Raw genomic sequence first — 144,179 nt, 5'->3', positions numbered from 1 at the left:
ATACCGATATTTTAATCAAAAATCTATCTAAATACAGGTACCACATATTTATATCTTGATACAGGATCTAGATACTTGTATCTATACAATTCTTACAATTACTTTAAAAATTAAAGTTATTTTAAAAAGAGAATTTTTTAAATAATTAATTAAATCCTATATTTTATTTATTATGACAGAGTTATTATAAGAGGATATTTAAATTTTCAAGTTATGATAATATAACCAAATACCGGGTTTCATTGTTGTGACTAAATATGATAGATAAAAGGAGATTTTTAAAATTGTGATTTAGCTTGAAGACTTCGATAAAAATTTTGCTATGTTTAATATTTTGAGATAACTAAAAAACGTGTCTGTTTATCGCCCACATCGCAATATATAAATTTAAAATCAGGGACGATAACCCAAACCCACCCGACCCTCAATATTTTGCATTTTTTTATTTAAACTTACTCTTTATTTATTTTAAAATTATAAGTTAAAAATTCTATAGTATAAAAAAAACAAGTAATTTACAATTTTTATTCATGAAAGATTTATTATTTAACATGAGTTCCTATTTTAAACAATTGCTTTTTTATTTTAAAAAATATATAAAATGATGTTTCTTTTATTTTAACGAATCTTAATAAGTCATTATTTTCCGGTCTCAAAACCCTGAACCCGAACCGGGTTTGAGATTTTTCACCGAACCCAAACCCGAACCCAAACCCGAACCCAAACCCGAACCCAAACCCGAACCCAAACCCGAACCCAAACCCGAACCCAAACCCGAACCCATTTTTTAGAAGAGGGTTCTCGTCCCTGATTAAAATGTCAAGGTTATTGGCAGAGGTGTCTGAAATTTGATATTTTTCCAACTCAAGAAAATTACTGTTGCAACATCAGCTGATTTTGATATATATAACATCTATTGCTAATTTATAATACCTTGTTCTCCCGTGTTAATAAAAAGGATTCCATTAGTTAAAACCCAATTTATACTCCTAACTCCTAACTCTCTGAAACCTAACCAAATATCTATAACCTTTAATACCACTTACTTTAGATAGTTTTTTACAATTTTGAATATATTTCATTCAATTGATAAATTTTTTCCAATTGAATATTCTTTGAGTTAAACGATTAGCTTGATATTTTTAGGATATAAATTACTATTGCATTTTTAAAGTTATCTTAGAGACAGTTATCTTCTGTGCCGCCTAATAATTAATAAGCGCAATTTCTTATAAAATTTTCAGAAATTTATAGAGTAGCTGTTTTTTTACCGTGCTGGTAAATAGAATATATTTTGTAAAAAAAATGAGATTCTTTAAATAATTGATTTTAAGGTTAGAAAATAGCCAAATAATTTGTTGAGCACGAAATTTAATACCTTCCCCTATATTTTTCAGACCATTTTGTCTTAATTTTGAGTTATTTTAGATTTATTTCACTAAAAATTCAAATTACCCAAAACTATAATTTAGAGATATAAGAGAATAAGAGATTTTTAAAACAAAAAAAAAAGAAACGAAATTTAAAAACTAAAATGTTAGAAAAATGAGAAATTGAAAGACTATTCATTATGTTTAAAAAAGTATAAGAAGTTATGATTTTTAGTTATGACTAAAACCCCAAGTTTGATTAAAATATACAATCTTATTATTATTCTCTCTTTACTATAACACAATCTCGTTTTTATGTATATATAAAAATATATTTACCGTCTATTTTTCCTAGATAAATAATTGTATATTTACAATTAATTAAAAATTATATTAAAATTATAATAAATTGAGAGTCCAAAAATACTTGGCACAAATGTGTGTTTCATAAGTTAGGTTGTTTTTATTTTAAAGGAAAAAAGGGGTTTTAAAATTAATACATCGAGTCATCCGTAAAATATCACTATTATAAAATATATAACCCAGTTTTATTTGATACATGATCTACCCAAAGATTCATTAAGAAGACACCTAGAAAAATATGGTATATTTTTTAAAACCCAAACCCTAAAATAAAACCATTGAGCCAAACTCGATGAACAGACACAAATATTCAAAATCTAATAAAGCATGTCCGATTAGAAAGCCTAAACCGATAGTTTTATCTGGATTGAATTGTAATTTAATAAAATTGCTATTTAAATAGTTGAGTTTATAAGACTGCCCTAAGTTCGAAGTGGTAGAAATACTGTTTAAACATTGCTTTTAATGAGCTGAATTATAACGAATTATTTTTCCAAGCCGACTGAGTCTTGTAAGTTCGAATAATATATTTAATGTTAATATACCAATTCAAAATAAATTTGATATTCGATTTGCGCGGAGTCAAGCTCGCTTAACCCAGTTAAATTTTACCCTACCCTAGATCGATTTATTCCGACTTGGTATGAATTGATCTGGCCAACCCATGGTTATGGATGGTAGGGATGATTCAGGCACCGGATAATATTAGTTTGAATCGAGTTAAATTGTCTGATGGGTAAGTTTGAATCAGATAAATATGAACTACAACTTATTAAATGAGTTAATTAAATCAATATTATATAACAAAAAAATTAATTGTCAAATTTAAAATGCAAATGAACTAAAAGACTAACAAGCCTTCACGATTTGAACTTACAATACTCAATCGATTAAGGATATTTACTGGGCGATTCAGGTTATTAAACCTAACTTAATCTGCTTTTTAAGACCTCAACTTGTGGTCAGAGTCGTATATAAACATATAGACTTTACTATTTAACAATGTTACCAACCTGTTTACAATAATAAATTCAGCTCTGCTAATTAGGTCTGGTATTTGAGGGTTTGTCCATTTTTTTTGTTAATTTGTTTTGTTAGATTCGAAATCCGAATCGGGTAACTGCCAAATCAACTATTTTGAGCATTGTAACAATAACCAATCAGACATTTGTATTATACTAACCAAAAATCAAAAACAAAATAAATGGTAGAAAAAAGAGAAACATATGATTAATTGATTATTTTCATGGCTTATTAGAGGAGTAATCTACACAATTCAGACATTCAGAAACATGGTATGGCGTATGCTTCTGGAACACCTGCTAAAATATTTTGAATAAACGAGCACGTGATTTGAAATAAAAATTATACGCTCAATTTAAAAACCTGATCCTGGCATATCTAAATCATCCAGTTGTCCTAATTTAAAAATAAATTGAATATTTATAATTTTAAATTCGAAATAGTAATTAACATTTTTTTAAAAAAAATGATATCATTTAGTAAAAACGTTATTTAACCCAATGACATATATAATACCTAGACTGACGATTCATTTATTAAAATGCATTTTTATGCGTCGTTAAAAGCAAATCAGCTGGACCTGTCATTATGGTATCAAATATAGTAATTATTCTCTTGTTAAAAACTACTATTAAATTGATAACTTGCTTCCTTATTATCTCGATGATCCGGTAATTCTTTAATAAAGTTTGTATCGAATATAGGAATAAATTAAGCTATCGTTTAAAATTTTAATAATGATTAGTATAGCCAAGATGGCGTCTCCAGCTGATTCGCATTGATGTAGATTTTTAATGAATGAATCGCCAGGCTAGGTATTATATATGTTATCGGGTTAAATATAACTTGAAGAAAAAGGAACATATTGATAGACCTTCATTTCAAACAATTTAATTCTAAATAATTTCTTTTACAAAATTTGTTATTTAATTTTTTTTTCTTCTTATTTTAATAATATTGTAGGCTATAAATTTTTTATTTTCGAGTCTTGTTTAACCGGATGACACGCCATTTTGTAAAAAAGAAATAACAAGGCGTATTGTCAGCTGATTTGATTTTTTTTTAAACAACGCTTCAAAAAATACGTTTTAACGAATAAAAAAAATAGACAGAAATCCAGGAAAAAAAAATTATATATCGAATAAAAATAATAATTAAGTACCACCTCCAGTATATTCTAAAATAAAATAAATAATATAATTTGTGTAATCTTATCTCATTTGAAAGGAAGCTAATCTTGTAATGGTTGATAACATTTTAGATCCACTAGGAAAAAAAATTCGATAATACATGTCTAGACCTTTGTTTTTTTTTCTTATATGAACAAAATCATCGGGCTATAGTAATATTTTTCTGGATGAAATATTGAGTTAGCCGTTTTTAAAGATCTATTTAACAACACTACTCGAAATATCATTCATATAGCCGCTTCCAATATTTGAACGAATTAATGACGACACTGAATAGAACATAAATGATAAAGTTATGGGATGGTGTATAGCAGAGATCTGCAAAAGTAGGCCCAGATCGGGCTTAATATTTTTTTATAAAAATTCGGGCTGGGCCGGGTCGGGCCTAATATTTTTTATAAAAATCCGGGCCGGGCCGGGTCGGGCTTTATAAATTTTTTTTAAATATATCTTAAATTTATGAATTTTATGTTAAATTTTTTTTGTGAAATAAAAATATTCGATTTTATTTAAAGAAACTAGACGCCATGCCATATAACTATCATTATTTATTTTGAATTATTCATACTTTCTTTCTTTCTTTCTTTCTTTCTTTCTTTCTCTCTCTCTTCTCTTCTCTTCTCTTCTCTTCTCTCTCTCTTCTCTCTCTCTTCTCTTCTCTTCTCTTCTCTTCTCTTCTCTTTTCTATATTTATAATAAAATTCGGGCCGGGCCGTTAAATTTTTTCAAAAATAATTGGCCGGCACAATTTTTAAAAAATCTCGGGTTCGGGCCGAGCCGGGTAAAACATTTTTAAAAATATTTCGGGTCGGGTCGGGCTTGAAAAATTACACACGATGCAGATCACTATAAAGTAGTGTGTTAAGGGAAGAAGAAAAAAAAAACTGTTTATTATGCTTCCTTCATATATGTTAGCGTAAATGTGTTTTTTTTTTTCAAAATTTAAGTTATATTTTGGGCGCGTTTTTTTTTTAAAAAATTTAAAAAAATAAAATCTGATTTTACCGGGAAATGTACATGTTGGGAATACCTTACACCCCTTATATATTACAGACAATTTTGCCATGAACTTTAAGAAACTTAATAAAATTTATATTAGATTTTTTCCATAAATTTTCTTCATATAAATCATTAAATGACTCAAAAAATTTTAACAATCAAAAATTGTCTACAATTCATAAAAATTAGGTATTTACAAACATGGATGGAACGTATTTCCGGTAAAATCAGATTGAAAAAAAAATGACACATTGTTAGTAAAAACACATTCTCCCAACCTTGCCCCCCCCCCATTCCTAGATCAAGTTCCAACCCTTTAAGATAATAATTACTTTCAGTCAAAAGATATTTAAAGACGCTAACATATATTATATAATATATATATATATAAAAGAAAAAACAATACACGATAACGGGGGAAATTAATAATATATATTAATAATATAAATTTAACTTTGCGCTAACAGATCATCAATCACAAACAAGCACATCAGAATTAGGAATACTAATTTAAGATTCATTGCATAAAATAGAATTTTTTTTTCTTTTAAAAGCAAATATTTCAATTTTTACGAAAAATAATTTCTCGTTTTATTTAAAGGAAAACAAATTTTATAAAAAAATTTAAAAATAAAAATTATATCTAAATTATGTCTAAATTTGTTATCGTGTTTTATCGCGTTTTATCGTGCAAAAATAAAAGGTCAACTGTCTATGGGTAGAGCTAAAAAAATAATATACAAAATAGATATTTAAAAAAAATATAATTTAAAATAGACATCATTTTCTTTCTTTTCTTTTCTTTTCTTTCACATCTCTCAATATTTGTTCAGTGATTAATATCATAATAATTCTTTTACTACTATATTTTTTTTTTTAAATAATAGATAATACGATAAATTTATATTGATATTTAAAATTATATAAAATTATTTTTTTATCTGAAAAGGTGAGGCTTGCTTTTCAACAGAATACTAATAATAAGATGTTTTAGAGAGAAAAAAATAAACCTATTAGTCTAGAAAGGCGATATTTGACTATTTTGAGACTTTAGCGGATGCTGAGATTATGATCGATTAACCGATTGCATCCAAGGTCAAGTCGGCAGGGGGGGGGGGGCGAGCCTAGAAATTCATGAAACATTCGATCAGTTTTGATGAACGACAGGTAATTTATACGCGTATATAATATATGGCTAGGTATTATATTGAAGAAATTGGTCATTGGCATGGCCTTTTTTTTAAAAGGAAAAACAAATTATGTGTCTTTAACAATCCGATTTAACGTATAAAGTATATCTTATTTTTATACTCTAGACGTTTTGTTTAGTTAACTTGTCGAAATAACGAAATTTAAAAGAAAAAAAAAGCGTTTGCTACCATCAAGTATTTAGTTTATCTCTTTACCTTGGCATCACAAGGCTAAACTGTAATAATTACATTTATCATAATTCTTCAAATCTTTCCTGATTCATGGCCAATAGGTCCGAATGATATAAATCTCCCATCTCACCTTACATTCACAGTTATAGAATAGCCGCCAGCTTGAAATTTCGGTCTGCATATATTTTCTTTTTAGCCTAGATCCTCCAACAACCTATCTCTATTAAAAAATAATCCAACCTTCAGGATATAACCTTTTTTTGTTGTTCAATCAATATAAAGAGAGTATTTAGAAAATGTTGTTAACTTCCTTTATAAAAAAAAAGGATTGAGAAGGGAATAAAATTTACAGGGGAAAGGTGACCCAACGAAATTTTAAAATATATAATCCATCCCACCACTAACTTACTTTTTGGAAATACTGAATTATTATGAAGCTCCTAGTAAAAGGGACTCGTATTCAGTTAGATGGAGGACTTTAAGCTGGTGGAAGATGATCTTCTTCGAGTAATGGATTTGAGGTTGTAAATTCGGCTTTGAGTGCATTCATGTATAAATTTTTATATTTTTATTCATAAAGTAAATAAAGGTAATACTATTAAACCACAAATTTCTAGTTAAATATTTTAAACGCTTTATATTTTAGCGTGGTCATATGATTAGTTATATATATATATATTTTAAAATAAAGGTAACAAAAAAATAAGTATTATTAATTAAACTAATAAAACATTTTAAGCCAACTAGCACATGCGCTTTCAAAAATTAATATATCCTAGTCAGATGGCTTATAAAAATATTATCCGGTATTTGGGATGGGATTATGTGAAATGTTGTTAAACGGCTCGTTTTGAGTCGATTTTTAAAAACGGCTAACCTTAATATTTTAGCCCAGAAAAATATTGCCTAAGTCTTGAGATTCCCTAATAGATGTCCAAACCTTTGTTCCTTCTACAAACAAAATCTTGAGGCTTGCGTAATATTATTCTGGACGAAATATTGAGTTAACCGTTTTTAAAAATCGGCTCAAAACGGGCTTTTTAACAATACTAATATTTTGAGCCTTTGGGGTAAGATATCTTTTAAACATTATAAAAAATTTCTAAAATATTGTATTATCCAGATTATTCAATTTAAATTTTATCATTGATAAAAATATTTGGGCGGGGAAATAATTATACCCAGCAAATAAAAATCATTGCTTTGCCCTGAAAAAATAAATTTTTTTAAACTTTATTGCGATAATTTGATGATGATCTGGCTTATTATGCATTTTATTTAATATTAAAATAAAAAAACATTTTCATAATTTTATTTTTAAAATATCTTTATAAAACGAAAGAAAAAAAATGAAACGAAACCGGAAATAATTGTTTGTTTAAAATTGGAAGGCTCCCCCCTCCTTCTTTTTTTATGGAAATTATATATATAATATATATATATATGAACAACTATAAATAATTTTTGTTTTATCCCTAATAGATTTTATAAATATATTTATAATTGGAAACATAAAATTTTTGTTTATATTTTTCCTTTGATTTTGGGGCTCTTGCACTCCTGTAGAAAAAAAAATAAATATTATCTACTTTCTATTCGTTTTCCAGTGATATTTCTGTAAAAAAAAAAATTTGGGATAAGACCTATTAATTTGGTTTTTTAAAATATTGTCGGACCTGACAAAATATATAACAACGCCAGTTCTCATCGATTGATTGAATCAGTGAATCCTTATTCCTATATAATTCTTGTTGATTCTTTATCTATCTATAATATATACAAAAGCCGTGTCAGACTAACAGTGTCACAGTCACAGTGTCACAATTTATAATATATATTTAAAAAATCGTGAATTTTGAAAAGTGTCTATGGTCTAATCGGCATGAGCGTCGCTTACAAATCTGATGGCTTTGGGTTGGAATCCCTGCAAAGATCATTTTTTTGCTTAATGCAACTTGGTATTTTTTTTAATCCAACTTGGTGGTTCCCTCCTTTGGGATGGGCATTAACTAAATTTCTATTGGGGCCTAAAAATGTTGTCATGCTTTGGCAGTAAAACCCACTATGATCTTCTGTTTCCGATATCATCCTGACTAGAGGTCTTCAATGGGCAAGTTTTGGTGCACCTGCCTGCTAACTTATTTAGAAATTTTGCACTTGCCTTTCCAATGTTTAAAAATTATTATATTGATCGATTTTGGCTCTTTATGTATAATTTTAAAAATTATATATTATAATATCTATTTATAATAATATTTATAAAAGCCGTGTCACAACGTAATAGCCAATAGCATTCTTTTAAAAAAATATTCATCCAACATAGCTTATTCGGTCCAAATGTCGCATATCAACCATTAATTTATTTAAGCTACCATAACATATATACTAGAATTCTTAGGCCAAATTTATTTATAATATATTTGAAAAACTGTTAATTTTTAAAAGCGTCTGTGGCCTAATCGCTTGCTTCAAGAAATTGAAACCAATTATTTTAGGAAGAGCATCACAGATTGTTCCATCATCAAGATACTATATATTTATATCCAAATAATTTAGATTTAAGATAATGGAAGAGATAATGAATGCCAAGGTTAAATAAACGAGGACGTGTGCCTCCTGCTGGATCCTTTTTTCAAAATCTATGACATGTGGACTGAATTAATGTTACAGTTATCTCTAGGAATTTTGAATAAACAGTAAATTTGGGATAAAAACAATTTCACAAAATAGTTTACTTTGATAATAGCGACTGTCAATAATAAGAGTATGTTATGCAGACAATAACTTTTTCTTTTTATTTCTCTATTTTTTTTAAATGTGCTACATGTCGTATTTTTAACTTTAAATTATTCCACTTATTATAGAGTCATTCAATAATATGATAATAGAGTACAACGCTCCAAATTCCTGCTATATATAAAAGACTAATTTTTTCCTTTGGAAGGCAGAACTGTTATAGTATGTGATATAGATGTAACCCAGGCATAAGCAGATATAAACATGTAGATCAATGTCTGATTCGTCTAAAAGAACATCTTTACATATGAATATTGATCTCCCCCCCTTTGCCCATCCCTCCCTCAATCCGTGGTTACAGTTTTGGTCTTAACTTAACAAATAATCCCCTCCCCTCAGCTATGCTTAAGTAGTTTTCGCCTAAGAATTACATAAATCTGACAATTTCGTTAAAAGAGGTCAAACCCTTACTGCCATCTTTTGGTGATCGATTAAAAGTTTAGGTAATATCACAAGTCAAAATCTTGATTTGGCAGTTTTTTTAAAAAATTTGAAATCAAGGGTTTTAAGAACAACAATAGTGCATTGAAATCATAAAATTAAAAAGATATGTAAATATATATCAGCAAAAATGTTTTAAAAATACCTAACCCTTATAATAACTAATAAAATTATTTATAACTTAGCTAATTATAACAAATTTTGATTAATAAGCGATTCCCATAATATAAATATTATAAGTACAAACGCGTAATATTCCAAATAGAATATTCAGTCACATTTATCATTTTTTCTCTGGTCTCTAATAATTGGTGTTCTTTCTCACATGCTATGCTATAAAGCACAAAATCATTTTGGTCTCCCAAAATATCATAGGCAATACCATCGTGAAAAATTGTCAGTGTGAAGTTTGAATTGTTTTGTTCAATAATTGCCTTATATATATTCGTTTATAAAATAGTTTTTTTAAATATTTATTAACTTTATTTTATGATTAGCTCATAATAAAAAGTATATATAATATCTATTACTATTACATATTGATTCATTCTTATGTGAACTCGATATTCCGAACCATTATTGATGTCCATAAGCAGTAAAGAGCAAATAGCAGATATGTTGTTATTGACATATATTACCATCTTATTTTTTTTTAAATGATCTAAATATTACCTTAAAATCAAATTTATAAAATTTATATATATAAAAAATGTCGAAAAATAATATTTGAAACGCTAAAATTTTTGTTAAACATAATTATCCTCCATTTTTAAATGTATATTTTGTTATTTAAAAAAAAAAAATTAGATTCTTATTTCAGGAACTATGCTATATAATATTGGAATAAACCTATGTTTTACTCAACAACAAGATGCATATAATTATTATCGATTAGTTTTTAAATTGCCAAAAATTTAATACTTGGAGATAAAAATAAAAGCAATCTATTCGTGTAACTCATCTTATTATTGAAAATAGATGGATCACGTTTTAGCCTAATTTTTTTTGAATCCTCAAATGCTTTCTAAATATAGATAAAAAAAATATCTATATTATATTATTTTTAGGGGTCAATATGACCTTTGTAGTTGATGAAATAAAAAAATTATCCCAGTAGTTCAAAGCTAGCTTCATATCTTCAAGTGGTATCTCGTGACAAATTGTAACTAGATGCACTTCCAGAATAATGAAGAATGGAGGTGTAAGTTATATCTATGAATCGTGTGGAAGGATAAAGTAAGCTGACGTAAGGAAACAAAGGTAGATTTCTAAAATTAGTAAAAAAATATTTACTCGTAGATCTTATAATTTAAAAAATAAAATAATTAACTTCATAAATATTTTCGAATTTCCTTTGGATACGATCAAATTGTAGATTCCTTCGAATAATACATACCGGAAAGCATCCTGTTTTTCAATGTACAGTGCTTATCAAATATTGATTTAGTATTATATACACAAAATTGAAATGGATTTTTACTTTTTCCGAAATAGGAACTAAAGCTGGCTAATCCGTGGCCTGTAGATAAAATTGTGTGATATTTATTTAAAAATAAAAATAATTTTTACCTCGCTCATTATTGGCGCAATTTTGCAGTATGACATTAACATTCGGTTTGGGCAGGGGAATTAAACTAATATTATTGTTGAACATTTTGAAATTTATGGCAATTAATTTTATGGGTGGATGTCTCATCGAACCTCTGTAAATTATGTATGATCCGTGGATTTCGTAAACTTGAAGGGGTCCCTTGTGTGGCTGCACAAATCGTAACTACAAAAATATTCGATTAATAAAAAAAAATAAAATTGTTTTTGGAAAATTTTGATACTTACGCTTATGACTGTATCGTCAGTAGTATTTCTATAACTGTTAATATTATAAATGTCGATATCCGCTGAATCGAATGGCATTCCATATGTTGAGTTCGAATTAATATCTTTATCCGCGAGGATGGACCACAAAAACTTGGGATCCGTGTCTATATAATACTAAACATGATTAAATTATAACTTGATTTTAATCTGTTTTTTAGAAAACGTCTAAAAATCAAAATTTTAGTCTCATAAATATTTCCTTCACAATTTTGTTTAAAAACGGCCAAATAGATTTTAGAGGCCTAGGGCCAATATTTTGGCCGAAATATTAATTTAGTCGTTTTTAAAAATTGAGTAAATCGAAGTTTTCGATAAACAGGATAATTTTTAAATTTAGTGAGGATAGGTAATTCGAATTATCTTTAAACTTTGTTGGAAATCATTCCAAGGCTGTAAGGTTTAATTAAAGTTTGAAATGATTTAGTATCCAGCGAGTTACAGTAACGGTGCTAAATTTTTATAGAGACAATAGCTAAAACGCGCAACTTAATTTCTATTTTAAAGTTTTAATTAATATCTTAAAATGATGTAATATGATATATTTTTTATAATCTGAATAGAAAAACTTATCAAATTTCTACCAATCCTTTAACCTCCTTTACATTCCTTTAGTTTATTTAAAACTTGAAATCTAAAAAGGTTATTCCGATGGATGATCATGATTTACTAAAAAATAATTTTGATAATTAATTTTTGAGATCATCACTATCAGACCCTCACTATATTTAGAGAGATTCCTCATTTTTATATAATATTTTTCCTATCCAGTCCTTCCGTTTAGAAACTTTGTAGTTCTCGAAGTGCGTTTTTTTTTGTATATGTTAAATACTATTTTATTATAAAAATCTTCTAAACGAGCGCTATCTCTTTGAAAAATGGCTAAAAGTAATGAAAATAGTTGTAGCTATAACGCATTTTATTTTATTTTATTTTATTTTATTACCTTTGTGTTAAGAGCACTAGTAATTAATCTCAGATTATTTGAGTACATTTCATCGAGGTAGTATTTGTTCAAATAATTTAGGGAATCATTAAAGATATTTTGTGGCATCTCCCAAATAACTAAACCATCCACCAATTTCAATGCAGCATCACTAAAATATCTTAATTTTGAAATATAAAACTTATATATATAAATATATATACACCTCTATTATAAACGGCTTCAAATTTCATTTTTTTAAATTTACAAATAATTATTCTATAATTTACACATTTTAAATGATGCTTTTTTTGAACCATCTTTAAATTTTAAATGTGTTAATTTTTAATCTATGTTATAGCACCTACATAACCAGAGTTGTTAAAATATCTAGATATAAAAATGTGGATATCTGTATAGACATGGTTACAAATGGATAAAAAACAATTAATACAAATATAAGTTGATGAATTATCAAGGTCTTCAACTGATTGCAAACAAATAACTTGTGAAAAAAAAACAAATATTTAATATCCGAATTTATTTAGTACCCTAACAGCATTGTTAATAATGATTTAAATTTTGATACTCAACAAATTTTAAATAATTTTTTCAAAAATGAATGTCGAGATTTTCGTATTTTTAAAGCATATCCTGTTATAAAATTATTATTCATAAAATATAACACCACATTCCCTTTAAGAGCCCCGGTAGAAAGACTTTTTAGTGTAGCTAAAAATGTGTTTACAGATATATGAGGATGTCTCAATGACCAAAATTTTGAAAATATTTTATTACTGAAATCCAATAATTATTTTTAATCATTTAATCATATATTTTCTTGTATTATATTATTATATTAAAATCTAAAAATCATTATTTTAGTTATATTTTGATAAATGTGATATCGAGATTATATTTTTTAGCTCATTTCACAAGTAGAATCCTAATTTAGGTTTATGCATACCTTATATAAGTTTATGATAAAAATTCCTAAAATTGTATCTGTATCTAGATAACTTTTTAGACTATATTATAAATTTAATTAAAAAGTAACTTCTCTAATAATAACTGTATATCTATGATATTTATACAAAACTATTATATTTTTAATACTAAATAATGTTTCTAAAAAATTATATATATATTCTAAGGAATACTTAGAGGAATTGAAGTGTTGATTGAAGGGGTAAAAAGTTGGATATCGGATTTGACAAAAGTTTACTAAAATATAGTTTTTATAGTTATTGTATTATTCTAATTTATATCTTATAAACCTGTAGAAAATGTTACCTGTACCGCAATAATAATCCATAATAGTAGAATAGTGTAATATAAATTTTTAAAGAAAAACATAATGATAAAAATTAAAAATTTCAAACTGATCAATAAAAATGTTTAGAGAAATTAATTCTTTTATTATTATCTCTATGTAGTACTTTCACTCTAAACCATTTAATTAATAATTAGTTTTAATGAAGAAAATAACAATATTATATATATATATATGCTGTGGTGTTAATGCCTTTTTATTAAAGTACATCTTAATATCTATTTAATATTATTCGTATTTGTATTTAATTATTTATTTTTTACATTTTTTTAAAAAAAAAATTTTTATGAAGGAAAAAAAACAGAAAGCTTAAAAAAAATAAATTGCCAATATAAAATAAGTATACGAAAAAATAAGTTTATACTTTGATAAATTATTCTTCTAATATTACTCATGGCCTCCCAAGATCATTGTAAACATACCATGATAACTAATTCTGAATAATGATATTTGATAGAAGTAATTAGCTTCATACCAAAAAATAATAATTAATCTTTGTTAAATAAAAATAAAATAATTTGTATATTGAAATAGTGATTAATCTCTACAAAACAATAGTATTGTCCAGGAAAATTGAAGTGTAGATAAAGCAAATTTTTCAAATTATTTAAACATAGTTTTATTCTTTCTATATATCAAAGACCTGAAGGCCCAGCTCAACCAGGGAAAAGGGCCTGGCAGTATTTTAATTTTTTGAATATACCAGGGCCGGGCCTAATAAATTTTTTTAAAAAAAATATCCGGGCCTGGTCTAATAAAGGCCGTTTATTTTAAAACTAAATATTTTATTTTTAGACACAGGGTAGGGTAAGGTAGTAATTCTTGAGTTGAAATTACCCCTGGTAAATTACGATATCAGTTATGAGTTAAATTATGGGATTCGAGGGGCGAACTAAATATATTAATTGCTTCTTTTATAACTATATATATTTCCTCATAATTATGAGGAAATAGCATATGATTTATATATGGTAATATATTTTTTAATGTAAATTATAAGTTATTTATAGTGTATAACCAAGAATGGAAATTTATTTAAACTATTCTCTATATTACCTTATTTTAACGAATCATTTTTTTTAAAGTACATTTAATTAATTTTTAATTGTTTTTTTTACCAGATTATGGCAGTTTAAGTTGAGATATTTGACTAAATTATGGAAACCTGATCATCCTGAAGTTCTCATGGGCAGGCAGTCTATTATAAATAATTTCAATACTTTTATTAAATAGGTAAAAGTTTAATGAATATTTATTTAATGGTACCGAGGATAGTGTTTTTTTGCTTGTTAGTAAGCATATTTAAAAAAACGGGTTACACCTTTCAGCTACATCACGCTTCTAGCCTAATAAATTACCCAAGCCTCACAATTTTAAAGAGGGTCAAACCTATCTATCATCTTTTGCCATCAAAATTTTAAACTTTATGTTAAAATATTTTCGCAAAATCTTGGGCCAATTAATAAAAATTGACTAAATCAAGGTTTTTTTTGTTAAATAATCTGATTTTGTTTGATATACCTTTCGGTGAAATAATTTTTATTTTATATTAACATATTTTTTATATCATATTAACATTACATTTTTTTAAATATCAATTTTTATTTTACATAATTAGTTATTTTTTTATTCATGGTGGCAAAGACGAGTCTCGAACTCGCGATCCGAACTTCGCTTAAGTATTATCTTAAAATTCGATCTTGATTTTGCAATGTACATGAATTCTATATTACGCTTTTATCGATTATAATTCTTTTAAGATGGATGCATTGAGTAATTCCACATATATGACCGAATTCGTCAAGCTGGATTTCCCTAAATTTAGTAGCGATGACAGCGCTTACATAGGAAAATTGCAAAATTTCTTCGACACTTGTAAGATCTCCAGCGGAGAAAAGGCTGCATTGTTTCTTCGAAGTCTTCCAGATGACGAATTCAATAACATTGGAGCAATTTGCTCGGAGGCAGACTTCCAGGACCCAATCGCTCTTCTTGGAAAATTCAAGCTACAACATCCGTCAAAGACTCAGAACGTCAAACTCTCATTATTTTATGCTGCCACTCAAGGCAAGGATGAGACGTTCTCGGCTTGGATCACACGCCTAGCAAGACTCAATAAGGAATGCAAATTCAATCATTCAGAGCATTATTGAAAAAGTGAGAGTTGCTTCGAATTCCAAAGATGTCAGGAAGGCGGTCAGACTATGACTATAGAAGATATTTACAATCTAGGTCTAGAGGAAGGCACCACGGAGCCAAGATGAAAGTTGAAGCCATTCATTTGAATGTATCACCTGGAGTACAAGAGGTTAATCAGGGCAGAGTCAAAAAGGTACATAACCATAAAACCCATTCAGGACTCTCATACACATGGTAAATCACTTATTAAGCAACCCCAGTTTATCAATGACAATCGCCACGGACAACATTTCGTGAACGTTACGATATACGCTGCGACTACTGCCGCGACAAACGATTTGATGAACGTTACAGGATACGCTACGAAAACGGCCGTGACAAACGATTTGATAGACGGCATGGCAACTTCCACGACAATCGTTTTGATCAAAGCTACGATAATTGTCACTATAACCGCAACCGTTTCGACAATCGCAACGATAACTACTACGAAGATCGTTACAACAATAGCGGGTACAACTTCCGTGACAACCGCCACGACTATCATTGTGACAATCATCAAAGCCCTGATCGACGGGACGACCAAAATATTCGTGGAGGCCCACCAGTAAAAAAATGACAATAATACCTACAACAGATGATCTTCTGATTATAAAGATCTTGATTGTCAATTAAATATGAACCATGCTATGAACATCGAAGTAATCGATGATACTTAAACACAGACCTTAAAGAATATAATCTTCAGAATCTTAAATTGCACATCTGGGGGTCTACAATACCAGATATGACGCGTACAATGTAACGGTGTTCATCAACAACATACCCACGCTAATACTTCCGAAGCATACCGCTAATACTGCATAACCACGATACGTAAGACGGATATAAAACACTGGTTAGGCAGCGCCATCAAGATATTAGGTCTTGCCAATGTGAACGTTAAGTATGAAGGTAACTAACATACATTGGAGGCCATTGTAGTGGATTGTGATAAGGTTCCCTTGCTAGGACGTATGTGGTTATATGCCTTCAATAACATATTAAAATCGTTGTTGTGGGTAACATAGATGATGATCTTAAAGGTTATATCGATAATGTCTCATCAACACTCTAGCATAAACCTAACATGATCAGACAAGTGAAAATTCACTTGAAACTTGATGCCGTGCTTAAAATCATACCTCCAAGGAGAGTTATTATATGCCAGGGTTGATGCGATGACTCGTGAATTGGACGTGTCTCAAGTCAGATGGTCAAGTCCATTAACTCCTGTTTTCAAAGGTGACAGCACTATGAGGTTGTGTGCTAATTTTAAAGACATCATATGAACCAAAATCTTAAGATGAGCTAGTCATATTTTTATTAATGACAAGTTTTCAGAAATTTATTACTTTTTGTGAATATTTAAGCTAATAAAAAATATACTCCTTAGTTTTCCATACACCCCCAAAAATGTATGCATATATCTTAAACAATAATTTGAAAGAAAGATGTAAAAGTTGATATTTTTTATAAAACTATTCATCATAATTTATACATTTTTGGAAAAAAGCATTTATATATAAAAAAAGTAAACCAAAAATGTTTAAGAAATGGAATATAAGCCAAAGATAAGTCATAGACAAAAGTGAAATGTATTATAATTATTAATAATAGATCCATAACTAAATAATATAATATATCAAATATAATTTTTTATAAAGTGAGTAATTTTAATTTATTTATCTTAATAAAAGTAAAATATAATTATAAGACTATTTATAAAATAAATCATTAATTAAATAAAAAAATTAAAGCTCAATTCAAACAGTGGAATTATATGTCGTAGATTTACAGTATATCTAATTTTATTAATTATCATATGACAATCAAGTAATTTTTAACAATTTAGCGAATTATATATTTTACAGAAAACTATAAAAAATTGATAAGGATATCAGAAAATATTCTTTAAAGACATTGTGGGATGAATAATATGAAAATTAATTTTTAATATCATTTTTTATTTAAAATAAATAGATGGCGTTAAATAATTGAATGTAAATTGTTGCTATATTTATTATCAAGAGCATTCATTAGTAAAATTTGTTAAAATATTAACTGTAATATATTCTCTAACTGTCAAATATGTCTGTAAAAATAGGAATTTTACCTAGTATTTTGTAACTAATTCTATATAACAGAGGATTATCTGTCTACTTTTTATAAATAAATTTCTTATACTTGTTTGGAGAATTATTACCATGCTTACACAAGTAATTATTATATTTTATATAAACTAATAAAAATATATTTCATTGTTCCAGGCTTATTTTTTTTATTAAAATTAACCTCCTATCTTGTAAAAATATTTTATGACTATATATAGACTAAGATAACCCGGCCAAAGGCCGGACAATGGGGTCTGGAGGCAAAGCCCCCAGTAATTATTTAATTCCTCCACTCCTTAGGAAAATCCTGGCTACGCCTATGTATTACCGTAAATTTCTGAACAATTTCGCCAGCTTAGCTGATCCATTATATAAAATAGTGAATAAAGAGAAATGGACTTTGGACGAAAGTCACAAAAAAAGTTTTGATGAATTGAAACTACTCATGAGTCAACCACCAACGTTAAACTATTTTAACCCTAACCTACCTATAGGCATTGCGGCAGATGCGTTCAAGCAAGGACTGGGAGCTGTAATATTTCACAAAGAAGAAGGCGCTAAAGAAAGGCCTATAGCTTTTGCCTAGAGGTCGTTGTTGAAGGCTGAGATTAACTATACAAACTAGAGAGAGACTCTGTAGGCTAATGTAGGGCTTAAGAGGGGCGGGAATATTTTTATCCAAAATAATAATATGGATAGCCCTGAGGAGTCAGGAATATTATTATCAACGCAAAATATTGACTGACAAAACAGGTTACGAGTACTACTTAATTTAAACACTATTGTGTTTATGATAAATATATTTTAACATTTTATTTTTAGTAAATTTTGACTGACAAAACAGATTTGTGCTAAAATGCGATTTGGAAGATTGACATTTTCAAAAATTAAATTTTAAGCTTTTTATAATTATTAACGCCATCTTGCGGGTTTTTTTATATTTAAATTTTTTTTTTACTTAATTCTTTCTTTACCACTCTGAAAATTTTTATATGAACAGTTCTTGATACTCAAAATATCTGAAAATTGGAAAAAAAATTTATACCAACATCTAAAAAAAATTGATTACAAATTTTTGACCGTTATTTAAAAATTAATTCCATTTAAAATATGTGGAAGAGTTTACTTAGGGCTATAAAATGAGCTGATAGATAAATATACTACATTTAATATTAAAGTTATCCCCATTTTAAAAAATCATTTTTTTCGAAGAATGACCTCGCAAATCTACTTTGAGACCCTATATCTAAAGTTCTAGTAGAGTTAAGGGGCTAATATTTTGGATCCGTCAATTAAAACACTTCATTAACCTATATACCAAATTTGAGCAAAATCTGAGATGGTCGGGTTGTAAAGTGATTGATTTCATATGGAATAATATTGTATGAATATATTTTAAAATTTTATTTCTAGTATTGAAAATAGGTCAACCAAGGGCAAATATAATATACTATAAATTGTAGGATTTTTTTTTATTTCAATTTAAAAAGAACTGTTGATGCAAATTTAACTATAAGTAACCAATGATTTTAACTGCATTTCTTAAAATATGAGTATTGTAAAATTAATCTTCATATTTCTAAACGTAATAGCCTTAAATAAAGTATTTAACACATTATTTTAGATTAAGAGACATGTCTTAAAAACATAGATTTTGAAATTTTTTTATATTAAAAGATATAAAATATAATTTAAATATTTATAAATAATTAATTCTACCAAATAATTATTATTTGGTTAATATTTTTTAAATTTAAAATCATTTATGTAAAGATTAATAAAATATCCTCCATGAGATTTCAACATTTATAATACCAAAGTGCTGATAACTGACGATGTTGCCGTCGTAGAAAATTAATTAATTTATTTTTAATGATAGACTAACCATTCGTCAAGTTTGCCAAAGTAACCGTAAGTATCTAGTGACAATTGACAAAATTGTAAATTTTATGGTAGGCAAGATATTAGAAATTTTGATATATATTTTTTATGAGAAATTATTTTTTCGTGGTTAACATTAACATCTTAAAAATCGCAAAATATGATGATATTTTATTATATTTTATATTTAAACAAATAAACCAATATAATAATTATAGTATTATGATAAATATAATGAAATAAAAAAATAATATAATTTATATTTAAAATATATATATTCACAAAACGCATATAAAATATTAAGTTAAAAATTCGTATTCCATTATATAAAATAGCCATATTCCGATATTCATAATACGAATGAGTGTGAGTTTTGCAAGGTAGAGAGAACATCCAACAAGCCCTGCTTCAAATAATATTTTAACAAATAAGTATATATTATAATCTTTTTAGGATAAATAATAATATTATATGACATTATAATACTTAATGTTCTAGCTAGTTCGCTTGCCTGCAGTTAGCTGAAATATCAATTTATGTTTTTAAAATTGACTGCATTTTAGACTTTTATTAACACGAATAATAATTTAAGCTCAAAATAACTCATTAACAATAATATTTAAATTTATAGCTATTTTACTTAATATCTAAATAAATGACATTTTATATTTCTAATCTTATCTCTCTAATTGATGTATGTTTATTTAAAATATGATTATATATTATACTGTTAAACCTTATAATTATTGCCATATTTCATCACGAAGAGACATTATATCTATTTCCCAGGAAGAGAGTGACATGCATTGCTTTAGCGTCGATGGGGCCATCCTGTTTCTCAGTTTAGTCATAATATTTCCGGCCAAAGAAAAAGCTCTTTCTGATGCCACTGACGCTGTCTGTTGGCATAAATAGTCCCTGGCCATCATTGCTAAATGTGGAAAAAGATCAGCATTTCCTCTCCACCAATCTAATATATCTGTGATTTTGAACGCGAGTGGCCCATCCATCGAGGTATGTTATTAATTGACCATTTTCATTACTAGTATTTGATGCTCCTTTTCTAAATGTGGAAAAATATAAAATATCAAAGATTTTGTATTAACAATGAATATTTAACAAATATACCTTTTTTTTCAATCCCTGCAATATTGAAATGGTTTTAGAATTCGACGGATTGTTATTATTATCAAATATATAGGCATCAAATGGTTCTGACATATATCTTGAGATGTTTTTTTTCTAAGATATCAAAATATTGATCTGCAACGTCTTCCTTTAGATTTGTAATAAGGGTATTTATAATCCTAGGATCAAGTAAAGACGCTGCATAATTATGTGGAGTGAATATATATTTACTATATTCCTCAGCCATTTTCAACATAAGAGTGGCTGCTTAGGCTGTTTTAAAATATACAGCCCGGCCCGGATATTTTTTAAAAAATTTGGACCCGGCCCGGGTATATTTAAAAAATTAAAATGCGGTTCGGCCCGGGGGTCGGGCCTGCAGGTCTCTAAAAAACATAGCAAGAAGTACAACTTCTGAAAGTAGATTGAAAGGTTTGGATCGTTTGAATATTCATAGGTATTTGACGACAAGCAAGGATGAGATAATTGAAAAATTAGCTCAATCCCAACGAAGATTGGATATTATATGTAAATATATAACATACAAAATACAATTATTCCTAAGAAATATATTAATTTATATTTCCAATATATAAATTTTATTGGTTCATAAAATCCAAATTTCTATTTTGGTTTATTTAAGTGATTCATATAGTGGTTATATTCACTTTATAATAAATCACATTTAATTTATAGTTTTTCATATACCGCCAGTTATATTCTTTAATATATTTTATTTCACATTTATTTTATAGTTTTTTATATGATGGTTTATACATATAATTTTTTTATAATTCGCATTAATATAAAATTGTGTATTAGAAATAGTTATTAGGTCTAATAAATTTATGCTTTGATATTTTTAAATAACAATAATATTTCTTTAAAAAATTTATTAAACCCAGACCAAATTCCTGCGTACACACCTGATATATGCTAAAGACCTAATAAAATTATTTATCTATTAAATCTTATTTTTTATCCCAAAAAATCTCAATTCAATTTAAAAAATTTTTTTTGAAAATGTATTGGTCAAGGCTTATTTAGGTCTGGTTATAATCTATGGTTGACCTTAAACAGCGGTGGTTAAAAAATTTGAAATCCGCAAATTCGATTTCAGTAGTAGAGATGTTTTTATTAATGAATAAATTAGCCAATACAAGTAATAACTTTAAAAGCCCAAGTTATCAATAACTTTTATGGCTCGGTTTGTAAGACAAAATCTTCTATAATGTGAATTTATCATGAATAAAATCGTATCATTCATTTTCAAAATGAAGCTAATAAATTCATTAAAATAATCATTTCGTATATTTAGAAGAAAAATAAAAATATGAATTCACATATATAATAATAAAAAGGAAAATCGTAATAAATTCAAATTTGAGGATGAATTAATAATAATCAATTTTAATTATAAAAAAGATATCGATCTAAGATGAGATTTTTTCAGGAATCGTTACTTTAAATAAATACATTTGATAGAACAAAATAATAATGCATCGAATTTGGCTTACAAAAAACAAATGAGTATATCTTTTTTTTGGTAAGAACAATTTTAGCAATATTATGTTCTCGTTACCGCACTCGAACACAGATTCAGAGCGCATATTTAGTTCAGTGCAGAATTTCTGGCAGGAATATCGTAATCGGTTATCTTTATCAGCTTTAGAAGCGGAACTAATGATAAAACATAATTTTAATTATATATTGTGTAAAAATTTTAAGGAATAAATAACAAAAAAAAAAAATTTAATTTAATAACATAAAATTTTCCGAAAAATATGAACTGATTTTTAAATAATATCTAATTAATTTTATATTAAAAAACATATATATATATGCCATCTTCCCTTATTTTATAAGTGCGTATTAGATATGTTCGCGACAATCCGCTATTTTTTTTACAACTTTAAATCATGAGCGCGTTTTTTTTTTAAATTTAAAAATCTTATTTTGCCATAAATGTATTTCAGCATGTTTACAATACTTATCTTATTATGAATATTTAGACAATTTTACGTAAATTTTGAGTACATTTATAATCTATATAAGTAGGCGTATTCTAAACATGCTGGAATACATATCCGGTAAGATCAGATTTTTAAACTTTAAAAGAAGCGCTAAAAATTTAACAACACATTTGCCGGAATAAAACACATTTCCGTTACTACATAAATATTCATTTAAATTATTTTATTATTGAATTATGGTTAAATTCTCCCGCTCTTAGTTTGAAGTTTTTTACTAATTCCATTTTAATAGTAATATATTGTTAACATTTTTGAAGAAAAGGTAAGGAGTGTATAGGGGGGAATTTTTTTTATATTAGCATAAATGTATGAGAAACAGACAACTTTTGTAAAAGGAAATGGAAATCCCACTCGGGGCTACGCCTGCGCTCTTCTATATTAAAGAAGATGCGATAAAGAAAATATTTGTTCGACCAATAGAACATGCATCGGTTTTTTTTTCAAAGTTGTTTTTAGATAAAATGAAAGATGGGGAAGCCGGCCTTGAGGTATTTTCAAAGACCAGAATTTTCTTTTTATTGAAAACGTCATTTAATTTTTCTGATCATGACAGGTTGTAAATTATTTAGTTTGACATAGTATTGCATGAAATATCTAAACTAATATTATAACCTATTCTTGGTTTGACAAAAAAAATGTATCTGAGAATATTTTCCCGATAATCCTATTTTCGTTGAGACGTATAGTAAGCTAAACTTAAATTTTTAAACAGGTTTTATTTGATATAATTATTTTATATACATTTTGTTTTTGTAAGGAAAAACTTTATTTATCGAAAAAAATTAGAATGAAGTTTTATTTTATAGTTGATAATATATCGTTATAATGGGTGAAAATTTCTCGATTGACATGTATCGCTTAGTAAAATCTTTATCATATAATTATAAATCTACATAAATACGGTTAGTGATAGATGATATATCAACATATAGCAATTCTTTCTAAATAACAACCTAATTCTGCTAAATACCGACTAAAATTTATTAAAATGCAATAAAAAGACTTACCAATTATCTAATTTATATTAAGGAATCACGTAGTCGAGTTCGATCTCCCCAAGGACTGGAACACCAAGTTGGCTTTAGAAAAAAAATGATTCTTGCAGGGATTAAATCATTTCTATTTTTCGCATTCGTTCTCACATTTTCCAATCGAATAATTGTATTATTATTCCTCTAGACCGAACCGGTAGGGTCGGGGAGGTGTGTGATCCTCAATACTACCCCCTCCCCACACACTCACTCTCCCCAAGATATGAGTAAAATATGTCAATCATTACAAATACAGAACCCTACTTTTTTTCTAAAAAAAATAAAAATAAGCATAAGTTACTATTTTATTTTCTTCTAAATGATCATTTATTATAACAAATTTAAAAAAATGTAATCGTGCCAAAGTTTTTCCCAAAAGGGTTAAATAATATCGGGTTAAAAATTTAGGGTTAATAAAACCGCCCAAAGGGTTTCTTCCCCCATAGTGTTCTAAATGAAATGTAGATTTAAAAAAACGGCTGGGAGATTATAACCCAAAATAACATTATGTAAGTGGCCTAAATATTTTGCTCACATCTCGCAGAAATGCTTGTAAACATCTATTTTCTAAATCTCTATGCTTACAAAATAATATTTTAGCTAAAAATCTTATTAGGGCTGTTTTAAAAAACCAATCGGTCATTTCAGCAAAACTACTTCCTCCCTTTAAAAAAAATTTCGATTTGCCAGTGCCTATCTCTACAAGCACCCTATTTCATTTTTCTTAGATAAGTGGCGAGTAATAATTAAAAAATGAACTATTTTTATTGCTTAATCAAATTAAGATATAATGTTAATGTTAAAATTTGCGTAGCTTATATAATTTTCAATTATCGAGTAAATTACAATAATAAATTTGTGCAAGTAAGTGATTGCAATTTAAAAATAATTAAAACATGGCTTTACCTTTTTAAATTGATATATACATTTGTTTTACTGCAGGTAGTTATTCTCATTATCTCATTGATTAGATTTTGATTTTAATATATTTACATAATGTAATAAAAATACTTATTTTTTAAAAAAATCAAATAAATTGATTTTAAAAAAACAATTATACCTAAAATTTGATATAAAAAGAAAAAAAACTTTGGTTTTTAAAATACAAATTTTATAATATATAATTATTTAAAGATAAAAGTTTTATTTATAAAAATATTTATTTCGCCTCATTCAACTCTGGTCATTTGTAAAAACTTTTGTTTTTGAAAAGCTAAATTTTAACATCAATTTTTTCAGCTAATAAAAAATATGTCTAGAATTCTCAGTGTCCTCATTCTAATCTGCCTGTATGCTATCTATGATTCAAGAGATTATAACATACCAATTTATTACACCAAGCCAGAAACCACGGAAAAACCAAAATATACCACTACCGTAAAGCCAAAATGTAATATACTTTAAATATTTATTATTATTATATAATTTTTTTTGATGAATATCACTCAGTCCCAAAGATTGACATCAACCTGTATAAAGATCTCGTTAGCGCCAAAAACCAACCAATCGATGTAGTGGCTCTGGTTGAATTGGCGTACCGTTCTCCCGAAGATTTTGAATGCGCTCTATCCATCTCTATAGTAACATAAAAATTATTTTTTAAAATTTATAAAAAAAAAATTAATTTTCCTAATAGGGTTCTCTCTATCTGCTTGTCCGAAACAATCCTCTAGGCTCTGACGGAGCTAATGTAGGAATCGTGACATATGACAGATATTCCAACGTTCATTTAGCTTTGGGATCGGCCACTGCCTTTTCGAGTGTGATCCGTAACCCTACCCCAATTTTCAACGCGGGATCAAGTTTTCTATATTAAATATTTTCGGCTCAATAGTTTTTTACTTTATTTCTTATTATTTTTTTTAACATTTGAAACAATTATATTTTCTTTTTTTTAAAAAAAAATTAGAATATTTGAATGTTGACAGGGCCCTATCGCTAGCAGATTCGATGTTGAGTAATTCTAATAGGTCATATCCCATTAAACAAATATGGGTTTATATATCTGAAACGTCATTAGGAAATCCTGAGGCGACGGCTAAATCGTTGAAATATAAGGGTAAAGTATAATGCAGAATTAATGAATAAACCTTTTCTTAATATTTAATAATCTTTGAATTACATTTTATTTTTAAAATATATAATTCAAGGTATCGAAATATTTGTCTTCGCTGTAGGCCCTAGAGTTAGTTATCAACAAATAAATGCTATCGCTTCCTCTCCCAAGCATATCATATATTCTCCAGAATATTGCTCCACCAAGGGGTCTCTCCTTGATTTTATCAATAGGAAATTTTTCGTTTGCGTTTAAATTTATATTTTCATACTATTTTATAATGGAATTACTTAAAAAAATATTGGTATTATTTTTTATGTTCCAAATAAAATAGCGTTCCTTTTCAAAAAACTTAGTAAAAAATTAGTATTTTACCTTTAAATGTTTTTAGGCGAATTATTATTGATTTTAAATAGAAATTTAATTCCTAAGGTGAGAAAGTTCCTACTAGTATTATTAACCGTATAAAAGGCTCAAATTTCAAAAGAATGTTTTCTTTCGTTATGCTGTGAGTAATCATTTTCTGAACTAAACCTAATGTATTTTAGTTGTTAATAAATAAAAAAATAGTTGATCTATTGATTTTTATATCCTAAATGAAGATTATAAAATAATGGTTGACTGTGTAGCTTATATCTCAGTTCAAAAAAGCTTTAGATCCTTAGGTTTAAGGGGTTAGGCTAAACGTGGGGTGGGGAGAGCTGACCTGTTATATTTACTTTCGAAACCTCTCAAAATAATTAATAAATATTAAATATGTACTGAAAAAAAAATAGTCGAGATTTATTTATGGTTTTTTTTTCTAAACATGCTTATATGTCACAAATACATAAGAATAGGTGTATATCTGGAAAAAGAATCAAGATACAGACACAGAATCTATATTAAAAAATGAATCTTAGATACAGATACTAGTATCTTATTAAAAATGATAAAAAGATACTGTGTACAAGATATAAAAGGATCTTGTATCTTAGCTACAAATATTCGCGGTGCTGTCCAACTCTGATAATACTAAGAATATAATTGTGGGAGCATAAAAATTTGAATAATAATAAAAAAGAAATAAGCCCCTAATGAGATTTAATAAAAAATAAATGTAAAGGATTATTTATCATTAAGGCAATGGGCCAGGAATTTTTGAAAAATTTGAAATTAAAAAAAGATTACTTCATAGCTTATTTTTTTTAATTTTTAAATTGTCTTAAAATTGTGGATATTAAGCTACTTTTGACAAATGAGTTTGAGAAGCGATTTTGATCTTTTCCATGATTTTAGGTATTTTTCCTCTCAGAAAACTTTGCAATTGCTATGAGAGAAGCCATATATGTCGAACAGGTAAAGTCCCCTAGATGTTTGCCTTTATCTTATGGGATTAGTGTAAGTGATCTGTATAATTGAAAAATCACATGTTTAAGAGCGGTATTGGGATATAACGCATACATTGCTTTCCAAATTATTATATTAGTAATTTCTTGCTTTTAGACCTTTACAAAACGCATTAGTTTTTAATTTTTATTTACAAAGATGTGAAGACAAAGAGGGGATTTAAATTTTATTTAAACATGTTAACAATACTTATTTCAGCCCATTTACGTCAAAAAAATTTAAAAAACTTTTAAAACAACGATTATGACAATTGTAACTTATCTAGGGTACACCTTCACTGAAATTTTAATTTAACATCTTTACAATATAAATTATATTACATTTTTGTGTTATAAAAATTAGGTATATAATCCCTGAAGCCAAATTCGGGTCAGCCATTTTTAGTTACGACATGAATATTCTTATTATAATTTTGTTCACATTAACCAGTAACCCAAAATTTAGCAATTTACCAGATTTTTTAAAAAAAACAAAAAATTGAGCACACCCAGCTAGTCGACTTACACTAGCCTACTTCATGAGTCGACTAACGAGCCGACTAAGTTAACCGACCAATGCGACTCATTAAGTCGACTCGAGTCAAAGTCGTTTTATCGACTAGAAACCGAGTCACAGCTAAGTCGACTAGGCTTAGCCGTTTAACAACACTAATTGTATATATATAATATATATATTAACAAATTTACAAAGACGTTTTACCGATGTAACACGTTCCTTGTCTATCCTGATATTAACTTGTCCATCCCTATTATGTTTTTGTATAAATTTTTTTAAAATATTCATTTAGATTTGAAAATTTTTTTTTTATTTGTAAATAGAAAAAAGATAGATTCTAAACAAAAAATGAACATAATATCCATAACAGATCTTTCGAGCTCATTTTTTATCGTCTGCTTATTATTTATAATTTTATCGTCTGCTTATTATTCGTAAAATTATCAACTGCTTTATTTTGTAATTTAATATAATTTTGTTTTAAATAACTAATATAAACTCTCAACTTCTTTAACTTGGCTCTCACTGACAATAAAAAAAATAGAAGAAATAAATGCATCATTCTATGTTGATTGACACGAAAGATCTCAAATAAATTAAATGGGCAAGATTTTCTAATAATGAGGAAGAATTAACACATGATCGATATTTTAAAGGAACGCGACAATGATTTTAGCATAATGAGCCAAAAATTTATTTCGAATATTGATGAAAGAAATTAAATCGAATATCATTCACGCTAATGCAACGTATGGGCTTGTTGAATAATAAATTATTTATATAAGATTTACCTCGTTTTCTATATTGATATGTATAATCTTTATTTAAAAAAAAATAAATGAGTGGCATGCTTAAAATCTTTACATTTTTGGCTGGTTTGTACATATTAAAAAGCCAGTTAAAAATCCGGTAGTTTAGTATTATGTCGAACCAGGTCACAGCCTAGGGCTTCATAAATAGCAAAGGCGGTATGTTTAGGCGTTGCGTTATTTTAACTCTATCGAAATCACAGCTAATTCTTGATAACTTTAATAATTTTTGAAATACCCAAGGCAACATTAGTTTTTCAAATTTTATCATAGCGTTTTCATTATAACGCTCCATATTTATAAATTATACTTATTTGTTGGCTTTGATTTCGTAAATAACGCAACGGTTGAACATAACACGTTTATTATAAATGACTTCTATCAAATATCAGCCCAATAATCTTTTAGCCAGACCTAGCTAGTTAAATCTTTTGCCTACCCTCTAATATATTATATAGTATGTTTAGATTGTTTCAAGCGAACTTAAAAGATAAATTTAAAATAAAATGCCATAGTGTTTATTCCCTCATTCAAAACCTTTTTTCAAACAATTTACATAGGTCACATCATGATATCTCGATGGAAGATAATAAAAGATTTTTTATAATATTTAATCACTATAATTATAATTAATTACTTTTTAATCATACTATTATATCCAGTTTTGGAGAGTAAATATCTCCTGACAAATAGAAAATTTGTTTGAATCAGTAATTGGATGAATTACTTACAACTTCCAATTATTTCCCTATAAATATTAACCCCTTTTACTACTTTCATTTAATAATATTCAAAGTATAAACCTTTTATTTACTTAAAAATTATATTATTTTTTTAAAAATTTGAATTATCTTTCGAATTATTTCGCTCCTTTTTTATTACTTCTTCCTAAAAATCGGTATCTATTGCGGTTGTGTTTGGTATAACTCAATGGGAATATGTGCTTAATATAATTTCTCCTCCAACTCATTTTTTACCAAAGTAGGAAGGATTAATTCATATAGTCCAAAACAACCACTGTTTTTTATACTGGGGAACACGCGTGCATTAACAATATTAATGGGTGTATTATTGGGGAATCTAAACACTAAGAAGTGGAATCTCACGTCTATCTTTCCCAAAAATAGAAAAATATTAACATAATATTGATATTCGTTATTTAAAAATTATTTGATTGTCGCAAGATATTAGAATATAATGTGAATCTACAAATCTACGACAGTTTTTTTTTTTATGAAGAAAATTTGATGAATGAAAGCGGCCTAAATCTTTTCTCAAAAAAATGATATTTTTTTTCATTAAAATGTCATTAAATTTTCATGATTATCATAGGTTGTAAATTTTTAGGTATATTTATATATATATTTTTGTTTCCAAGCGAAAATAGACTTATGATTGATAGTTACTTAATTTTATTACGGATTTTTTCGAATAATTCGATCGAATATTAGAGGAAAAATTATCCAACATATATTCTTTTATTCGTATTCGTATTCGTATTCGTAAAATGTGAATCGAATAAAATGTTCGTTTAGCATTTGAGAGAATCGATGAAATCAGCTGGGACCTACCATTTTAGTAACACATATAGTTATTATTCTCATATTAAAAACTGCTATTTAATTGATAACTTGCTTCCTTATTATCTCGATGATCACAATTCTTTAATAAAGTTTGCGTCAGATACAAGAATAAATTGTCCTCATTTTTAAATTTTTAATAAATGATATGCATAATCAAAATTCCCCAGCTGTTTTCATTGATGTATACACTTTTAATGAATGCATCGTCAGTCTAGGTTTTATTATATGTCATTGGTTATAGATATAATCTTATGAAAACATTATGTGCGAAATTTTATGAAACCAATTTTTCTATATAATATACCGGAAGTTTAATATTTAAAAAGTCTCCCACTCCTCTACCCCCAAAATATGAGTAGCATATGTCATGTAAAACAAACCATACTCTTAAAAAAGAAATAAGTATCTATAAAGTTACTAATATATTTTTATAAAATGATGATTTATAATTAGAAAAATTTTAATAAGAAAAAAGAAGTGAATAAAAAACCATAATTATAAGATTAAGATAGTGTTATTTAAACGACTCGAATTTTAAAAAACGGCTAAATTAATATTTTAGCCAAACCTATCAAGCAAGCCCTAATGATTTTGCAATATAGAAGGTAGAAACGTTTGCACATTTATTAACGAAGTCTTGATCGAGGTTAAAATATTGGGTAAACTATTTTTATAAATCGAGCCTTTTAACAACACAAGATTAAGAAAGTAAATTCGTGGGAAATGTTTTTCCAATAGAAGTACCTAGAAAAAATTTGGTAAAGATTTCTGGTTTAAAAAAAAAAACTACCCAAAAGTATCTTTTCAGTCTTTATAAAAATCCTCGATTTGCCTGTGGCCTCTTGACAAGCATCGCTAGTTTTTTTCTTCTTAGTATAGGTTAGCAATTAATAATTTAAAGAAAAACTATTTTATTGTTTGAATTGCCAATCATATAAATTTTAAATTGTCGAGGTAAATTATACAATTAAATCCAGTTAAAAAATTATACTAATTAAGCCTGGTTTTACTTTTAAAGATACCATTTACTGCCTGTTAGTTATCTATTTTGTTAAAATTAAACGTAAATTTATTTATATAAGTCTAAAAATACTTCTTTTTTGAATTAAAATAAATAATCATATTAAAAAAAAACAATTACATGTAAAATAGGATCTTATTTTTAGATATAAAAAGGAAAGAACTTTTGATTAATAAAAGCAATTTTTTTTATAATATTATTTAAAGTTAAAGTTTATTTTACATTATTAAAAATTTATTTTATAATATCATTTAAAAGATAAAGTTTATTTTATATTAATATTGTTAAATAACATCAATTTTTCAGCTGATAAATATGTCAAGAATTTTCGGTGTTCTCATTGTGATCTGCTTGTATGAGTTGTATTCCACCTATGATACATATATCAAACCATACACCAAAGAATATTATACCGAAAAACCAAAATGTAATACATTATTTTTTTAAAAAAAATATATATTATCTTTTGATATATCATCAAATTTAGTCCCCAAGATTGACATAAATGTGTACAAAGATCTCGTTAGTGCTAGAAACCAGCCAATCGATGTAGTGGCTCTGGTGGAATTGGAATATCGTTCATCCGTAGAATTTGAATGCGCTCTACAAATCTCTTTCGTAACAGATACATTATTTTAAATTGATGAAAAATATCATTCTTAGGGTTCCCTATATCAACTTATCGAAAACAACCCCATAGGTCCTGATGGAGCCAATGTAGGTGTCGTGACATATAACAAATATGCCAACGTTCATTTAGCACTGGATGTAGCAAAATCTTCATCGGCTGCGTTTGTTGCTCCCAAACCTATTTTCAATGATAGAACAAGTATATATATAATATTATCAGATTAATTAAATGCTAAAACTTTACTGATATCACTATTAGAGGATTTGAATGTTGACAAGGCCCTGTCACTCGCATATTCGATGTTAAAAAATTCTAGCAGGCCATACTCCATTAAACAAATATGGGTTTATATATCTGAGACATCTATAGGAAATCCGGAGGCAACTGCCAAATCAATAAAATATAAGGGTAATATACAATGAACTTAAAATTCAAATTTCATTCTCGCATTTATTTTTTTCTATAAAATTCAAGGTATTGAAATAGATGTCTTCGCTGTAGGTCCGAGAGTGATCTATGATCAAATAAATTCTATTGCATCTTCTCCCAAGAATGTTATATTTTCTCAAGAATATTGTTCCTCCAAAGGTTCTCTCGTTAATTTCATCAATGAGAAATTTTTTGTTTGCACTTAAACATTTTTTTTTATATATAATATTTTATACAAATTGTCTCTTTTTTTTGTGTTTTTTGTTCTAATAAAAGCCTAATGGCGTTTCAAATGAAAATGTCCTGTATATAAAATTGAAACTACATATTATTAATATCGTTGATCTTAGACAAACATACTCAAATTTTACTATCGCGAAATACTTATAAAAGCTTGATATGGCCTGAGCTAAGCTAACTTGATATTATTAATATTTTATTTTACCCCGGATCAATTTAATATTAAAATAAAATGTTATTAATTTTAGCCAAAGGGGGTCATAACTCCTGGACCATTTTCAACCTAGTCTAGGATTATATCTGCAGGAATAAAAAAAATACCTTTTTTTCTATGGTCATTTCTAGATTCATACTTTAATTATTTGTCATTAATTCTGTTTCGATCGCAGTCATCAATATATCTTTTACATGATATAATAAAAATAGAGACCCTATATTTGTGGATCTCTTTAGGGAAAACCTGTCTGAAGTATGTTTCAAATAAAAAGAGTTCGCATACAGATCTAAGCGTGATATTGGTTAATGGGTCCTGGATACGTAGGCTCTAATGCTGAAAGAATATTTACAAAACGTAATATTTTTAAAACGTTTAGGGGAAAAAAAAACTTTCTCATAAACAAAAATTGCAATAAAAAGAAACCATTAAAAGTTTTTAGCTTAAAACTTAGTATCAGGTTATAATTAATTAATTTGTTCTTAGGTGGGTAGATATTTTAATTTTAAGCAACACATTTTTTTAATAAAAAAAAATAAATTTATTCATTCATTTAATACATAATTAAAAACTAATTATGTACAATTTCAAAGAAATTATCGCAACATAATTAATTACACAGTAAAATAGACATTTCATTGCCACAAATACAATATTGTCCATTCAGGACACGTATAAAATATTCTCGCTTTTTGATGTTATTCTAACTAAGACAGCATACTCCATTCCTAATCTTTAAATCCTTTTTATATTTTATGGGAAAAAAAATAATAATTCTATGGGAGGTTTTTTTTTCCTTCTTTATTTGTGTAGTGCCTGAGTCGTTTATGATATTATTCAATATTAAACATCTGAAAAAATAGTTCCCCCCCCCCCCCCCCGCTTTCATAAAATTATTATCAGGTAATTTTATTTTAAAAAAAGGAAATATGATTAAATATCATTATCATTTAGCAAAAACCATAACCTTCCACAATGCTATAATGAATCTTGTGTCATACCTCACCCCCGTGCTGGGAACTGCCCAATATCACTTTTGGATAGCGTTTCAGTTCAGGCATGTGCTAATCACCTGTTTCCGAGATTTACATAAGCGCTCTGGTTTTTTTTATTAGGAATGACGTCGTTCATGATAAATTAATTCCCTTTAGATCAATTATTAAATAAAATCATTTATAATAATATTAAGGTTTAGTGGGGTAGAATTGTGAGATAGCAGTCATGGAAAAAAATTCCGATACCAAGTTTCTTTCACTCTTTAAAAAAAAAAAATCTTAGATTTGCCAGCGCTTCTCAAAAAAGCCTGCAATTCCTTATTTTTTTTAAACTATATTATTGCTTGATTGATATTAAGATTTAATGAATTCTAAATTTGCTATCAAATAATCTTAAATTATCGAGTAAGTAATCACATAATAAATTTATAAATGATTGCGATTTAAAAAAATATATAATAATTAAAATATAATGGTTTTACTTTTTAAAAAAAAATGTACATTTACTGCCAGTAGTTATCATTTTTGTTAAATTTAGATTTAAATTTATTTATATAGTTATAAAATACTTCTTTTTGAATTATAAAATATATGATCATATTAAAAAAAAACAATTACATTTAATAGGATCTTGGTTTTTTGATTATATGTAAAGCAAAATTTTATAATCGTGTATTTAAGGTTAAAATTTATTTATATTAATTAAAAAATTATTTTTTATAATATTATTTAAAAAGATGAAGTTTATTTTATATTAATAAAAAAAAAATTTGCTTATGAGTTTGAAAACCTAAATTAACATCAATTTTTCTGATATATATGTCAAGAATTCTCAGTGTTCTTCTCATTGTGATCTGCTTGTATAATTTGTATTCTGCCTATGATTCAAAAGATTCTATCAAATCAGTATATTATACCGAAAAACCAAAATGTAAATACTTTTTTTTTAAAAAAAAAATATTTATCTTATGAGTATCGTTAAATATAGTTCCCAAGATTGACATTAAGCTGTACAAAGCATTAGTGCTAGAAACAAACAAATCGATGTAGTGGCTCTGGTGGAATTGGAATACCGAACACTAAAAGATTCTGAATGCCCGTTAAAAATCTCTTACGTAACAAATCATTATTTTTTATATTGATCTTCTTCTTTATCATGCATATGGTCCCACAGTCGTGGGGTTTGTTTTGATATCCATCTTTATCGAGTAAGGGTCATGTCCGGATTTATCTTCTAGTCATCATAACTTTGTCTACTTGACCTTTCCACGTAACACGAGGTCGTCCTCTTCCTCTCTTCCCCGGCACCTCCATGTCCAATACTTTTCGATTTACATCATTCGTCTCCCTTCTTAGTATATGACCATATCACCTTAACCGATTTTCGTTTATCAAGTCCACCATAGGTTGAATACCCATTTTTGCTTATGGTCGAGTTTAGTATACCCCAAGCTCCATCGTATCATTCTCATCTCCGTGGCTTGTAATAACTTTTCTTCCGTAGCTTTTAATGCCCATGTTTCACTTCCATAGAGTAACACCGGTCTTACCATGGATTTATAAGCCTTGATTTTCTACCATATTGGCATCTTCTTGTCGCACATTACACCGGATATACTTCGCCATTTAAGCCATTTTTTTTGGATCCGTGCATTGACTTCTTTTGCGCAACCTCCCTCTTGATGTATCATCGAGCCTAGGTATGTAAACCTGTCTACTTTTGGGTACTTTAATTGGTCATCCAGCGATGGGGTGCCTGTAACGTTCATCTCCATGTATACATTTTTTCGATTGTTTACCTTTAAACCATATCCAGCTAAACGTTTTGACCACTTTTCGGGTTCTTTGAATGCTTTCTCCTTTGTCTCTTCGCATAGTACTATATCATCGGCTTATAGCATACACCAAGGTGATGGCATTTAGATGTCTCTCGTTATCGTGTCCATTAATATTTGAATAAAAAAGGACTTAGAGCAGATCCTTGATGTAATCCAATATCAACCCGAAAAGGTTTAGAGTCTTCAACTGTCATTCCAACGCAAGAAGTTGAGGCTTTATAGATATTTTCATAAGCCGTACATATAGGTCAAAGATATTTTGTTTTCTCAAGCACCACCATATTAAATCGCGAGGGACCGTGACATAAGCTTTCTCCAAGTCAATAAAGACCATATGTAGGTTTCTTTTCTCCATATTTATCCATCATTTGTCTTAGTGCGAAGATCGGATCGATTGTTTATTTGCCGGCCACAAATCCGAATTTGTTAGCCGATATTTCCACATCGTTCTTCAGCCTTGTTACTAAGATCCTTTTCATAAGTTTCAAGGAGTTGCAAGTTAGCTTGATACCTCTGTAATTACCACACTCCTGAGGGTCTCATTCGCCTTTGAATAAGGGTATAATCGTGCTTGCTCTCCATTGATTAGGAATTCGTTCTTCTCCCAAGATCTTGTTAAAGAGGTTAGTCATGGACGTGACTCCTTCTTCTCGACATCCGACCTATGTTTCCATAGGAGTTCCATCTGGGCCATTAGCTTTTCATTTTTGCATCTTGTTCATTTGCGTCCTAACTTCATCCTCCTGAAAGAGTTCGACCATACTTATGTTTGGCTCAATATCGGGTAGGAAATCTTTGTCATTAGCAATATTCATAAGTTCCTTGAAATATCGTTTCCACCTTTCCATCACCTACTCGTCTTGAATAAAGTTTGACCCTCCTCATTTTTGACTATTTTAAGGACTCCGACATAGCGACTTTTCTCCTCCCTTATCTTAGCCAATTTGTACATAAGCCTGTCGCCCCCTTTATGATCCAGTTTGTTTGCATCTCGGTGTAGGCAGCATTCTTCGCTATTGCAACGGCCTCCTTCGCGGCTCTCTTTGCCTCCCTATATTCTTGATAATCCTCCGACTTTTTAGATTTATGCCACCGTCTATATAAAATTTTCTTTCTTTCGATGAAATCCCTAACCGATTGATCACACCACCATAGTTCCTTATTCAAAGCTTTGCCTCCTTTGGTCTGTCCTAGAATATGAATCGCCGTTTCCTTTATGTCCGCAGTTAGCGTCTCCCAATCCTCTACGTTTCGTTCTAACTTCCGGGCAATTTTTACCTAATTCAAGGTTCATAAACCTTTTTTCTTTCCGGAAACACTTTTCTTTCAAGATCCATGACAAGTGGACGATGTTGCCTGGCGATTTCTTTTCCCGGTATTACTTTACAATCTTTGATTCTCCATAAATCCTTTCACCGTATAAGCAGATAGTCAATTTGACTAAAATGCTTTCCACTTCTATAAGTCACAATATGATCTTGCTTTGAAAATAAGTATTAACGATCGCCATGTCTTGGGATACTTGGAGAATTTTTTCCCCTTTATTGATGAAAAATATTATTATTTTTTAATAGGGTTCCCTATACCAACTTATCCAAAACAATCCTATAAGTCCTGATGGAGCTAATGTAGGTATCGTGACATATAACAAATATGCCAACGTCCATTTACCATTGGCTATAGCAAAATCTCCGTCGACTGCATTTTTTGCTCCCGAGCCTATTTTCAATGATAGAACAAGTATATATATATAATATTATCAGATTAATTAAATGCTAATACTTTACTGATATCACTATTATTAGAGGATTTGAATGTTGACAAGGCCCTGTCACTCGCAAATTCGATGTTAAAAAATTCTGGCAGGCCATACTCCATTAAACAAATATGGGTATATATATCTGAGACATCTATAGGAAATCCGGAGGCGACTGCCAAATCAATAAAATATAAGGGTAATGTACAATGAACTAAAAATTCAAAGACATTTATTTCCTTTTTCTATAATATTCAAGGTATTATAATAGATGTCTTCGCTGTAGGTCCGAGAGTGAGCTATGATCAAATAAATGCTATTGCATCTTCTCCCAAGAATATTATATTTTCTCAAGAATATTGTTCCTCCAAAGGTTCTCTCGTTAATTTCATCAATGAGAAATTTTTTGTTTGCAACTTAAACCTATTTTTTTTTATAATATTTTATACAAATTGTCTCTTTTCTTTGTGTTTTTTGTTCTAATAAAAGCCTAATGGCGTTTCAAAAAAAGTATTATTCCTGTAAACGAATTATAATATTGAAAACTACATATATTAATATTGTTGATCTTAGACATCAACACAAACTCAAATTTCCTATGCCGGAATACTTAAAAAAGCTTTAATATATATATATGGCCCTAAGCTAATTTAATTTAATTATTAGGATTTTATTGAACTCCGGATCAATTTTAATATTAAAATAAAATTTGATCAATTTTAGCCATATATCATAACTCCTAGGCCCACTTTAAACCTAGACATGGACTTTTTACAAATATATAGTAATATGGTATACATCTGCAAGAAAAATAAATTCCTCATTTTTCTATGGTCATTTCCAGATTTAGACTTTTATTTTAAGATATTCCAGTTTCTATCACATTTTTATATATGTCATATCAAAGATATTTTAATAAGCTATATTAATAGAATTTAGATTATTGGTTCTAACTCAATATGTTTTCGAGATATTTGTAAAATTAACGAAGTGCATTTTGTTGGTTTTCCGCTCTTTAAACGCCCATATCTTAGCGGGTAATTGGTGTATGGAAAAGAAATTCGCATAAAGGTCCAAGCGTGATATTGGTTATTTAGCCAAAATTCTTTACTACTTCAGATTATCGGGGTCATCCAATTCATTTCCACAAATTCTCCAAAATCGCGAAATTTGAGATCAAATCCATATTGAATGATAATTTTTAATTTAAAATTGTTTTTCTGAGTACACTGTTACAAATCACACTTCCCACATCTCCTTTGCCATTATCAATCGTATCACCACCAATTGATCGGAACCAATTTTTAATCTAATCAACTGAGAATTCGTATTTGAACTCTATCTAGCTGGTAGGCAAAGATAACAGTGGGAACAAACTATTCTTCCACAGTTCACAGAGGAATGGGGTGCAGTTATCGTGTCACCCTTTGTTGACTATTTAATCTAGAGCAACGACACAGATGACAGATGACGGATTCAGATGAGCAGTAGCATGCAGTCTTGGAATGAAAACCACTCGAGCATATAAATGTTAAAGATGTGTGGTGCAAGTTAACCAAAAAAAGCAAGAGATCATCTTTTTAAGTGATACAAATAAAAAGCAAGATATTATTATATAATAATTCTGAAAAACTATATGGAGTTAATATCCCATTACAGCTCTAAAACGCGTGATTTTTTGATTATACACACGACTGATACACTGATCCCATAAGATAAAGGCAAGCACTTTACATTCTTCGACATTTATGCTTTCTTTCATAGCAATTACAAACCAATCCGTAGTTTCTGAGAGAAAAAAAAAGCCTATAAAATATTGCCACATATCTATCGATAACATACATTCCAATAGTCGTATCAACTTCCTGTTCTTTTGGAAAAGATCAAAATCTATTTTCAAACTCGTTTGTCAAAAGTAGCCCTAAATCCACATTTTTAAGACAATTTAAAAATTAAACAAAATTAGCTATGAAGTAATCTTTTTTTAATTTTAAATTTTTCAAAGATTCCTGGCCCATTGCCTTAATGATAATCCTCTTTTACTAAAATTTTACATTTATTTTTTATTAAATCTCATTATGGGCTAATTTCTTTTTTATTATTCAAATTTTTTAAATGCTCCCACAATTATATTCTTAGTATTATCAGATTTGGGCAGTACCGTGCAATACTTGTAGCTAAGATACAAGGTCCTTTTATATCTTGTACTCAGTATCTTTTTATCATTTTTAATAAGATACTAGTATCTGTATCTAAGATTCATTTTTTAATATAGATACTGTGTCTGTATCTTCTGCCCAACTCTGAATATAATAACATTATACCTATTCTTATGTATTTGAGAAATATAAGCATGTTTAGAACAAAATAACCACATTTAAATCTCGGCTATTTTTTTTTCAGCACATATTTAATATTTATAAATTATCTTGAGAGGTTTTTTCGAAAGAAAATATAAAAGGTCAGCTCTCCCCACCCCACGTTTAGCCTAACCCTTTAACCTAAGGATCCGCTTTTTTGAACTGAGATATAAGCTACACTTAAACCTAGGGATCTAACGCTTTTTTGAACTGAAGTCAACCTTTATTTTATAATCTTAATTTAGGATATAAAAATCAATGTCATCAACTATTTATTTATTTATTAACAACTAAAATACATTAAGTTTAGTTCAGAAAATTATTAATCAACTGCATAACGAATGAAAACATTCTATTGAAATTTGAGCCTATTATACGTTTATAGTCGGAACTTTCTCATACATCAATAGGAATTACATTTCTATTTGGAATCAATAATAATTCGCCTAAAAACATTTAAAGGTAAAATACTAATTTTTCACTAAGTTTTTGGAAAAGGAACACTATTTTATTTGGAACATATACCAAAAATATATTTTTTAAATATTTCCATTTATAAAATAGTAAAATGAAAAATATAAATTTAAACGCAAACGAAAAATTTTCTATTGACCAGATCAATGAGAGATCCCTTGGAGGAACAATATTCTGGAGAATATATGATATGCTCGGGAGAGGAAGCGATGGCATTTATTTGTTGATAACTAACTCTAGGGCCTACAGCGAAGACAAATATTTCGATACCTTGAATTATATATTTTAAAAATAATGTATATTTAAGAAAAGGTTTATTCATTAATTTTTTGGATTATACTTTACCCTTATATTTCAACGATTTAGCCGTCACCTCAGGATTTCCTAATGATGTTTCAGATATATAAACCCATATTTGTTTAATGGGATATGACCTATTAGAATTACTCAACATCGAATCTGCTAGTAATAGGGCCTTGTCAACATTCAAATATTCTAAATTTTTTTAAAAAAAGAAAATATATATAATTGTTTCAAATGTTAAAAAAAAATAAGAAATAAAGTAAAAAACTATTGAGCCGAAAATATTTAATATAGATAACTTGATCCCGCGTTGAAAATTGGGGTAGGGTTACGGATCACACCCGAAAAGGCAGTGGCCGATCCCAGCGCTAAATGAATGTTGGAATATCTGTCATATGTCACGATTCCTACATTAGCTCCGTCAGAGCCTAGAGGATTGTTTCGGACAAGCAGATAGAGAGAACCCTATTAGGAAAATTAATTTTTTTTTTCATAAATTTTAAAAAATAATTTTTATGTTACTATAGAGATGGATAGAGCGCATTCAAAATCTTCGGGAGAACGGTACGCCAATTCAACCAGAGCCACTACATCGATTGGTTGGTTTTTGGCGCTAACGAGATCTTTATACAGGTTGATGTCAATCTTGGGGACTTTTAAAGTGATATTCAAAAAATAATAATAATAAAAATATATAAAGAATGTGTATTACATTTTGGTTTTTCGGTAGTGGTATATTTTGGTTTTTCGGTGGTTTCTGGTTTGGTGTAATAATCTGGTTTGGTGTAATAAACTGGCATGTTATAATCTCTTGAATCATAGATTGAATACAGGCAGATTACAATGAGGACACTGAGAATTCCAGACATATTTTTTATTAGTTGAAAGAATTGATGTTAAATTTAGCTTTTCAAAAACAAAAAGATTATATTCCTTTATAAGAGTTTTTACAATGACCGGAGGTGAATGAGGCGAAATAAATATTTTTTGCTAATATAAATAAAACTTTTATCTTTAAATAATTATTTACTATAAAATTTCTATTTTAAAAACGAAAGTTTTTTTTTTCCATTTTATATCAAATTTTAGGTATAATTGTTTTTTTTAAATCAATTTATTTGATTTTTTTATAAAAATAAGTATTTTTATTACACTATGTAAATATATCCGAATCTAATCAATGAGATAATGAGAATAACTACCGGCCGTAAAATAAATGTATATATCAATTTAAAAAGATAAAGCCATGCTTTAATTATTTTTAAATGGCAATCACTTATACAAAATTTATTATTGTAAATTTACTCGATAATTGAAAATTATATATGCTGAGCAAATTTAAACATTAACATTAATTCTCCTTAATTGGATTAAGCAATAAAAATAGTTTTTAAATTATTACTCGCCACTTATCTAGGAAAAATGAAATGGGGTGCTTGTAGAGATAGGCACTTGGCAAATCGAAAAATTTTTTTAAAGGGAGGAAGTAGTGTTGCTGAAATGATCGATTTGTTTTTTAAAACAGCCGTAATAAGATTTTAGCCAAAATATTATTATGTTGTTAGCATCGAGTTTTAGAAAATAGATGTTTCCAAGCATTTCTGCGAGATGTGAGCAAAATATTTAGGCTACTTACAATGTTATTTTGAGTTATAAACTCCGAGCCGTTTTTTTAAATCGCCATTTTTTAGAACACTATGGGGGAAGAAACCCTTTGGGCGATTTTATTAGCCCTAAATTTATAACCCGATATTATTTAGACCCCCCCTTTTGGGAAAAACTTTGGCAAGATTACATTTTTTTTAAATATATAATTTGTGTTTTTTTTTAAATAATTATTATTTTCTGAATAAAAATCTGTTATAATAAATGGTCATTTTAGAAGGTAAAAAAATAAAATTAGGGTTCTGTATTTGTAATGAGTGACATATTTTACTCATATCTTGGGGAGAGTGAGTGTGGGGGGAGGGGGTAGTATTGAGGATCACACCCCTCCCCGACCCTACCGGTTCCGTCTAGAGGAATAATAATACAATTATTCGATTGGAAACTGTGAGAACTAATGCGAAAAATAGAAATATTCGATTTGATCCCTGCAAGAATCATTTTTTTTCTAAAGCCAATAAGAAAGAAGAAAGAAAGAAAGAAAGAAAGAAAGAAAGAAAGAAAGAAAGAAAGAGAAAGAAAGAAAGAAAGAAAGAAAGAAAGAAAGAAAGAAAGAAAGAAAGAAAGAAAGAAAGAAAGAAAGAAAGAAAGAAAGAAAGAAAGAAAGAAAGAAAGAAAGAAAGAAAGAAAGAAAGAAAGAAAGAAAGAAAGAAAGAAAGAAAGAAAGAAAGAAAGAAAGAAAGAAAGAAAGAAAGAAAGAAAGAAAGAAAGAAAGAAAGAAAGAAAGGGTGTTCCAGTCCTGGGGAGATCGAACTCGACTACGTAATTCCAGTTAATATATATTAGATAATTGGTAAGTCTTTTTATTGCATTTTAATAAATTTTAGTAGGTATTTAGCAGATTTAGGTTGTTTTTTAGAAAGAATTGCTATATGTTGACATATCATCTATCACTAACCGTATTTACGTAGATTTATAATTATATTATAAAGATTTTACTGAGCGATACATGTCAATCGAAAAATTTTCACCCATAATAACGATATATTATTAACTATACAATAAAACTTCATTCTAATTTTTTTCGTTAAATAAAGTTTTACCTTACAAAAAAATGATGTATATAAAATAATTATATCAAATGAAACCTGTTTAAAAATTTAAGTTTAGCTTACTATACGGCTCAACGAAAATAGGATTTGATTATCGGGAAAATATTCTCAGATACATTTTTTTTTGGTCAAACCAGGAATAGGTTATAATATTTGTGTAGATATTTCATGCAGAAATAAATACTATGTCAAACTAAATAATTTACAACCTGTCATGATCAGAAAAATTAAATGACATTTTCAATAAAAAGGTCTTTGAAAATACCTCAAGGCCGGCTTCCCCATCTTTCATTTTATCTAAAAACAACTTTAAAAAAACCGATGCATGTTCTATTGGTCGAACAAATATTTTCTTTATCGCACCTTCTTTAATATAGAAGAGCGCAGGCGTAGCTAGGAGTGGGATTTCCACTTCCTTTTACAAAATTTGTCTGTTTTTCGTACATTTTAAGCTAATATAAAAAAAATTCCCCCCTATACACTCCCCACCTTTTCCACAAAATTGTTAACAATATATTACTATTAAAATAGATTGAAATGAAGTTTTAGTAAAAAACTTCAAACTAAGAGCGGGAGAATTTAACCATAATTCAAAAAAATAAAATAATTTAAATGAATATTTCTGTATTAGAAGCAATCTGTTTTATTTCCGGCAAATGTGTCGTTAAATTTTGAGCGCTTCTTTTAAAGTTTAAAAATCTGATCTTACCGGAAATGTCTTCCAGCATGTTTAGAATACGCCTACTTATATAGATTATAAATGACTACTCAAAATTTATCGGTAAAATTGTCTAAAAATTCATAATAAGATAAGTATTGTAAACATGCTGAAATATATTTATGGCAGTTGAAAAAAAATAACGGATTGTCGCGAACATATCTAATACGCAACAATAAAATAAGGGAAGATGGCATATATATATGTTTTTTAATATAAAATTAATTAGATATTATTTAAAAATCAGTTTTTAACTTCCTCGAACTTCCTCGAATTTGAATTTATTATCTAGCTTCATAATATTAAGATTTTCCTTTTTATTATTATATATGTGAATTCATATTTTTATTTTTCTTCTAAATATACGAAATAATTATTTTAATGAATTTATTAGCTTCATTTTGAAAATGAATGATGCGATTTTATTCATCATAAATTCACATTATAGAAGATTTTGTCTTACAACCGAGCCATAAAAAGTTATTGATAACTTGGGCTTTTTAAGTTATTACTTGTATTGGCTAATTTATTCATTAATAAAAACATCTCTACTACTGCAATCGAATTTTCGGATTTCCAATTTTTTAACCACCGTAAGGTCAACCCTAGATTATAACCAGACTTAAATATACCTTGACCAATACATTTTCAAAAAATTTTTTAATATTGAATTGACATTTTTTGGGATGAAAAATAAAATTTAATAGATAAATAATTTTTATTAAGTCTTTAGCATATATCAGGTGTGTACGCAAGAATAGGGTCTGTGGGGGGGGGGGGGGTGTTATAATAAATTTTTTAAAGAAATTTTATTGTTTATTTAAAAATATCAAACATAAATTTATTAGAACTAATAACTATTTCTAATACATAAATTTATATTAATGCGAATTATAAAAAAAATTATATATATAAACCATCATATAAAAAACTATAAAATAAATGTGAAATAAAATATAAACATATAACTGGCGGTATATGAAAAACTATAAAATAAATGTGAATTATTATAAAGTGATTATAACCACTATATGAATCACTTAAATGACCCAAAATAGAAATTTGGATTTTTTGAACCTTTAAAATTTATATATTGGAAATATAAATTAATACATTTCTTAGGAATAATTGTATTTTGTATGTTATATATTTACATGTAAAATCCAATCTTCGTTGGGATTGAGCTAATTTTTTAATTATCTCATCCTTGCTTGTCGTCAAATGCCTATGAATATTCAAACGATTTCAATCTACTTTCAGAAGTTGCACTTCTTGCTATGTTTTTTAGAGACCTGCAGGCCACCCCCGAGCTGGACAGCATTTTAATTTTTTAAATATACCCGGGCCGGGCCGAATTTTTTAAAAAATATCCGGGCCGGGCTATATATTTTAAAACAGCCTATATTTGAAATCGTTATTATTAGCTATAAAAATCAAAAATAAATATAATTTATTTTAAAAAAACTCCTGGCCTGCCCTGAAAATTTTATTTTAAAAAAAGCCGGGACAGGCTTGAAAATTTTTTTAAAAAACCTGGACCGGGCCGTAAAAAATATTTTAAAAAAATCCGGCCTGTTCCCTGAAAATGGTACCTCTGTAGGGCTCTGTTATTCTTCTTAAAAAAGAGAGTGTTCTCTCATTAGTTTACTAATGGGAAGAGTTGCTAATATATATATAAACCCTTTTAATACATTGGGAATATAATCTAAAATGAATTCAAAGCATCCATAGCATTTTTAGGGACATATCAACCATAGTTAATTTTATAAACATAGTTATTCAGCTAATAAGGCATCATAAGAAACTTTAACATCTTCATGATTAAAATCTAACAAATATTTTTTTTTCAATCACCATCTGAAAAAGGTTAGAAGGCTTTTGTGGAAGTAATATCTGCAAATTGGTAAGCGTTGCATGATGAACTATCATTCATTTATTTAGGTTATAAATGTATCTAAGAGAGAGGGCATTTGTTTTATAATATACTCTACTGATCCTATATTAATGTTTAACGATGAGCTTGCCTTGCTGCAAGTCGAGGGAAATAAATATTTAACACGTATAGCTCTGCTTTTAATTCATCAATAACATATAAAATATGAAATTCTTCATCAACATTAGCCCTAATTTCCTTGAGTTCTAATTAAATGTTCCCCGATATTCTCATCTTCTTAATCAAGTCAATGTCATGTTTTTGAAAAGTATAAATAATACATCCTGATGAGAAAAAAATTTTGGAATAAGCATTGAATCTAATAATTTTCTTGCTTCTGAAGAAATATTTCTTTCAGGCCATTGTGATATTTCAGTAAAAGCAAATAATCGGCTCTTCTAACTCCATAAAAGCTGTTACTGCTTGATGGCGAAGACTCTATCTCGTTATACAAGATTGCAATTTCTTTCTCCCTGTTGGACAAGAAGTTTCAAAAATAATTATTATTTGACTAAAAATTTGAAAATGGTAGATAAATATTACGCCGCTAAAAATTTGAAAATAATTAGTAAATATTACACCGGAAAACTGGAAATCGAAATTAATTGATAAAATAACTTAGTAGATTAAATGATAAATAAATGTAATTAAATATTTATTAGGAGATAGGAATAAATATTAACAAATAAAAATTAATATAAACAATATTATTTTTTGAAAAATATATCCTACATCTGCATTTTTTGGCTTTGGGAAGTGGGAGGGGGGAATTTGTCCCCCAGTCCAACCCCCGGTGCGTAAGCGCCTGGCATATTTTAATGATTGCCATCTTGTTGGAGCAAGTTCGGTCCATTCAATATCTTAAGTCCATAATTTTTTTAAAACAGATATCTTGTTTGTGGATCTGCTGAATTCAGCATAACATTTCATATAAATATGCCCTTTTCTTCCTGCATTGTGAATTGTATGTCACAGGCAACCAATGGGTATAATATTTTCATTCAAAACTAATTATATCATCATTACACTTTGCCTTTTTTTCCAAAATTCACAGTTGCGTTATCGCCACAAACAGCTGTTACATTTGATAATGATAGGTTACAAATTTTCAAAGCTCTACACAAGCATAAAAGCAATATCCTTCGATTTCTCCGAGTCGGATGAAAATATTTTTTAAAAGTTTACTTTGAAACACCTCTTTCTTTAATAAAAATAGTGCTGCATTATTGAAAATGTTTTAGTATTTCCATTATTGGATGTATCAGCTTATAGAAAAATGGATGATTTTCCTTCAAAATCCTCTAAAAATGTGTTTTCTTAGTTTTCAGGAACTAGGATATTTAACACTATTTCTAAGGGCTTTAGTTCTTTTACATTATATGATTTTGGCTATTTTTGAATCAGGAAAGAGAGTACAGGCAACAAGTTTGTAGAGTAATCTGTAGATATAATAACTGAGCGTATATTTTATGGTGTGATATATGAATTGTCTTTTCGCTATGGTATCAACACATAAATTATTGTTTTTGAAGTATAAGTTTATAGATATCATTTTAATGATTCCTTGCCTTCTTACTTCACATTTACATAAGAAACCATTTTCATCATCAGAATCAGAGGATAATTATATGATTTATTATAACAATTTATTTTATTAACTGTAAATGATATTAAATGTTATTATTATATTTTAAATTGGAAAAGTTTTGAAGTTAGATTTTTTTTTCCCCAGAATTCTTTGTTCTTTCCTGTCTCAAAATATGGATAAAAAAAATATACAACAATAAGATGCCTCCCTAAGTGTATGATTGAATTAAAATAAATAAAAAATGAGAGAGGAAATTTCTGGTGGAGCTATATTTAATTATTTTAGAAAGATAGAAAGAAAGAAAGAAAGAAAGAAAGAAAAAATTCTGGAGAAAGCGATAAATAAATAGACAGCGTGTTTTGGACGTAAACTAAAGTGAAAAAATCGGGAAATTATGCCAAAAAATTCTAGTAAAAAAAAAAAATTATTTTTATATAAAGGAAGAAATGAAAATCTAAATTTTTTTTTATATAAAAACCGGATATAATCAATGGGCTACAATGAGTGGACCTAATGACCCATATCAGACCAACTGAGGATTTGTAACTTAATTTTGCGTTATCAGCTAGGCCTATGTAACACGGGGAACTAACTATCCTACACCTTGTTCACAAAATGATGTGGTTTCCGCTAGTGTCACGTTTCGTTGACTATTTGCTCTCGAGCAACGACACAGAGCAGATTACAAACTTCCGTTAGTTTATGGAGAAGACTAATTTTAAGCACTATATGATCATATCTGACAGACCCCAAATTTAGATGTGCAGTCGCACTCATGCTCGGAGTGAAAATCTTAAGAATATGATGTGCTTCACAAGTTGACCAAAAAGCTAAGAGATCCTCTTTCTAATAGATACAAATACATAAGATATGAAAAGTACTATATGAAGTTAATATTCAAACACAACTCAAACCAGCATGATTTTTTCAACAGCAACACTCGACTTATTGATCTTTAGGGAATAAAGGCAAACATGGATATTTGGACTTTACTTGTTGGACTTTGTTTCCGTCTCCCATTACAATTACTAACCACCTTGGAGTTGCGAGAGAAAGAAAGTCCTAAAACATTCGCCGCATATCTACCGATAACGTATTCAACCCCATTAGTTGTATCCCTGTTTATTTTTGAAGAGGCCAAATATCTTTTCCAACAGAGAAGCCCTTCCACATTCTCAAGACCATATTTTAATTTAAACAAAAAAATAGGCGATGATATAATTCTTTTTAATTTCATTTGATTGATTCATGGTCAACTTATGATGATAAAATGCTATTTTTTCAGCATGAGACCTTAAAAGATTTTGGAAAATTAGAACAATTATGCTGGTCGGATCCTACCAGCTGTTAATGAATATTAAGGATTAGTCACTAAAGAAAAAAAACTCATATATTCTATTGGCGACTAAAATATGTAAAATAGATAAAAACTTGGTTTAGATTCACAATTCTTTTTAAAATTTAGTTGGCAGACTAGCGAAGATCAACAAGAACCAGTTCAAACCAACCCAGCAATTTATAAACCAAATAGAATCTAGTTTACTATCTGCCAACATCTGCCCGGGCCTAAAAGACAAAACCGAAATGACCTGTGAGTAACTAGATTCTATTTGATTTTCCCTAAATTTGATTTGAATGCAGCTGGCCACCTTGTCTTAAAATAAGTAATCCTGATTATTGAGTTGTCCGAATCGGCTCAACTGATCTCCGCTCAGAAATATTATTACTATTAACCCTCCGGAGCACTCACTCTTTTAGCGCTGCATCTAAAAATATTTTCAAATTTTTTAAAAAAAGTGATATAAATATTATTACTTTTAACATTACGAGCGTTTTTAAACGCATAGTTAAAAGATGTGAACCAGAAACCAGGTCTAATATGTTAGATCGTGCTGAAAAATCTGATGGTATATATGCTAGATATTTTTTAGATAATAATAATATCTTTTTAAAACTAATTTTAAATAAATTAAATAATTCAAATGATAAATGTTGTTATTGATATTATATATAATATTTATATATAATCATTTGATTATATATTGTTATATGATGATGAAAGATAAAAGTAGAGTATTAAAAATAAAGAGTAAACATATAATTATCAATTTCAATGTTTTTTTTATTTAATAAAATAGATTAAATTTTAATTTAATTTAATATATTTTTTTAAAAATCAATAAAATATTATCAATATCTTATTTCCCCCTATTCAATAAATTTATATATAAAACACTTGACATTTTGTTTAATTTTTTTTAATTTTTTTTAAAATTAGTTTTTTAAAATTTTATTTATTATTATTTATTAAGGGTTCGAATTACAAAATTTCAGAAAATTTTTAAAATTTCAAAGGAATTTTGGAAAAATAAAAAGGGGGAAAGAATTAGGAATTTATGGGAATAAGAAATTTAAAATATTAAATTATCTTTATAGAAAATTTGACATTTTTAGACATTTATTTTTGGAATGGGAGGAAAAAAGATTTGTGATATAGGTCTAGTTTAATGTGTAAAGAATTGGGAGGACTTAAGGGGAGGGGGGAACCAAGTAAAAGATATTGGGAAAAGGTTAGATGGATGGTAAAATATTCTGTGTTTTAGAGGGGTTTCGAATATATTTGGAAGAATTTGGATGCCAAAATCCGGCCCGCAAACAGGAATAATAAAGTTCTATTCAAATCGAATAGACTTTTACAAATTAAACCCGTAAATAAATCGGTTGGCTCAACCCGGTTCAAACCTCGATTAACAACGCTCTCACATTCTCACTCTTTTTAAAAATTTAACAAAAAAATTAAATTATATTTTATTTTTATTTGATCAACTTGTTTAATATTTAAATAAAAAAAAATTTATAGATATATTATACTTATATAGTATATCGATAATAATAGTAAATTTTTTTTATTAAAGAGAAAAAAAATATATCAATTATCTATATTATTTACCTAGATAATTGTTAAGGGTTTGTTACAATATCTTTACTTATTTTTCAAAAAAATACAAATTAATAATAACTAACACCCCTTATGGTCTTGTTTTGGGATCGGAATTCCTTGGGGAATAAAGGAATTTCTTAAATTTTTTAAATAATTTCCACTTAAAAATATGGAAAAATTATGAATCGGTCATAAAATTATTCTGAAATTTTATGGGATGGGCCTTCAATACATAATTGGAATGCATTTCCGGCGAAATCCGATCCCTAAATTTTAAAACGAGTTTTCAATTATGGATTTAAAATGCAAAAAAATAACTGCACAGAAAACCCTATTAAACTATCCCTTTACCTTTTCTCTAATTCCATTTTTTTTGGTGGTACTTTAAAATAAAATCAAAATAATTTACCCTAATACGCCCGTGGGTGTCGTGGGCTTTAACTGATACGCCTTTGACTTAAAACAGTGTTAAACGGCTAACCCAATATCTAAAAAGCCAAAAAATAAAATTCACCTCCAGGAAATTTTGCTCAGAGATTGGCTGAATTTGGACTTAAAACGATATTTCGAGGCTTTGCATAATATATAAAATTTGGCTAAATCGAACCGTTAATTTAACAACACTGACTAAGTAAATAATTAATATTTATCATTTAAAAATTAAATCTTTCTAGTTTTTTTTTTTATTTTAAAATCAATATATTATATTAACAAATATAATATAAAAATAAACATATTTCTATTTTTAACATGTCACAAAAATATTTTTGATTTTTCGTCTTTTTAATTTTCTTCGTTTTATTTTTATTTTTATTAATTTAAATTTATTTAATTAAATAAAAATATTAATTTTTTTAAATAATTTTATAAATTCATGGGAAGTTAATTAACTTCCTCGAAAAAAGGTATAAATTTAACCCTTTTTTAAATTGATAATTTAGAAAAAATAAAATTTATAAAAAAAAAAAAATTAATTTTGAAAAATCAAAAATTTGGAAATGCCAAATTAAATATCGCAAAAGAGATTAAGAATGTATTCAACGGGAGCGTATAAGGAGTTCCGCCGTTCAACAGGCCTTATTACGAGCTAAATTTGACCAATTATATCGCGTTAAAAAATTAGCGGTTATTTTATACAACCCTTACGATTAAAATCGATAAACATTCGTTCCTACTCTCCGCGCCAAAATAAATGGCAAGCCTGGCCAGATCACCTATTTTTTTCGTGCCCTCTTTGGTGAGCGGTCAAAACAATTTTATTTTATATTATCGATCTCCAGCATCCATCCTATCATCATCCGCCATATCTTCTTCCTCTTCCATATCCGGGGAGAGCCCGCCATCTTCCGTATTCTTTCTCCCTACGGAAACGAACTCTGACGGTAACAAATCCTCCAGCACGGTCTACGACAATAACTTTATTTATAACAATAACACTTACGTAGGACCCAACTATTCCACTAGTTTCATCTTGGCGCTCACCTTCATATATTCCATCATATTTGTCGGTGGCATTATAGGAAACATATCAACCTGTATAGTTATATGTCATAACCGGTACATGCATACCCCCACCAATTTTTATCTAGTGAGTCTTGCCATATCTGACATTCTAGTGTTGGTATTCGGACTTCCGGTGGAAATATGGGCCCTCTATCGCAATGATTTTTTTTACACATCCGGGGACACCTTCTGCATTTTCAAATCCCTAGTTAGCGAGTCGTCTTATAATGCGTCGGTACTGACTATAACTGCTTTTACTATAGAAAGGTTTGTATTTTTTTTCAAAACTTTTACATTTTTCGTTATAATACTATATATATGTGTGGTTTGGGGATTTGAAATCCGTGGGGATTCGGAATCTCTTGATTTTAAATCCCAAGGGCGATTTAAAAAAATTTAAAAAAATGATTTATACAGAAATGTATTCTAGCATGTATAGAGTATTTACTGTTGTAATTGTGGTAACATGCAAATTTACTAGATTAAGAAAAACGCCAGACAGGCAGATTACTTTTAAACAAAATTACGAAGCCCAAAGATATTCAAATCTACAAGAATTAAATCTCGGTACAAATTGAGACTATGCAAATGTTGATTGAGATAAAGGATATATAAGGAAAAATTATGATCCGAAAAATGATGATTAAATTATGATTTTACGAACTTAATTTTTTTAATCTTTAATTTTAATTTTTTTATATTATTTTAATTTTTTAATTTATATTAATTTATTTTAGATTATGTTTTTATCTTATTATTTAATAAAGATTTAGTATCATTTTAGTTCTAACTTTTCTTATTTGACGAATATTATAGAAAAGTATATATAATCGAGGATATTAGTCTGATTTAGTATCATTTTAGTTCTAACCTTTCTTTATTTGACAACGGTTCTAATCACCCAATCCTTCTCAAATCTTAAAAATGTTACATTCATATAAATTTTAGCCAATTTCAGTCATAGATATTTAAGTATTTTTTAATTTATATGAAAAATTCATATAAAAACTAATATAAATTAGAAGTATTTCTAAAGTTCTGGGCAAAATTGGTTGAGATTTATAATGGTAAATACTCTACACATGCTAGAATACATTTCCGGTTGACAAAATTTTTTTAAATCGCCCTCGATAAAGATTTAAAATCCAGAGATTCTGAATCCCTACACGACATATATATATAAATACATACTATATCAGATTTCTAAGACATAATATAACTTATTTTCGCGCAATCCAATATAAGATATATGTGTAATGTTAGATTTTGGTTTGGAGGTCCAAAGTTTTCTGAATAAGAATATAAAAAGATATTGACATTAATTCTTAAGAGAGAATATTGTTTCCTATTAACTTTTCTAATAGTAATAATTTATTTATTTTTATATTAAATTGCATGCCAAATAATTAATCTTAAGGTTTGTCGAGTTAAGACTAATTGCATAACCGACTGGCCAAACTTCCTAGTCGACTCATGAGTTCGAACTCTCATGAATCAATAGTTACAAAAATGATAAAAATTACTTTGATAATTCTTATGATGTTTTTCTGTTTTTAGTACCAAAATATGATAGGAAAATTAATATGAAAGTTATAAAAAAAAGGTAAATGAAACTAATTTAAACCAAATTATAAGAATTATGATTGCAATTATATATTAGTAATTAGATGCATTTTTATTTCTTCAAAATTTTTGCCTAGAATTTTTTGAATTTAGTTTATCCTGCTTTATAAATCGGTATGAATTTATCACAAATAACTATTTGTCTACTCTTGCTAGCCGCCCCCCTCCCCTCGATGTATTTTAACTTAGTTTTATAAAATCATTTCTATATTTAAATTAAATATCCGACCACCTTGTCGAGTTCGGTTATCCCGGATAGTAAGGCCAAGTCGATTCAGGTCGAAGTAGATTTTTAGAGTATAACCTCCAATCGAGGTTGTGGATAAAGCCATTCTGTTTGGTTCAGCGACAGTATATCCGGTTTCTTCGTAAGGTAAGTAAGTGAGTAAAATTTTTCAACTTTTCCGTCCCATTTTAGATGTTGAAATATTGGTATATTTATTTTTGCAGTTTTTTTTTCCTCTCTTGTGAAATCAACATTTTTAGATGAAGTTAGGGTAGGGTTTAAAAATAGTATCAAGATATTTATTTTAAATATAATTTAGTCATTGCTGGTTAGGGATTGGTTAAAACTAATAGTGATTTGATTGGGCATAATTTATTCAAGCCCAGTCCGACACGTCCCTAAAAGCCCTACCCAAAATAATAATTATTTGTCCGCTCGACTCGACCAGGTCCGATTTTATTTTAATATAGAAAAATTAAATTTCTTTTATTTTTTTATTGTAAAAAAAATATATTTATGTCTTGTTTCTTGCAATTTTTAAGGTATATCAATTTATTTGACAAAATGTAATGATATCATATTAAGAAAGAAAGAAAGAAAGAAAGAAAGTAAGAAAGAAAGAAAGAAAGAAAGAAAGAAAGAAAGAAAGAAAGAAAGAAAGAAAGAAAGAAAGAAAGAAAGAAAGAAAGAAAGAAAGAAAGAAAGAAAGAAAGAAAGAAAGAAAGAAAGAAAGAAAGAAAGAAAGAAAGAAAGAAAGAAAGAAAGAAAGAAAGAAAGAAAGAAAGAAAGAAAGAAAGAAAGAAAGAAAGAAAGAAAGAAAGAAAGAAAGAAAGAAAGAAAGAAAGAAAGAAAAAGAAAGAAACGACCCGGCAAGAAATTATTTTTTTAAACAGTTTCGAGCCGGGCCGGGCTCGGACTGGGCCCTGATTTGCATATCTCTAATCTATACTTATGAATATTATTACCCAATAGATTTGGTATACTTCAATCATAAACTCCGTAACTCTCTTTCCTCCTCTCACCCATCCGAAATATATTTTCTTTTTATTTTCAAAGCTCCAAAAATTAATTTTCGTGAAAAGAAATAAATGCTCTTCTGAAAAAAAAAACAATTAATATTCTATTAAATGAATCTTAATAATATTAATAATTTATTATTGGATTAATTTTTATATAAGATTAATTTAAATTTAAATTAGAAAAATAAAATAAAATAAAATAAAGAAATTATGTGATATTAAATAAAATATTACTATATATATTTATATACCCTGAATATAAATGCGTAATTATATAATAAATTTTTTTTTAAAATTTATAACAAGGCCATTTACAAATAAAATCACATTTATATATTAATTTAAGAAATAACACAAATGATGCTTCGCTGAGTACTTAAATAACACGTGTTTTGCAATTTAAAAAATTAAATAATATCTCGATCTTAATAATGACACTTCATCTTACTCAATCAACCGAGAAATTATATCTGGATGAATCCCTCTTGAGAGACACAAACTATGTTCATTTTGTCATATAACCTTTATTTCTACTAAACTTCTTTTTCTGTTTATCTCTTCGAAAATGATAAAAGGTTCTCCATAATATCTAACTCAATAATTGTTTTTTATCTTTTCTTTTTTTTTTACTGATCCAATTTATCGAAGAACCTTTTAAGCAAAAATTCCCAGTTTTTTTGTGCTAAATTCAATATTTTCCATATGTATTTTTCTTTGATGACCTTAATGTCAAAAATCTCTAACACCATAATATTTTTTTTATACAAGCGGCGAATATGATTTTAATTAATATTTATTTATTTTTTTTGTGCTAGCTATATTTTATTTTATTTTATTATTAGAAGTTCATTGACGATACTTATTATGAAAGCTTATTTTTTTTTAATGGAAAATGTCTTAAATAATTAACATTTAGAAAATTTTTGTTCGTTATGTTTTTTTAGATACCAAAATTTCTATTACAAAAAATGTATATAAATTTTAAAAAAAAACAATAAGACTATGAAATAATAATAATAAATATGGTAAAAATAATATATTTAATTTCTATATAATTGGTATCCGATGCTGGATACAACTTTCTCTTTCAGCCTATATTTCGTCAGGTCTTCCGCTGAAATTATCATCAATAATGTATCTATAATATTATGGCAAAGGTTATCAGTTAAGATATCTAAATGAATTATTTCTTTATTAATGTAATATATAACAACTATTATACAAAATTATAACTTTAATTTAATTTTATATTTATTACTAAACGTGAAAATAATTTAAAGTCTTTGATCTTTCTCTTTTTAAATATTTACAGTATAACAATTTATACTAAATCAAATAAAAGATTGTGTACTAAAAAAAAACCTTCAATTACAAATAACGACATAATCAATTTATATTTTACAAGTAATGACAATTACGACAGTATCCACTAGATCCTGATCTTAAAGCCCTTACTTTTTGGGACAGCAACAACTTACCCATTCCTGCCGTCGACATTCAAAAAGACTAGGATACTCCTTTGATCGCCCGTTCCTGAATGCTTCATTTCGAACAGGCACTTCGAGGAACCCAAATAACTTAAGATATTAATGTAAACTCTTATGAATGATTGGAAGGCCATCTCCAGTTCTCATTTCGGTCTCCTAAGGGTTGCTGAACAGCTACGCATGTTAACCTTTAATGCAGTTATACCCTTCATTTGCATCGATTGTGGCCAGTCCATCTAATCGAATGCTTCCCTTGATGAGTTCTCCTGCGTATGGCAACACCGCCATAAATCCATTAACAACATTCTCCTAACTGCCCTCAAAAAATTTGATATCCCATCCAGTCTTGAGCCAATGGGCCTTTCAAATAGTAACGCCCTCCTCCCTGATGGTATACCCTTATCCCCTGGACGAACGGTCTCCCTCTGACCCGGGACTACACTTGTATCGATTGCAGGAAATACTAATGTCTCATTTTCTGTATCGAAATGGACCTTTAAAAATAAATAATTTATTATATAAAAAATAAATAAAATATTATATCATTTTTAATTAATATTAATTTATTTTTATATTTTTGCGAACTGTATTTCATTTGTTATTAAAAACTCATTTATATTAATTAAGTAAATTTTGTTATTTTGACAATATTTATTATAGTCTATTTTTTTTTTGTGGAAATGTCTTAATAAATTAATTTACCATTTAGAAATTTTTGTTTTTTTAATGTTTTTTTTAGACATCAAAATTTTCTTTACGAAATGTATGTATTAAGTATATCCAAAAAAAATATATTAATTTAATTAAAATCAAAAATTTTTTTAAGGAAAACTATATAATTATATCTAATCTCGTCCAATTTAATTTCCTTTTTTTTCTTTTTGTAAATTTCTTTCTTTATGTTATTAATTAATATATTATTTACATGGTGCAAAAAAAAATCTCTTTAAATTGAAACACTGTATAAAAGCTTTAAATTATCAATAATTCTTATACGTTTATAGCTTACATCGTAAATGGGTAAAAAAAACCTTAGTCAAATATCAGAGAAAATGTCTTGATAAATTGGATAAATATCTAAGTTGAACAAAAATCGTTTTCTCAACGATCACATTAAATATTAAACAGGTTGCGAATTATGCATGAAAATTACAAATTATTTGCTTATAAAAGATTTTGAGATTTTGGCATTAAGATTTTTTTTAAAAATCAGGTTGGGAATCTGGTTCTCTTTTCCTGTAATAATCGGCTTAACTTTTAGTTTATTTCGATTATCGGCTCAAAAAAAAAGGATTCTAAGAGAGCTTATCTTGCATTGAATTTAGAATATTGTATTTTTTTTACACTTATCATAATCTTACGTAAAGTAATAATTATGTAATATAAAGTCCTAGCTTCTTTGCTCAACACGAACTTTATTCTGAACTAATTAACATAAATCAAATGAAGTCAGGAACGCATCCCAAGGTTGTGTTCTGGTTCTACTTAATTTTGATACTTAATCCTCTTTTTTTTTTAAGTCTAGGCTATTAGGGAAACCCTATTTTGGTTTTTTTTTAAGCATGAAAAAGAAACGTATACTTAAAAAGCCATAGCTTGGATGTGTCTTAAATTGTTCAAGGAAAAACATTGTTAGAGTAAATGTGTTTTTTCAGCAATTGAACTTTTAAATGATTTTTTTTTTGAACCCAGTTCTTAAATATTTAAAAATCTGATTTTACCTGAAATGTATACCAGAATGTTTTTAATACCTATTTTATATAAATATTTTGGCAATTTTGACATTAACCTTCGAGTCATTCATAATTTATATAAAAAATATTTATGGAAATACTAATATAATAAATTATATTAAGTTTAGAAGTTCCTAGCAGAATTGTCTGAAATTTATATGGTAGATATTCCAAACATGATAAAATATGTTTCCTGTAAAATCCGAATATTAAATTTTTTAAAAAAAGGGGCTCAAGAAATGTTTTAAAGTTGAAAAAATTACACATTACCAAAATAAAAACACGATAAAATAAATGTTATTCTGTTTACTAGTGATATGAAATATGTGGATTATTATGTAAAATATAAATTTTTATAATAGATTTGATTCATTTGCCTAAATAATTGTGTTTATTTTATTGATATAAAAGTGTCGATAGCACATCCTGATATTCTAATAATGATATAATAAAAAATATATTAACAACCAATCTCATTTGAATAACTTATAATATATATATATATTCTAATAGTTCACCTATGCCATGTTAGAGGAGTTGTTTGCGTTTATAATTTTGTAAATAAAAAAAAAATTATTACTAGTTAGATTCGAATTTGATAAATAGCTCATAAACACTATAATTAGTTGCAATTTTATTTTAACGTAACGACCGAATCAAAGAGTTACTTTTCAAGTTACTTATTTATATTTCATTCATAATCTTTATGATATCACAAATTAAAATGAGTATGATCTATTTAAGTTTATTATTGTATATATTTATATATATAATATGTATATACAAAGACTTTTTACCGATGTGACACGTTCCTTGTCTATGTAACTTTTCCATCACAATTATTTTTTTGTATAAATTTTTTTTCTAATAAAATACTTAATTTTTATTTAATATTATTCATTTAAATTACAATAAATTTTTATTATTTGTAATTTTATCGTCTGCTTATTATTCGTAATTTTATCGTCTGCTTTATTTTGTAATTCAATATAATTTTGTTTGAAATAACTAATATAAACTCTCAATTTCTCTAACATAGGTCTCACTGACACTAAAAAAATAGAAGAACAAAATGCTCTATCATCCTATGTTGATTGACACGAAATAACTCAAATAAATTAAATGGGCAAGATTTTCTAATAATCTATATTTTAAACTAACGCAGCTATGATTTTAGCATAATGAGCCAAAAATTTTTTCGACTATTGAGGAAAGATATTAAATCGAATATCATTCACGCTAATGCAAAGTATGGGCTTGTTGAATAATAAATTAAATTTATATATATTATTTACCTCTTTTTCTATATTGATATGTACGATCTTTATTTAGAAAAAATAAATGAGTGGCATGCATAAAATCTTTACATTTTTGGCTGTTTAGTACATATTAAAAAGGCAGTTAAAAATCCAGCAGTTTAGTATTATGTCGAACCAGGACACAGCCTAGGGCCTCATATATAGTAAAGGCGGTATGTTTAGACGTTGCGTTATTTTAACGCTATCGAAATCAAAGCTAATTATTGATAACTATAATAACTTTTGAAATACCCAAGGCAACATATGTTTTTAAAATTTTATCGTAGCGTTATCATCATAACGCTCCATATTAATATATTATACTTATTTATTGGCTTTGATTTTGTAAATAATGCAACGGATGAACATAACACGTTTATTATAAATGACTTATATCAGCCCATTAATCTTTTAGCCCGGCCTAGTCAGTTAATCCTTACCCTTTAATATATAGTATGTTATGATAGTTTCAAGCGAACAAAAGAATCGAATTATTCAAAAATTCTTTTCAAACAATTTACATGATATTTCGACGGAATATAATAAAAGATTTTTTATAATATTTTACGATATAAGTTTATAATGACTATAATTATAATAAACAAAATAATATATAATTTAAAAAAATTAATTACTTTAATATTATATCCTGTATTATTATGTCCAAAGAGTAATCCAAAATTTGGACTATATCTCCTGCAAATAATAAATTTGTTTGAATCAGGAATTGGATTCAAAAGAAAATCAGAATTTGAAATAGCTCATCACTCATTTTAGAATGAAATGTAATAATCATTAATATTTGGGCAGCTCTATTTCTTTCGTGCTATACAATAAACTCGAGGATCAGAAAGTCTAAAGGAAGATTGTGAAAATTGAGAAATGCTCATAAAATCTTAATCTCATAAGTTTTTGAAAATCGGGAGTGCCCAAAAATCTAAATTTTATAGCTATTGAAAAAGGAATTCTTACGTATAGTGAACACACTATAGCATTTTGCTTTATCCTGTCAAATTTCAAATGAAGCATTTTAAATTGGTAATATATTATTATTAATTGTCATTTCCATTTTATAAAAATATCAGTTCAAAAAGATAATTTTTTTGTATAAATTAAAATTTTGCACTTCCGGTTACTTTACAAAGCTTGAGGATGTTAGGGTTCTTAGAAAATACGGTTCCATTAAGATTTTAATACAAATAATATTAGAAAAACCTGGAGATTTGACCAATAGATGTCCAAACCTTTTCAGCCATCTACAAGCAAAATTTCCAGATATAATAATTATTTTGGCTAAAATCTTATTCTTTTGTCTTTTATTAATGACCGTAATCGGGCATTTTGAACAACCCTGGAGGATGTACTTTGAAGTAAAATAAAGGTAAAACGGGAACCTTGCACAAGCATATTTCGTCTTCCTACCTAGTCTTCCCCTCCCCCTCTTCCCTTTAAAAAAACAAAATTTGAAATTAATGAGAAGATAAGAAAAGAATGGAAATGAATGGAAATGAAACTAATTATTTTGTTCTTTTAAACAAATACAAATTTATCCCTAAGCAAAATAAAAATAAAAAAAATATTTAATTTATATTAATATCATTTTTATTAACAGTAAAAATATAGATATTTAAAATTCTACCAACGACGAAAATATGATTATAATTCGAAACAAACCATCTTCTTCGACTAAAATTATAAAATAATTCACATTAAAACTTTTTTTGATCTCAAAAAAAATTTTTGTTTTTTGTCACTTTTCTTTAATGTTTCACATGTCAATTTTACATATAATTATTTTTTGTATTACATTTTGGATCGAATAATGAAATACCACTTATATAGTCAAATATTTGTAATAATGTTTTTTTTCCCCTTTCTATTATTTTATATATATATATATCTTTGTAAAGATTAAAATATCGATTTGAAATATATTTTATTTTCATTTTTTTTATATTTTAATTTAAAATTCATTTGATTTTAATTTACATAATTTTAAATTTATTTTTTTGTAATAAAATAAAAAAAATAATTCTCAATCATAAAAATCCAAAAATATATAATGTATCTTAGGGCTTCAAATAGGCTGAAAAAAACTTGTTTTTGATAAATTCTGTTCTGTTACAAAATTATCAATCAAAAATATCAATCAAAATTTCGAAAATGTCAACATAAACTTTAAAATATCACTCAAATTTTTTTTAAAAATTAAGATATATCAGAGACCTGTAGGCCCAGCCTGTCTGAATATACCCGGACCGGGTTGGGCTTAAAATTTTCTTAAAAAATGGCCGAAACGGGCCTGGCCGAAAATATTTTTTTTTAAAAAAATCCAGGCCAGGCCGTACAAATGGTACCTCTTCAGGTCTCTGAAATACATATAATATTTTATTCAAATTCAAACCACCATTCTATAAACAAAATACATTACAATGTCCCAAAAATTGGTCGTATTTTTAAAAATATGCAAAGTTCTGTAATATTTATTAGAAAAGGATGAGGATACTATAAAATAGAGCTTGGAAGAAAAAAATGGAAAAATTTGAGGAAGAGGAAGAAGAGATTTTTGGATCAAATTTTACCTTAAAATGCCAAAATCCTTTGATAAGTTTTGCAATTTTTTCCTGCATAAATAAATCCTTTAAATTTTTTTTCTGTTTAAATAGTAATTAGAATGCTTCGTATATAAAACATCACAAATATAGTGCTCTAAAGCAAAAAAAAATATATATGATTTTGAACTTTGTATATACTTATTACTCATACTGAAAAATTTGATAACGTTCCTCACATAAAAAAACACATTAACTCTAACATATATATTTATATAGCATGCCGCTAAACAGAAATTTTTACTTAGTGAGAACGGTTCAAGATTTTCTTATTTAGTCTATAATAGTCCAAAACTCGTACTACACAAGCTTTTAAGATAAATAATTTTGTTGTTCAATTTTTGGGTATGAATGGACTTACTCTTTGCCTTTCTTTTTTCATTTTTAAATTCCTATTATTTTTATAATTGTAAGGATTGGGGAGGAAGAATATACTAAGTCTGAATTTTAACGATAATATATTTTTATAGCTGATTTGCGCAATAAATATTTAATTAGCGAATTTTAAAAAAAAATACCAAGGTCTGAATATATAAATTATAACTATATATAGGTAGTTTTATTTCTCTTGTTAAATATCAAGGTAAATTTTGTATGCAATTTAAATTAACCGTCTCTTGTTTAATAAAAAAAATTTTAAATCATCTCCAAAATTAAACAAAATTTTATTGTAATATTCTAAAATTTCCAACAAAAAATATTATAAAATAAACATAGTTTTTTTAATGAAATTTCATTTAAAGTTTAAAAAGTATAACCTATAATTTAGGCTTGTTCATTAATGAAATGGAATAAGTATAACTATAAAACTGGTGAATTAAAATAATAAAAAAAAATTTAAAAGTAGTATCATAAAATTTCTTGTTTTTTAATTTATAATTATAACTAATTTGATAAGATTTAAGTTAAAAAAACTGATCTCAAAATTTTAGCGTAAATGGGTTTGGTTCGGATTCACAAAGTATGTTGTCAGCCATATTTCTCAGGTTTAAGGTGCAAATTTTTTGACGGATTTTTTGATCAAAGATAATAGTTATAACTTATCATATTTGAACCGATAAATATATATTTCCAGTCACTTATCGTCATTCATATGATATATGAGAGAATTTATGAATTAGGTAATAAGTAATTTTTAAAAAAATGACTTAATTTATATAAAATAAAAATTTATGGAATATTAAAAATAATTTATTATTAGCATTAAAAATCATTTATGTAATGATTGTTTATGGATTATTAAGGATGGCATCTATGAATGGCTCCACCAGTCCTCTTAATCGGATCTTCCTTTTCTAGTTCGGGCTGATCCAAGGATCTTTCGATCGAATAAATGAATTACCCCTTACTTGTATTTATTATATTAATAGGAGTAAAGTGTATTGATTATGGGAGATGGTAACTCATAAATTTTAATGATATCACAATTTATAACATCATGATTGAGAATAGAAGATATCATCAATATTAATTAAGAGAAATTGGATCCTAATATATCTTTATAAACTCTATATCGCCTTTTTGTGTGTTATTGCATGATATATGAATATTTATTGGTTAGTAATTATAAAATTAAAATTTTTATTTTAAATTCTAAAAAATTACACTCATAATTGTTATAATATAAACAAATATATAAAAAAAATTCTTAAAATATTATTTTTTTAATATAAAAAAGTATTGGGGTTAAAAAGGATCATCTTGGGGAATGAGACTGCCTATGAAGCTAATATAATTAGCCTCGTGTATTGCAATGGCGAGTCTTTGTCTTAAGAAGAAGCCCTCGCGGGGAAAATGCATTATAAAAAAATTTTATTCCTTTATAATGATCATATATTAATGAATCTTTATTGCTAAGGAATTTTAAGGATCGAGTTAGAGAAAAATTAAAGATAATTTATTGATGTGGTTTATAAAAATATTGATAATCTATCCAGTAAGCGCGAGTCATAATCTCGCGTTGATTACGTCCCTGCCCTTTGTATACACCGCCCGTCGCTACTACCGATTGAATGATTTAGTGAGGTCTTTGGACGGGTCATGATTCGGGATCTTTATCGGTCTCGAGCAAAGAGAAGAGAAGAAATAATTTTTTTTTGTAAAACTAATCCGACTATATTTCGCCTCGACCATCCTATTTGAAAAGGAAAGAATATCCTCCCATATAAAAAAAAAAGGGAAGATAAATATTTCCGCATCGATTGTTCGACACGAAAACGAAAGGCGTAATTATTCGCCTATTATTATTATTTAACAAAAAAGAAAGGTCAATTAAATTTCCCAATACAAAAAGTGTAAATATATATTGTTATTACATGTGTTTTATAAAATGTTAGGTTTACTTAAATCGAAATTTGTTTTGCGAACTAAAACAAAAAAACTTTTACGGTAAGACTTATTTTTTAAACATATTTACTGTCACGCAGGTTTTACATTTAGCCCTTTTGCCATCGCACTCAAAATTTTGTATTAAGTTTCTTTCTTTCATTTTTTCTTTCTTTCATTCTTTTTTTTCTTTCTTTCTTTTGACCAAAATAATTTTAATATGCAATTTGGGTTAGTTTCAAAAATCCGAATGATAATTTATTAATTCATTTTGGATAACTAATTTCGAACCCAAAATTGGGCTTTTAACAACACTATGTTCCATAGCTTGATTATAGGTAAATTAAAGAATTTTTGGATATTTTTTGGAGAAAATTCTGAATCATAAATTTAGTCCATAATGAATTGAAAACATTTGTTATATCTGTTGATAGTTTACTACAATTTTATGATATTTATTATTTTTATTTTGTTAATTTGGATGATTTAATTTTTCTTTTGACAAGAGACGGTAAATTTAATTTGCTTATAATTTACCTTGATTATTAACAAGAAAAAACAAAACTACCTATATATAGTTCAGATAATATCAATAATTTGTACAATCACACTTTGGTATTTTTTTTTATTCGCTAAAATATTTACTACAATAAAATCACGACCAACCTAGTTATATTCTAATCCATTGAACCCATATTGAACTTTCCCCAATTCCTAAAATATCAAGTTTGATAAATAAATCATTCGAATGTCATTTCAATACTGGAAGATCCTAGCTAAATGACAATTCAAGTTTCGCAGCTATCTTTAATTCAAAATCCTCATTTGTTAGGTGCCAAAATATCTGATAAAAGATACTTTAATTCTTTTTTAAATCATTTTAGAGATGCTCCTTCTAAATACGTCCCATATGAAAATAGCCCAAATGCCCTTAGGGCTATTAGTGGTTCACCAAAGTCTAGAGGGATTAAATTAAAGGGTAAAGCTCGATCTCCTATAAGTTTGCTGATATCTGTTATATTACTTGCCGTGTATTTAGTATGCCCAGGAATCATCGATATTTTTTTATAATCTTGAAGTAATCCTTCAGCTGAGTCGATTGGAAAGGAGTTGACTGAATCTGCTATAATAAATATTACGAGGTCTTTATAGATAAAAAATACTGATTAATGTTTGAATTTATAGGGTGCTTGTTAATTAATTCGTATCTTTTTTTCGAAATCATTTTTGCTTAGACTTTATCTCTCTAATTTAGTGGGGATTTCCTTAGAGACTTTTATAAGTAATTTTATCGAAGCAAATGAGGTGTGAATACATTCTGACTAATATTTTTTGAAAGTTCATCAAACGTTATCTCTATTCTATATCGAAATCTTATATACCTTATTGTAGAAATTTAGAATATGTTTCCCGAACGAACAGTGCTTTGTTTTATACCTAGCGTTATAACAAAAAGGATTTTACATGGCCTTCTTAGAAGCGCTATCAAAATAGCTCTTAACAAAAATGAAACCTATTTTTAAAATTTAATTTTAAAAGATTCAAAAAATGCATATATATATAATGTATTATACATTATGCTAATTTAACGGACAATTAAAATATAAATATTTTAAATTAATTTTTTTTTAAATTAACTATTATAAATGGAAACAAAAACAAAAAAATAGTAGTTATAACAATTATAACCTAATTTTCATTATAATTACATTTTATTTAACAATTTCAAAATTTATAAATGTAAAATGATAAAACACTTATTAAAATTATAAAACAAACTAAAATATTAAACCAAGTATATAAAAATATATAAAATTACTAAATAAAAATAAATATATATATATATATTATTATAAGTATCGAAGGCTCTAAAATGCTCTTAATTTAATAATAAATATGTAGGGGAAATGTGCCATAAACGGCCATGGTTGAAGACTGGCCACCACCCTTTAACTTTATATCTATTAGACCAATTTCTCTCAAAATTGGTCAAAATGTGTATATTTATGATATGTACCTTACCTAAGTTCATTTATTGAATATAGCAATAAATAAATATTTCAAATAAACTATTTTTAGTACCTCTTTCTGGAAAAATCACCTTACACATTTTTTTGTTTGGATATTACTAATTTAGATTATTGATATTTTATATAAATATTATCATTAGGCATTTACATTTTTCACACAAAAAATTAGACTTTAAAAGCTTTATTTAATAGACATATAAGGCGCTAAATAATAATAGAGAGATGGGTATTGACTGGCCATGTATTGATTGGCCACAATTCGCTCATTCACATACTCATATTAAAATAAAAAGCTCTTGCAAAACAACATTTGGTGAAATAAAATGATGAACAAGCTTAAGAATGTTTAGTAAAATGATAATTAAGATATTAATTTATAATATTATCATTAAATAGATGCGGTAATAAATTGAGATTATAATACTAATTAAATTAGTGTATAATTAATTTTTTATATAACTAAAAAATGTAGAAATATCAATATAAGTCTTTTACAAGTATTTCATATTGTATTATTTTATATTTATAATAAAATTCTTAAATAATATATTATGGTCAATTAACACATAGTATATGGCCAGTCAATACATAATATGTTTTGACTGGCCAGAAAAACAACTTTCACATTACCTCATCTAGCTCATAAACTATTAGACATATAGCTTTGATTCTAATTTTATTTTAAAGATTAATATTTAGGCTACACATTGATATAAAATTTGTTTGGTTAAACATAAATTTTAATACCTTTTTTTCAAAAAAGCAAAAACATGGCCATTCATGCCACATTTCCCCTACTTAAAAAAACAAGTTTAATTATGTTTAAAAATTTCTAGTTGAAGCTTTTGTATTCTCTTTTCAAAAATTCATTTTTTTTAAAAAAAAATTCTTAGAAATAAAAAATAGCTTTTAAAAGCTTTTAATTTAATCTACCCTTATTTTATTCAAAAAATTACTCGCGTAAAAATATTAGCAAATTTACTAAATATAATTCCGGCAAAAGAGAGGTCTTTTAAAAAATTAAAATATAATGTTATTAAATAATTCGAATATTATATACACGGAATTCTAATATAATCCGGGTCTGGCCTTTAGTTTGTAATTCTTTTTTAAAGTTTACAATTTAAGCAAATTGTCCTTCATAAAGGATTATTACCTGCTAGCTAAAATAATCTCTCTTTTTCATATTACAGAGATAATAGGTTTTTGTCAAATGTAAAAAGTAATATATAATTTTTCAAATTTTTATTAAATTTAAAATTCTTAATTCGAAATACTTTCTATTTTTGCAATTTAATATTTATGTAGAAAGTTTTCAAACAAAAAAAAATGTAATGGTTTTTTTTTTTTTAAAAAAAAATAAAATTTCTATATATACTTAGTATAGCAATTAGGCATTAATAATTTAAGAGTAAAATAAATTATGGTAATAAACGAAGTGGTATAATTATTATAAATATTTTTATTAATTGTTATTGCTTTATTTATATATAGTCAAATTGTTAAATTACCTATTAATCAAACTTTTAGTCTAAAAAATTGAATTAAGCCTCTAAGTTGAGTCTCAGCTTGAATTGATTATAATATTTTTGGTTAGAAACATGGCCATGCTGTTTCATAGTTGACTAAAGTTAGGTAAATTTAACAATACTATAATCAATATGTTTTTTTCCAACAATGTGTTATTTTTTCAACTATAAAATCATTTTTTGAGCGCGTTTTTTAAAATTCAAAAAAATCTGATTTTTCCAGAAATGTATTCTATCATGTTTGAAATAGCCACCCTATGAATTTGAGACAATTTTTTTCATAAACTTTGAAACTTAATATAAAATAAAAAAAAATTTAATAAATATTCAAAATTAAATAACTTTATATTTCAGCCAATAGAGTCAAATCAACTAACTAAAATTTTTCACAGTCTACATATTTTTTTTTTAAAACTTTATCACTAAAAATTTTTTAACATAACATAACAAAAATCGCGAATCCTTATTTCTTAAACAAAAACTTTTTAAAGACAATTATACTTGTTTTTTTAGGTACATTTTCATTATTAAATTAAACTCTTTTTATTTTAGAGCCTTAGATACTTTTTATAATATATATTTATTTTTATTCAGTAATTTTATATATTTTTATATTTCTTGTTTTAATAGTTTGTTTTATCATTTTTATAAATAAAAACATAAGGTTGGGAAAAAAAAATAAAATAATTTATATTCGATTTTCCATATATTTTTTATATAAATTATAAACGACTCAAAAGGTTAACAGCAAAATTGTCTACAATTCATAAGATGGGTATTCCAAACATGAAGGAATACATTTCTGGTAAAATCGGATATTAAAATTTATTAAAACAATGTTCTAAAAATATTTAGGATTTAAGATGACCATAATGAATTAAATATGGCCTCTAATTGGATTTTTTTTTTGCAAACTATAAATATGTTAATGTGGCGGTAATTCATAAATCATCATCTTAGAAAAAAAAAATATGGAATATTCTTTATGAAATTAATAGAAAATTGAATAGAGAATTGGTATATTTCATATACCAGTAAAAAAATTATTAATATGTGTAAAAAATATTCATTTTTTGTGCTATTAAATATATTATGTTATTTATATTGATAAAATTTCATCGTATACTTTTTTAATAACTCTCTACATAAATAACATGATTGTTAAAATTACCCGCATGGGACTTTCCCGTTTCTACTATCACATTAATATTGACTATATTGTTGATAATAATAAAGAAAGAAAGAAAAAAAAAATTAATTATTTAATAAAATTTTATGTTAAAATTAACAAATTTCCAAAATAAAATGAAAACTTGCTTTTATAAGCTTTCAAAACTTTAAGATATATCTCAATATTTTAATGAAGAGAGAATAGTATTAAATTATCATATTCGAAACAAAATTAGTTATCTCAAAGACTTAGACTAAATAAGAAAAATCATGAACCGTAGTGTTGTTAAACGGCTCGATTTAAGCCGATTTTTTAAAAAAAAGGCTAACTCAATATTTTAGCCGGAAAAATATTATCTAAGTCTCGAGATTTCATTAACAGATGTTCAAACCTTTGTTGCCACTTATGAGCAAAATCTTAAGTTTTGCATAATAATATTGAGTTAGCCGTTTTTAAAATCGGCTCAAAATGAGCCGTTTAACAATACTCTTTGAACCGTATTATGTATAAAACTAATTATCCCCTATTTTATAAACTATGTGATGTATTTGATTAAAAATAAAATAAATTGAAGTTAAATGAGATTTTCAAAATATCTTAAAAAAATTCTCTCGCCGTAATATTTTAAATTTGAAGTCTACAATTTTTTTAGATGAAACATTGAAACATTTAACCAAAAAAAATATATATAATAGATCATAGTGGCCCAAAAATAACATTTTGAATCTAAGATATGGAACGTGGTTTCAATTACACACACCATGTAATTGATTTAAAAATTTAATTATAAGATATTTATTATATAATTTGCTGGTATGTGGAATGAGATGCACTGCACAATATCCAATACGGTGTTAAAACCTATGGAGCACGATGGTAGAAAGAAATGCTTAGTGTGAGAATTAATAAAGGGCAACATTCTATTAATATAGTGGTAAAATAGCTTCGTATTTTACTAGTGAATCTAGAGCAAGAATGCCATACTTTACTCGGACTATACCAAAACAGGATGTACTAACCTTCGGTAAAAAGAGACTGAAACTTTATAGACTTCGTGATTTCGCTAGGAAAGTACTCTTGAAATGAATCTTTTACATCCTTGGATTAATACTCCATGCCATAAGAACCTCCTTTTTTGCTCTACTAATCTCGACAAAATAAAATATATTCCCTCAAATTATAATGCGACTTCTAACTTATTTATATTCATTCTCTTACAATTATATTTTGCTTGCATTCAAAAATTTATAAAATTTTTTTAAATCTATGAATATTCCAAAGTAAGAGTGCCCAAATAAATTAATATGAAATATAAACTGAATTATGAAATTAAATTTATTTTTAAAATATGCAGCGCGCTTAACTAACCCAAGTGAAAAATTTTAAAATCCATTGCTGGCATTAGACTTTTGTACACAGGTCTAGATATTACCTAGTATTATTACAGATGCGAATTACAAAAGATTATAAATAAAAAAAAAATTTTATTTAATCACATTTTAAATAATTTTAAACTTGTTTTTATTATATAAAATTGAAAATATTAATATTTATAAAATAATCAAAATTTTTAGATTTCAAAATCAATTTTGTTACTCATAAGTTATAATGTTTTTGAAAAGATACTTTTTAACATTCAAATTTTCATCGATACAAAGCCCCACAAAATGCTTATGATGTTTTTTTGTAATAATAAGATATATATTTCATGGACAAGGAATGAAGGTGTGGAAAATTTTATTTTTTGATGCTTTATAATTATTCAGAATTCATATTCTTTTAAAAACTAAAGTTTTTTTCTAAAAAAATATTTATGAATTATCCAAATTTAACTAACTAAATAATAGACTTTACAAAATGATTAACTAGCAAACTATCCAATTAGGTTGCAAGCTAGATAATACACAAAACTAGTATGCAATTTTTGTTTTTGATTTTTTTTTCTTCATATATTTTATAATTTATTTTAAAATTTTTCTCCATTTTAAGCACATTTTTAAATATCTCATTATTTAAAAAAAAAAAATTTGACATTATATATGTGATGGATTATGTGGAATTTTAAAAATAATATATTTATAAAAATAATTATCAATTGTAATTAATTGATTTATATAATTGTTAGACTTTAATTTTTTTTAAAAAAAATATTTAAATAAATAAATGTTAAATAAATAAAAATTAAATATTTTAAAGAGATATATTAATAGATGATTAATTTATTATCATATTATTCGATATATATTAATGTAATTATAATTAATTTTTTTATTTTATTTATTTACTCTATTTCCAAAAACGTATTTACAATAGTAAGGTATCAGGATAACAATCACCCCTTATTTTTTACGTCTAAATATTTTATTTGCAAAAAGATTTGTAATACGACAATTGTATCCAGAGTTGTTAAACGCTATTTCTAAAAGTAGCGCGCTACCGTAATAGCTATTTGTCAAAAAAAGTAGCGCGCTACCGCTTTCGCTATTTGTCAAAAAAAGTAGCGCGCTATTAGCTACTTTTTTTCAAAAGTAGCTTTAGCTACTTTTAAGCTACTTTTATAAAAAAAAATTTAGAAACAAATGAAAAAAATTTTTTTTATTTTTTTTTTGCTTATAATGTAAATGTATAATAAATAATATATAAAAATCAACATTTAATAGTTAGTTTAGATTATAAAAAAATAAGCAATATAAATAAATATTTATTTTAATTTGTTGCATTTTAATAATAATATCATTTCAATATTATCATCCCCAAGTCTAGAGCGACGATCAGAAAGTATAAGCTTTGCTTTACTAAATAATCTCTCGACACTAGCACTTGAGGGCAAGGGGGTATTAAATTTCATATATAAATTTTTAATATATGAAAAATTATCAAAAATATTCATCTCAATATATTTTGATTGAAAAAAAAGATCAATTGGATTTTCTATTAAATCATCTTTAATTTCAAAAAAATTATTTGAGGATGTCTTCGTGCTAGATACTCGGCAATCTCTGTTTGTTGGAGTAAGATTATTCAGCTTCGCCATTAGCCTATCTTATTTATAATTTGATATAAATTATGATAATCATAATATTACTAAAATATGTGTGTATTTAGTTAATAAAAATTCTATAAATAATGTGAAATATTAAAATACTAATTTTATAGATTAAATAATAACCATTCCATTCTGATAAAAATCATAACTTAAAATAAATATTATAAATAAATTTGTGATATAACCTAAATGCCTTCAGGTAGTTAGACCCATTATCAGTAACCATCTTGCAAACTTTATTATGAATCCTAAAAGACTTGTGGATGTCAATAATTTTATTTGCAAGTACGTCATATGTCTGGCATCCTATAATCCTTTTAAGGGCTAAGGCTACAGATCTTCTTTTTAAAGTCCTAGGGTCTAACCAATGGCCTGTGATTCCCAAATAAGCTCTAAAAATATTTAATCAGATCAATTTATAAATATAAATAAGTTTTTACCTTCTGTTATGTGTCCAACTATCTGCCGTGGTACATACATAAGATATATATGATAACTCTACTATTAGAGCATCTTTCATCACTTTGAAGTTGTCGGCTATTTTATTCATAAGTGTCTGGCAACATAAAACTGTTGTGCCAGGGGATAAAGTTTTAATCATCAGAGTAAATGATGGATTATCAACCAAAGACACTGGCTGAACTGTGTCAATAATAAAATCAACAATAACTTTATCAACCAATTTTTGTGAAATATTGGCATGTTTATTTTCAGTTAATTTGGTTTGGATAGTATGTCTTTTTGAATGAAGATTCTCCTATACCAAATTTTTTTATATGTTTCTCTATTTCCTTATAGCAATTGGCGTGAACAGTCTAATAAAATAAATAATATTATAATGTAAAAATAACAATTTACCTTTAGGTGTTTCTTCAGATTATAGCTACTCGATTGATTTGATGATATATTTTTTTTACATTTTAAGCACATGAATTTGAATCCAGATTTTGTTTAATATTTATTTTAAAAAATTTTTCAAATTTAGGGAATGGAAAAACGTTATTAGAGCTATTAAGTACATTTTCTTCCATTGAATCTTCCATATCTGAATCACTTTCAAGGATTTGGATATCCATGGACGATACCATTTTAGATTATTAACACAGATTGAAAATATAAATTAAAAATTGAAAATATATTTAAATTTCAAAATTAAATAATAAATTATAAAAATTATAATTAATTATGATATTATATTTAAATTTTCATGTTTATACTTACATTCATTATATTTTTTAAAAGTAGCGAAGTAGCGCGCTACTTAGCTACTTTTAAAAAAAGTAGCGCGCTATAAAATTAAATAATTTAAAAAAAGTAGCGGCTATTAGCTATAGCTACCAAAAAAGATAGCGCGCTACTTTAACAACTCTGATTGTATCTTAGTGACATTAGGAGTTGCAATATTTTTCTTACTTTTATTTTGAAAAAACAATCAGTCATAAAATGATAATTCGACCCATGATTCAGGATCCCAGTTTGAGAAAGGTGATCCTTGGATCCGAAGGTTTGGGTTAGGTCCAGAACCACTCATTTCCTCTAGATTCCTTTTCCGTTTTAGATTAGTATTTCATAATGATTGAAAAAAAACTTTCTTATTTATATTGATATCTTTCGCTCATGGTCCTTTTTTAAAATATTTTACGAAATATATAAATTCCCCCAATGTCAATTATTTTCTTTGTGTTTTTTCTTCTTGGTATTGTTTAAATTCTACATAAAAAAAATTTTTTATTTAACAATATTAATTTTTAAAAAATCATAAAATTATTAATCCAGATTCCTAGCCATAAATTATCCCATGAAACGTCACAGACTTCACAGACTGTCCCGTTCTATCAAAGCCATTATATTTATTTGGGCGACAGCCATTTTTGCCGCCGTACCTATCGCTTCACAAATGGGTGTCATATACCATAACGATGACAAAGGTGACCCCATTAAATCTTCGGCCCAATGCACGTTTAAGCGTAATATAGACTTTATAAAGCATACATTCACTAGCGATTTCGCGCTGTTCTTCCTAATTCCGCTTGTCGTGATCTCCATACTCTACACTCTTATAGGTCTGCAACTTCGAGAAATATCTACCAAATACGATGGCATTAACGTGATGGGTAGAAGTGATGAAACCTTTCGGTCAAGTGGTTGGAATAGCAGCAAATCTAAACTGACTTCTTTCATTTCAAATTCTTCTAAAAAGGAATTCCCCAAGAAGCTAAACTTTCTCGATAGCTCCATACCTCCCAACTCTCGAAATAGGGTTTTGATTATCTCTACCACTTTGCCCTTAAATGACTCCCAAATGCGCGATAAAGATAAAGGTAAAAGATCGCATTCAAGTGAGTATTTCCATAATTCCAATCAACAACATGCCAGATCCAAGAGGTCAAACGGCACCCAAAATCTGCTAAGGAATCTCAAGCAAGAAAATGATCCTAAAAATGATCTTCCAGAGAATAAACCATTAGAAACGATAAGAAATTCGAATACGAGTAACGTTAAACTTCCTGATAATAAAAAATCGTTACAGGTCAACTTTAAAGATAAAGGTTTTTTTTTTCTTCTCTTCTTGGGTTTGAAGATGATCATAATTTATTAATAATTTTGGCAAAGTTTTTTTATATATAAACGAATTTTAATAATTCTCTTTCCTTCCTTCCTTCCTTCCTTCCTTCCTTCCTTCCTTCCTTCCTTCCTTCCTTCCTTCCTTCCTTCCTTCCTTCCTTCCTTCCTTCCTTCCTTCCTTCCTTCCTTCCTTCCTTCCTTCCTTCCTTCCTTCCTTCCTTCCTTCCTTCCTTCCTTCCTTCCTTCCTTCCTTCCTTCCTTCCTTCCTTCCTTCCTTCCTTCCTTCCATCCTTCCTTCCTTCCTCACTTCAATATAATTATATATACATTTGTATTAATTATCAAGATTATTCCTTTTACACATCGGTAGAGAGCTTAGCATTTAATCCACCCGAACAAATATGCAAAGGATCAAGATCTTCAACCAATAATATGTTCAAAAGATTTAAATCGAGCATCAGTTCGTGGCGATCAGAGTCCAAGAAAGAAGAATTAATTAAATTCACACGTTATAACCACAAAAACATTCTAAAAATGCTCAGTGAGTTTATATATTAAAATTTCATTTTTAAAATTTAACGACCCTTAAGGTTTAAGGAAAATTTTAATTATTAGCTCTGCCTTACTTCATGAGATGTGGGTTCCTTACAAAGTGAAAATTTAAGGCACGTGATTTATTACAATCTTATCTCGAGAAATGATAGTAATTAAAATATTTTGTTAAGTTCATAATAAAAATATTTTTAATATAGGTAAATAAAATTTAAATAATGTATAGTTATTTTATTTAGTAATATATAATTAAAACAATTAAATACTAGGAAAAATATATTCACCGAGAAATCTATTAAAATACCAAATAAAAATATATATCTTACTGAAAAATACAGATATTTTGGAATAATTATACTATAGAAAAATAAATAATAATCACGAATAGAGAAGAGAAGAGAAGAGAAGAGAAGAGAAGAGAAGAGAAGAGAAGAGAAGAGAAGAGAAGAGAAGAGAAGAGAAGAGAAGAGAAGAGAAGAGAAGATAAAAATTTTATAATGTCACTTGTAATTTGATATTTAGTAAAATTCGGATAACGTTTATATCATAAATTAAAAATCCTAAGCGTTCATAATAAAAATTTTTGTGAAATTCTTAGGGTGGGTACTTTGAACATGTCGGATTACATTTCTAGGTAAAATCGATGGTTTATCTTTCAGAAATTTTAAAATAATCAGACCCGCAAATGCGAGATTCAAAAAATCCTTCATGTGACGATTACCGATTTAGTGTCATTATTACAGGAATAACTTTATGGCATTAAAATATTACGTAAAATTTAATCACATTTTTAAAAAAATGTTTTTTTTTTGAACAGTGGAGAGATGGGGCAAAGTGGTTCATCACTGGAATCGGATAATCCATCTCGATATTTATTTTTTTTTGAAAATATTTTCGTATTGTATAATCTTGTAAAAATATGTTAAAATTTATTCGAATTTAAATGGTAAGAGGAACCCTATGGAGAATAATAACGCAACGCCTGAATTTAACTAAGTTTACCAGAGTTGTTAAAGGATCTTAGATATAAAAAAATGTGGTATCTGTATCTAGATAGATTTTTGATTAAATAATCTGTATCTAGATATTATTTTAGACGTTGTATCTGTATCTAGATCCATTTAAAAAGTATCTTTTAACAACTCTGACTATAAATTTCATCCTTATTTTTATTTTTTTTTGATGATAAATTTATGGAGTCAAATTTTTTACCCTAAAAAACCAAAAATCTTTTATAACTAAAAATTCTTTTTGTAATTTTTTAAAAAATAAAAATATATTTTTTACTTGAAATTTTTTGGTCGAAACTGCCCACGTTTTCGCTTATTCATATCGTATTTTGATAAGTAAAAAAATTTTTTTTTGGGGTGGTGAATTAAATTTTATAAATTACTACATTTGAAATAAATACTTAAAACACGTTAATGCCAATGACATATAATCGTACCTAGTCTCCACGATGCATTCATAAAAGTGCACATCAATGGAAAACAGCTGGGGAGGCTATTTTGGTTATATCGTTATTAAACATTTTAAAAGAGTGCCCAATTTATTCTTATGTCCGGTGCGAAACTTTATTAAGGAATATGCCTGTTCATCGAAATAACGAAGAAGCAAAAGTTATCAATTTAATAGTAGTTTTTTTAAACATGAGAACATTTACTATAAGGGTTACCAACATGGCGGGTCCAGCTGATTTGAATTCAAACGACGCTTTCGAATGCATCATTATGAATGTGTCGTCAGTTTAGGCATTATTGTATGCCATTGTATAATGCATTATGAAATGTATTATATTACATATTATAAAATTAAGATAAAATGGTTAGGAGAAAAACAGAGCCAAACACTCTGAATTTTCCCGGAATTTTTTTTTTAAGGATCTAAGACTCTTAAAATATCAAAGGTCTCACATATTGATATTTAAAATATGGGGCGCTGTAGGATGGGGTACAGTACGACTATATCATTTTTTTAGGCTGGTTTTATAAATCATCAGTTAGTATTACGTATAAAGATCTTACTAAGAAACATTTGCCATTTTTGAACCAATGAAATTTAATGAAAATATACCACAAAAGGGTCCTTGTTTAGTTTAGCGAGCTGAAAGAAAAATAATGATGGGAAACGGCTATAATGGGTGGAAATATTTTATTTATTCAATTTCAATATTGCGCAATAATAATCGTAGCCTCTTAATTAAATTAGATTTAAGAATATTATTAAAATGTACTTATTATTAGTAGGCAAAAATTTTACCACATTACTTATTTGACGAAACTTCTATATAGGGATGTTAAAAAGCAATTTAAAAAACATGCCTAAAAATCATTTAAATGAGATTTTTAAACGGGTAATTGAATTTAAAAGTTCATTTTTTTTTATTAAAACTCTCAATTAACAAAATGAGAGAATTATAATAAAATGCTGTTGATAATAAATAAATAAAAAAGTTTCCAACAAAATATTGGTGAATTATGACATAAGCGATATTGATATCAAAAAATTTGCGATAAAAGATAGATTTTACCTTCCTTAAGGAGTATAAGTTAGATACAATATTTTTATGAGAAAATCTTGAAATAAAACTTTTATTTGTTTGGGTTTTTCTCGAAAAAAAAACATGGGTTTTTTATTTATCGTGCATTTAATTTTAAATAAATTTTTAATTGAAAAAAAAAATGAAATAACAGTAACAGTGGTAATATGTTTTTTCATATGCTACGCCCCTAACCAGGCTCAAAGGCTGCACTTTTGTTATGTTAAGCATTGGACTGAGAGGAGATTGACGGAATTCAAAGTTCTCTTCTACGTTTCCGGTATCCTATTCTACGTTTCGACCACCATAAACCCCATCCTATACAACGTCATATCATTGAAATACCGCCGGGCCTTCAAGTACACATTTTTAGAGATATTCCACAAGACCTTACCATGCTGGCATTTTTCCCTTTCATTCTGCGAGGATTCCAAAATCAACTTTTGCGGGTATATCTGCAAGTGCTCGCAGCGTCATCTGCACAATAATAATAAAACCAATTTTGCGGTCAAACGCAGCGATGAGCACCTAGAGAAGACTTCCCCTAACACCATCAGCCATTTGAGGTACCATCCCAATTCGCATAACTTCAGAACAACAAATAACACCGGTTTCAATTATAAGAGTCCTCAGGCCAAATCCAAAATAGTATCTTCGCCGCCCGATGATAAAATTCCGCCTCATAATGCTCTAAATAGCAGCATGAATGTGGAACTGAGACGTAAACTGTCTTTATTATCGTCTTCCGTGGGAGGTGAGAAGGCTCCTCAACCTAACAATATTCTTTTAAACTCAATCGTTAAATGGCCTAAATCGCCAGACACGCCGAAAAAAATACTTTCGCCTTCCGGTCAATCCAATCATTCTTACATGCCCTTGAAACAAATGAACCTAAAAACTGGTTCTCGTGGTTCCGGTTATAAAGATCTAGACGATAGGCACCTGACACTTCATAGAACATCTCTTTTCAAAAATAAATTACTCGGAAGTCGGCAAAGTCTTCACCAGTTTGATAATTGTGATTCTACCAGACATTCTAGTCCATCACCATCTAACCGCCTTTTCTTAAGGTCTCCAGCGTCTCTTGCCACCATATCCGATGTCTCCAAAGAAGAATCTAGTTCTATATTGATCAAATGACTCAAATATATTTACGTTGTTCTCGTCGTATATAACATATAAATTATTCTCTTATAAGTATAAAAATAAGCACAATTTTAATAAATTTTATTTCCCCCTAAAATTATTTTATTTTTTTGTTTTTTTTTATTTGTCGTGATAAATTTTTTTGAAATATTATATATTATATATTTTTTATAATTTATATTTAATATTATAAATATAGTAAATTCCAAATAAAGATAACTTTCGCAAATGTTATGTAATATTGATATAAATGTAAATTTTTAATTTATTATTTTGGTTTTCTTTCGTTTTTTTTATCTTCTTATATTTTTTTTTTATATTATCCTCTATAAAATTAATTATATTAATATATAATTTATTTTTTTTTCACTTTTTAACATTTCTTACAAAAAAAAAAATTAAAATTTTATATATGAAAATAACGCAAGCAACTAGAATTAAAAAATATATATAATATATAAAAAGCAATTAAAATGTTATGGGTTTTTCTTCTTTTGTAAATCTAAATATAAAGTATAATTTTAATATAATACAAAATAATTTTTATCTTACATTTAATTATCTAAAAAACAAAACAAAAAATACTATTTCTTATCTTGTCTTCATCTTGGACTTCTTTGTCAAATGTTGAAGCTTTTATTTCTTATTTTGCCTTTAAAATGGAAATTAGTTAGAGGATATATAAATAGATTGATTATAAATATAATAATTTATGAGGTAGGGGGAGACCGGGGTTAGTGTTATCCCGGAGTAGGTAATTTCTTCTCAAATAATTTAAAAATTAATCAACATTGTTTAACAAGATGCTTCAATGGTTCTAGGTTTTATATAAATATGCCCTTGAAAGATTATTAATGCAAAGTTAAAATTTAAAACACGTCATCAAAAGTAGCTTTTTTATATTTTTATTACCAAATTTTTTATATAAAATTCTGAAGGATAAAATAGTAATCTCAATTAAAACATGTATAAAAATATTGATAAATTATTTAATGGTAATTTATTATTATTGAAATTAATTTTTAATTAGATGCGAAGACCAGAGGGCAGATTTTGGCGGGGTGCGTATTAGCCATTTTTTATTTATGGATTTATTTTTATAAAAAGTTTTAACTGCATTTATACGAGAGCATTAGAAATACACAAATTTGTTTAGGGTGACGAATGACAATATGAGGATGGTTGTTGTCTTATGTTTGGTAAATTATATGATAGGTTTTAAGTGACAACAAGTTATTCCGGGGTAATATATATAATATGGATTGAATCTGGGAACATTTAACGAACTTAGACAATGTATATTCTCATTTATTACCTTAGGATTATAGTTACTATAACACGCATCGCTAAAAAAAAATTTGCTTCATCTATTTTTTTAAAAAACACTTTAATATTTTATGGACAAATTTACCCCGATTTTCCTATATATATTTTTTTTTGTAAAACTGAAATTTATAAATTTAAAAAAATTAAACCTTAATATTACTAATTATCTATATTTTACTATCATTGGTACGCCCTAGACCTTAGATTTTTTGGTCTGCTCACGACATATTTTCAACTTTAAAATTGATTTTTTGTTATTTATTTATAAAAAGAAATATTAAAAGTAAACTTTTAATTTTTTTTATTTAAAAGGAATTAGGTTATTGTATATATAAAAAAGGTCTACATAACAATGTAACGTTGGTGAAGTATATATTAATAAAAAGTATTATTCTTTTATATTTATTTGGACCATTCATCTGGAATATTCTGGAGAATCATAAAAAAAAAAAGAGCATAACAATATCATCAAAGAAGATATAATATCTAGCAGTATTTTTAAAATATATTTCAAATTACAAAATGTATCAATGACTGGGTTTTTTTTCTCTCAAGATCACAACATTTTTACATTTACAATATAAAATTATTGAAATCAAATGTTGATTGCTAATACACTTAAATTGTTTTAGTAAAAAATATCTACTTCATTTAAAAAAAAACCATTAATTAGGGCAACCATTTAAATAATTTAGAAGATATTTTTAACAATAGGGCTGTAAAATTTATTATTAATTATCAGCTGTAAAGATTAAGATAGCTGCAACATAATTTAATGAATCTGTAGTAACAAAGATTCTTCTGATCGAAATTGCATATTAACAGCATGAAGATTTCCTAAATGTTAAACTTCCACCAATTGTTTTTCGAAAAAATCTTGATATTTGAATTTCCATTTTAAAAAATATCTCTTTAGAGGTTCATGATATTTTAAAATTCTATCAATGGCGGGTGTTAGTGATAATCATCTATTAAAGACATGACGTACTACACACCATATCATGTACGCGGTGCCTGTGCTTGACATGTGTTAAATAGGAGTTGAGTTTCTACATAATTCGGAAATATTGAGGATTTATGCAATTCTATGTTTTAAATAACTGCTTACAGCTAATGAATTGCTTTAGCTCAAAGTGAACTATAGTAAATAAAATAATTATCTTATAGAAATAAGTCCGATATCATTTATAATCATATTATGTATTTAGACGAATATAAATAATGAAAATTAAATTAAGATTAAAAGAGATTCAGCCTTACGGAAATATGGTCCAGTACAGATAAAATATTAATTACTATAAAATTAAGTAACACAAACAGATGGCTATTATGATGTTGTGCTATTATTGGATAAAACACAATAGAAAGAATGAAATTGACAAACTAGGCTTGTTTTTTTTTTAAAAAAATTTAATTTATTTAAAAATTATAAAAATAAATTAAATACTGTTTCTCAAAATTATTGTATAAATTAAAAATAAAAAATTTTTAGAGCGGGAGATTTTTAATTGCGGGAAGGAAATGTTTGCGTGTAAACTAAATTAATGCGCGAGTCTTTAGCTGAAGGTGAGAGTCGTCCGCTGATGGTGGGAGACCTCGCAACCCTTGTTATAAATGATATCTTTGTATATAATTTCCAACTTATTTTAATATAATGAGAAAATATGTTTTAAAAAGTAGTAAGCAATAAAAATACTAGAATCTGTCGGTTTATAAAAATTGAAGGCAACACGCCCAGATTTACCTCCTACCCCTCAAAATATTTTTATCCGCCCCCCACAGGAGCTTCTTCACCTCTAAAGGATTTAAGGAGGCAAATGGTCATTATCACCCCCCCCCTCCCACAAATTTATGTTATCTAAAAAAGAACTGAGGAATGTATTAAGTGTTAATATAACATGTTAAGATACTAGCAGTATTACAACATTCACAGGTAAGAAAATAAATTATCAAATCCGTAACGATTTTTGTGAACCAAATGGCATCACATAGTAATATTATTGTGACTTTATTATTTATAAGCTATTAAATATTAGAGTTTTAAATTGCCTTAGTTATAAAGTCTATACAACTAGGGGAAGCAAGTTTTTTTTAAAATTATTTTACTCCAAATGAGTTATATATGAAATGTAATGTATATTTTTAAAAAAAATATTGAAGAATTTTGTTCTTTTTATAAATTAAACTATAACAGAAACAAATTAAACATTTGCATAATTGTATATTATTTATTATAACAATACATTATCTAGCTTCTAGTGGTAAGTGAATACAAAAACGTTGCCACAAAATGAACCAACCTATTTTTTATCTTACCTTACCTTATTGTGCAATTTTTCTGGCTTTCTGAATTATATGAATACTAATCATTCCATCTATGCGCGGCCGAAAGGGTGATGATGAGTTAAAAAAATTGGAAATTGGACTAAGAAAATCAGCTGTTTAAAATATTTAAAAATTGGCAAAAAAAAAGAAGAAATTATACAAGGGAGTGGGGTTTATACGTCATTAGGTTACCCTCAAGAGGGCTTTCAGAATCATGGGCAAATAAGAGTATGATGCAATGGTTTGCATACTAACTGGCTATCTTTGTATATTAGTGTTGCAGTTTTACTTTACAAAAAAATGCATTATGCAAATCGTAAACAAAAATAATGTTTTATTAAAATATCCCCGTCTATGTAAATGAGAAAAAAACGCGTGAGATTTGTTTTTTTCATACTTTAACAGTTTTAACAAGTGGGATGTAGAACTTTTTATTCTTCGCTAGTGAGACTATGTAAATGTTGATTAAAGAAAAAGGATATATAATGGAGAAATTATGATGCGAAAAAGAGAATTATTATTTTAACTAAAATTTACTTTTAATTTTTTAATTTAATTTTATTTTTTTTATGATGTTTACTATTATAATTTTGAATAAAGAATTAAAGTTGATTTTATGATTTCGTGATTCCTAATTATTATTAATTTCCTTTATATATATATATTTGTTTTCTATTTTTATATTTAGGTTTTGATGCACAATGACAAGTTTGTCGTTGTGACAATTAGTATTAATCACATTAACATGTATTCCTTAATCGGATTAACATTTTAATGTTGAAGATCAAATTAAGGTAATAATCAAAGATTATGATATTGTTTTATTGCATATTCTGACTAAAAGAACGATTGAATAACGTAAATTATATTATATAATAATACAAAACGATAATTTTTAAAATAATAAATAAATATTATTTTAAAAAAAAATGTATTTAAATTATTAGATAAAATGCTAAAAAGATACAATTACTTTTATACGAATAACCTTTTCATAAATATTATTTGTTATAACAATTATAAAATTTAATATTATCCAATTACATTAAAACCGTCAAATCTCTGAGGAAATTTTCAGTAATTAAACTGGCTATAATGTATGGAGCTGAATGCTGTGCTGGGCAAAAAATAGAAGAAAAGGTTATAGGTATCACGAAAATGGTAATAGGATGCTAGGTAAATCTAAGAAAGAAAGAAAGGGAGTATGTGTAGAATGAATTTTTAAGAGACTTTTAACAAACCCTATATTAATGCCTTAAAATGAAATAAAGATTGATGGCACGCCTGACATTGGTATAAATAGTTATAACTTGCATATTCTTTTTATCATAAGGAGAGACGCCTGACATTGGTATAAATAGTTATAACTTGCATATTCTTTTTATCATAAGGAGAGACTTCAACAAAATAATAAATTATGATACGCTGTAAAGATATTGAGTTTTATTGAAACTGTAGCAATGCGATAGGTTTGATAGCATTAAATTTAAAAATATATTTATATAATTCTTCTAATGATATTATAATATCAAATTAAATAAAGTATCTTTTTTATTAAATTGTATCTTTTCGAAGGTTAATATTTTATTTATATATATTATATCTAGTTAATCTATTATCTATAGTGATAATTAAATATGAATATATAATATTATATAAGACACTCAAACCTACAACCATACAGCATTGTATTATGTGGTATTAAATACCATACTATAAAAAAGCGAAACATTTATAGAAAACAAGTGAGAGATGATATCATAAAATATAAATAAATGAGGAAAAGCTTACGGAAGTGAGATTTATCAGGCAAACTATATATAATGAAAATATAAATTATTTGATTATAAAAATAATACTTATAAAGACAATCGCCGGATCGTTAAAAATAAAATGCTTAATATAAAAATACAATTCTATTTTACCTACCATTTATCTATACGTATTTTTAAAAATTATCATATTTTAAAAAAATAATTTTTTTTTTTGAAAATAAATATTATAAATTATTCACATAGACATTAATTACTCTTTTATTTTGATTCTACTCCGATAATATTTAAGCATAAATTTGTATTTGTAAGAGTGATAAAATAGAAATACAAAGTAAATAAGCTAGTCACCCTAAACTTCCAGTATCAAAGCTCAAACTTTTTTTATAGGGAATTAGGGGTATAATATAGATAAAAGACCGACCCACCCAAAGAATCTCACTTATTGCGACAAAGGTTTAATACCACAGTTATTTACTTTAAGTGCCTAAGCTTTAATTTAATCCATGGAATAATCTAACATATCTCCTCCAACATTGCCTTCTTCTCTTTACTAGATTCTCTTTGCTACTTTCTTGATATTTTCTTAAATTTTTTTTTACTATTCTTAATCATAGTTTTGCAGCTAACATATAATTATATATATATAAAAAATTTGTATGTTTTTTTTTCCTTTTATTGTATTAAACAAACATATTAGATATATTTACTAAAATAAAACAAAAATTGTCACTGGGGAAGATAATTTAAATTCTTATAAAATCCCCGATGATGAACAACATAAATCACTATTCATACGACGAATTTCAGAATCTTAGACAGAAATAATGATTAGGATAAGATAAAAGTTAAATACTAATTATAATGTTAATACCGACTCTTTGTTTACATTTATTTATTTCTATTTTACACATCATTTTATTTATTACTTCATAAAATTTTGATTTTGATAATTCAAAAAAATCCTTTGAAAATATATGTTACATTTTTTCCGAATCTTCTAGTAACATTTTATATCTTCCCCCCGTGATTTCAGATGAATCTTCTGCTACTTCCGATGTATTAGATAGCGGTTTAAAGCCTCTCATGCTGAAATTCGTGAGAAAGTAAGGGCCCTTAGAAATCTGCTAAAGATATGCGTTAAAATATAAGGTATAATAATACATTTCTATGGGCTTTAAGCGCGATGCCATTACAAAAATATAATAAGTTATGTTATAATTCGGTAATTAACAATTGATAAATATTTGAACTGATATCATGACTAGTATTGCATGACTATTAAAAATAAAGTTATTGTGTAATAATCACTTTAAAATTCTTTTCTATTCATTAGAATCTTAAAAGAAACTAGAGGATCTTTTAACATATTAATGAATTGTATATTTATTTTACTTTTATTAAAAATTACTTAAACATTATCATAATTACATTTTTCTTTTGAATTTCATGGCTTCCCTAGAAACTCTTAATCAATTTACTTAAAATTAATATTTTTTGTTTAAAAAAAAATGCAATTTAATATTGATATTTATAATAATAGTTTTAATTTTTCTTTTTATAATATATACAATTATTTCTACATATTCTGAATGTCAATATGAAGATTGGCATCAAAATATTAAGTTCTAAAATTTATTCTTAGTATTTATTAATATATTAAATATTTTATATTCATACTATTCTCAACTACACGTGAAATTAATTCTAACTATAACTTACAAAGGGTTTTCCAGATGATGTTTCAAGAACGGACGATGTTACTAATGGTTTGAAGTGTTTTCCGAAAAAGCTCGATCTCCTAAGATACCTTAGAAAAGCCATTCTGGTTTTCTCATTCATGTATATGTGAAATATGAAGATGAACAAGCCCTATATTATTCATTAAAAGTAACACAATCATAAAAGTTAGGTATTGTGTAATTAGATCTAATTAATGAAAAAAATATTTAAAAAACTGGGGAAATTAATAAGTAAAATTTCTATTGAATTTTCTTATCGAAAAATAAAGGAAGTTTATTGTCTCAAAATAAACAAGTGATAAGATGATTTGTGATAATGTAAATATTCAATCAATTATTGATAAATTATATTTTCAGAACTGCAAGGAGTAAAAAAAAACGTTTTTTTATTACCCATAAGATCTAACTAATTTGAAAATATAAATGTAAGAAATGAAAAGATTCTAAACATTTAAAAAAATATTATTTCACTTGAAATGAGTTGAGCAAACAAAATATATAAGCGAATAAGAGCGTTTTGTAGCTGATAAACATGAATCCAAACAACCAGGTTATTCCAAGAATACACAAGAGCAAGAATGATCCCTTCAGCCATTTCCTATGCCAAAGAAAAATATTTATAAAATGATAAAATATAAACTTCTTAAACCATTGTTGGTGCCCTGCCCTCTACATAAGTATAAATATGAGAATCTAAAAATATATATAAATATTTTTGAAATAATTTGTTTTCTATATTTCTTATATATACTTAATTCCTTTCTTTCCTTCTTTCTTTCTTTCTTTCTTTCTTTCTTTCTTTCTTTCTTTTTTTTTTACTTTCTTTCTTTCTTATTTACTTCCTTTCATTCTTTGCTTCTGTCCTTTATGTATATAAATTCCATATATTATATAATTGCCCATAATTTTTAAAACCAAAATCTCCCGGTTTTATCGTTAGAAGGTGCTTTGATCTGCATGACCTTTAAGAGGGAGTATATGAGAATGAATATGTTCGACAGTATGACAGCCAATACGGGTCCCAGAAAGGCCCAGATAAATCTCTTCTCGGTACTTAACCAGCAATGTTTAGCGGTGCCATACCCGGAAGGCATAATCGCGTAACTCGCCCCTACTATTATGCCCGGTATACCTAACAATAATTATTTGAGAGTGAATAAAAGATTTCGATTGATACAAATTTTGAATTATTTAATTTATAAGATTTTATGATATTTCCTTTGCTAACAAACACCTAAAAATATGTTATCGCTAGGGTTTCTCAATACTTATCCTCTACCCTCTTCGCTTCTAGAAGCTTACAACCTATTATTTAAAAGATATACTGATAAATGTCTCATACCCACTTTCCCTTCCGGGTTAACACTGCCTAGCGGCTTCTAATACTGCGGGAATTAATTTTCAGGATCGACTAAATTCTCAGTGAAGGGGGGGGGGGGGGGTAGGAGGAGATACAAAAACATGACGATTCAGTTAAAATTCTCAAGGGATAATTTGTACCATAAATTATTGATCCTCCATTTGTCCTCATTCTATGGAATATTATAATATCTTGGCATTTTCAATTAATATACTTTCTTATCAAATTATAAGTTATCATTAAAATAATTACTTGTTTTGCTATATATTCACCTTTCTTTATAATGTTTTTTTTGTTATGATTATAATTTTGAATATTTAGCAAGATAATAAAATTTATCTTTTTCGGTATAAATTAATTTTCTAAGAACTCATAGTTAGTCGTCTAATTTTTTTTATCAAGCAAATTATAATTATATCCCTTTATTTTACAGTATATAGTTTAATTATTTTCATACAATTTCCATACAATTACATTTAATTAGATAAAATCTAAAATATTCACTGGTTTCAAATTGCACTCACCTATCTTGCATAGTTAATATATATTTTGTCAGTGTATTTTTTAAGTTTAGTTAGGGAGGGTGGGGGGTAAGAGAGGGAGAGAAGTGAGAAAAGAATAAGGCGGGAGGCGGGACCGGCAATGCTTGCATCAACTTCCTTTAAAAAGTCAATTGTGACAGATTTTATGCTCAAAAGTCAAGATTTTGATAACCCTATTTTGACCCCTTATATTTGGTCCATTTGGAGTTTTTGTTGACCCAAGTATCTTTATTGGTGGGGATATTCTTTTATACATTATTAGAGCGAAAGATCCATGGGTCAACACAAACTTGAAAAGGACCAAATAAAAGTACTAGTGATAAGATTTGTTAGTACCATCATTCTTTCTTTCTTTCTTTCTTTCTTTCTTTCTTTCTTTCTTTCTTTCTTTCTTTCTTTCTTTCTTTCTTTCTTTCTTTCTTTCTCTTCTCTTCTCTTCTCTTCTCTTCTCTTCTCTTCTTTCTTTATTTCTAGGGAGTTAATTTTAGTTGGGAGAGGAGGGTAGAAAGTTTGTCATCAATGCATCAAAGGGCTTAGGAGGACGTAGAAGCTCTTTGCTACTAACTATCCATATGTATTACAAATTTATTCAAAAAAAAGGGTAAAACCGTATCCGACTAAGTAGTAGTATATCTTGTAAGACTTCTCGTCGTCGAACACATTTTTTAGCAGCACAAACAAGTAGACCCCTTCTAGGAGAATCCACATAAAGGTGGCTTGGAAAAAGTAATGCAAAAGTAGCGCCACCAATTTGCAAACTAATTTGTTGTGGACAAAGTTGATTCCAGACAGGAAAATTATTTCGCCGAACATCAGGCATAAACACATGTTTTTATGAATAACGTTTCTTTCGGTGTGCAAAGCTCTGAAATACATTAGTAATCATTGATTAAGATAGAAATTTTTTTTTTAACTGTAATAATTTAGTGATTATAAAAAATTTGATTAATGATAGAAATATACTGCACAGTTCTTTAGTATTATTTTTTTTTTAATTTATTTGCTTAATTTAATTTTAATAAAAAATAAAATATAAGTTAGTCTCCTAATAGTAAAGGATTTTACATTATCTAAAAAATAAACTATTATACTCTTCGGAAATAAGTAGTGTTGTTAAACGGCTCATTTCAAGCCGATTTTTAAATACGGCTAACTTAATATTTTATTAGCGGAATTTATTATGCAAGCCTTAAGATTTTGCTCAAGGTGGCACAAAGGTTTGAACATCTATTAATGAATCTAGAGGCTTAGACAATATATTTCTGGCTAAAATATTAAAATCGAGTCGTTTAACTACACAAGAAATAACCCTAGTATACATAACTCCCTACAATTCATTAGTATCAAAATTATTTTCTATAATTCAGAAATATGTAAATTAAATTGTGGAAAAATTTTTGAGAAGGCAAAATAAAAAGGGGAACGATGATTTCGGAAGCGTTTCGGGAAAAGTTCTGAATATGGGTTCATTCATAAATATTTGCTTTTCCTTCTATAATTCCTGTGCTTTAAACATATATTACCCATTATTTAGTTTTATAATAATGAGAAAAACTATTATTTTTATAAAGATCGAAATTTAAAAGGTTGAATGTTTTTTGACACAAATTTATATTGACACGACCTTAAAAGTATAAATTATAATCTTCAAAAAAAAGAGATTACCTTAATCAATACATTGACGCAATTATGTATCTATTTCTATATTACAAAGATTAATGAATAAAATATTGCATATCAATAAAAGTAGAAATAAAATTAGATCTTTAGGAACACATTCCAGAATGTTCCTAAACGTGGAGAGGAAACGGGAATGGATTATATTCTTTTTTTTACAGGAAATGGGATTGAAATAGGAACATATAAATGCTTTTGTTCTGGGTCGGGTAGCAATACTCATATGAAAAGTTTTCTCAAAGAAATATGACTATTATTATTAAAATTTATAGCCATTTTTTTTTTACAATTTATGATGGTTATTATAAAGATAACTTTTTATCCCAATTTTTTAAAGTCTTCATTTTATTTACCGAACTTTGACAAAAATAGCGAATGTTATTCCCAGGCATATAATGGAAACTACCAGTCCGACGTTAGTTATCAAATCTAATACTAGGGTGTTGATAGGGATCAAATCCGCCAGAACAGACTGGTAATCTGTCAGTACTGAAAAACTTGTCGTGTGATTGCATTGACATTCCAATCTTGATTTTTCGGCGAGTTTGGTGGTGCAACCATGATCGTCCCAATGCAGATTATTCCTAATTTGTTCAGAATAAAATATAATCTATTTATATTATAAATAGGGGCTGTAGGGATTTTTTTAAAAAAATGTAATTAGTTATTAGAATATATACTAGTACTAGTGTTGAAACTACCTATCTTTCGTCAACTATAAAATAAAGTAGCCATATTTTTATCCAGAAATCTAATCAATCTGAGGCTCAACTTAGAAGCTAAATTCAATTATTTAGTCTAAAAGCTTGATTAAGACACAATAGACATGATCAAAGTTAGGTAATTTAGCATAACTATCACTAACCTGCACATCTTATCAGATACCGCATTAACCAAAGTAATAGCATAAAATTGATAAGTGTGTATAGCTATAAGAATAGAGTACAGAGCTCTGTTCAATTCTTATTGAAAAAAAAGAGTGATTAAGTTAATCTACACAAATACATTTACTTTAAGGGATGACGAGAGAGCAATATGGGAGTGACTGATAGATTTTGGACACAAAAAATGTTGTCTCCGATAATAATGGAAAGTTAAACAAATTAGGGAATTCTTAAATTGGCAATATAAGGATCTCCAGATTGATTTTTTTTCACATCGATATAGAAAAAGTGATGAGAGCGCTCCAACTCTTCCTTTCTCCCAATCAGTAAAAAAATCAGATAAAAACTAATAACCTGGCAGAACAAATATTAATATTTTAGGTTCCCTTACAATAAAATTAATTGAAAAGAATGAATAAGCTTTTGATGGAAAATTTTATAAGGTTTGGAAAACAGGGATTTCAGGATTTCTATCTGCAGTATTAGGGATATATCTATCCCCCTCCTTTAAGGCTTGGCGTAATTACCTTCCAAAAATTAAAAATGCGATTCTTGTAATGAAAAAGAAATAATAAAAAATTATAATCTATGAATATTCACCATAAATATGCAAATTTCTAATCAAAACAAACGAAAATAAATTTAACTTTCCATCCCACTCCCAATGGCATAACCCACTGGCCAGAAAAATTTTTTTATTTGCAGCCCTGATCATATGCCTTCCTTTGGAATTATGGTCTCTATTGATGATTGTTCAATATTTGTCATGGCTTATAGAGGAGGATTTTTATAAATAGCTTCCATATATTCGGACACGGCTCCCCTACAATAAGGTAGAATCTATTATTCCTTCCCTTGCAAAAGTTATTTGTGCTGAATAAATTATGCGTGGATGGTGGGAAAAAGATTTCTTATATGTAGCCGCGGTATCGAGATATTTTATTGTGCACAGGCATTTCATGAATTTTGTAAAAAGTGCAACTATACCTGCAATATTTGTTTAACCAGCCCCCGCCCAATGTTTAGGAAATATTTTTAATGGCGGGGCTGGTTAGGCTCTTTATTTTATATTATATAACCTATTTTTTTTAATTGAACTTATAAAATAATGCAAAATTATAAAATAAAAAAAATGGATTTTTAACAAATTGGAAGTCTCTTCTGCTCATTACGAGGCATAGAAATTTTTTAAATTTTTCCCGCCCATCTCTCCGCTCAGTCCATTGTCTTAGAAAATATTTTTTTAATATACTCTCCCAATGTTTCAAATATTTTAAAAAACTCACAACTAGCCCGGACCCTGGGCGGGCGTGGTTGCGCGTGCTAAAACCCGCTCGTTACATAACCTCTAATGAGGATAACCAATCATTTCGATCGTGTGTATCTTTATTTTTCGAGCGGATATTAAATAGGAATTGAAAGTTAGCAAAATACGGTTAGCAAAAAAACTAATGAGGTATCACGATACCTTGGATATACTTTTTGCGTTTTTTAAGGCTCTGCAATAAATTTCTTATAAATTTTAGGTAATACGCAGCTTAGTGACTTTAATTTTAAGTTAAAATAAAATTAACTTATACTTATTTTGAACGTTCCAGAAGGCACATCGATATGTCTTAGTATCCTTAGGGTCCAGTGCGTAAGATATTGTCAATATTTGACTAGCCTTAGGAGATCCAGCTATATTTACCATAACTGATTCATTCTGGTTAGCTCAGTCTTGGAGAAGTAATTTGGTGTTCACAGATATTATGGGATGGCTTATACTATATTTGTAGCTAGATTAGAAGTCACATAAGGAGGGAGTGGGAAGGGAAGTTAGAAAAAAATGATATAGTATATGTAAAATAAAAAAAATAAAAAAATCTCTGAGTAAAATGTATCAATCTACGTAGTTTGAATCTAGTTATATCTTGCGAGAAAGAGAGGGGGGGAGAGAAGAGAAGAGAAGAGAAGAGAAGAAAGAAAGAAAGAAAGAAAGAAAGAAGACGAAAGAAATACTTTCCATAAAAACTATTAAAATAATAATAATTAGCTATGCCAAGCTGAATGGTATCAAAAAAATATTTAAACTCCAGTCATGACACCGATAAGCATTAGCGTTTAAAAAAAATAAATCTAGATCCAAAAATGGCGTCTCACCAGCTGATTTATAAGCAACGGCGCTTCAAAATGGCAGTTTAATGAATGAATCTTCATATATATTTTATTTGGATGTAAATAATATTTACATTTTATTCTTTTTTTTTTAAAAAAACAAACTTATTATCTCCTTTAGTCTCCCCCATATGGTTAGGGTCATTTTTGATAAGCCGTGCTTGATCGAACAGATTATTCAAGTTATTGAAGGCTACGAAAGAAACGAACTCTTCGTAATTACGTGGCGTAATTTTGTTTTTTTCGGGATTCCTATATTCGATCAATTGGCTAAATAGATTGACGGAGACTTCCTCTTTTTTCGCGCTCTTAAATTTCGAAAAATCGCTAGCGGAGTTAAAATTCCAGGTTTCCTTGTCCTTGAGTCCGCTGACCATATCATTTTTTATGACTTCCGTTTTCGAATTTTTTTATTTTTTCCCCCGAATTATATAAAAATGTAAAAAAAAAAGAAATTTGGTATTATTAATATTTTTTACCATTGGGCCTGTATATTCCCCTTAGAATATCTGTCCTAGTTATACTCGCAAAATATATAATAAGTGCGCACAAATTGAGCGTTTACGTTTTACCGTAATTTTTTAATTAAAAAAAACGTAACGCCTCCCTCGTTTAAATTGAGATTGTCTTTTTTATTAATATCCGTCGATTTCTAAATTTTAAATAAGTTTTTTAAAAAAAGGATATGTTATTGAAAATTATATTATCGTCTGCGTTCTTATTTCTTTAAAATCTTAATTTTCTTAAATTTCCTTTTTTTAGGATTATAAGTATAAGTTTATTTAGATTACATTTTCAATATAATAATTACAAAGCGAAGAATTAAAAAAAAAAGTAATGTAAAAGCAAACTAATTTGATTTTTTTTATATGGTTGCTAATGCCAAATGATAATTTTACCAATTTGCGCGAGGTTATTTGAAAGGCAGCGCACAAATTGAACGTTTATGTTTTTCCGTAATTTTTAAATGTATAAAAATAAACTTAACGCCTCCCTCGTTTAAATTGAGGTTGTCTTTTATATTAATATCCGTCGATATCTAAATTTTAAATAAGTTTCTAAAAAAAAGGATATGTCATTGAAAATTATATTATCGTCTGCCTTATTATATCTTTAATTTTTAAATATTCCTTTTTAGGATTATAAGTAAGTTATTTATAATTACATTTTTATATAATATTATTACAAAGAGAAGAATTAAAAAACGTAATGAAAAAGCAGACCTATTTTCGTTTTTTTTAAATGGTTGCTAACACCAAACGGTAATTTTACCAATTTGCAAGACCATTCGAAATGCATTATTTAGACTTGCAACGCAGCGTTTGAAAAGCTCAATTTGTGCTCACTATAATACAAATTTATTCAATATAAAACTTCCTGATCACAGCAGTGGCACGATGTAGGTGGGGGGGGGGGCAAAGACAGAATTTTCTTCTCTATATGAGAAAAACGAGAATTTCTTCTTCTTTTTTTTGTTGAATATTTTCTAAATTCTTGTTTATAAATCATTTTTTTAAATAACTATAATTTTTATTAATTATTTTTTTAAAATCATTTTATAAATAAAAAAAAACCCAAAATTCAAATCTTAAATTTATAAAATCAAAAAAATAATCTTGTGATGAAAACTTCAAACTAGAATAAAACCCAACCAACAAAAATTATTTTCTTGAAATGAAGAATCATTCAAAAAAATAAAAAATAAATAGAAAATGGGAACAATAATATTCTGTATTTCAGAAACTCTATTTGAAGCCTATTTTTAAAAACTGCTAAACTATACATAATTCATCCAGAAACATCGCCAGCCTAAAGATTTTGATCATAGATAGGTACGAAGATTTGGACATCGTTTAGTTTAAATCTCGATGATATTTTTCTGACTAAAGTATTTAGATATCCGTTTTTTTTTAAAAATAGCGGCACAAATTGAGCCGTTTAACAACACTAAAAATAAACGAAAAACTTTTATATAAAAATAATTATATTTTTTTTTTGGTGATAAATGTATTGGATTTATATTAGCATTGATTTATTATTAATAATAGATTAATTTTAACTTAATTTTTTTTTTGGTACCCTTTTAACCCCCTTTATGCTTTGATTTATTGTAAAATACAAATTCCGTCTTAAAATTTAATTCTGGCCGATTTTTTCGCACAACTCCCTTAAGCGGGTGAGTTCTAAATTCAGCTGGGATTCCTTCGACTCACCGGTCCGTTTCCTTACTATGGAAGACTGGGTGGAATTGCTAAGCTATCTTGGTAAACTGGTTAGTTCCGAGCTTGGTATTTTTCTTGCATTTGGCTAAACCCAAGCCATGATTTAGTGATTACAGAAAAATTGCAATGTTCGTTCCAGTTATCATGGTCACTCTTACTACTTTTGATCCTCAAGCTCAGGACCTAATTAAAAGCTGGGTAAACAAATTTTGGTAAGAAAAAAAGGATTTTATCTTCAGACTTGCATATCCAGATCATTAAATCCAATTCCCATTTGCCTTATTAACTCATTCCCCCTATTGATGTTTTTTCATTTATATTTTAAATCTTATTTTATCATTGTTTTATAATTTGTATTATATTCTATTTTCTTTCGGGTTAGAGAGATTAAGTTATACTATCATTATCATTAATATTTTTAAATTTAGAAAATATTTTAGCATTTTATTCTAGACCGAATTATTTTCATGCTAACCGTTTAGATTTCTGTTACGCCACTGCCGGAGTATAATACCATAGAAATTCATGGTTCAAGTAGAAGATTTAACTTTTATATTATTTAAATAATCTTTAAAGAATATGCAGAGTTGGGAATCCTAGTTCATGGAATTGGAAAAATCTAATTAGTATACTTATGTTGGGAAAATTGAATTCAGATTTTTCTTTATTATGTTGAGCCAAGATATCAACATTTTTGTCTATGGAAGATATAATTTGGTTCAAAGTCGCCGTTTTTTCTTGGTTATTCATCGTATTCCAAATACCTTTAGATATTTTTGTTTTATAAAAAGATATTATTATCATATATATATATATATGTTAGCCATCAATTTATTATTTTGTCAACTTTAAATCATTTGAAGCGCGTTTTTTAAAAAAAATTTAAAATTTCTGATTTTACCGGAAATGTATTGTATCTTGTTTGGAATACCTCTACCCTATGAATTTCAGACAATTTTTTTTTCTATAAACTTTTAAACTTAATATAATTTATATTTCGATTTTCCATACGTTTTTTTTATATATAAATTATAAATGAAACTCAAAGATTAACAGCAAAATTATCTACAATTCATAAGATAGGTATTCATTCCAACATGATAGATAGAAAACTTTTCTGATAAACCAAATTTTAAAATAACTCGCTCAAAAAATGGTTTAAAGGTTTGAAAAAATAACACATTATACCACGAAAAAGAAACATATTTTGCCGCTATAACATATAAACTATAGTCTCTTAAATTTGGAAAAACTTTATAATAATTTCTAATTTTTTCTTTTTTAAAGAAAAACGATATCATTCTGATTGATTATGATTGATGTAAGCCCTCAAAAATATAAAAGGGAAAATTTATTATCACTTTTAAAGTAAGAAATAATATTTATCCAAATCTAGTATATAGTTTAAATAGCTGAACCGATTTTTTAAAAAAATATCTAACTCAATATTTTATCCAGAAAAATATCCTGTACTGCTCACTGATTGAACAAATGTTTAGGCATCTTTTAGTGAAATCTCGAGGCCTTAGGGAATATTTTTTTCTGGCTAAAATATTGAGTTAGCACTTTTTTAAAAAAATTCAGCTCAGATCGAGCCTAAAACGCCTATTGGGTAAGATTATTTTTAATGGAAATAAATATGATATAATTAAAAATTATATTGGAAGTATTAAATTGCCTTGAGTGTCGGGGTCTATGAGCTTGCTAGAAGTGCTCCCTATACTATTCATAAATTTCTTAGAAATCTTCTTTTTTTCGTCCTTACCGTACCCTCTATCCATGAGTTGCTTTTCTTGGAGCCTTATGATGTCGTTTAACAAGACCGATGTCACTTGCAGATCCACGGGCCTGAACCCGCTCATATCTTTAGTAGAATTCAGTAAAGAAGAACTGATTTCAAAGGCCGGTAAATTTTGACTCATCTTTGGAATGGAGGAATTATTAAATTTTTTTTTTAAAGATTATCGAAATCATTTTTGCTTTAATTAATGTTCATTTTTTAATAAGTATACTCGTTTTGTTCAAGAGTGAAATTTTTGGGAAAGATCATTGAATATTATAATGTTAATTGTAATATAACCTATTAATTTTTTCCTATTATAACTAAAATTAATTAGAATATTTTAACCTGTTTATAGTGTTGTAATGGCTAGTTTTGAGCCGATTTATAAAAACAGCTGACTCAATATTTCGTCTAGAAAAATATTACCCAGGCCTGAAGATTTTGCTCATAGAAAGAACATAGGTTCTAAACATGTATTATAGAAATCTTGAGGCTTAGGAAATATTTTTTCTGGCTAAAATATTGAGTCAGCTGGTTTTTAAAAATCGTCTCAAAACGAGCCGTTTAACAACACTGCTTGCTTATACCATATTCCATAAATTATTTTTTAAAAATAAATAATTCAAGTTTATTGCGTGGTGTTTTATAATGAAGGACTTGAAACTATGAATTGAATCGATTATAATAAACCTTACCATTTTATTGATTTCGGAGAAAATAGGTTTGACGCATTGCGAATAAACAGTTTTTCCCATGATATTTCTCCCGGTCGTTGTATTCTTTAAGCAAATCCTATACGCTAACCCTATAATGATATAAAAAAAAAGTATTTTTTTAAAAAGCAAATAAAGATAAAACAGGTTAGTTCTGAATAGTGTTGTTAAATTACCTAACTCATGACCATCTCTATTGTGGTCAAGTCAAGCTTTTAGCCCAAAAAACTGAATTAAACCTCTAAGATGATTCTCAAACTTGAAGATTGGTTAGAATATTTTTGGATAAATACATAGCTACGCTGTTTTAAAGTTGACTAATGTCAGGTAATTTAACAATACTAGTGTTCTGAATATGTAATTTCTATCAATAATAAAATACTTTATTAGGGGGAGAAGAAAAAAAGATGCGTCAATTATATTGAACCTTGAGCTTTATCGGGACAGGGTGCAAAGGAATACTGTTCCAAATCCATTTTGTCCCATATGACACCTTCCTCGGTTAAAACTTGGCATTTCATGTTCGCCGATAAGTTTAGCAACGTTACATCATCACTTTCGTCGTAATCGTTTTTCGGGAAATTTAACGATACTATTTTGGTAAATTTCTTGGGCTTTTCGTAAGCTTTTTAAAAGATATTTTAAAATAGGAAAGAATGAGAATTTTGTATAGAGTAAATATTACATGTATCTAATGTTTATGAATGGTTTTTTACAAGATTATTTTTTTTATCTAAGACAACGCAATCAGCCTCTCTACTTCCATTTACCTCATGTTTACCCCCTTTTCCCTCCTCAAATCTCCTAAGTTAATTACTAAAATAAATTTTGTACCCTAAATCCTCATCTTCTCCTTTCATGTAGATTGTAGACATTGAAATATCACTTAGTTTTACTAATTATTTCTAAGATATAAAAATTGTACCATCTACTTTATGCATCACGTTATCTCAAAAATTAAATAGTCCAAAAATAATTTATTTTATTTTTGAATTATTAAAAAAAAACACTTATTTTTGTATTTTTTGAATGATTAATTTGTTTTTTTTTGTTTCTGGGACAAATTCTTTAGACAATTATATTTTGTTTTAAATTCTAATAAAGATCTTACTAACACTTTTTATTGGTGTGCTATATTCTTATCAGCCATGCAATGCGCATGCGTCAAAGATATCATTTAAATATTACTTCTTTATTTCATTAAATATTTTTAAAAAAATTAAAAAAAAAAACACATGCATATTGCCATAATATGTAGGTAAATCAGGTAATGAGTTGGTTTATTGGTTGCATATAATTAATATTTTAATAAAAGTAGCTTGTTTCTATTATATTTTTAAGGTTTTACTTTAATAAACCTTAAAAGAGAGTTACGAGATAAATCAATAACGGGGTCATACTAGTAATAACAGTAAAATAAACAATGTTCAGAAGAAGACTCAGAAGATATCTCAAATACGCTGTAATTCAAACCTCCAGAACATTACATCAAAATTCAATGTTTAATAGAAGGATTAAAAGTGGGTTATCTATATTATAAGATAGACACTTTAGCCCTTTAATAAAATATAAAAAAAACTTGATTGGGCAATTAAACATTCTAATTGGAGTTCCGAAAAATTGGAAATTATATTGTTGGGCCAAATATCTATTATTCTTTCGTTTTAATTTACCTTACTTTATATATGTCTTTTTTTTGTATGTGTTTATATTTATAGACTATTGATTTCATCCACATCTATAACTTTTATAATATTTGGACAATGATATATATATATATATTTACACCCAATTTATTGATAACCCTTTCATAATGGGAAAATGGTTATACTTTACTATTTTTATTGTTTAACTTATCACTCGTTCATTTATAAATTATATTTCACATTTGATGTTATTCATAAATCTTTTCAAATTAATAATTTTAATTAAAAACAAACTCAATTTATAAAGAATTTGGTAAGAAATACTTGCTTCCATATAATTATACATGTTGCTGAGGGGCAGTTCGAAGTTATCCATCTTGAATTAAAGGATATAGAGGGGCATTTTTAAATAAAAAATATCATGTCTTCAAAAATATACGCATTGGGGGGAAGAAGCGTAATTTTTTGAGCGTTTTTTTTGCGCAGATTCACGATACGGTACGCGATACGATAACATCGGTTTATAAAGAAAAAAAAATAACCATAAATGATACTTTAATTTATTCTTTTAAACAGCTGGGTTATTATAGCCTCTGAAATCAGCTGGTTAGGAAATCATTAGAAAAAATTTTTTTTGCTTATTATATACGATGTGAAGGTAATTGACAAATCCAATTATATTCTTGGTCGCAATTCGCACTGGACCATATAGTTCCATCGCTTCTTGCCGCATTCAATTCCATATAAACGCAGTCCTGTCCATCCCTTGGGTGCATCGACTTAATTGCATTTCTCCTTTTGTTATTTTTTTTTAGCCAAATTATTTCTTGTAATTAAAAAGTATCAAAAAAAAAGGATAACTAATTAAATTTATAAGAATAAAAAGATTTTTTTTTAAAATTTAAAGTTTTGATTTTGCCGGAAATGAATTCTATCATGTTTGGAATACCTTGCTGTTAACTTTTTTAACTTTAATATAATTTATATTAGTATTTCATAGATTTTTTTTATATTTAAAATTATAAATGAATGAACGGCGAAATTATCCACAATTCATGAGATAGGTTAATCTTAAACATCATGCTAGGAATTACATTCGGCGTAAAATCTAAATGTTACAAGAAAATATTTTAAAAAAACCATCTCAAAAAAAATGATTTAAAAGTTGAAAAAATAACACATTTCGGCTAACATAAAAAATTATAAATATATTATATCTAACCTGATTCCCTTATATAACTCGCTCAAACTTATATAGTCTAATCATCTTTAATTTATCAAATTTTTCTTCTTATATTTTTAAATTTTTTTACGACTTAAGTCAATAAACTTTTTAAAAAAAACAATTTTGAGAAAATTAACGTTAACTCCCGGAAAACGCTTTAAGATTTCCCCAACATTTGAATTTATTTTAGCAAGAGAGTTTTAAAATTAACCAAAAAAAGTTTGTATTTTTTTTTTTGCAAATTTATTAAACTAGCAAATTCCTCTATATATATATAAAAAAATTTGAAACACTTTTTAAAATCTAAAATCAACTCTTCCTTTGTTGTTGTATTTTCTACGCGCTATGTTTATCAAGAGACCTTGCAGAGGCACCATTTAAACTGCCCAACCCCGCCTGGATTTTTTAAAAAAAATATTTTCGGCATGGCCCGGATTTTTTTGAAATATATAATATTTATTTTTAATTTTTATAATGGCGATTTCAAATATTTGGTTTTAATAATACGGCTGGGCTGGGTTCGGATTTTTTTTTAAAAATAATTTTTTAGGCCCGGCCCAGCGGTTATATTTTTAAAAAAAAATTAAAATACGGCCCTGCCCTAAAACCGGGCCGGACTGAGTTTATGGCCTTTTTTTTGCTAATCAATATTAGATTTAGCTTTAAATTGTTTATTTATATATATATAATATATATAATTTATAAATAATTTTTTTTTTTTTTGTTAATTATTATTATATGTAATATTTATTTTATTTAACAATTACAAGTTTTGTGCAAATTTAAATTTAAAACATTTTCCATTAATTTTTTTTTAAAATTTCGTTCGTAAAATAAAATTATTTAAAGTTGTATAAAATATTGGTAAGAATAAAATAAATAATGTTTATTTTGACAATTTTATTTTGCAAGTAAAATTGATTTTATTTTCTACTACAAATGTTTCTTAGAAACACTCCCTTTTCCTTCCTAGTTCAGCACCTCTAATTTTGCAAAAATTAAAAAATAATGGAAATGTTTTAAATGAAATCTGCCCAAACACTGTAGAAGTTTAACATTTTTTTTTTACCATCAACTAATTGAATTATTCTCTCTTATATAAAGACATATATATATATATTTATAAAACGATCGGTCATTTTACTTTAAATTTTTTTTAATATAAAAATTAGTTTAGGCTCTTAAATATTTCCTTCACTTCACTTTACTTGTCTTCTCTTTCTATATTATATAATTTAAAGTAGTGTGTAATAATGTATAATCATGCGTAAACTACCATAAATAACCTATAACTGGAAGGGTTCCCATCTGCCCACGCAAAGCTTTGGTTGCCTATGTTGTCAATCCTATGCAGGCCGATCCAAAACTTGTTGTAGTTAATCGAACCATTATCCTTCTTTAGCTTAGATCTGGCATCGCGGGCCTTCGATTTGAGCAATTGTTCTATGTATATATCTTCGATGGCATTTAAGCTCAACAAGTCTCCCCCTTTCACTGCGCATTCCTTTCTCGCCTTGTACCAATTCATGAGGGCGGAGGAGTGAAAATTAAAATAATAACAGACCCTTTCGTATTTATAATGATCTCCGTGGCAATATTGTGGTTTGTCGCTGCAGCTAAATCTTAGCGTTAACATCGGTTTAGGATCTCCGCTATCGTTGGAAGCTAAGTTTATGTAAGGGCAAGCGTCAGACGGTAAAAACGTCAGTATGGATGGTAGGGAGCAATTCGCTAAGCCGTGGCATCTGCGCAAAAATTGTATAAAAGGAAACATTTTTTTTTGAACCCCATTTCGCTTTCCTTTTCTTTAAAAAAAATTAAATTGTTTATTTTGGGCATCTTATAAAAGACATATTAGTCAACAAAATAAAAAGGTTAATGATAGTCACTCTACCAAGTCAACGTATAGCAATTTTCTAATATACCGACCAAAATTTGTTAAAATGTAATAAGACTCTTATAATTTAACATATATTATAACGGAATCACGTGGTGTAGTCCGGTGTCCCATATATCATCCTCTCAAGGATGGAACCACCAAGTTAGAATAAAAAAAAAACATGTTCATTGCCGGGATTCGAACCCATAACCATCGGATTGGTAAGCCACCACGCTCTTGCCGACTAGGCCACAGAGGCTTTCCAAAATTCACGATTTTTCAAATATATATTATAAATAAATTTGGTAGTGCCTATTCAAATGAAAAATAAACAAAATTCAAATTTGATAGGCAATACCTCAAGGTAGAGTCTATCATTAACCCCCAAAATAAACCTAATAATTATGGGCGCTTTCTAGAAATGTGGGGAAAAAAATGAAAGACGTTTTCAAAAAAATGAAAGACATTTAAACGATTTATGAAAGATTTTTATTTATCTATTACGATAAGATAGATAAATAGTAAATTTACCATAAAATTAAAATCAGGATTTAAGAAGAAAAAAAAGGGATGGGCTTGGTTACCTTTTTCTCATGATAGCCAAGATTTGCGGAGCGTGACAATAAGTATAAGGGTCGTTAGGGTCGGGGTCAGAAAGATCCCCTAAATAGGCGAACTCCATCGAAATATGGTAATTCGAGGTCTCCATTCCATTTCTGCCGCAAACTAAATGTATGTTTTCCTTGGGACTGAGAGTCAACCTCGTAAGACCTTTTTATACGGCAAGATGTTAAATAAATAAGATATTTATTAATCTTCATTTTTACCTATGTCAAAAATGCAAAAATAAGCCAAGAAGAGGATAAAATACAATAATTATGTTTTGTCTACCTTTTCTCGGGAGAGATAACATATACCTCTGAACTAGTATTATCAAGGGCTAACTCAAGTTTTATCCAGAAAAATATTACCCGAGCCTGAAGATTTTGCTCACAAGCGGCATAAGAGTTTGGACATCTATTAGCGAATTTCGAGACTTGGGCAATATTTTTCTCTATCTAAAATACTGGGTTAACCTTTTGATCGGCTCAAATCCAGCCATTTAACATTAAACTTTAAGGCAAAAAATGCATCAACTAAATAATTATTGTATTATACAGGAAAACATTCGATTTTTTTTTTACTTAGGCAAAAAAAAATTTGCAACTTAACCAATTGCACTTTATTGCTGCATTCTACTAAGAATTTATCTCGAAAATCTACCTAACATTGATGGTTTTTTAAATTAGACTTTTGAAGATTCTTTCAAGGGCTTATAAACAGTCAGACTTTTTGTAAATTATTTTAATGAAAATTTATGGCCAAATTTACATTTTACGTTTCCAATCTTAAAGAGGTAAACCCATAAAGTGGGATCCTTTAGGATTCCTTCTATTCCATTCCATGTTGGCATTTATCAAACCGTTTCTCAGCTCAAAATAAAAGTGTAATTTGGATTTAAATCATATGGTATCTGGATGGGGAATCAGGTGTAACCTCTTTGAAACGAGTAATACTCTAGATTCTATTTTTCTTTTGTTATATCTTGTTTACCTTGACTCACGTTTCTTTCGAGTGTTATTTCTTCCAATATTTCGCAATCGTATCCAGAGACATTATTAGGACACAGGCATTGATATTTGTATTCTAAAAAAATTAACATAAAATCGTATTCTTAAAAAAATACAAATTTTGGGGGTTTGAGATAAGATATATCTCTCTTTCTTTTTCTTTCTTTCTTTCTTTCTTTCTTTCTTTCTTTCTTTCTTTCTTTCTTTCTTTCGTGGTAAAAAAAAATAGTGTTTACTATACATTTTAAATACCATTTGAATGTATGTATGTTGTATAATTATTGAAGTCACCTTGGGAAAAAGATTTTGGCTTTTGGCAGATAATCTGCTTCCTATCCAAACAATCGGAATTTGAGAGGTATAAATTTAGCAGAGAAGTGTTCGATACTTTCAAATCGGGTTGATTATTTAAGGCTAAGCATGGGTGTATCCTACTTTTCTCGTCATTTAACTTTGTTATAAATTAAATTATTCGTACCCCGATTAATATATAAGAATCTAATAATAAAAAACAAAAAAAAACAAAACACGTTGTTTTATATTTTGAAACGGTGTTTGAATATAAGGTATACGATAGATTTAATTTTTTTTCCATTTTGAATATATTTAGACAAATTATCTGGGATTAGAAAGTTTGAAGGAATTTAATAAAAAAAATTTCTAGAAAGACGGGATAAAAACTCGTATGATTGTTCCAAAAATCCTGGCCGGGCTGAAAATTATCCAAAATTTTTTAACAGGTCTATGATGTATAACATCTTGGGTTTGAAACATATTTTACTCCACTCATTTGCTTTCTAAATCCTACATCCATTCTTCCAGGCATGACATACCACGTCAACAACAGAGCTGAGATGGCACATCTTGGATCACCTATAGGGGGTGAAAAGGTCATTGAAACTTTTTTAAACAAATCCCTTAGTATCCAAATTAAACATTTATTTTATATTTACCTGCCCGCCCATCAATCTATTTTTTTAATAAAAAATTATTTCAATATATCTAAAATCCTCCACGCCTTAAATATCATCTCCGATCTTCAAAATTAGTGACTTGCTCGTTACTCACGAAACCCATATCAAGGGCCATCCTGGCTTCAGGCCACTCTTCCCAGCAAGTCTGGTAGTATTGGTTTCCGATCCCCGATACAACTATCTCTCTCAGCCTCTTCTAGTCTGGCTTCTCAATCTATTATCGATAATGGATCTGCTCCTTTAGATACTGACTTTTCTCAGGCCTTCACTTTTTGGGACAGCAATTGCCCATCCACCCTTTGTCGTCCTGCCCCCAGCATTCAAAAAGACTGGGATGCTCCTTTGATAGCCCGTTCCGTTAAATGCCTAATTTCAAACAGGTCCTTTGAGGAAAACCCCAATAATTTAGTATTGTATACAAACTCAGGTTACGAATGGCTGGAAGCCATTAGCAGGTCCAATCTTTGCCTCCTCTAGACTTTTGAACAGCTTCGCATTTCCATAAACTTCCGCCTTGGCTGTAATGCCGTAGTTCTTTCCATATTGTGGCCATCGCATCGAATCGAAAACTTACCATTCCTTGCACTGCAAACTTTCTCATGGACGACAACCGCGTCATAAATCTATCAACAACATTTTCCTAGCTGCCCTCAAAAAAAGTTAATATCCCATCCATCCTCGAACGAGTGGGCCTCTCAAACGAAAACGCTTTACGTCCCAATGGGATATCTCTCATTCCCTGGACTAATAGTCTCCCGCTAGATTGGGACTATACCTGAGTTGATTTTGCAGCAAAGTCCATCCTCTCATTTTCTAACATTGAAACTGCTGAAAAAATACAAATATGCCGATCTCACTAACACAGTGTTCATTCCTATTGTTACCAATACCCTAAGCATATTCCGGAAGTGATGCCCTCAATTTCATTCAAATCATAGGGAGACTTCAATGAAGTATTTTACCTTCGTTAGAAGATTTCCCTGGAAATCTTCAGGTCCTATTTTTTTAGCATTCACTCTTCCCTAAAGTGATTTGCGCCATTTTTTTTTCTCAGTTCTTTTTTATACTTATGTATATATTTTTTTAATTCATTTTTAATATATACTTATTTGTTTTTTTCAAAATATATATATTATTTTAATCATTTAGTGTGTATATCTTATTTCAAAATAAATAAGATGATTTGGAAGAAAGAAAAAAAATTAATATTAAATTTTTTATTAAACATCTACAACATAAATTATTGATCAAAGTGAATATTAATCTTTTGTTAATTTTGTGAGATTCATTAATTATAAATAACTTTTAATTCAAAAATCATCAATATTATTTATATTATATGTCCATAATATAAAATAATATAGACCTAGAGATTATAACTCCTCGAGTAAAATCATGGTAAAAAAAAATTTATTCATATAAAATCGTTTTTTTTTAAATTTTTTTTAAAAAATCCTCATAAATTTTGATCCAAAATTATATTTAAAATTCTTTCGAGAGGTTATTCAAAAAAAATATTTAATTTTTTAAAAAAAATCAATTTTTAGTTCGGACTCTTAAGAGGATAAACTTTTTAAGTAAAATAAATTTAATAAAAATTATTCAAGTTTATTTATTCATTTTTTAATCCTACATTAAAATTTTCTAGCTTTTCACGCAGGTCCCAAGTTTTCTCCTTTTTTCTTAGTATTCCAAACAGTTGTCTGATCTGAATTGAACATGATTTTTGGATTTAAAAAAAAATATTATATACACACCTTTAAGTAAATCTAACCTGTCACCTATTATGTTCAATCAATAAAAAGAAGAACCAAACAAATCTGTGCGTAGCCAGAAATTTTCTACAGGAGTGGGGGGTAGGGCGGAAATTTTTTTTTAAAAATATGCTGATTTATCCTTGGAGCATTAAAAATTTATCAGAACTAATCATGATATATAATTTATTGGAACCAATCATATTTTTTAAAAAATGATCATTTCGAAATACAAATAATAAAATATTAGGAAATGCAAAATATTTAAGAGCGATTCAATGGCATATAATGATACCTAGACTAACGATGCATTCATAATAATGCATTTGAAAGCGTTCGTTGAATGCAAATCAGCTGGATCCGCCATTTTGGTAACCCATGTAGTTCATAACTTGCTTCCATATTATCACGATGATCAGACAATTCGTCAGACATAGGAATAAATTGGCCTCTCGTTTAAAATTTTTAATAATGATATGGATAATCAAAATGGCGTCCCCAGCTGTTGTCATTGATGTGCACTTTTAATGAATGCCTCATCAGCCTTAGGTATTTTAATATATCACTGGAGCGAATATAATATTGCTAAAAAATTATTATTAACTCACAATAATATAGAGCAATATATTAAAATATAATGATTTAAAATGTTAATTAAAATATCGTTCGTATAAAAGGTAAATTTATAATCTTCTTTGCATTTTGCGCCAATTTTTAAATGCTTTGTTCTATGTTGGGGGGGAGAATTAGAACTCTATGTATATTAAGCAAAGTTAGTCCATTAAATCAATTTTAAGATGCCCATGTTTTTGAGATGAAGGTTTTATACATTGTAATGAAGAGAAGGTCCTTCCCATTTGTTCTTGTACTAACTAATTAGTATTGTTTTCCAAATAATATTACAATAAATTTAATATAATTGGAAAAAATTTCTAAAATATATATTAAAGTAATACAATGCTTTCACTGCGTTTCTTGGAAGATTATCTACTAAAACTAATCTTTCACAACAGCAATTTAAATTCTGAAAATTAGTTGGCTTGCAGATACATTTATATCCTCTGGAATAAAATTCAACTAAATATTTTTTTTTCAATATTCCTCGGAACAGATGGAAGATATATATATTTGTGTAAATTGTATAGAGCCATTTGATGTAATTACAAAGCGTTCATTGATTTGAGTCAAATAGGTATCCAAAACTGGAATAAAAAAGGCTATTTTTTTATAGTAATCTTCAATTGAGTACACGTTACTAGTGGAACGATTTGTTTGTCTAGTTGAAAGTCGAAGCTTGTGAATCTCAAATCATATAATTTCGCTTACGTCTCAACATATGGCCGATATTATCTTTTAGTTTTTCCAGTTGGAATATATTAATATTCGCGATTCTCATAACTTTAGCCAAATCCGTTGTAAAAATATTGTATAATGAATAATTTCTTAATGCATTCTAATGTAAAAAAAAAACATCATCAGTGGGTTTGAATCTAATAACGTTGTCATCTTCGGACGAAATATCTGGTTCAGCGTATTCTGATATTTATATCCAAAAATAACTCAAAAATAGTCTCTTTAGATTCAAAAATGCCGTAACAGCTTGATGTCGAAGGCTCCATTTTATCGGGACTAAATTTTGTCTTTTCTTTCTTCCTGTGGCACAAGAATTTTAAAAAATAATTATATTCAGCCTAATATGTCTATATTCGGATATCCCAGCGTTTCAATACACTCTAGAAATTTTGCTTAATCATAGTTATTCATAGAGATATATTAAATAGTAATTTTTTTTGGTTGATAAAATTTACATATCCCTCAGTGTTCAAGGTTTAAAAAAAATAAGAAAATAAACTTAAGAATACTTAACAAATTCACAATTCATGAAAACCTTCCATATTTTTTTTTAAAAAACTTTTGCTCCTAAGGTTGGGTGGGGGACACTACCGTTGGCTACGAGTCTGTCCTGAATTGAATTCACTACTCAGTATTTAGAAGAAAAAAAATTCTAAGATGACCAATTAGGACGCATCCATTTCGACATCATAACAAGATAAATTAAATATAATGTATTTAGTTCGTAATTTAAAAAAAACCTTGAACAAAGGATGAAAATTTGACGGTGAGATAGATCTGTTTGAACTGCCCGTCCAAACCCATTTGTTTTCTAGGAAGGCACCAGAGGTCCAGATACCTAATACCTTATTATCTAGAATGAATTTTGGGAAAAATTATTAATAATCTTTCTATTTTATAATTTAATTATATCATTTGTTGTTTATATTTATTTCCAACTAATCATATTTTTTTGAGCGCGTTTTTTTTTTTTTAAATTTTAAAAAAAAATCGGATTTTACCGAAAATGCATTCCACCATGTTTAGGCCGCATTCATAGTGGATCCGATCCGACACGATTTAACAGCTGATCGATTTTTAAAATCTGTTTATGAGATCAATTTTTTTTGTAATAATATTAATTTTGTCTTTAACTCTATGCATGATAATAACCTAAGAAATATTGGTTTTAATAAAGAAAAATTGATTCTCATAAACCGATTTTAAAAATCGATCAGCTGTTAAATCGTGTGGGATCGGATCCACTATGAATGCGGCCTTAGAATACCTATCTTATGAATTTTAGAAAATTTTGCCTTTAACTCTTCGAGTCATTTATAAACTAATAATAAATGAAGAAAAAATCATTGGGGAAAAAAAAACTAAATATAAATTATATTAAATTCGAAAGTTGATAGCGAAATTGTCTCATATTTATAAGGGTAGGTATCAGTGTTGTTAAACTGCTCGTTTTTAGCCAATTTGGCTAACTCAGTATTTCATCCTGAATACTATTGTTCAAGCCTGAAGATTTTGTTTGTAGAAGGAACTTGGGCATCTATTAGCTAAATCTCGAAGTTTAGGTAAATATTTTCTCGCTAAATAATAAGTTAGCAGCCGTTCAACAACACTATAGTAGGTATTCCAAACATGATAGAATACATTTCTGGTATAATCAAAAATTTAAAATTTTTTAAAAAAAAGGCGCTATAAAAATAACGCATTCCAACCGGAAAAAAAAATACTTTGACGGCTAACAATATACCTAAAAATATAGTTATAATAATAAGTATAAAATATTTATAAAATGATAAAATAAATTGATATACGATACACATATCATGGTAACAATTTATTTTTTATAACCTCAGTTGAGATTTAGTGTAATTTTTTTTAAAAAAATAATAAATTAGGCACTCTAATTCTAATGTTAACATTAATTATTTATAATGGCCCTATAAATTTTAGTCCTCGCAAATGACCAGTTTTTATATAAGTTAACGTCCATTTTGCTTATTCCATATCAAATGTGTTATTTTTCCAACTTTAAGATTTTTTGAGGGGCGTTTTTCCCCCCTAATTTCCGGTATATTTAGAAAATCGACTTTAGTTAACTTTGGGAATCTAACATATTTAGATCATTATTTTTTTTTTGCCCATAAATCTTTCAAATTAATTTAATAAATGAACTCAAAATGTTAATGGAAAAAATTGTTTGAAATTCAGTAGATTAGGTATTTTCAAACGTGCTAGAGAGAATAATATTTTCTAATTAAAATTGCTCATAAAAAAAACGATTTTTAAAATTTGAAAAAATAATAACACGTTGACGCAAACATTATAAATAAATTAAATCATTATGGCAAGGAAAGACATAAAAAAAAATTTAGCCAATTTAATTTGCTTCTTATAAATAATTAATACAATAGGGAATAGAGTGCTTATTCGTTATATTCCTGAAGGCACTTGGAACCTTTTAGTTTTAAAATTTATTATACCGGAGTTTTTTGATAAATGTTTCAGCATGATTGGAACACATACAGTGTAAAATTCGGACAATTCAGCCATGAACCTTAGAACTATTCCTAATTTATGACAAAGTTGCTTTTTACAAAAATTGACAGAAATTGATTGGACACGCCACTTTGGATTTTTATAAAAATTTTGATATAAAATCATTTATAGGGGCAAACCAAAATCGGCTGATTTAAATGAATTGATCTTCAATTTAGGATCATACGTCATCCTGGTAAGGGACCCAAAGAAAATCTTTTGTCAGGAATCCTTAAATTGTTGCGTCACTGAGATTCCTCCTCTACTATGGTATCTTTCTTCGATTCTCTTGACAACTTTAAAGACATCTTATTCATCACATTATTTTCTACCTTATGAAAAATCCTTAGTAACTTGTCGGGCTATTTTTTTTCCTTAGCATTTCACTAATCTTGATTGATCCGACATAAGCAAATGGATTTTTCCCATTAATTTGGATAATTAAGAATCTTCCACAATCCCATTATTATCTCTCTCTCTTGAGCTTCCTTTTCAACAAAGATTTATATTTTAATCTCTCAATTTTTTTTCCCCTTACCGACCTTTAACAAATCTCTTGAAAATGTTTGCTATCATTTGAAATCGAAAGTCTCAAAGAAGGGTTTTATCTGCCACCACTAGTGTTGTTAAACGGCTCGTTTTGAGCCGATTTTTAAAAACGGCTAACTTAATATTTCATCCAGAAAAATATTACGCAATCCTGAAGATTTCGTTTATAGAGGGAACAAAAGTTTAGACATATATTAACAAAATCTTGAGGCTTAAGCAATATATTTCTGACTAAAATATCGAGTTAGCCGTTTTGAAAAATCGACTCAAAACGAACCGTTTAACAACACTAGCCATCACCATACCGTTTTTATTTGCCATTTAAATTTTAAGAATTTCATTATTATGTGGTTAGATTCTTCTATTTATCTATTTCACAATTTATTATAATATAATTAAAAAAAAATTTTAAATAATAATATAATGGGTTCATAAAATATTCGCCTTCCTATTTTTATCATAATGCCTCATTTAACACGACATTTACAATTTATCCATTTTTAGTATTATAAATCTGGCAAAGATTATGAAAATATTTTTAAAAAAACTTTGAAAATCAAATTTGGAAAAATATTTTTATTGTTGTTTATAAAATTTTAAATTTTTTGGCCATAACTGAAATAATAGAATAGGAATCCAAAAGGATCTCTATTCTGGATTCCTGCAAATCTTAAGATAAAGATTTAGGTAATGAGTAGTATATTTTGTAAAGTAGTTATACAATAAGAGAATGTGTACCCGGCATATTCCCGAATTTAAAATTTTCTATATCTTTTATGTCCCGCTTTGAGGTTGGTGTGAATAGGATCGTGCTAATATTCGAACATAGACTCCGACTTTCGAACCAATTATATCCTAAGTTGGTATCTCGATGCATATCCAGAATGATCCTCTTGACGCAGCCATTTTCTACGCTCTTAAAACCTTTGGGGCATAACGTGGGCACTAGCGATTCTGGGTTTGTGTATATTTGCGAAATTAAAAAATATCAAAAGCGCATAAGCCAGGATATTTCTACAAAGGGAGAGATGGTGGGGGTAGGATTATTACTTTTTTGAAACAATTAAACATTTCTTGAATAATAAATCATATTATTTATTAGCCAATCATATTTTCGAAAAAATGACACTTTTTGAACTCAGAGCGAATATAATATATGCATACATTTGGGGAGCGGGAGGAGAGGGGTCTAAGGAGGATATTTTTTTATTAGCTTAAAATGGCTTTCACAAAAGAGTGACATACTTCTGAAAGGGGGAGATTTTGCCTCCCCCCCAGGTTACGCCTATGAGATGCTTGGGGATCCCTGAGAGTTAGAATAAGATAACTAGTCTTTGTGGGGAAAATTTATGAGACTTTGATTGGAAAATCGCTAAAATTGTAAGGGAAAACCGGTTATTTCCATAAAAATGAACCTAATTTATTAGTGCCTTCTTGGCTACCTCCAGCTAAACTGCTAACAGCTCACCAGATTTGAAAGAGAGTGATCGCTTGTAAACAAATGAGATGAAACGAAAATGCTCAGGACTAACAGAAAAATTTGCCAATTTTAAACTAACATGGAGATAGATTATGCTCACTTAAAGGCTCATCAGAATGGAAAGAAGAAGTTCAAAGTTAACATGTTGGATAGGGAAGAGAACATCTTACCCTAAGGCATACCGGAAATCGAATATACTTTATTTCCGCTATATAAAATAAACCCGCATGCTTTGGGGTGGCGTTTTTTGTATTTATAAGTAGAAGAAAATAAAGAATAAGATAAAATCAATAAGTATTATAATATAAACCTGTGATGACGAAACAGGTTCCTCCATTTTTGCAAGGATTTTGTGGACATCTCAGATTCTTGATAGCTTACAAAAAAAACAGTTTTTTTATTCAAATATACATAATTATACTTACTTTTGAAAGATTGAGAATGGAGCATGCCGAGTAGAGGAATGAATATTATGTGCGAATACATAAATTCCAAGATTTCCCGGAAGTTAGAATTCTTTTAGCAGAAATCAGTCAACCATTTTCCGCTAATTTTTTATTTCTTCTTTTCTAACTGAATTTTATTTATTTATTTTTTTTTGTATATACCAGAACAACCAAAAAAAAATGATTATTTTTCTTTTATCTCAAATTAATATCAAATAATTTCCTCATTAATAAATATACAAAAAAATATATAATATTTTTTTAAATTTTATTATTTTTTTAACACTTAGATAATAATTATTACGAGTAAAAATAGTAAAATAATTCCAATCAAATGTTTTTGGATACAATAAGAATGATTGATCCAATCTTTATTATTTGCTATTGCCATTTATTTTTCTCAAAATGAAATTGCGTAGATAGAACGTATTTTCAAATTAAAACTAATACAAAAAAAACGATTATTTATAGGTTTTTTTTATATATATAATATATAATAACTATACAATATAGTATATTTATATGATTTCTAATAAATTATTTAACTTATTTAGACCCAAAAGTAAAACATATATAAATATAAATATTATTGTTTAAAAAAATTTTTGATTTTGTAAATTCAAATTTAAAAAGAATTTTTGATAATATCCTCACCCAAAAATTAGTTTTGTTTTTTTTTAACCTACAAATTATTTTAAAATTTACAACTTGTATTTAACGATGTTTTCTAAGGAAAATCAATATTTTAAAACAATTAGTATTCCTGAAAATAATATGTTCACAAACACTTTGTTTTTTAAAGCATATATTGCAATTTATTTCCCCAAATAATGTTTTAAATCCTCTTTTAAAATGCTTTGATTAAATTTGTACTTATATTTAGTGTTTGTTAAACGGCTCGTTTTGAGCCAATTTTTTTAAAAACGGCAAACTCAATATTTTAGTCAGGCCTCGAGATATCGCTATAATTTAATGTATAGACCTTTGTGCCATCTGTGAGCATAATCTTCGGACTTGCTTTAATATTATTCTGGATAAAATATTGACTTAGCTGGTTTTTGAAAATCGGCTCAAACAGAGCCGTTTAACAACACTACTAATATTCAGAGTTGGTATAGAGATCCTGTATCTAGATATAATAATGTGGTATCTCTATCTGTATCTAGATAGATTTTTGATTAAATAATCTGTATCTAGATATTATTTTAGACGTTGTATCTGTATCTAGATCTATTTAAAAAGTATTTTTTAACAACACTATTAATATTACACATTAAAAGCCCCGAATTAAAAATATTTTTGAATCTGGGTTTAAATATTGTAAATATCTAGAGAGAGAAAATTACAAAAATTATGTGCATAATATTCACATAAAATAATAAAAAACTATTTGGTATTTTAAAATAAAAACAAGAAGAATTTAAACCGATCACAACAATTTTTTATTTCTTGCTTCTAAATTTACTATCATCATCTTCTCAAATAATTTATATCTAACTTATATTCTCGATACTTGTATCCATCATTCGATAATTATTTACTAAAAAAAAATAAAACCCCTATCAATCATACCATTATAAAAAGTCTTTTTTTTGGAAGGGGGGGTTGCTTCTAATTCATCATACTAAATCAGTATGAACTACACAATAAACCCTAATAAACAATAGAAAATAAATAAATAGCAGGAATAACGGATAAACAAGAAAGAGATGAGAGAAATTTTGAATCAGTTCAAGATATAAGATATTAAGGGGTTCATGGGTTCGGAGAGGAAAAAAAATAACTCGCGAAAAGATATGACCTAGTGGAGTAGAATAAAATTTATATAATTGTTATTTTTTTTTCCTCGCACTTATTTTGTTGATATGAATTTATTGAAGGCTCAAGTAAAATTCTATATTGTCACAATGGGTTGGGTTAGGTTGGGGTTGGTTTTTAAGTTTATAAGGGTCTCTTCTCTGCTAAACAAGAAAATATTTCGCCTAAATTAGACGAAATACGTTTTTAAATTTTTTCCTCTAGCTAGTAAGAAAATTTTTCTATTGGTTTATAGAATTGTATGCGACCCCAAATTCTACTGGCAACTGGATTTGCGTATCTTAAAAAGTCATTTAGACATGGTAATTTTAATTTTTACCAAATCTCTCATTTGATCAAAATAAAATTTTAATTATTATTACTATATCTGAATATTGTTTGATCTATTCTAGTTCTTAAATCATTTCCTTTCTTACCCTTATACAAATTTTCGTTATTTCTAATTACATAAAATAAAATCAATATTGGTCTGTAAAAATATTTTTCTATAGGAAATTTCTCGTTTTTTTTTCTCGTTTGTTTCCTTATTTTCCTGCTTTATCCCCCCCCCCCCCAAAAAAAAAAAATTTTTTTTCAGGAAATTTCTTTTAGTTAAAATAGTTTCTCGGGAAATTTGCATCCCTAGTTGCAGATATGCAAATTACTAATCTGGCTAAATTCCAAAGTCTAAGGAAATTTCAGTCGTGTTTTTATCCAAAAAGATTATTTTATCCTGTTCCTGGTATATGTTGGTTGAATAAATTATGGCATTCTCTGCTCTACATTGCTAATGTTGTATTCATACCTAATTGCAGATATACAAACTACTAATCTGGCTAAATTCCAAAGTCTAAGAAAATTTCAGTAGTGTTTTTATCCCAAAAAGATTATTTTATCCTGTTCCTGGTATTGGTTGAATAAATATGGCATTCTCTGCTCTACATTGTTAATGTTGTATATTATTAATCTTGGCTTGGAAAAGGAATGTTTAAGAGCTATCAGAGCAAATTCTGCTCCGTATCTGACTATAAATGATATACGTGCCACGGGGCATGATATATCAAATCGGAAGCGATCAAGTGATTCCGCCTTTTAATTTTTTTTTTAAAAATGGGTTCTTATCGGATTTTGATAAAATTTTAGTTTGTTGTTTAGTAAAAAAGTTTGTCGTTGTTCAAGTATGCCTTTTTTAAAAAAAAATGGTCGTTGTTTAACGAAATGGATGCATGTATTCAAATTTAAAAAAATGATTTTAATAATAAAGGGAATTAATAATATTTCGATAAAAAATATTCGCACGCCGCACCGCCACCATAAAAAGAACAGCAAGTCTGGCGGAAAGACTCGTTTTAATTGGCGTCTTTTCCGGCGGCGGTGCGCAGGTCTACCTATTACTAAAAAAACAACGATATTTTTTTTCAATTATAATCTACTTAAATTTTGTTTTCCGTAATTTTTTCCTGCCTTCAAACTTTTTGTCACATAAAATTTCAAGATTTTAAATAATTAATTTATATAGGAAGATAATTAATTATCATAAAAAATATATAAATTTATAAAAATTGCGAATTTTCCAATAGCTGTATCAGTGAAATAAGCGAAAGGCTGGAAAATTTAAAAAAAAATATACTGGTTATTGAGAGATAATTAAGCTTAATGAGAGAAACTCAATATCAATTAATGGATAATCTTTATTTTTTATCCGATAAAATATTAATTACTTATAATATTGATTTGAATTGTATACTAATTGAATTGATATGTAATAAACTAGTTCCAAAAAAATTAATATAATATTAATGTATATTAATGTATATATCATATAAGAATATTCATAGCGTATTTTAACACAATATTGCGAAAACTTCATATTGCATAAAAATTACAAATTTGGGTATCAATATAATAACTTAGAAACGCGTATAGAGCGTTTATCATATTTTCAATCATTTTTTTGTATCAATTTGACAAAAAAAAAATACAGCCAAACCTAATCGAAATAAGAAAATTTTTTGAAAATAACATAGCCGAGTCTGGCCGAATTTAAAGGGTTCAGAGACACTTTATCATGCCGTCACGATTATTAATTGCTTGAAATAAGGGCAATAGCTTATAAAAATGTTAAAGAAATCCGATATTCCATAATTCGAAACACTTATATGAAATCGTTTTTTTTTTTAAAAATATATCTACATATTTATTTGATAGGTACGGTGTTGTCTTTCATTAATGACTTGAAGGATATAGAGCCTCTTGTTTTAGTAGAATCATTTTGAATCCCTTCTGCAGAATTTTGGAAGCGTTGGGTGAGAACATTGGTATAGGGTTTGACTTCCATAATGCCAGCCTTCATCCCTATTTTTTGGCCGGGCGATACCATCTAACGTAGAAATTGTGTTTATTACCATAAATCTTGTATTATAGAGAGGAGGCTGCAAAATTATTTCGCTGCCATATAAATATGTAAATTTATAAGAGAAAAGATATAATTTAGGATTTCTTCGTCCTTGGGTATATAGATCTTGTTAAAGTAGGAAATAAACTCTGGCAAGTTCCAACATCATCCTCTGAGACATATGCGGGGGCTGATAAACAGCTGGTATCAATCGAAAGTCAAAATCATTTCTTTTTCTATTATCGCTCTCTTAATAAACGAAAATAATACCCAACCCTAGAATATCTGCGAGCGGATATCAGACCCTAAAGGCATTATAGGTGCCTTTTTAAAATCCACCAATACTAATTTATTATAAATATATAAAAATCAGAGTATAATGGAATTAATTATCAATTACTAGTAATTGTATCTCTTGACGAATCTAAAGTAAAAAAAAAAAACTTGAGCATTCTCAAAAAAATCTTCAGAGATCATAATCTTTGAATTTGAATTTTGAAGTTTAATATATTTTCTCAGTCCTTAACCCTCCCAGGCATTTCTCCCCCTGCTTAGAATCGTATAGCAGATTTGTTGCTCAAAAACTTATACATATAATATATATAATAGAGATCGTTGATGTCGTCGGAAAAGCGTCTTGTTCCCAACAAATAAAGAAAACTAGCGTTTTGATTGGTTGGAATAGGATAAAATTTCACCGATTTTATTTATGGAGGGAGATTTTGTTTCATCACGCTTGATAGGCAATTATAAATACAAAAATTGGTTAACAAAAGTAAAATAATCTTAAAAATATATAATTAAATTATATTAACTGCGGTATCGCGTGACATATTAAAAAATTATCATTATCATTATTATTATAATTTAAATTTTATTTTCTTTTAACATTTTTTTTTCAACAAGAAAAGTTCCAACCTTGCATTTGAAAATTAATTAATTATGTTCGAATTCAGGTTTTGACTTTAAATATAATATATATATATATGCATTTTAAATTTATTGGTATTATATTATGCACGAAATTATTTAAGTTAACATTGAACCTATAAGATAGGTCGTGTTTGAGTGAATCGATATTTTACTTGTATTTTTTTTGTATCGTCACCATAACCATTATCTTTTATATGCTATATTTCTATTAATAACACATTATCCACACTATCTTTCGAAACCTTCCTACTATCTCTCTCATTCTTAGCTACCCATGCTCGAGAGGTTGGTTCTAGAGGAAGAAAAAAATGAGGATTTGTAACAGTAAGTCTCCAGAATTTCATGGGATTCTAAGAAATTAAGATGTTTCTTTGCGTATAATAGAAATATCTCATACGTGGCAGTGAGAAAACAAAAATAAAAAATAATGTAAAAAATTACTACTATATTTAACCTAAACCGAAAAGTATTAGTTCTTGATTGGAATTATTTTATTCTATTTTTTTACCCAATAAATAGTTTCACTTTCGTGCATAATATATTATAAAACCATATTTTTTAAGATCTAACATGAAACTAGTGTTGTTAAATGCAATATTTTAGCCAGAAAGATATTGCTTAAGCCTCTAGATTTCGATAAAGTTCTATGAGCCAGATCTTCAGACTTCTGTAATATTGTGGATGAAATATTGAGTTAGCCGTTTTTTTAGAGCAGTTTAACAACACACTACATGAAACTTAGAATGGAAATTAATAATTTGATATATATTATACTATATATTTTATCAATTCAATTCAAATCAAATCAAATCCAAGTTATAATAATAATCTAATTTATATAATCTCCATAATCAAAACATGATCGTTTTCGTATCTTCCTAATGTATTTAAAATTTGATGAGACTATATAGTGTAATTTTATTTTTTTTGCTCTCTACGAGAGTAGAACCACAAACCTCCCGTTTCAAAGTCGCATGTTTTAAGCATGCACCAACTTGAATATAATAAATTAATTATATATATATATTGATTAATAGCTGATATTTTTAAAATTCTGAATAAATTTTATATAAATATTGAAATTTAGGAGAAAAAGAGGTAAAATTGTTGCAATGTATATACCGTGAGCATGTATTAGAAATATCAAAATTTAAATTTGTGATGGAAATCATATTAGATAAAATTTAAAATATAGATGCTTTAAGATTTTTGAATTTCTGAATATTTTTTTTTGCAGACATAGCCAGGTCTGATCAAAAAAACCAAGTCCCATGCAACTTTCATAAAATTTTGCCATTTATTTTTATTGAATGTCTTAAATTTAATTTTATATTTAGAATAAAATTTAGATTTGTGATAGAAATCATATTGTGTAAAATATAAAATAGAAATGCTTTAAATTTTTTTAATAAATATGGGCTAGATATTGGCCTGAAAATTTTTTTTTGCAAAAATCGCCAGGCCTGATTAAAAAACCAAGCCCATGTAACTTTCACATTCTGATTTTATTTTTAAATGAATTATGAATTTTATATATTTTATTTCAGTTCTCAATTAACAAAATTATTATGGTCTTTGGCGGGCTTGAGAAAGTTTTCCCAACAATATGGTTTTCTACCTATCTCCAGGCTTGGGAAAAAATTACAAAATTATTATGTGTTGGCCAGGTTTTAAGAAAAAAATTTCAGGCCATTGTCTGGTCCATATATAAAATTAAAAAATTTTCAAGCATATCTATTTTAAATTTTACCCAATATGATTTCTATCACAAATTTAAATTTTATTCTAAATATAAAATTAAATTTAAGATATTGTTATTAAATTACAATTGAAATAAATGGAATATAAAATTAAATTTAAGACATTGTTATAAAATTACAATAGAAATAAATGGCAAAATTTTATGATAGTTGTATGGGACTTGGTTTTTTGATCAGGCCTCCTGGCTATGTATTCAATATGATTTCTATCACAAATTTAAATTTTATTCTAAATATTATTATTAAATTACAATAGAAATAAATGGCAAAATTTTGGGAAAGTTGCATGGGACGAGGTTTTTTTATCAGGCCTAGCTGTGTCTGCAAAAAAAAAATTTCAGGCCAATGTCTAGCCCATATTTAAAATAAAAAAATTTCAAAGCATCTCTATTTTTAATTTTATTCAATATGATTTCTATCACAAATTTAAATTTTATTCTAAATATAAAATTAAATTTAAAACATTATTATTAAATTACAATAGAAATAAATGGCAAAATTTGGGAAAGTTGCATGGGACGAGGTTTAATGATCAGGCCTGGCTATGTCTGCAAAAAAAAATTCAGGACAATGTCTAGCCCATATATAAAATTAAAAAATTTCCAAGCATCTCTATTTTTAAATTTCATTCAATATGATTTCTATCACAAATTTAAATTTTATTCTAAATATAAAATTAAATTTAAAAACATTATTATTAAATTACAATAGAAATAAATGGCAAAATTTTGGGAAAGTTGCATGGGACGAGGTTTTTTGATCAGGCCTAGCTGTGTCTGCAAAACAAAATTTTGAGGCCAAAGTCCTAGCCCATATTTAAAATTTAAAAAATTTCCAAGCATCTCTATTTTTAAATTTTATTCACGAATTTAAATTTTGATATTTCTAATACCCTTAATGCTCACGGGTTACATTGCAACAATGTTACCTCTTTTTCTCCTAAATTTTAATATTAAGCATATTTAGTAACACATACACAAACTAACTAATTACCCCTCAACCCCTAATTCTTGACGGTTTTTTAGCTAGTAATAATATAAATAACAATATTAATGTTAGTATTTTTAAATCATGTACAAAAAAAACATAAATTAATAATGTATTTTAAAATTAGGAAGGGAGGCTTTCCAATAAAACGGATGGGATTGGATTTACGAATGGCTATGGAAAGTATTTGCCTAAGGTAAAAACCTTCCCTGGGTTCATCGGTAATTTTATGGACATTTGAAAATATAGTTCTTTGAAGAAATGGTTAAGGAACGATAACCAAATGTGGCTAATGTAAAGGGGATTATAGCCATAAAAATGTGTTTATTAGATATTTCCGAATATTTATTTATTCTTAGACACAGCTCTTCGATGTCTAAAGATGTTTTTATTATGAATTGTTGGGTGTTAGGAGATTTATACAAAAATTGTTCCCAAATTAAAAAATTTGCCCCTTTTGCAAGGAACTTGGGTTATGCCATCAAAAGCAAATACATGTCTATTTTTTTTTAAATATTATATGAAGGATTTTCCATTAATAGAGTTGATTAGTGTGCTAGGTTTTGGAGCCTGTGTTTGTTGCCCTGTACAGAAGAATGTAACATAGTTATACATTTGGATGAAATTATATTTTGATTTTAAAATATCATACTTTTGTTTTATGGTTATTTGGATGTAGATGTAGATGATTTAAACCAGTTCTATTATTGTATTATTATTTATTTTTTTTTGTTAAAGTGCTAATCTTATTTGCTATATTGTTGAAAAAGGGGAAATGAACATAATTGTTTTCTAGGTTTTAATTACAGTTTTATTAGTATGATTTTATTGAGGCTTGATTCATAGGTTTTAAATTATATATCCGTTTTTATATATAATTTCAAAATTATATAAAATATATATTATATATATCCATTTTTTTTCATTTAAAAAGGTAATAATAGAATTATTTTTTTGTGAAAGTTGATGTGAAAGACTGTGTTCTAAATTAGTGTTGTAAAACGGCTAACTCAATACTTCATTCAGAAAAATATTACGCAAGCCTGAAGATTTTGTTCATAGAAAGAACAAAGTTCTAAGACATATAGCATCGAAATCTCGAGGCTTAGTTAGTATATTTCTAGCTAAAATATTGAGTTAGCCGTTTTTTAAAAAATCGGCTCAAAACGAGCTGTTTAACAACACTAGTTTCTTAGTAAATCAAGGAATCAAAATTATTGGATTTCAAATGAGTTATAAATGTTTGGCCTAAATGAAAATTGATCATATTTATGAAAATTCCTCAGAAAAAATATCTTAAATTATATAACACACTCGTAGTATAATAGATCGATTAATTTAGTAGAAACCTGATTCATTATATTTGTCGTATTGGGATATGGAATTATGTGGGATTCGGAATCCCAACGTGGGGATTCAGGATCATGAATTCCCACGTTTTATTCGGGATCTTTTTTTTAAAATATTTTTTTTTTAATTTTTCCATAGATGTATACCAAACTGATTATTATTATAGTAGACTAGACCTGGATAAGCTTAAGTTTAGGAGTTATAACCTATAGATTAAATTTGATCATATTTAGTTATAATGGTACTTATGTAAATATTTTTTATTTAATGTCTATAAATGAAATTAAAAAAATATTCCGAATCCCCTAAAAAAAATAAAATAAAATAATGTAATTACTTTTTCTTCTTCTTTTTTGTGGGGCTGGCACCGTATAATTAAAAGGCCAAAATAAGGGATTTAAAAAGAGAATTTAAAAAAAACATAAAGGCATATAATGAATGAAAAGGGATGAGGTTAAAATTTTTTTGTTTTAAAAAATATATTAAAAAAATCCGAATTATCGCAACAATTATTCGATGCAATATGGCATTTCGTTGAACATTTAAGCAGGGATCCGAACCGTTATTTATAAAGGTTCAGTTTGGATAAGGTTCAGTATGTAAAAATTATAAGGGTTACGTTTTGGTAACGGTTCTCGAGAAGAAATTTATAAAGGTTTTGTTCGGTTCAGCTAATTATAAATGTTTAATAAAAAGGTTCATTACGGTTAGAAAAATTTTATTTTATTGAAGCAACACCATCTTCTAATTTATTTTTATTATAATAAGCATCTATGAATTATATATATATATATATAAAATATGTAATATTCAAAATAACTCATTTTTTAAATATATTATTTGAATATATATTTTCAAGTAATAAATTGATTCCTTTTTGTTCGTTGTGAGTGACGATAACACAAATTTTAGCCCCGAAAAAGGTCCTCTCTACAGAAACTTGTGTTGCGGGAACCGCCACTACTATAAGAACACGTGTATATAATTCTGGATAATTATTCCCATTTCTAAAATATAAAAACTGAACCGGTTTATAACCGGTTTTTATAAAGGTTCTTTTTAATCCTTCAAAAAATAATTATATCGGTTCGGTTACGGTTTCAGATATTTATAACAAAAATAAATTTTTTAAAAAAAATTTTCGACCCGACCCACCCCCGCTCACGAAAGGCAATATTTTGATTCAGGGCCGGAAATTTACGGAAATTTTTCAAAACTTTAAAGATATAATTTTTTTTACACTTTTTTGAATTTATTTCTATTTATTTCTTTAATTCCATAATCCAAAAAATAAATGTTGTAGCTGTTGAAAAAAAAGAAGAAGAAATAAATTTAATATAATACATCAAATGTCAGTTATTTTCTGACAGGGGAATTAGTTTTCCTGGTGGATGGGAGGAAAACAAAATGATCACATGGGTTGTTTTTAGAAAAGAACAATAAAAGTTTCTTTGATTAAGAAGACACATGATATTGGATGAAGACGGGATTGATTGGGGAAGATTTAATATGTTTATGAAATATAATGTTATATTTGCATAAATAAAGTGGACTTATAGTAATGTTTATTATATTTATTTTATATTAAAGGATCGTTTTGGATTGTTAAGTTATATTTTTGAGAGGGAAGGGTTGAGAGTAAGGGGCATTTTTTTTTTCAATAATAAAGACATATTAAAAATCCAAATTTTAACTTAGAAAAAGAAGAATGTCTATTTTTTTTATCAATTGGGCGATTGGCTACAGAAAATGACCTTTCACTAGAAGTCGAATTTGCCAGGGCTGACAAAATTTTACTCTCTAATTTTCTCAAAAAAGGAAATAAATTTTCCTGCTTCCAAAAACTATGATAAAACACTAAAATATTAAAAAACAACTATAGAAAAATATGTAAAAATATATAAAATTACTAAATAAAAATATATATTAATAGTATTGAAGGCTCTAAAAAGAGCTTAATTTAAAATGAAAATGTACCTAAAAAACAAGTATAATTGTGTTTAAAAATTTCCAATTGAAGTTTTTCAAAAAAAAAAAAGAAGAAAAAGTAATTATATTATTTTATTTTTTTTTCATGGGGGATTCGGAAAATTTTTTTAAATATTTTTAAAAAAGATCCCGTATAAAACGTGGGGATTCAAGATCTCACATGATTCCATATCCCAGTACGACATATATATTAATTATATATCATAATAAATAATTAATATAGTTTTTTTTTAAAATGACACTTTTAGTGAATAATTATAATTGTCGCTAAAAAAAAATATATATAAAGAAATAAATGCTTACCTTATAAATAAGTCACTTATTTTTCTTTTTTATTAGCATTACTTAGCATTTTCTAACGAAGCAAATGTTTATGCGAACATTTTTTTAAAAATATCGATTTTCGTATCACTAAAATATATTAATATTTAGAATATTATATAGTATTGTCGCACAGTGATTCGGAATCTCTCAATTTAATCATTTACTAAGGGCTATTTTTTGGATTTTAAAATTAATCCGATTTTATATGAATCGTTATTTTACAAACTGTAAATTTCGAATCGAACAATTTTGGCCTTGAACTTTAGAAAACTACTTCTAATTTATATAGATTTTTATATGAATTTTTCATAAAAATTTTTTAAAAAAAAATCTAAAATATCTATGGCTGAAATTGGTTGAAATTTATCAAAAAAAAATTAAATTTTTTGAATCACCCTCGGTAAATGATTTAAAATTGATAGATTCCGCATCCCCACGGATTACGAATCCCCATACGACATATATATATAAAAATACAAGATAAAAATATAATATATGTGTGGGGATTGTCCCCGTTAATTGAGGTGTTAGGCATTACATTTCTTTTTTGGTTAGTGTAAAAATTGACCAAGACAATGATGTAGGTTTATAGAGACAGATCATCCTTAAGAGATAAATAATAGGATACTTAGGGAAGAATGGAAAAATTTATGATTTTTATATTATCCGCAAAAAATTTATTTAGAAAACCGGTTAGAATAGTTGCAAATAAACTTTAACCGAGTTTATTCGAGTCGGGTGCCTATATCTTATCTATATAAGGTGTTAGTTTAAAAAAAAATTGCCCAAAATTTTGTCAAAAATTTCAAGAATAAGTTGGTAATAATTTGTTTTTTTAAAAAAAAGAAGAATTTTAAAGTTATTTAAATCTTATTTTCCTTGACTTATCCATTCATATTATGAACAGAATAGATTACGAAAACTTGGCATTTATACAAAATAAAACTTCGACTATATTTTATATCCTTATATATATTTAAAGTAGTGGTCGGCAACGGGCCGGACCGGGTTTCAGTTCGGTCTGGGTCGGGACTAGTATATTTTTTGAAAAAAAAGAAAATAGAAAGAAAGAAAGAAAGAAAGAAAGAAAGAAAGAAAGAAAGAAAGAAAGAAAGAAAGAAAGAAAGAAAGAAAGAAAGAAAGAAAGAAAGTGGGCAATGTTGGTCGTAGAAAAATAGGGACGATTGGCATGATCAGGAGGAAGGAAAGCGGGAACTTTTTCCCTCCATTAAACAAATTTTAAAACAAGATTTTTATATCTACATCTATAATTAGTTCAGTGTTGTTAAACGGTTCAATTTGAAGCCGATTTTAAAAAATGGGCTAACTCAATATTTTAGAGACAGAAAAACATTAGGACCTGAAGATTTTGGTCGTAGCTGGCACAACGGTTTAGACATCTATAATCAAAATCTCTAGGCTTGTGCAATATTTTTCTGGCTAAAATAATTGAGTTAGCCCTTTTTAAATATCGACTCAATTAGAATCGTTTAACAACACCATCTAAAATAAATATTATTTTCCCCCGTCCCCTCCCCATTAATTAAATAAAAAAAATTTTCAATGATAAGTCTAATGTTAATAAAAATTAAATTTTAAGCCAAAATTTTCAAAAAAAAGGAAGTATAAATGTAAACCTAAAAAAAATTCATGAAAAAGTGTTAAGAAAAATTATTAAATTAATGATATCGTCTTACCATAATATATTTAAAGCTAATTTTTGATTATCAATGTTAAAAAATCATATATATTAAATTCCTATACATTTAAAGGATTATAAAATATCTTTTACCTTATAAGTGAATTGGAATTAATATCAATTCACCAAGTGATTCTTAGATTAAGATATCCCAGGAGTTCCCATGAAAACAAATTTTTTTTTTCTATTTTGATTTTGTGAAAAATTTTTCAGTTGAGATAAAAAATTATGATTCAGGTGATGTTGCAGAAACCGACTTCTAATTTATTTTTTGCGTTTTTTTTTGTTAAATGAAATGGAGATAAAAAGTTTAAAACCAAAATTTTTATCAAATAAAAAAACGCAAAAAAAAATTATTGATTATTCAATTAATTCTCTTATTAATTATTTTATTTTTTTTTATTTTAAGCGGCAAATGGATAATTATTGAAAAATATGTTCAATATTTTTGGTAATTATTACAAATTAGTTTTTATCGGACAAGTCCGACAATAATGCATTCTTACAAAATATCATGGAAAAAAACGTGAAATTGGATATGTTATTTTAGATGTTTTTTAAGAGATCTTAATTTTAAAAAATTTTTTGTTAAAATATGACCCTTATTTAAATCAAATTTATCTATTAAATACTTTTTTGTTAGCCGTATACCAATACCTAGTATTGTTAAACGGCTCGTTTTGAGCCGATTTTTAAAAACGGCTAACTCAATATTTCATCCAGAATAGTATTACGCAGGCCTGAATATTTTGTTTGCAGAAGGAACAAAGGTTTGGACATCTATTAGCGAGATCTCAAGGCTTAGGAAATATTTTTCTGGCTAAAATATTGAGTTAGCGAGCCGTTTAGCAACACTACCAATACCATTATTACTAACCAAGATTGAGGAATTATTCTTTAAAATGTACTACAAAGTGTATATGTTAGCTGCGATGTTCCAGGTAATGTGTTATTTTTTTAAACTTTAAATCATTTTTTGAGCGCGTTTTTTTAATAAAAAAATTACCGAAAATGTATTTTAGCAAGTTCAGAATACCTATCTTATGAATTGTAGCCAATTCTATCATTAACCTAGAAGTCATTCATAATTTATATTTAAAAAAAAATCTATGGAAAAACTATTATAAATAATATTATGTTCAAAAGTTTACGGCGAAATTGCCTGTTATTTTATAGGGTAGGTATTTCAAACATGATAGTAAAATCAAATTTTTAAGTTTTTAAAAACTTGCTTCAAATAATGATTTAAAATTGAGAAAAAAACACTGCCTGCTAATATATACATACGTTGAAGTTTACCATAAAGCATTTAGGCATTATGCCTTTCATTGGCGTTCTACTATAGCCAAATTAATGGAATCGCTAGTCTATGTTAGAGACCGGTGAAGTCTAAATTTAAGGCTCTAAGATAGCCAGCCCCATTGACAAAATTATTTTTTTCTTTAGATCTGGGTTCCATCAGACCCTTGAAAGTTGAGGCCCAGCGGCTAGAATTTTTGAAAGATTTTATAAGGGAAAAATCTCAAACTCGAAATTTTAAATTTCATTTCTCTATTTTTTAATGTTATACATTAAATTTAAAAATTCCAGTATCGAGCGATAATTTTGAATAATATAAGAATTGTTTATATATTTTATTCTTTATATAAATATGTTTAAGAAATTTATTAGTAAATATTATCGAAATCATGATATTTTTCTTTAAAAAAATACTTTTTCTTATGTAAAAAATAATATTTTTCGAGCTCGGATCAAGATAGGCCGATAATTAATTGGCGATGTTATCGCCTGGCCCGGTCTTCGGGTTGGGTTGACGATCGGCCACTCCAGTTTTTTAGTCAAGGTTAGTAGGTTTTTGTTGTATGAGGGCTTATGATAAAAACAGTGCAAGTGTCGGGCCGAAAAAATAAATATAATTTATTTATTTTTCTATGTCAGACTATATAAATTTTTAATACCCTCCCCACTTTGTTTTTCAAATATTTTAGTTTATTTAATTTTATCTATATTTATATTTAAAATTTTTGTTTTCTTCCCTATAAAGTTTTAATGTATTGTTTTTTTTTAAATATATATTTTTCCAAACTAAATAAATATTTGAAATTGAAATTTAAAAAAAAAATGAAAATTAATAAAATAAGATAAGATAAAGATAAAGATAAAGAAAGAAAGAAAGAAAGAAAGAAAGAAAGAAAGAAAGAAAGAAAGAAAGAAAGAAAGAAAGAAAGAAAGAAAGAAAGAAAGAAAGAAAGAAAGAAAGAAAGAAAGAAAGAAAGAAAGAAAGAAAGAAAGAAAGAAAGAAAGAAAGAAAGAAAGAAAGAAATTACAATATAAACTCTATCAAAATAAAATATAATTATTTTAAAAAGACAAATAAGAATTTATTAAAAAAGAAATATTTTATATTTTATTTTAAAAAAAAACCCCAGAAAACTCTTGGTAATGGCATCTTGGATTTATATATAATATGACATGAATATCTTAATTGAAATCTATGACCAGAGATAAAATATTGCCGGAGGAGGATGACTTGAAATTAAGCAAAATAATTATTCCCGGGCTCTTTATCCGAACGCCATTAATACAGTGATATTAGGTATGCTACTTAAGTTATTAATTTTTTAATTTCCGCTCTAACCAAAGAATTTGAGTTAAAGGAAGGCTTAAAACAAGCGACGCATGTGTAGACATGTGCGCCGCCGGTCAAATCGCCGACGCCTAGCCAAAAAAGTGTCGGCGCTCAACACGCCGCCTCCGATGTGCGATACATATTTTTTTTATTAAAAATAATATTAATTTTATGTGTTATTTATGAATTGTAATTAGAAGAAAAATATTGTTCAATATTTTTTTTTGAATTATTTAAAAAAATGCGATTTTATTTTTTTAAATTAATAAATGATATTTGCTATAAATTTGATTTGTATCAATCCATATAATACAAACTCGCTGGGCATGTCCGTGATCAACGTGCTAGACAAGATAAGATTAGGATAGTAAAACAGAAAAGGTATTGAAATATTATTATATATTTTATTCTTTTTATTCTTTTATTCTTTTATTTTTGATATTTCAAATATTTTTTATAAGACCATGAATTATTATATAAGGAGTAATACAATATTTTCTTAATGCAATCTACCATATAAAATTTATTTTTTATCAAAAATGAAATTTTAATTAATGTTTATTATTTTATTTCCATTATAACATATATAAAAATAGCAGGACTAAAACAATTATAATGGATGCAGCATTGCAATACCCTGTGACACAATACAGTATATCCTTGCAAGCTAAACCTACTTTTGCATGGAACATTTTGGATCCTTGATATTAAAAACTGATACATATAATAAAAGAACCAGTGTTGCTACAGATAAAGTCTTTTGTAATATATCCTTGCAAATAGCACTTGATAAAGTTGGTGAGGATGAAAATAATTATTCATTTTCAGAGTAAATTTTCTGATTATTTTAAAAATATTTGTGAATTTTTTAATTAGTTATCCAATTAAATCTTTTTCAAAAAATATCACCACATCAAACATTATAAAACATATACTTGACATGACTTATCATGTAAAGAATAAATAAATATCTAAACAAAATTTAAAAATATTTTTCAAACCCATTGCAAAAGATACAACTGATAAAAGATAAAAAATGTATTCTGGTAAGGAATTATATTCTCATGTGTAGCAAGGATTTAATGCCATTCTATTCTATAAATAATAATGGAATGCAATATTTTCTAAAGGGTATTTGTAAAATCATTATAATTCTTTATAGGGCAATCTTAATTTTTATTTTAACTGTTAAAAATCATATTATTTTATAATAGAATTAATTATTTTATAATTGAATATTTAAATAAAACTTCCCATAATTAGAATTTTTTAAGGCATAATGTTTTTATTATTAACTTTTTATTATGTATAAATATGGCATTATTTCAGATTCAAAAGATTTATCAGATAGAACAAGAGCCGGAGTGGATTAGATGATGTGTATCAATGAAAGCTTATATATGTGAATAAATTAATATAAGTCCTAAATTTTGTGCTATAACTTTTGATATGTGGACCGACAAATAAAGTTAATGATGCTTACTACTTTAAGGTAGTACCTATCAAATTTGTATTTAGTTTTTTTCATTTGGATAGGCACTACCAAATTTATTTATTATATATATAAAAAATCGTGATTTTTGGAAAGCCATTTTGGCCTAGTCGGTAAGAGCGTCGCTTACCAATCCGATGTACAAATTATTTAATCTTAAATTAGCTCGATTATTTGTCATCATAAAATTTATAAAATGAATGCCCCTTTTGCACTCGGCAGCGCTAAAGGGTAAATGTATCGACACATTTAAGAAATTTTATAAATTTCCCTTTAGGAATATCTTATTGAATTTATTTTTTAAATATATCAGTCAATCAATAAAAAAAATGGTTCATTAACAAAAGGACGACGAATAATTTGATAAAAAAATATTCCAATTTATTATTTCTTTGAAAAGTAGACTAAACTAACAATCAACCTATTTAAAAAATTTAGATTGATGAATTAACAAAAATTAAATGGTTTAAATTGAATATCACTTTTTAGCTTGAACTAAAAATAACAGATAGTGAAATTTTTTTTTTAAAGTTAAGAGTCTTGATAAATTGGGTAACTGTCTAAGTTGTTCAAATATTTTGGTCTCAGCGATGCTCAGAATAGTTTTAACTGTTTATTATAAATAATAGTTCAATGATATCTATTTTTTATAAAATATTTCAAGAAATAAAAATTTTTAAAAATCTGTCATGTTAGGGATTGTTATTGGATTTGCTTCTCCAATCAAATTGTTTTTATCAGCCTTCATTTATATATTATTTTAGTATTTATGACGATTTCTTATATAGAAATAATATTAAAATGATAGAAATCAAAATTTTTATTTTACTTGATAAATAAATATTATTAAAAGAGATATCAAAATAAAACATTTTGCTTATCTATCTTTTATGCTATAAATTCATCTTCTGGTCAGTAGTATCACTAAGGGTGGGGGAAGCATGGGCTCGACCTAAAAAAAATTCAAGAGCCCCTTCAAAATCCTATATTTTTTTTATGACAAATGATCTTGATAATGTTATCTAAAGAAAAAAAGTAATTTTGAATAATGGTAGCTAAAAAAGGTAATTTTAGATGATGCTACCTAAAAAAAAATTATTTAAGTTTCCTAAGATTGTAAAGGCTAGTGACGTCCCTAAATCTAGCTATAAAAATAATATTTAAAAAAAATTAATTTTTGATTTTTTATAATTTTTAAGTTATAACAATAATCACGAGAAAAGGGATTCAAATTTAACACTTTTAAAAAAGTATTAAAAAATTTGGGGAAGGGTCTCAATCACTTCTCAAAATTTGGAAAGGGGTGCTAAAAATAAAAAAAATTAGATGAGGGCTTAGCCTCTCGCTCCCCCTTGGGCAATATATCTCTAATTATCATTAACCTAAAAAATATCCTCATTTAATCGGGTAGGTAACTAATGGAGTGGAAATCCCTCCCTTACTAAAAATTTATGAAAAAATATATATACCGTTTTCATTAATTGTGAAATTCGTATTTTATTTCGAATAAGTTATATACTATTTTAAATTGTTACAAAAATTAAATTAATTTTTATATTTCTAATATTTTTTACACGAAAATTTGAAACACCTTTCTCATAGAAAATTCCTGTCTACAAGCCTGTATTTATTACATAGGATTATTTAACATGTCATATTTTATATATTGACAACAGAAGCGTCATGTCATCCATATTTATGGGAGGTACAGTTTATTCAAAAATATTTTTTTCAGCATGCTGAGGATTTCAACTTTAAGAAAATTTTATTTAACATTTGTTCGTACTTATGCCGATGTAAATCAACTTCACTTAACTTTGGCATCGCCTACTAAAGTATTTCGATTTTTAAAAAATGTTATTAAAAAATGTTATTAAAAATTAATTTACAGGTGTTTTATAATTCAAAAGTTGTTAAACAAGTAGATATACCTTCATTTAGTGGGAATTTTGGTGTTTTGGCTAATCATGTTCCTATTTTGGCCTTGTTAAAACCAGGTGTGATTAAGGTCTTCGAAGAAGATGGAAAAATAAATGATATATTTGGTATTTATAATTTATACTTTAAATTATTTTTTTAAGTGAGTAGTGGGACTGTGACTATTAATTCTGATTCAACATGTCAAGTCTTGGCAGAAGAGGCAATACCTTTGGATTATATTGATCAATCTGTATTTTTAAAAATTAAAAATTATGATTAAATTTATATTTAGGCTTGTAAAGAGGCTCTACATCATTATCAACAAGAAATGAGTAAAGCAAGTGAAGATCAAAAGGCAGAATTAGCAATTGGCATTGAAGTTTTAGAAACAATTTCAAAATTAGCCTAATTATTGTTTGTATTTTTGGATATTATATATGGAAGAATATGTTTTTATTGAAATATGAAGCTTATATTTAATTCAAATGACATTTATTTGTAATTGCTTAGAGGTAATAAAATAATTGAATTTTTCTAGTAGCAACTAGAATATAGCATGAAAAATATTGCATTAACCATCATTAAATTTTAAAGCCATCCTCAAAATAATTGTCAGGATTATTTAATATTCAATATTTGATCAGAGAAATTGGAAGTGGTATTTGTAACTATAAAATTTTTTTAAATCCTGAACTTTCTATAAACATTATCTAATAACAGCTATTCTCCTACATGCCAAGGCTCTGGTATTATCTTTAAAAATAATAATTGCTGTTATGTGCATAAAGAAAGAATTTTTCTAGACAACAAATCTACTGTAGTGCAGATATATCACAGAGCTCTAAAAATATATGCTAAAGTTTATATTTGGTTCATGTACACTTCTGTTATTCTTCTTTGCAAAGACCTTGAAATTATGATCCAATATTACTCAGAATCTCAAAAATCATTTTAATGTTTATTTTTATATAAATTGTATACAACTTTCAATTATTGTAGAGTTGTGCAGTACAGAATAAAATTGTAACTAAGATACAAAAGACTTTTTTTCATGTACTCACTATCTTTCACATTTTTAATAAGATACTTGTAACTGTATTGAAGATACTTTATTTTCAATATTTTCAAAAGAATCTTATCTATTTTATTTTCTTGACAATCAGTTATATTTTTGTTTAAAAATTTCATAATCACGTATAACCTTATTTTTTTAATTTGTAGTATTACTAACTGGTTATCCTGACTGTTTGGCATTATTGTTTGTTTCTTAATTTTTTTATTTTACCAAGTATAGTATTTTCTACTGAGGTTTGTTATAAGCAGCACTCGAATTAACTCCTGTTAATTTATTTATCATCATTTGAATTAAATTGTAGGAAAATCTACATGCTCATTTAGTTATATTATTTATTTTTATTACACATTATGGCATCCCCATCTAAGTTGCATCCTGAATTAAATGCCATCATATAAAGACATCCACAAAATAATATCCAGCCTAGATTTATTTTTTTTAAAAATATATTATAATTATTTTTGAATAGCTAGTAATTGTGATATCAAATATTTGGTTTTAAAATATATGGCCTGAATATTTTTTTTAAAAAATTTTCAGGCCTAGCTCGGCCTGGCTATATTTAAAAAATTAAAATATGACAGAGATCTTCATGGGCTGGCCCCTGCATGCCAATACCAGCTAATATTATATTTTCTAGTAGGGCTGGGCTGGGCCGGGCCTGTGTTTTAAAAAATTTTTTTAATGGGCTTGGGCCTAAAATTATTAAATTTAGATTATTTAAAACAGTTGCTACTTTAATGAAATATTGACTTTTTTTCTTCTAATAATAATAAATTTCAGTAGTGTAAACAAAATGATTGCCTAAATATATTTAAATTTTGTTAATTTTAATTAAATTAAAAAAAATTAAATTTGTGTATGGGTTTGGGCTAGGGCTCAGGAAACTTTTGTGATACTTATTATGGACTTAAGAATTTTTTTAACATTAAATATGGGCTGGGCATAGGCCAAAAAAATTTATTTACTGTTAGGTTGGGCTTGGTCAAAAAATTAAGGCCCATTCTCTCAAATATGGCCCGATCGGTACAGCCCAAGCCAGGCTTGCAGGTCTCTGTTTTTTAATATTTTTTTATAGAGAGAAATAAAAGTTAACATCCGTCATCAATAAAATAACTTGATTTAAATCCACTTATGTTTAATTTGGCGAAAGCTGCCAAATCTAAATATTCATTCGAAATTTTATATAGGCATTTCAAGTTCAATATCATTTATTAATATGGTATGGACTGAAGTAAAACTCACATATGAAATTTTTTTATGTTTTACTTAATTTATCTTAGTCAAGGATGAATATTAATTAAACGCGTCCATCAAATATATATTTATTTATATAAGAATCCACATTAATTTTATTTAAACTCGTGAAAATTACAGCTAACTCATAAGTTTAATAAGGTAATGATATATAGCTTTAAACGTTATAAATTTTTTTTTTGTTTCACTATAATATTAGATAGCGTTGTAATTTTATCATTATATAATAAAAATTTTGATGCATTCGAGTAGTTTCTGTCGCCTAGTCCGTTCAGTGCGTGTATCACAAAGAGATAGTTTGAGTTCTTTATTTTTCCTAAACTCAACTAGGTGTCCCATCCTTGGGGGGATTTATATAGTAGATCGGTGATATGATTCCATTAATTATATTGAAAAATAAACATTGTATTTTAATAAATTTTGTTCGTTGTATAGATCATTCCCTTTTATGAATTTAATGAATGAATCGATCTATAGTAAAATAATTTATCTTGATTAAAGTTTTAGATTTTCTCAGGTATTTTTGTTGTACTGTAAATTTTACACATATTTTAAAATAGTTAGGCCTGAGAGAAAGAATAATAATAAATTATATCCACAAAAAAATTAATAAAAATATAATAAAGTATCTTTTAATTTTGTTAAGAAAATGAAAAAGATTATAATATTCTTTTTGTAATAAAGTATTTTGATAGACATGTGCTGTAGATTAATTATTATTAAATATATAAAAAATTAATAAAATGCTAAGGCCCGGGGAGATAAATATGATAAAAGTGAGATAGCAATGAAATAAAATATTATTATTACCTTTTAAATATCATCTTTTTAAAATGTATAAATAATATTATGTATTGCATATTTAAGATGGAGTTTAATTTGTTAGGTTTATATCTTTTTGGTTCAGGTTCATCAAAATTATAGATCAGATTTAGGTCCGGGTAAACCAAAAAAAATTAAAGATTATATACCCAGTTATTTAATAAATTATTGTTTTTCTGCCTATATTTTTTGACCTGGCCCTCTGTAAAATTTTCATCTATCTTAGGCCGCTGTTTTATCTGGCTTTGCTCTAGTAGTCTTTATAATATAAATGTTAGATATAAAAATAATTGATATAGTTTATCGAGTTTGCTATAAGTCAACTTAGAATTCTCTAATTAATCCACATTCATTCATAATGTTTTGATTTTCTTAATATTTTAAGTTATGGATTCTTTAAATTTAAAACCTCTTTCAGTATCATTTACTAATGAATCATTTAGTACTATATCATCAGATGATAATATCGATTCTGCTAAATTAATATCTCATGGAAATTTTGTAGTTATTCAATTATATCACGGTATTTAATCGATTATTTGATATGATATGATCTTTCACTATAGACAAAGAAAAAAATCCCTTTAAAAATATTAAACTATCCTCAAAAAATAGTTTTATGAATTATGGTGCCACAACACTTATTTGTTGTAATATGATTATTAAATTTCCAAATGAACAAGGTACACTTTTATACAAATATGGTGTAATTATTTTTTGTAGATGTTGAAAAAGCGTTAAATTTTCTTAATTGCTCATTAAATCCAACCAAAAATAAAAATGTATTTACCATGAGAACTGATGAGACATCTGAAGTTCAATACTTTCATGTAATTAGATTATTTTTTTCATACAAATTAAGAATATAATTTTATTGAAAAAATAGTTTTATAGCCTCCTCAGTCAACAACAAAATATGATGCAAGATTATATAAGAACTAACACATATTATAGAGCCATATTTGGAAACACATTAGATTTTAAAGATAAAGTAATAAATCATTTAATGTATTATAAAACTATGACTAATGGTTATCCTTTTATAAATATTTATATTGAAATATGATTATCTCTATATTAAAGATTTTCTGCAAACAATCACATTACATACTTTAAAAAACAAATTAATTTAACATGGAATTTGTTTAATTTCCATTTTATATATGAATTTTAATTTTTATCTTGAAATTTAGTTTTAATTTATCTAATGGAAATACTTATATCTTGAAACATATATAAATAAATATATAATATACTTTTTAATTTTCATATATTCATTTTGTTTATATATACATACACACATAGGTTATATTGGATGTTGGAGCTGGTTCAGGTATTTTATCCTTTTTTGCTGCTAATTGTGGAGCCAAGACAGTTTATGCAGTGGAAGCTAGTTCCATGGCAGTTTATGCTCAAGTATAATATATAAATAAATCCAGAGTTTGAAATGATCTCTTCAATAAAAAAAAATCTTAAAATTTTTTGAGATTAGCAACATTTGGTCAAATTTTATATAAAATTCCAAATATATTTTGTAAAAAAAAATATTTTATAAATGTGTCTCTTGTGATTTATATTACATAAAAAATCGTTCATGATGAAATCACAATTATTTATTTTTGTTAAAAAAATTGGTCCTAAATCTACAATTTTATGATCTTCAAAATATTTTTTTAATCAAAATTTTGCTCAAAAAAACAAACTTAAAGTAAATCATAGATGCACCAATATTACTTTTTTTTGTTAACTGTCTAAAAAAAATTATTAATATTAATTATATATTAAAAATATATAGAGATATAATTCATCAATTTCTTTAGTGTTGTTAAACGGCTTGTTTTGAGCCAATTTTTAAAAACGGCTAACTCAATATTTTATTCAGAATAATATTAAGCAAGCCTGAAGATTTTGCTCATATATGCCACAAAAGTATACGTCAATTAGGGAAATCTTGAAGCTTAGGCAATCCTTTTCTGGCTGAATAAAATATTGAGTTAGCCAATTTTTAAATATGGCTAACTCAATATTTTACCTAGGAAAAAGTTAGGCAAGCCTAAAGATTATGTTTGTAAAAGGAACAAAGGTTTGGACATCTATTAGCGAAATCTCAAGGCTTGGGAAATATTTTTCTGACTAAAATATTGAGTTAGCCGTTTTTAAAAAATTGGCTTAAAATGACCCGTTTAACAACATATTAAAAGTATAAAAAATAACCACCATTTTCTTTCTTCCCATTCTCAGGGATTTTTAATGAAATTTTTTCTTATGTTTTATCAGGGTTGCCTTTATACTTTAAGAGAGAAATCAGCCATATATCATTGTAGGCTAGGATGATATTTACCCATCATTAAGAACTAAAAAAAACCATGGCAATGTTTTTATTAAAGTTATACCAAATCAGGTAACTAGTCCGTGTCTAATTCTTCCCTATTTGTATCTGACTAGTTTTTTTTAAAGAGCTAAATCCCAAATCTTGGTTCTTTATATATATATATTATATATTAACATATTTCGCATTTTGTAAAATATAGAAAATTAAGAAATAATGTATTTACTACAATATCTTTAAATGAAATAAGTATTGAATACTGTCTAAAAAAATTAGATTAATAAAATTTAGAATATAATTTATAGATATAGAAATAAAGTTTAAAAAAAATATGGATTGTTCCGTAAGGAAAATAAGTTCTAATATTTATGAATAATGTCAAATATTTGCGATAAATTTGAATAATAGAAAAAAATTATTTGAATCGAATAGTTTTGTTTATCCTAAAATACGAATCAAATAACGAATAATTCATTTTAGGTAAATATAGAGATAAGATATATTATTTTTTCAAATCTAAGTACCGGAGTCAGCTGGTAATTTAAAAGAATTTCGGGATCAGAAACTTGCAGAGTTGTTAAATAGCGACGCTCCTGGAGTGCCGCTACATTTTTTAAAAACACCTGGAGCACCACTCCTTTGAGTGGGGGCGATAGCTAGCTCCTTTTAGTGCTAAAGTGGAGGAGCGCTGCTCCATCGCTCCTAATTTAATGTATAAATTAAATTATTTTATACATATTAATATTTATTAATTAAAATTGAACAAAAATAAAATTTTATTTAAATTTATCCATTATTAAATGTTTATACGAGTTTTATATTGATTTATCATCTAATCATTTTAAATATTAAACATCAAGTTTTTTCTTTTTATATTGAAAATTTTTTGGAAAATCTTGTAAGTCATATTAATAAATTTTATAGATATATAACAAAAAATAATTTTAGATATTATGGATTTAGAGATCATAAAGGAAGAAATCGAATTTCCATTTCCATCATACAAAAAATATTTTAAACTTCTAAAAGATTTTAGTCCAAATGATCAAACAAATTTAAGGGCAAAATGTCTTTTGTGCTTAAAACTATTTAATTTTCAAAAGTGAGGAGCTTCAATCTAAAAAAGCATTTAAAAGTAAAAAATCTTTCTTTTAACAAAATAATTTAGAAGATTTTTTTGGATTCCATGAAATTGATCATCAGGATGATTATATATTGGACAAATATTTTTTAAATAATGATTCCAAAATTACTATTTTTGGAGAAATTCCCATAATTAAAAAATATCTTTGCAAAATACAATACCTCGCTTACTTCTAGTGCTTCTGAGGAGCGCCTATTTAGTATTGCAAAAGAGGTCTTAGGGGAGACGCATGGATGTTTGTTAGATTCTAATTTAGAAAATTTATTACTTTTAAATGCTAATAAAAGGTTATCAATATTTTGATAGATCATTTAATATAAATAAAACTTTTTGATAAAAAAATATGATTTTGTTTCGTATACCTTTCTAAAAAAATGAAAATCAAAGGGGCGGTTATGGAGTGGCACTCCATTACTTAGAGCGGGAGCTAGCTCCTTTTAAAAATCTTGTAGCGGGAGCGAGAGCTAGCTCTTCTTGAGAAGGTAGGAGTGGGAGCTAGCTACTTTTAAAAATGAGCGTTAACAACTTTGGGAACTTGTATACCAGTGAAAAAAATTGAATGTGTAACATTATTCCTAATTTTTATAGTCACCACATAGAAGTTATATTTTATATTTTTAAATAATTTTGGAAGTATATTTTTTAGGTGTATCTAAAATTTTGGTAAGAGGGGCTGGGGGGGGGGGTATTAGCAGCTATATTTTCCCCCAAAAAATCTTATTTAAGATTGATTTTAAGTTCCATTTATTGTAGTCCTTTGACTATATTATATTTTCCTGAAATAATGTTGAGTTTTCGCTTATTTTTTTTCCATTTAAAAATCTTGAATTATAGTATTTTAAAAAAATTATTAACTTTTACTTTCTTTATAAATGATATATTGTCTTTTACTTTCTTTATATATGATATATTGCTTACGTTTTTGAGAGAGAGGGTTGTGGGGTGAAAATTTTTATTAGCTTTGAACAGACAAATTTGTGTTGAAAGAGAGCCCCCTCCCCCCCCCCCCCCCTTTCTCGGTTGCAATCCCTCTTAAAATTTTGATTTTTTAAGAAATCTTAATGACATATATAATACCTAGACTGACGATTCATTCATTAAAATGCATTTTTAAGCGTCGTTTAAAGAAAATCAGCTGGACCCGCCATTTTGGTAACACATATAGTAATTATACTCATGTTAAAAAACTACTATTAAATTGATAACTTGCTTCCTTATTATCTCGATGATCCGGTAATTCTTTAATAAAGTTTGCATCAGATATAGGAATAAATTAGGCTCTCGTTTTAAAATTTTAATAATGAATAGTGTAACCAAGATGGCGTCTCCAGCTGATTCGCATTGATGTACACTTTTAATGAATGAATCGTCAGTCTAGGTATTATATATGTCATTGAGAAATCTTTACAACTTCATATCTTTATAATATGAGTATAATCGTGGCCTAAAGATAATTCACCTTATTGATAAAAATATTAGTTTTGAATTCTAATCTTATATTATATCACAATTTTTTACTTCTTTATTTTCCACCCAAGAAACTCATAGAAGCTAACGGTCTCTCAGGCGTGATAAAAATAGTGAGAGGCAAGGTCGAAGAAGTCGAAATACCGGAATACGTAGACACCATCGTCTCGGAACCCCTGGGTTATATGCTCCTCAACGAGAGAATGTTGGAGACTTACCTGCACGCCAAAAAATGGCTTAGGCCTGGAGGTTTGAATTTGGCATTATCATAACGCCACCACTTTATTCCTTCTCTATTAATTTTTTAGGGATGTTACCGATATATTTTTATTTTATCGGATCGAGCCGATATTTCGTCTTTTTTAAATATCGGTTATCGACCGATATTGTACTATCCGATAAAATAGCGCCTTAAATTTTTGAAATTTATTTTTTGTTACTTATTATGTAAATGGATTAATGCTCTTATACAAATAAGTGATTTATCACTATTAATTTTATAGTATATAAATAATTTTGGATACACAAATATAAACTATCATAGTAATATATTTAGATGAACTTATGCTATGGGATAATTATAGATGTTATACTATTAAAAAGTATAAGAGATGAGTATATACAGATGTATGCATTATTAATTAAACGAGTAATATGTTTTCAGCATATAAAGTCAGATATGATATCGAATATGTAATTGGTCGATATCAATTAATATCTCTTCTCTTCTCTATATCTTATCTTTTAACACACAAAATGTATTTGCATGTTCTTACCTTTTATAATTATAAATTTTAGTATTTCCTTATTTTTTAGCATCATTCACATCATATTTATAATCAATCTATATTATAAAAATATTTACGGGCCTTGGCTGGACAAATTTTTCAAAATATTTTTTAAGGCCCAGGCCAAGATAAAATCTGATAGTGAATTTTCACCAGCTATTTTGGGGTGTGGTGCACTCCACAAATATACTTTTTGGATCAGAGATCAGCTTGCATTAGGAAGGGAAGGTCGCAGTTTTCCTGAGGTTATTTCGATCTTAGTGTTATTATATCATTCAGCTATAACCTTTAAGCTAAGCCTCGATATTGAGACCAAATTTTTTTTACAGAATATAAGCTGCTTTGTTAAGTTGTTTTTGGAATCGATGAAAGTTAGAGACAATGTATTCTACATTTTTAAAATAGACTGCCGACTGGGCCTACAGGGATCTGACCAGAAAGGATCAATAGATTTTAATCATAATGAATAGCCATCTAAAAAAAATATTTGTTTATTTTTTATTAAAACATTAATACAGGTCGGATGTACCCAACCAAAGGAGACCTACACATATCTCCATTCACGGACGAAGCCCTTTTCATGGAAACGTTCAATAGGAGCTCGTTCTGGTTTAACATGATAGATTTCATTCATTCACTCATTTAAAAGGCATTTTTAATAATATCCCCCCCCTCCCCAATTTGTGCTTATTTAATATATGGGTCACGCGGATTTAGATCCCTGCAGATCGGACCAAAACTGAACTCAGGCAAAAAAAATTTACGCCATGCTCATTGGCTAAGAAAATAATTTCTCTGAGATTAGAACAAAGCGATTGGCGATTTTTTATTTAAACCTTATACCGTTAAATTTAAATATTAATATTAAAAAATTTGGACTGAGCTCTAGCCTATCAGGCCGGAACAGAATTATACCTAAAAATAAATGATATATTTTTTAGATATAAAAAAGGTTGATAAATTGTGATTTCATTCTTTCATTTAATTATATATTATCCTTACAGTAAATATCCGGCCCGATCCAATCTTTAATTTTGGCAGTTCTAAAAAAAAATAATTTTATTATTAACACGACATAAATATAAGTCAAACAAATATTACTTAATATATGTTGAAATCGATGAGATATAATACTACTTTTACCTAGGATAAATATACTTCGATACAAATCAGCTGGTTATGACACGCCATTTTGATTTTTTTTATGTAATATTAAAAAAATTTTGTAGAATTTTTTAAAAAAAATAGAATCATTTATTTTCAAAAATTCTTATATTAAAAACCAATATGGCGTACCAATTAATTTGAATTCAGCCACGCTTCAAAATGCATTTTAAATTGAAGGAATCGCCAATCGGGTTAGCGATATATGTAATTGGTTGTGCTTAGCAAGCCTGTCTATACTTGAATATGGATAGAGACTCTAAGCATTTCCCCCTAAACTACTATAAGCTCATAATGCTGAGGCCCCCTAGTTCCTATAATAATTCATTTATAAATTGGATACCGATTATGTGTTAAGTTATCGTCTTAGATTTGAATGCCATACTTGCTAGAATGGGTTTTGTTCATTTAATGAGGGAATTAAGTATATTTACCTTTAAATGAAAGATTAAGGGGAGCACGATAAATTATTATTGTTTAAATACGATGAGATATATTTAGAGATTTTTATAGCTATCATGATTCATAAAATAAATGTGTTTCGGATGGATTGAATTGAAATTTAGAAACATTTGACGTAAACGGGGAAAAAAATGATACTTTAACTTCATTTTTATTTCTCACCATAACTCTCAGGTCTCAGAATTCGTTTTACGGAATGGATCTGACGAGTCTCCAGGCAGAAGCTCAAACCGAAGTTTTCCAACAGCCAATCGTTGTAAGGAGTGAATATATTTATAAAACGATATTTAAAAAAAATTACATTTTATTAAATTTATTTTTAAATGTATATGTTGTATTCCATATCAAATCAACTGAAGATTCAACCCGTCCCTCTTCGATTTTTTTTAAAATTTGCATGATGGTAGTATATACACTAACTAGCAATAAGATAAAATTTTAATTCTCAACTCAGCTTACTTCATGAGATATGGCCATCTTTAAAAACGCGAAAAGTTCAAAATACACCATATTTAATTTTAAATATCTTAAAAAGTAATTAAGCTAAAGGTATAATTTAAACTTTATTAAATAACTCTAGAATAGCCCTTTAATATGATATAAAATTTATTATATTAAAAATAATTTTATTACCAAAAACCGGAAATGGTTATAAAATAAAAATTGCCCTTTTTTTTCTTTCAAAATTTTTTAACAAATAGACATTATATATCTTAATATTTGTACAAAATTTTAGATTGGGACCATTACTGGGCCAATAGTTATAACGCTTTAAATATAAATAGTATGGCTTAAATTCTATATTATACGAAATGAGTAATTATTATTTTTAACAAAAGTGATAATATTTGTGAATAATAGTATTAAAACTGAAATCCGAACCCCATCTTAAGATTTATATTCGCCCCCCCCCAAAAAAAAAAAAATTTCTTCTTTAATTCGAGATTTTTGACCTTTCTATGAGTGAATTATGTAGATTATTTTCTTTGCCAGATAAAAAATTATTTTTGTGATCGTCAGAAATATATTTTCATAAAGATTATTTTCTACTTATAATTAATTATCAAATAAAATAATTATCATAAAAATCAAATTCAATTCCAACAGCAACAGCCGTCATTTTTATTGATTAATTTTATAAAGCCATTTTTCTAAGAAAATTAAATTATCGGTATTCATTATCCAATTTATTTTTAATTTTATATAAAATTAATAGCTATCTTTTATTCCTTTCCAAAAAAATTTAAATGTCTAGAAAAGTTATTTCTATTCCAGTAAAGTGCTGTAATCCCTTTAGAATGAAATCTCATTCAGTACGTTACGATCTCAGAAATGTTTTACAATGGATGATAGAAGTGAATTCTGTCTTATCAATTAATCAAAATATTTGTAGCTCTTGCCGGAAAAAAATTAAAAAAATATTCAACAAATCTGATCTCACCTTTTACTACTACGATCCCGATCACATTACCTTCTATTTCTAACTTAC

At 27.2% G+C, this 144,179-nt stretch overlaps 5 protein-coding genes and 1 long non-coding RNA gene across 7 annotated transcripts in view; 3 read left to right on the top strand and 3 right to left on the bottom strand.

Moving 5' to 3' along the window:
- The first annotated feature begins 51,499 nt into the window (after positions 1-51,499).
- Positions 51,500-79,040, top strand: LOC135927831 (muscarinic acetylcholine receptor M4-like). The gene is made up of 4 exons (XM_065464032.1): positions 51,500-52,322; positions 73,931-74,703; positions 75,066-75,260; positions 77,965-79,040. The coding sequence occupies exons 1-4, from the start codon at positions 51,745-51,747 to the stop codon at positions 78,948-78,950; spliced, it is 2,532 nt and encodes an 843-aa protein (XP_065320104.1). The 5' UTR covers positions 51,500-51,744; the 3' UTR covers positions 78,951-79,040.
- On the bottom strand, positions 71,945-72,690 carry LOC135927832 (uncharacterized). Its single transcript, XR_010572190.1, has 3 exons — positions 72,595-72,690; positions 72,340-72,546; positions 71,945-72,146 (listed from the first exon to the last, which is right to left on the bottom strand). It is a non-coding gene; the product is annotated as an uncharacterized LOC135927832 (long non-coding RNA).
- A 6,319-nt stretch (positions 79,041-85,359) lies between the features above and the next one.
- LOC135928840 (adhesion G protein-coupled receptor L2-like) lies at positions 85,360-92,277 on the bottom strand. Its single transcript, XM_065465304.1, has 7 exons — positions 92,165-92,277; positions 90,054-90,284; positions 88,632-88,888; positions 87,037-87,253; positions 86,593-86,719; positions 86,102-86,251; positions 85,360-85,506 (listed from the first exon to the last, which is right to left on the bottom strand). The coding sequence occupies exons 1-7, from the start codon at positions 92,275-92,277 to the stop codon at positions 85,360-85,362; spliced, it is 1,242 nt and encodes a 413-aa protein (XP_065321376.1).
- LOC135927856 (latrophilin-like protein LAT-2) lies at positions 92,185-113,030 on the bottom strand. Its single transcript, XM_065464080.1, has 15 exons — positions 112,887-113,030; positions 112,772-112,837; positions 111,720-111,935; positions 108,641-108,753; positions 104,111-104,270; positions 103,803-103,895; positions 102,794-102,980; positions 101,617-102,075; positions 99,755-99,900; positions 97,887-98,084; positions 97,442-97,551; positions 96,642-96,885; positions 95,596-95,727; positions 92,847-93,132; positions 92,185-92,362 (listed from the first exon to the last, which is right to left on the bottom strand). Exons 1-15 carry the CDS (start codon positions 112,945-112,947, stop codon positions 92,299-92,301), a joined length of 2,535 nt encoding a protein of 844 aa, XP_065320152.1. The 5' UTR covers positions 112,948-113,030; the 3' UTR covers positions 92,185-92,298.
- Positions 113,031-131,974: 18,944 nt separating this feature from the next.
- On the top strand, positions 131,975-132,722 carry LOC135928386 (ATP synthase subunit delta, mitochondrial-like). The gene is made up of 4 exons (XM_065464837.1): positions 131,975-132,097; positions 132,154-132,307; positions 132,344-132,432; positions 132,475-132,722. The coding sequence occupies exons 1-4, from the start codon at positions 131,999-132,001 to the stop codon at positions 132,589-132,591; spliced, it is 459 nt and encodes a 152-aa protein (XP_065320909.1). The 5' UTR covers positions 131,975-131,998; the 3' UTR covers positions 132,592-132,722.
- Positions 132,723-135,695: 2,973 nt separating this feature from the next.
- Positions 135,696-144,179, top strand: part of LOC135927768 (histone-arginine methyltransferase CARMER-like) — a 15,913-nt gene continuing 7,429 nt past the window's right edge. Inside the window, exons 1-9 of one of the 2 annotated variants that reach the window (XM_065463938.1) lie at positions 135,696-135,753; positions 135,794-135,859; positions 135,903-136,019; positions 136,060-136,166; positions 136,223-136,327; positions 136,642-136,752; positions 140,348-140,525; positions 141,583-141,673; positions 142,865-142,946. In XM_065463938.1, the coding sequence (XP_065320010.1) occupies positions 135,956-136,019; positions 136,060-136,166; positions 136,223-136,327; positions 136,642-136,752; positions 140,348-140,525; positions 141,583-141,673; positions 142,865-142,946 (738 nt within the window). In that variant the 5' untranslated portion in view covers positions 135,696-135,753; positions 135,794-135,859; positions 135,903-135,955. Of the gene's footprint in view, positions 135,860-135,902; positions 136,020-136,059; positions 136,167-136,222; positions 136,328-136,641; positions 136,753-140,347; positions 140,526-141,582; positions 141,674-142,864; positions 142,947-144,179 lie in introns of both variants that reach the window. The other variant, XM_065463939.1, reaches the window with a different exon arrangement.

The sequence above is a fragment of the Gordionus sp. m RMFG-2023 genome, chromosome 4, assembly GCF_954871325.1.
Source record: "Gordionus sp. m RMFG-2023 chromosome 4, tfGorSpeb1-WG-v2, whole genome shotgun sequence".
Taxonomy (NCBI): domain Eukaryota; kingdom Metazoa; phylum Nematomorpha; class Gordioida; order Chordodea; family Parachordodidae; genus Gordionus; species Gordionus sp. m RMFG-2023.
Note: the sequence above shows the minus strand (reverse complement) of the source record. Positions and strands in the feature narration are given on the sequence as shown.

Excerpts from the sequence above, each read along its gene's own strand:
- LOC135928840 (XM_065465304.1), bottom strand. The coding sequence starts at position 92,277 with ATGGTAAATATAGCTGGATCTCCTAAGGCTAGTCAAATATTGACAATA. Across the intron at positions 88,889-90,053 it reads GCTATTTTTGTCAAAGTTCG|AGCTTTGCACACCGAAAGAA; the intron begins GTAAATAAAATG and ends AATGTATTTCAG. Across the intron at positions 85,507-86,101 it reads CATCATCTGGAAAACCCTTT|CAGATTTCTAAGGGCCCTTA; the intron begins GTAAGTTATAGT and ends GCATATCTTTAG.
- LOC135928386 (XM_065464837.1), top strand. The coding sequence starts at position 131,999 with ATGCTGAGGATTTCAACTTTAAGAAAATTTTATTTAACATTTGTTCGT. Across the intron at positions 132,308-132,343 it reads AAAAATAAATGATATATTTG|TGAGTAGTGGGACTGTGACT; the intron begins GTATTTATAATT and ends TATTTTTTTAAG. Across the intron at positions 132,433-132,474 it reads TGGATTATATTGATCAATCT|GCTTGTAAAGAGGCTCTACA; the intron begins GTATTTTTAAAA and ends ATTTATATTTAG.
- LOC135927831 (XM_065464032.1), top strand. The coding sequence starts at position 51,745 with ATGGCAAGCCTGGCCAGATCACCTATTTTTTTCGTGCCCTCTTTGGTG. Across the intron at positions 52,323-73,930 it reads ACTGCTTTTACTATAGAAAG|ATTCCTAGCCATAAATTATC; the intron begins GTTTGTATTTTT and ends TTATTAATCCAG. Across the intron at positions 75,261-77,964 it reads AAACATTCTAAAAATGCTCA|TAACAGTGGTAATATGTTTT; the intron begins GTGAGTTTATAT and ends ATGAAATAACAG.
- LOC135927856 (XM_065464080.1), bottom strand. The coding sequence starts at position 112,947 with ATGTATTCGCACATAATATTCATTCCTCTACTCGGCATGCTCCATTCT. Across the intron at positions 98,085-99,754 it reads TTGTCAATTACCTTCACATC|CTTACGAAAAGCCCAAGAAA; the intron begins GTATATAATAAG and ends TCTTTTAAAAAG. Across the intron at positions 97,552-97,886 it reads CTGTCCCGATAAAGCTCAAG|GGTTAGCGTATAGGATTTGC; the intron begins GTTCAATATAAT and ends ATATCATTATAG.